Source organism: Hippocampus guttulatus, chromosome 7, assembly GCF_054856545.1.
Source record: "Hippocampus guttulatus isolate MCC_2025c chromosome 7, RoL_Hgut_1.0, whole genome shotgun sequence".
NCBI classification, from domain to species: domain Eukaryota; kingdom Metazoa; phylum Chordata; class Actinopteri; order Syngnathiformes; family Syngnathidae; genus Hippocampus; species Hippocampus guttulatus.
The window spans coordinates 2,702,760-2,805,246 of NC_141267.1; the positions used below are offsets into that span (position 1 = coordinate 2,702,760).

Genomic DNA, 102,487 nt, shown 5'->3' on the forward strand with positions numbered 1-102,487 from the left:
TACCAATCAGAAGCTTAAAAAAATGACACAATCCGTAAACGGACGAGGTGGTGAATCCCACAAACGTAGACTCAGATAAACGACGGTACGAAAAATATTTATTGACAGAAAAATGAAGGACCGACAGTGTAAACAGAAAGCGCTGGCAACACAGAACCAGGAGAAGCCAATCTGAACAAAAAAACACTTGCAAAAGGCAAGTTAATCTTGAATCCCAAAAAATACACAAAACAAAGTGGCATAAATCCAATTACACGAAACTTGAATCATCCAATAATAACAAGGAATCGGAAATACTAAATAAGAAACTATGGAAGCAATAGCGACTACATACATGGATGCTACAGCTTCTGGTTGACTTTGAAAATTAGCTTGTAGCCGACGTGTGCACATTTTGAGCATGACGTCTCTGATCCACTGGTGAAAGGACACTTTGATTCTCTCCTCTTTCATCTGAAACTGCTTTAAACAACAAAGCGTATGAGGGAAAAGTGGTTAGGATTACACGACTGTCCGTGTTTTATGTTATATGTTGTGTTTATTTTACTTTATGTTATCTGTTTTGTAAAGCGCTTTGTTACATCTGCCGCTGTTGTGAAAGCGCTATATAAATCAGGATGTATTGTTTTGTATTGTATGAACATGGAGTCTAGAAATGATCTCTTGAGGAACGGCCAAACAAGGTCAATAATCCGACAAGAGACATGGGATCTTGGCAGTCCTTAAAAAAATGGCTTAATCATGATAATCAAATTGGCAGCAGGCGTGCACACTGGAAGAGAAGCCTTCCACTGCCACCTGCTGGAGAAACACAAGAACAGGCTCATGGACAACAACAAAAATGAACGTCATCTGATTGGTCACCTCCATTATTTTATGCACACTTGGTTAAATATAAAGGTGCAACTATAAATTGATAAAAAAAATCACTGCTCAAATTAATCGACACCTAATTTAATCGTTTAGAGCAGTGGTCACCAATCATGGATCTGTTGTTTTGAGACTCTTTGAATTGATGGAAAGAATGCTGGCTGTGCTGGACTCAACTGGTCCATCATTCCTATTAAACCACATTTTTCTGCGTCAGCTTCCTGTGCCGGTGCACACTGTACCAGCCAACACCCCCCCCCCCCCCAAAAAAAAAAAAAAACGAAGGTGTCCTTGCTGTGGTGGTGGATGGTGTTTTTCTTTTCTTACTAATTGCTAACACTCCGTCCATGCACTGGTCCCCAACCAGGACAACTGTATCCCACTGCCACCCCTGGATGACACGACAAACACGGCAGGTTTGGTGATGGTAAATATGGCAATGGGTTGGGTTCCTACCATGTCAGGTTTTGTGCCGAGGCCAAGCAGTGTCGCAAACCTTGTAGTTTCAAGGGACCAGGAAAACGCTCATTAGCAGCCATGGGTGCTGGCCAGGACAGCAAGCTGTCATTTCTTCCCAACTCCAAAATGGGCCAAAGTCTGCTGGTGGACTTGGGCGCTCAGCGCAACATCCGACTGGCACAGTTGGTAGGCATCATGCCGGGCGGACATGGCCCGGGATGGACGCTGCTAATAGTAGCCCCAAATGTACATGTGGTACTGGGTTGGGTATGTGGAGGTGTGTTTTGGTGCAAGGTGTTTCAGGTGGGAGTTTGTTATGGCCTCTGTATCTACAGTATGCATACCTCTCAACTCATACGGTTTAGCCATAGTTCATACGGATTTTGTGGTGAATCTTACGTATATGGCCGTATCGCACAAATCATACGGATTCTGAAAATTTCCGGGTTTTTTTCACCAACTCCAAATTATTTGGAGTTTTCTGAACTCCAAATTATTTGGAGTTGGTGAAAAAAGTAATGCAGGAATACAACTCTGAACACAGTAATGCCACTAAGTAGAATGATGATTAGACATTAACCAGACACTGTATTATGGAGATCTACAATAAATATCATTGAAAATTTCGTGTTTTTTTCTGCCGTTATTTTGACATATAAAATGCTTTGGTATGTTGTAAGGATTTTTTGCTCTTTATAAGGATTTTTTTGGTAGTTTATACAGGTTGGCGCTCCGAAAAGTTGACAGGTATGAGTATGTCACTGCCACACACAAGACCCTGGCAGATATTGACGTTCTCATGTCGAAAGGCCAGTCCCTCCTCCGTCCACCAGAAGGCAGTGTTGCTGTCTCAGTCGATAACATAGTACAGTGGTACTTCTACTAATGTACGTCTCTTCATATGAAATTTTCAAGTTACGAAGCCTCAACAGGAAAATATTGCCTGTAGTTACGAAAGAAATTTCAAGTTTTGAAAGGTAAAAATACAGTACGTATATGCTGCTACTCGCAGCTCTGAGTTTTCTGAACACAACATACTTTTGGCTGCTATGCCATTGGCTACTACTGAGCATCATCCTGGCATCCCATTGGGTAAGAGGGATCTCTACCGTACGTGTCAATGCGTGTAGATAGACAGATGAGTGTCTATGAAGCGTCCTCATCATTCGCCCCTTGGGCCATGAGGTCCCGATAGTTTTATGTAAATGTGAATCACCCGTAAAAAGTGTTCACCAGTCGGGCAATCGCTCACGATGCTGATGTTTGCCTTGGACATTTTCGAAGGATTGTTAAAAGCAGACAAAAATGTCCTTAGATCGGTTCGTAACAAAACACCAGGCAAAAGCCCCTTCTGAGGGAGAACATAAACTAAAGACGGCAAAAAAAACAGTAAGGACACAGTTAAAAGTTAAATGACCATCATTTTTATTCATCACTCTGTTCTTTGTTTTTTACATTATCTCTCATTTATTGTGCAAAAATCTAATTGTAACATGTATTTGTTACATATTTTAATGCATTTTTAAGATTTAGAAAACATTTCTGTCTGATTTTTTTTTTGGGGGGGGGGGGGCTTGGAACGGATGCAGGGTTGCCCAAACTTTTTGGACCGATCGACCCGTTACCGCGCACGCGCACGCACATACACACGCACGCCATGATGAGGACTGACACGGAGGCATGGACGCACTTTTGCAGCCTATTAATTATCGTAGCTCACACGTAACGTTTTAAAGTGCTTCCCTCGGCCCTCCAGATTCCTATTCTTTGCCCGTTTCCTCGGTCGATTGTACACGAAACAAACTCTGAATAAGAATAATGATAACGATAAAGGATAAAGCGCAACAGCTCTTATCACAAGCTGCAATTGCAGACTGCTGAGCACTAACAAATAGTGATGAGTCGTTCGCGAACGAACCGGCTCGAATAGGGAGGCGCTCCTAATAGGAGCCGACTTTTTTTCTCCTGTTTTTGCCCCTCCTTCGGTTAAAGGCGCACATTATTGGTTAAGATCCGTGGTAGAAGAGGGAGGGGAGGGTTATATACACACACACACGCACACACACACACACACACACACACACACGCTGCAGTGACGAGAGGGGGAGAGTTAGACACAACAGCAGCACACTGAGCAACACACGAACAGGAGAGACAGAGAGACGAGAGAGCTCGATAGCGCTACAGAGAAAAAACAACACGGTGGAAAGTGGAACGGCGAGAAAATGGATAGGAAATGCAGTGAAATTTGGATTCATTTCAACTTAATTGATCGTTCAAAGGCAGCGTGTAGACTGTGCAAGGTTAAAAAATCCAATATCAAATTTTAATTCATTATTTGTTGTGTGGTAATCAAAGCTTACTTATGTCGTTTGACTGTAAATAGTTAAAAGCTTCTAAATATACAACAATCAGAGATTGGAACTTTTTGTTGACCTTGTTTTGAGATGGGTCTTTGTTCTTCTACTTTGTAATTTATTTTTTGTAGCACTCCATGTTGAGTATGTTCAGAAGAATATAAATCAAGCCATATAAATAATAAATATTTGATACACTGTATATTTTTTTACATTAGTCATTCATTTTACACATAATTTTGCATTATTTTGGTAGTAAATTAAGCAACAAAAAAACTGAGGAGCCATTTGGGAGCCGAAAGAGCCGGCTCTTTTTAGTGAGCCGAGCCAAAAAAAACAGCTCTCTAAAAAGAGCCGGAATTCCCATCACTACTAACAAGTTCCGGTGACGCAGTCACGCGCCACCGGAAGGTTTAAGATTTACCTGCTTTATTTTAGTTTTTGATACTTTTTGTGAAAATGAGACTGATAGGATGATTAGGGTGCAGTGTGCATTCACACAAAAAATATATTACTAACATGCACAAAGAAGCGCGGATTCCTCCTACTTCCGCATTCAAGGCGGAAATAGTATGGAAAAAAAACATTCGACGTCCTTTTTCTTAAGCTTTATGATCTGAATCAATGAATGTAGTTTTAACAGGATCAGAAGTGGACTTGGTCACCTTCTACTACGTGAGCTCAAAAGGATATCTTATCTTATCTTAAAAAAAATACGAAACCTGAAAGAGACCACACGATGAATTCATTGTTTTTCAAAGAGGAAAGACATTTGGTATACTGTACATAGAGCATATTTGACAGTAAAGCTGACTTGACTTGAAAATGATTAAAAATAATAAAATCTTGACTTTTTTGTTGATATTGATGACGTAATTGCCCCGAGGAAGTTGCCACTTTTTAAAACAATATTTTTTCTAATATTTACTCAAGGTATTTTTACTTTCTGTTTTTCGTGTAAGATGACATTTCTCTGTTTTATTAAAACATTTTCTGTCTGCTTTTGAAGTTTGTTTTTCAAGGAAGTTGACGATTTTTTAAATTAATTAAATTCAAAATCTGACCGATGTGTAATTTGTTATGCTGAGAAAGAAAGAACGAATTTGATCCTCATATGGTTAAAATTTATACGTTTCGAGCTTGGTATTTGTATAGCTCCTATTTATAGGTTATTTAGACACCGACGTGTACCGCCGTGATCGTATAGTGGTTAGTACTCTGCGTTGTGGCCGCAGCAACCCCGGTTCGAATCCGGGTCACGGCATTTTTATTTCCCATCAAATAAAAAATGTTGCTTTCGGGAATTTTTTATGTTGATGGCGACTTTCACGAAATCTTGCCTTCTCTGAATACGAACAATGTGGAGAAACGTGCGGTCCTTCTGTAACCTTCGAATACAACGGATCGGGAGTCACTAAGCGTGGAAAGTAGCCTATTATTTTGCAAAGACTTGGTATGTTAAACTTCACTACGGTTACTTATTTGCACACTTGTCTTGTCTCTGCTGTTTTTCTTACTGTGTAAGAAGGACACCATGATTGACCCACAGCATGAGACGTTGGTTTGGCAAAGCCTTATTGATGTAAAGTAATACTTTCTTTCTTGGTTACTGAATTGAATGCACAATTTCTCAACCTAATTGGATGTTGAATAGTGGTCCTGCAGTCCTCATCCCGATTGAGTTTTTATAAACCTGCCTGTAAAAGATGCAATAATATCCAGCTGCAGACTCGGAGGAGGTAGCTTCAGGCAATGGTCGACATACGCCGGAAGTGGCTGTGGTAAGTTTAGGCAAATGCATTTGCAAAAAAAGTCCTAAAGTATATACGACTGCATATGAAAGTGAAATGTTCATTAATTGTAATAGGAAATATACACGACTGCAAATGAAAGTGAAATGTTCATTAATTGGATTAGGGAATATACACGACTGCAAATGAAAGTGAAATGTTCATTAATTCTAATAGGGAATTTAAATTGTTTTATCTTTCTTTAAAAATTAAGTTAAGATTATTACTATTTTTTTATCAAACTAATTTGAGATAGAATTACTTTGACTTATTTGATTACCTACTTTGCAATACAACTAAAATTAGTAGCTCTTAGACTCCGTGGTTAACATAACAGGTTTGACGACTAGACTCAATAATTCATAAGGTTTTAAAATAATATAATTACAAAACACCTGGCTTTTTATGCATTATAATAAATAACACAAATTCTGAAAATATCAACATCACACAACTTCAAACCAGCATGTATGAAGCTTGATGGAACTGTTCTTTTTAACCAAAAAATAGATAAAACTAAAAACAGATTCTGTATCCCCGCCAAAATACCTATATTCCCTAAATGATCCATGTCCATTTCTAAAGCACTGTAGGATTCAAAAATAAAACACAAAAAGTATTTTTGAAAAAACACTTTATTGCTCACTCACTCACTTCCCTAGTTGTCGCAACTCCTTTTTGATCCTCTGCTCAAATTCCTCTCTTTCACTGAAATATGGTTGTAAAACATGAAATGCAAACGAAACTGAAATGTTTTGAAATGTATTATTTGGGACATGAGAAAGGGAGTAAGGATTTAATTGCATTTTAGTTGGAAGAGAATTAGACCGTTTACTCTTGTGTGTAACGTTTGTCCAACAATAAAATGGCAGTTATGGAGTTTGTGGAAGCAATAGCCACTAATATAGACAACAAAGAATTTACTGTTGGGGTTTTCCTAGATCTAAAAAAAGCTTTTGACACAATAGATCACAGTATATTATTGAAAAAACTAGAAAGATATGGCATTAGAGGTGTATCTTATAAATGGATAAAAAGTTATTTAGAAAACAGATATCAGTACGTGCAAGTCAACAATAAAAAAACGAATCAACTGAAAATCACTCACGGAGTTCCTCAGGGGTCAGTGCTTGGTCCAAAACTATTCATCTTATATATAAATGATATCTGCAAGGTCTCAAAACAATTTAAATGTGTCCTATTTGCTGATGATACAACTTTCTACTGTTCTGGAATAAATCTGAAACAGCTCCTGACAACCGTAGAAAACGAATTAAACAAATTAAAAAACTGGTTCGACAGAAATAAATTGTCACTTAACCTGAAAAAATCGAAGTTAATTGTTTTTGGCACAAGACCAATCAAACACCAAGCTAAAATTATGGTAAACTCAATTGAGATAGAAAGAGCGTATGAAACCAAGTTTCTCGGATTAGTAATAGACTCAAAACTATGTTGGAAGCCACATATCGATAACGTAAAAAGAAAAATAGCCAAAACCGTAGGGATCCTCTACAAAACCAAGGAAGTGCTAAATAAGAGATCTTTGTACACATTATACACTTCATTATTATTACCATATATGACCTACTGTGTGGAAATATGGGGAAATGCCTGCAAAACAAACACACTCCCTATTCTCAACCTACAAAAAAAAGCAATTCGAATTATTAATAGATCAAAATATACGGAACCCACAAATCCACTATTTATCAAATTAAATACGATGAAATTTTATGACCTGGTTGACTTTAAAACCGCCCAATTAATGTACAAAGCACACAATAACCTGCTCTGCCAAAACATTCAGAAGTTTTTCGAAATTCGAGAAAGCAGCTATGATTTAAGAGCTACCAATTTATTCAAAAAACTCAAAACAAGAACAAACATCAAGCAAAGAAGTGTATCTATCAAAGGTGTTAATCTGTGGAATAATCTCGAAACGGACCTGAAAATGAGTAAATCGCTTGCTGAGTTCAAAAACAAATTCAAAAAAATAGTACAAACAACCTACATCAATCAGAGTTAAAATGATAAATTCAAAACATTAAATATAATGATAAATCAGAACTAAGTTGATAAATAGAGAAAGGTATATAAATATCCATTATGAATACAAGAGAAAATTGACACAAGAGTGCCAGGGTGTGGATGTATACAATCCCGATACAAACCAAAAGTTGTAAAAATATCACGGTTAAGGGTAAAGTATGAGCCTTAATGGAGACTTCTTTCTTCTTACTTTTTTCTTTTCTGATTGATATAAAAATGATTTATTAGATACAATCACATAACGGGGTAGGACTAGATAAGTTTTTTACTTCTTCCTACTCCCTTGAACATAATAACTGTGTTGAATGAAGATTGATTTCTTTCTTTTTACTTTTTTTATCTACCTTATTTTCTGTCAAATTATTACTGTATATATGTTTTATGTTCAATAAACAAACAAACAAACAACAAACAAATAAATAAGTGTTCAGCATGTGCCACTGAGACCTTGTTGGTCACGACGAGACCATAAATAATAGCCTATTAAGAGAAAAGGATTTATACATTGTGTGAATATTTTCTAAAATATTTCAATCTACAAATACAAAAAAAATCTATATTTTTGTATCTATTTTGAAAGTGTTGAGCAGCTGGGGATAACATTACCTCCGGGAATAGAAGATCCATCAAAAAGTCCACCTCATTCACAATGTTGTTGGGAGTTCCTTCTCGATCCACAATGCCCCTCGGATGTCTAAAAAGGACATCCCGGTGTTCCTCTGTGTCCAAGTAGACAGGCACCTTCAGGCACTCATGTTAAAAATATCTTGGCTTGCCGTTGAGTACATCCTATTGACAATTTTGTGGAAATTGCATAAGTGGCCTGTGTGGTCATTTTGTGAATTCAAATAGGCATCAAATGCCAGTTCCTTTGAAACCATTTAGAAATGATAAAGCTTGATAAACAAGTCACATATTTTTCTGTTGGTAGGTAATAACATTCCTCAATATACAATGTAAATCTTCAGTTAGGGTTAAAAAAAGGACATTTGCAAAATACCACAGTGAGACTCTGAAACAGCATATATTCCATGAATGGGATCGATGCACTCATTCTCGAGGTGGTGCATTGCCGTCACATCCTTTTGCCTTTTAGTGTGCTTTCTTTCGATATGCCTTTTAATGTTTTTCTTATTGAACATAATACGGCAGATGGGACATTTTCGAGTTATCTGTCGATGACGAATTTTCTTCATCCGTCCACCTTGCGGTATGGGCACTGTAGGTGGCGAGGCACTGTGTGGGGCAGAAGCAGGCAGAACAGAGGATGCAGCAGCGCATGGCGCAGTAGCAAGAGGTGCAGTGGAGAGTGGGGCAACAGATGGGGCAATGGATGATGCAGCCACATCAGGCAGCACAGACGGTGGTGCATCAGCAGGTGGCGTAGCAGTAGAAGGTCCAGCGGTAGAAGGTCCAGCAGAGGGTGGGGAAGCAGAGGGATGGGCAGCGGTGGGTGAGGCAGCAAAAGGTGAGACAGCGGTGGGTCGTGGGGATGCAGGCGCCTTAGCAGCAGCAGCAGCCGAGACCATCAAAGCAGGGTGCTTTTCCTTACACATGCGAAGGTGATTTAGGAAGGGTACCCGGCGCATTATTATTCCACGGCAATAGATGCAATGAAAGTGCAGGTTTGGTCGGCATTGTAGCCCACATCTATGAATGGTATACCCTGTAATAGAAAATAGAGCTTAAACGTTTTAAATAATAATTTACAATTATCATAGACAACATCTTTACAAATGATCAGCTACAACAGGTCACTGAGTAATTGGTTAGGAGCCATCCAAATAAAAATGATCTATACTGTGACTCACACAAATTGTGTCTCGCAAACTTACCTTCATGTGAAACTGCTCGGTTAAAATGGCCCTCCACATGGTCCTTTACCTTGCAGTAGTATGGGGGTTTAAACCATGCGGGCTGGCAGAATGGACAGTGGTACATACTGCAACATGTGTTGCATTTTTGCAGCTCAGGGACAGATGTCCCTCGTTGTATTGTGACATGCATCTGAAAAATAAAGAGAATGAATTGTGAAATCTACTATGTCAATATATTTCTACAGAAAACTAAGGCCATAATAATAAAACTATGATTTTTTTTTAATTGCTTCTGTCAAAGGTATTAGGGATCCCAAACGACGTTGCGCGTTTTTCCCAGTGCTTTTTAAAGTCACAAAGAAACGAGGAGGACATTAATATAGAGGTACAGGGAAAACAATGTGACGTACATTCTGCATGAGCACAGATGCATTTAAATCTAATATTTTAAACTGATCAACATGACACAATGCGCAGTCAATTTTTAATTGAATGCACATATTTTGCACATTTAGCACTTCTTTGACGTAGCCCAAAGCTCTTTAAAAATGACCAGTATTTTACCCATTCACAAACATACATATATTCATCCGAAATTAAATTGTTAATGTCAACGTCGTTTTGACATTATGATCTAATTAATAAACAACTAGGCGTGCTAAAACATTTCATCCTCACTTGCGCTATATATTCTATCGTCGAGAGAATGTGAGTGTAGCCGGGATTCAAGTTCGCATAAAGTTTTCATTGACGCTCGTCGACTGAATATTACCGACGTAGTTGTTGTCGTGCATTAAAATAACACAACTCCGTTTTACTTTTGGTTGATTTTGCTCTTAAATTATCTTACAATTACAGGGCCTTTTAAACCTTTTGAGATCCACATGCGACTTACTTCGGAATCTGGCGTCATCCTTCTGACGTCATATCCGGCGCAAAGTTACTTGCCTAAACATACCTTTCCCTGAATCAGCCTCCTCCGGGTCTGCAGCTGGACCCTTCTCAAAAGATGACGACATAATTGTCAATTCCTCACATTGGTCAGCAGGTGGTGTCTTTTGTTTTAAAATGAAGGTTAAAATGAAATGGAGCACATTTTTATTATCGTTCACAAATATTAACTGAACAGACAGAAAGGTCAAGTTTAGATATATATTCACGAACATCCTTGGAAATGCGATGGAAACTGGAAAAACACTTTCCTTTTTTTCTCCAAACAGACTACATCTATCTATCTATCTATCTATCAATCATCCATTTTCCGATCCGCTTTATCCTCACAAGTGTGGCGGGGGCTGCTGGCGCTTATCCCAGCCATCTTCGGGCAGTAGGTGGAGGGGGGCGGGGGGTTTGCACCGGTTGCCAGCCAAGTGCAGGGCACACAAAGACAAACAACGATCCGCGCCCACTCGCACCTCGGGACAATTGAGAGTGTCCAGGTAGAACAAGCAACTCCACAGTGGAAGGCCAGAGCCGGGATCGAAACCATGACCTCTGCACTGTGAGGTCACATGCTAACCACTGGACCACCGGGCCACGCTCTATACATTTTTATTGATTATCTCATATTATAGATCGATAGATTTTTTTTTTGTGGCACACAGCAGCCATAATTATTTGTATTTAATATTAAACATCAAGAAGTGGCAGCACATTTACTACTTCTGTGATGTAGTTTTTAAATTGTGTTACATAATTTCATTATTCTAAGAGCATTAACTGAGCAGCCAGAAGAGATAGAAATGCTAGTTAAAATGCAGTTGTTGCGCTTATTAAGTGAAAGTGAATTGTATTCCCACTTTGTCGCTTTTCGTGCACATACTGTCAATGTGAGGGACATCTCTTCATCGCAAGAAGCACTCCAAGTCCTCCTCCACGATTCTTACCGTATCCAACTTACTGCCGTCTCTTAAACAGCTGTGCAGGAGAGGCGAGAGTAGCCAAACTGACCCAACATAAAAAAAAATGTCTTCCCTTGCAAGAAAAAAAAAGTGTGCATTCTCTTGCAACATTTGCGAGGGAACGCAAAGCTTTTTTTCTTCCATGTCAACTACATTAGAGATGTGTCAAAGTGTCAGGAATACTCAAATGGATGCCCAAGGCAGGCAAATGAGTAAAAAAAATGTTTAAATGTTCTTCCTCAATGTTGGGTTCATTGGGACACCTAAAATATGCGTCACACAAGCAACAATAATATAGCCAAGGGGATGCTTGTCTCCCTCGTTTAATGGACAAGGCAGGGGCCATGCTTGCTGCAGCTTTTGGGCCATCAAATTCAAGGACATTGGCTTTGCGTAAACTTTCTAGATCGGCGAATAGGTAGGGTTTGTCATCGAGGGTAGCCCCTTGGAATTTTTTTAGGTGTTGGTCAATGTCTCTTAGGGATTCTGACGCATTTTTGACCAACCTGGTTTTCCCTGCGTGGTCATGTCTAAATCTTTCTAGGTCACGCTCATGTGCATTGTCGGTTGTGGAGTGGGCGTAGGACCACTGCAGAAGGTGACGGCAGGAGGTGGGACAGAGTCTCGTGTGGTGGCACATGGCCTATCAAGTCAATCATCATTCTCCCAATGGGTTCCGGTTCCCACACAGGCGATGGTTTAAGTGGTGGTCCTGCCATGCTTGCGCTCAAGAGGTCTTGTGAAAGAATGCGTTCCACAGATGGCATTTTACTGCCATGTGAGCTGTAGTTCATGGTTTACCTGTGATAATTCCAGATCCTGGTCTTTTTTACATTCATGGAGATTGCTTAAATTAAATCCAAGCCACTGCTAACTTGATTCTCATATCATATGAGCAGTCCACTTTCGTGGCGTACTCCTCTCTAAATATTTATTTTTATATTTAAGGCGAGTTTCAGAGGCTTGGTCTAATAACAAGGGGGCATGCTGGTGGTGTGCCTCAACCCGTCACAAGGTCGATCGGCCACTTGATATTACTCAGATATTAATGTGATCATTTCTGTGGTGGTGGCACTTAATAATTCTTCTTGTTCGCAATTTTTGTTCTCACACAAAGTGAGGGTCTGAGTCATATTGAGATTTATCAGTGACCACGAGAGGTGGCTCTTTATCAGATTCATCATTACCTCTTGGAGGTTTTTGTTTTCACTCAAGCAACTCATGCAGTCACCCCATTTATGTTGGTTTTCGATTTGTGACTGCTTGACAAAGGAAGGTGAGTGGTATGCTGTCATTGCCACAAAACTTAATATTAACACCATTGTATTTTAACAACGAAACATCATTGACTCAGGCATAACAGAGATATGTAATGAGGACTAGAAAGGTGGTAAAACAGTTTAGAAATTAAGGTGTCAAACTCCGGTCCACGAGGGCCGTTTTTCGGCATGTTTCCCATCTCCCCCTGTTGCAACACACCTGATTTAAATCATCAGCTCATCAGCAAGCTCTGCAGAAGCCTGATATCAACCCTGCTCATTTGAATCAGGTGTGTTGCAACAGGGAGGAGATGGAAAACATGCAGGACGGTGGCCCTCGAGGACACCTGCACTTTAGAAGAAAAGCTCCTGGGACAACGCAAATATATGCTCCCAAGTGGTTGTGAGCAGCAGCACTCATCTCGCTCGTACACATACAGGCCCTCGGTGTAATCCAAGGTTATTAATGACACACAATGAACTAGTTTGCGCAGGGGAGTACGAATATGGTATCATGCAGCACAAGAAGGTGTAATCAGCAAATGCCACAACCCTAGATGTATTGTTAAAACAAGTATTTACTGTAATTGTGACTTTATGCGTACGGTACGTTTGCCATCAACCAAGGACCCCGTGTAGCTTTGGTGCAAAAATATTAACACAATGCAGTAACCAATGAAAAGATAATAAACACTGATGATTGTCTTTAAGGTCAGATGACTGGTAAGATAATTGGTTTTAAAAAAAAAACTGAATTCGCCAAGTACGGTTGAGTATTTATCTGGAAAAAAGTGTGGGGAAAAACATTGGTTGAATACAGGTACAACAATGAATCCAGTCACTGCATGTTGTGTCAACATCAACCCAAACAAAGACATACAAAAGCGATACAAAAAAGCATCACGTAGGCAGCAGTCTTGGATTAAATAAAATAAAAATTTTAAAAAAGCAAAGATTCCCCTGTGGTGTTTAACCAAAGCAAGCATTTAAAGAAGTTAAAATATAGTCAGTCCACACAAGAGGATACCACAGCAAAAGCAAGATGAGAGGGACGCTCGGGAACGAAAAGGCGAGGTCCACTTGTTTCTCAACAGGAGGTAAATGAGGAAGTATTTATAAACCTGCATCAATGCGTCTACACGAACATCTGAAAGTTTAACTTCTAGGCTAACACCTACAACTGTGGCCTTCACATCAGCAGCTTTATCTGCACATCTAACAATGAGAAAGTATACATTAGTTCAAATGGATGGACACATGAATCTTTTGCAAATCAGGGTTTCGCTAGCTTAGGTGAACAATCTGGTAAATACTAGAACATAAAATAAGGTGAGGGTGGGGGTGTGCATGTGGAATTTTAAGAAGAAATTATTTGGTGTCACAGGACAAAAACCTGACAGTGAGAGAGAGAAAAAAAAAAAGAATAGATCACCTATGTACCCTTATTTTGAGCCACACCCAAAATGCGTGTTCACCTTGTATGACATGAAAAGTCACAATCTTTAAGGAAAAAAAGGAAGGATACTTGGGCAGTACATTCGCTTGTTTTTCTAAACTCAATGTATAAGCTTCAATAGCCGTGCAAATATTAGCAGTCCAAGAAAGAAAATCCAACTTCCATCTTCAAGTTTTAGGTGAACAGTTGGTCCACTGAATCACATCTCCTTTCTTGATTGACATGTTCGAGAGACACAAACATATGAGCTGCTGCTATCAAAGTCCTGCATAAAACACACACTTTAAATCGTCACTATGTTTAAAATGGCCACTCCGTTTGGTCCGAGCCGGGAGAATGCCTGCAGGAGTCCAAGGAAGAGATCCTGTCTGTCCTAAAGAGTGGCCAGTTTCGTATCAACTGGCCATGCGAAATACAAAAAAGGAAAGGCAACGTGAAAAACAAAGGAGTCCAGCATCAGTAGGAGGCCACGTCAGTAGTTCTTTCCAAGTCGTGTGAACAAATCTGCCGCTCATTGGAAAACAGCCCAGTTGTTTGTTCAGCATATGTAACAGATGCGCTGTAAAATAAGATCCATCCAACAAGCCCGGAGACCTCTGCATGTAAAAAGCCAAGCAGTCTGTGATCTGATGAGGCCATAGTTCAGTCATTTAGGAGTTGAGGTGTCTGTCACACAGCTCCTTATAGATCCGTTTGCGAATGCGAGGCATGTCATCCTGACTGAACAACAGAGGTTTCTTCACCGAGAGACAACGGCAGTACTGGCAGACACAAAAAGACAAGGAGACGGTCAATTGACCCGAGAAACTGAATTCGGATATCAAACAGTGAAAACACTGGACACAAATTCCTATTTTACATGTCATTCTGCCGGAAAAGTTGACAGGTAAGGCGATGAAATGATACTGAAACTTGCACAGGAAAATGCACACATCTAAATGGAAAGGTAATCGTGAAAAATGTCTCACCTCCAGGACAAAAACGCCACAGTCACTGTCATTTTTCTGCTGAGGAATACCCTGAGGAGTCAACGAGTCCCAGTTAATGCAAAGCCATATGAATATGTATTCACTTGAGTGTCACTACAGTACATGCAGCTAAAATGTTTTTTCATCTGACTTAGTTACAAACACAAAATGAGCCATGAAGAAACTAGGATCTTCGCAATTCCTTATGCATTTCCGCGACACAACTGTGTAAAAGCATGTTTAGTGTGAAGCTAATCTATAAAGTGTAAAACCTGGTACATCTTTGGTCATGGGGTCTTACACTCAACATGGGCATGAATGCCGAACAAATTAGTGCTTTTAATCTTTTATTTTGAACAGCTCTATTTCTGTGGTGGAGTGAATCTGTGCAACATCAATCACAAAAATGTGGTGCATAGTTTTTAATTCAGTTGGATTGGATTGGATTTCATCCATCCATCCATTTTCTACTTGGCTTATCCTCACAAGGGTCTTGAGTATGCTTCAGCCTATCCCAGCTCTCTTCGGGCAGTAGGTTGGGTACACCCTGAACTGGTTGCCAGCCAATCGGAGGTCACACAGAGATGAACAACCATCCGCGCTCACACTCGCACCTAGGGACAATTTTGCTTGCTCAATCAGCCTGTCATGCATGTTTTTGGAATGTGGGAGGAAACCAGAGGACCCAGAGAAAACCCACGCAGGCACAGGGAGAACATGCAAACTCCACATAGGAGCCGGGGATCGAACCCACGCGCCTGGACCACCCGGAACTCATCTACAAAACTAAATATCCATCCACACAGCCATGAGCTGCTGACCACACCCTCACTCATAGTTTTGGTGCTCAGCACAAAGGGGATGGACTAATGAAGCAGAAGGACAACCTTAAAGTCACTTCAGGTAAAAGCTAAAACTCAAAAATTGGGTGTATTAAGAGGACAATAAGCACAGGCTTGAAGACATTAAGCTCCTGGGATATCCTTCAAAAAGCACCATGGTCAACGGTGAAGTTTACAAACTGATATTTGACCAAATATTAGTCGGGATGTAGGTATTTCCAGGATCTGTGACGATGAATGCACAAAATATGTTTGAACCTGTGTGTGATAATTAAATTTTTAATTTAATGTTTGTCCTCAACAAGCCGGCCTGTGTCACCTTGTTTTGCTGATTACCGAGTTGTTTGACGGGGCATTGAAAGCCAGGCTCCAAAATATTAAGCACTTCTTGGTTTCAGTGTTCCCATTTCACTTGTGCTTTTATTGTATTTGAGATTGGACATATTTTAAAATTGGCTCTCCTACCATACTCATTTTTGGTAAAATATTTCCACACACAGCATAGTACACTAACATGCTGTCTTAGTGGACTGTGCATGTGTGTCTCTCTATCCATCTATGGATGGATAGATAGATAGATATGCACACACAAACACATATAGATATACACATGTATACTGTATATAGATGTATAGATACATATACACACAAACACACACCTATATATACATACATACACATACATACATATATATATATATATTATATATTAGAGCTGTCAAACGATCAAAATATTTAATCGAATTAAAAACGCAAATGTCGTAATTAACTCTAACTCAAAATTAATCGTGATTACTCACATTTTTTATCGTTTCTGAATTTCCTTTTATATTTTTTTGTCCTATCTTTTCCCGTTTTAATGCTCTCATCAACATGGAATCATGGATCAGTTTTCTGTGTGCAAAATGCAAATATTTAATGAAACAACGATTTTCAATTTTACATGAATATTTTTGACTTGGAGCAGTTATTCACACAATCTCTCACCCAATATTACGGTCTATCAACAACAGTGAAAAAAATATTTTGCCACACAACAGCTCCTTTAACAGCTCTTTTTAGGGAATCAAACAGAGCAATATAAAATTATAAAGTGCACATCTAAGGTAAACTAGTACTCAGCTTACAGTGGATGTAAGACATGGTTGCATACTTCGTTTTTCTCAAGTTTGCTTTGAACACAGCAGGCTATGTTGATTCTGTTGGTCCTTCTTGCGTGGAAGTCTCTCTGTGGTTTTGTGAAGACATCATTTCGGATGACGACACTTGTTTCGATGCACAACAATGGAGACATTTTATTTTCAGTGTGTTCGCTATGACTGCCCCGCTGAACTCTCGATGTGCTTCAGTGCACAGTCATTGTCAGACGAACAGAGAAGCTCCACCCCCGTTATTTATATGGACACGGAACACGGTAACCTTCCACACAAAATAGTTCCAAACAAGTAACAATCACGTCAGTGGCATACATCGTACTCAAGAGGCTACCTGCTCTTTATTCACCAGAGGCTCATCAACCTCGTCTCTTATTTCTCTCCCGAAAGAGTGTCTTCTCCTGCTTGGTGTACCTTAGCCTTCTCCACTATGTACAATCTCTGTACACAGCTTGTAATGCAGGCTCTCGCTGGCAATCCGTAGTGGAGTCGTTAGATGCAATGTGAATGATTTCAGCTTGAGTCGAGCTGTGGACAATGTTGACAGGCTTGCATGCAGTAGCCAGACATTTAGCTATGGCTTCAGCAAATATGTTCTTCGTCGTGTCATCCATTTTCTTCGCTTTGAAATGATCCATAACTGTCTGTCTTAGACGAGGGGGCGGAGTACTCACATCAGCTGTGTGCTTGTCCATTAAGTGTATTTCAGACTCGACGTGCGATGATGATAGTTCAGTTTACGATTGCAAAACATCCAGGTAACTTTGGTCAGTGGAACTATCTGGCAACTTTTTAAAAGTAAACTTTCCATTCATAAACACTAAGTATCCGTTTTCGGTGACTCGCGCTGGCATAACAGACATGGGCGTGGACTTCTGCAGCGCGCTTGTTGTTTTGTTACCGGTTTATTTATAGAGCAACGTAACATCTGCTGTGATGTGTTGCCGCATTAACCTCGCGAGAAAAAATGTAATAACGTGAAAATTAATTTGAATGCCGATAATAACGCGCTAAACTGACAGCTCTAATACACACACGCATATATATATATATATATAATATAAATTCCTCGTCTCACCCCCCCTTGGGTGGTGTCCCTCCCTCATTCAGCTCGGGTCCTCTACCAGAGGCCAGGAAGCTTGAGGGTTCTGCGCAGTATCCTTGCTGTTCCCAACACTGCACATTTCTGGACTGAGATGTCCGATGTTGTTCCCGGGATCTGTTGCAACCACTCATCTAGTTTGGGGGTCACTGCCCCGAGTGCTCCGACCACCACAGGCACGACTGTCACCTTTACCTTCCAGGCTCTCTCCAGCTCCTCTCTGAGCCCTTGGTATTTCTGGAGTTTCTCGTGTTCCTTCTTTCTGACGTTCCCATCACTTGGGACCGCAACATCCACTACCCTTTATCTATGATCACGATATGTGGTTGGTTCGCCATTACCATCTTGTCAGTCTGGATCTGGAAGTCCCACAGGATCTTCGCTCTGTCATTCTCCACCACCTTCGGAGGTGTTTCCCATTTTGACCTTGGGGTTTCCAGTCCATACTCCGCACAGATGTTTCGGTAGACTATGCCAGCCACCTGGTTATGGCGTTCCATGTAGGCTTTCCCTGCCAGCATCTTACACCCTGCAGTTATGTGTTGGATCGTCTCAGGTGCCTCTTTGCACAACCTACACCTTGGGTCTTGTCTGGTGTGGTATATCTGGGCCTCAATGGCTCTGGTGCTCAGGGCCAGCTCCTGAGCAGCCAGGATGAGTGTCTCTGTGCTGTCCTTTAGGCCAGCCCTCTCTAGCCACTGATAGGACTTCTTGAGATCAGCCACTTCAGTTATGGTCCGGTGGTACATCCCGTGTAGGGGCTTGTCCTCCCATGATGGTCCCTCTTCCAGCGCCTCATCTTCTGTTCCCCATTGTCTGAGACATTCTCTGAGTACATCATCCGTTGGAGCCTTCTCCTTGATGTATTCATGGAGCTTGGATGTTTCATCCTGGACAGTGGCTCTCACACTCACTAGTCCCCGGCCTCCTTCCTTTCGGCTTGCGTATAGTCTCAGGGTGCTGGATTTGGGATGGAACCCTCTGTGCATGGTTAGGAGCTTTCGGGTCTTAACGTCCGTGGTCTGAATCTCTTCCTTTGGCCACCTTATTATTCCTGCAGGGTATCTGATCACTGGCAGGGCATAGCTGTTTATTGCCCGGGTCTTATTCTTGCCATTGAGCTGGCTTCTTAGGACTTGCCTCACTCGCTGGAGGTATTTGGCCGTAGTCGCTTTCCTTGTTGCCAGTTCGAGGTTGCCATTGGCTTGTGGTATACCGAGGTACTTGTAGCTGTCCTCAATGTCTGCTATTGTTCCTTCAGGGAGTGAGACCCCTTCAGTGCGGACTACCTTTCCTCTCTTAGTCACCATCCGACTACATTTCTCAAGCCCGAATGACATCCCGATGTCGCTGCTGTAGATCCTGGTTGTGTGGATCAGGGAGTCTCTGTCCCTTTCGCTCTTAGCATACAGCTTTATGTCATCCATGTAGAGGAGGTGACTGATTGTAGCTCCATTTCTGAGGCGGTATCCATAGCCTGTCTTGGTGATTACTTGGCTTAGGGGGTTCAGTCCTGTGCAGAACAGCAGTGGGGAGAGTGCATCACCTTGGTATATGCCACATTTGATGGACACTTGGGTAAGTGGCTTGCCATTGGCTTCAAGTGTGGTTTTCCACATCCTCATTGAGTTCGCAACGAAGGCTCTTTGGGTCCTGTTCACCTTATACAACTCCAAGCATTCAGTGATCCATGTATGTGGCATCGAGTCATAGGCTTTCTTGTAATCAATCCAAGCTGTGCACAGGTTGGTACGTCGGGACCTGCAGTCTTGTGCGACTGTTCTGTCAACCAGGAGCTGATGTTTGGCTCCTCTGGTATCTCTACCAATGCCCTTCTGTGCTTCGCTCATGTATTGATCCATGTGTCCACTTATCTTAGCCGCAATGATGCAATGATCTTAGCCTTCCATGTTGTGGAGAGACAGGTTATTGGCCGATAGTTGGATGGGACTGCACCCTTTGAGGGATCCTTCATGATCAGGATCGTTCGCCCTTCGGTTAGCCATCCTGGGTGAGTCCCATCCCTCACACACACACACACACACGCACAACACAAATAAATGTGCACAAATAATTGTGCAATCAATTATATTTTAAATGTGCACAAATAATTGTGCAATCAATTATATTTGGCCATCCATGGTTGCAACAGCCACGATGGGGCTGGCAGGATGACTTGACTTAGATTACAATTTAACTTTGGTTTACTGGTTACCTTGATGATGGCAATCTTCCAACCTTTCAGGAAATCTGTCTTTTTCTTCTCTTGCGCTTCAGACTGAAGGTACTTCATTATGTTCTAATAAAAAGCCACACAAGTAACAACATTTTCTCTTAAAGGGACACTCAATGCAAAAAAAATGAACTAAAGAACTTATTACACAAACACAGTATGAATGAGAAAACTGGGTTTCGATTACTGGTTGCACAATCATACACCGACTTAATAGTATTGAATAAGCACCAGCTCCTGAGCAGTGCTCAGTTTGCAAGTCATGCCTAGTGCCAAATAGACAGGCTAAAAATTCATCTTGACTTTGAAGTCAAGATGGCGCCCGAGTAGGCAGCCGTCGGCAAGTGCTCTCATGAGCCTTGCTTTTTTTGTTGTTTTTGTATTTGTTTTGTCACTTTGTGTTTGTTGTTACGTCGTGTGGACCTGATGTGGACTTTTTTCAGCATTTTTTTGGCCATGACATTCATCAAGGAGGAGACTCTGTGCTTGGTGGTTGCGCCTTCTCGGCAGCATAGGTATACCAGCACTGTTTTTGACTGGGAGGAATGTCGGTGCCATTTGACTGTCGTTGCTGGACAGTCCCGGGGCGCTTGTGTCTTGCGCCTGTAATGGGCAGCACTTTTCACAGCCCCGCTTTGTTCAGCGGAGAGATCGTGCTGTTGAACGGTCTGCGGCTGGATGGATGTAAGGCTTGTTGAGGAGCCGACGATGAGAAGAAAGGAGCGTTAGCGCGGAGCGCCGATGCGGATTTGGAACTGGGAGTCGCGGCTTGGAGTTTGAAGCGGATTACGTGGGACAGGAGAAGTGAACTAATCTCTTTTCGTCAATGGACGCTACGGCTTCGTGTTTGCTTTCAAAACTTAGCTTGTAGCAGACGTGTGCACATTTTCAGCATGACGTCTCTGATCCACTGGTGAAAGGACACTTTGATCCTCTCCTCTTTCATCTACAACTGTTTCAGACAACAAAGTGTATACAGAAAAGTGGTGAAGATTGCACGACTGTCTGTGTCCTATGTGTTGTGTTGTGTTATTTTTGTTATTTTGACTTCAAAATGGCGCCGCGTGAGTGGCTGCCTTTCCAGCAGCTCCTATATTTTGTTGTTCTACTTCTTCCTTTCATAACTTTGCTGCTGTGAATTGGGAATTTCTCCACTGCGAGACTAACAAAGGTTTTCTTATCTTATCTTAAAATGTTCATAATCGCAGTCTGGAGAGTTGGATTTTGAATTGGTCTTGTTTCGGAAATAACATCTGCCTGTCTAAAACAAAATATCTTGTGTCACAAGTGGTGTTTCGCATGAAAAGATAACTTGTCACTCACATCTGCAGTGTGTCGGAAGACAATGCCTTGGCTGTCAAAGTAATTGATGGTTTTCGTTGCCATGGTCACAGTGACGAGAGACCAGTGGATTTCTAAGTGGATGGGAATGAGCAGGAGCCATTTGGAGAATAAATCCACCTGAAATTGTTACACAGAAAAAAAAATCGATCTATACACATACAGATACTGTGTTGTATATCTTCAAACGAGTACATGATAAATTAACTGGCAACTAAATATTACAGTGTTAGAAGAACTAAACTAATGTCAGCAGAACAATGAGGTACAGTGCTGTTCAACATATCCATCCATTTTCCGAACCGCTTGATCCTCACTAGGGTCGCGGGGGGTGCTGGAGCCTATCCCAGCCGTCTTCGGGCCGTAGGCGGGGGACACCCTGAATCAGTTGCCAGCCAATCGCAGGGCACACAGAGACGAACAACCATCCACGCCCACACTCACACCTAGGGACAATTTAGAGCGTCTAATCAACCTGCCATGCATGTTTTTGGAATGTGGGAGGAAACCGGAGCACCCGGAGAAAACCCACACAGGCCCGGGGAGAACATGCAAACTCCACACAGCGAGGCCGGAGCTGGAATCGAACCCTCGAACCTCTGCACTGTGAAGCCGACATGCTAACCACTGGACTACCGGGCCGCCGCTGTTCAACATAATAGCAGTGAAATGTGACGAACCAGAATATCCGTGGTTTTTAGTATTTTTTTTTTATTGTTACATTCCAGACAAAATACCAGTAGGTGCAGTAGATTCTCAGAAAACAAACAAGATCCAACATTCATAATGGGCACGCTCCGAAGGCTGTGCAATTGGGCAAATAGTTCAAAGGGGCGTGTTCAAAAAAAATAGCGGTGTCTGCTGTTGACTGTACAAAACTATTTTGTATTTCCAAAAAAAAAGGTCGGATTTAACAATCCTAATATTTAGTTGCATGACCACAGTTTTTTTTATAACTGCTTCACATCTGTGTGGCATAGAGTCAACCAACTTGTGGCAGCTTTCAGTTGTTATTTCACTCCATGATTGCTTAACAACATTCCACAATTCATTTACATTTCTTGGTTTTGCTTCACAAACAGCATTTTTGATATCACCCCACAAGTTCTCGATTGGATTGAGATCTGGGGATTGGGCTGGCCACTCCATCACATTAATTTTATTGGTTTGGAACCAAGACTTTGCTCGTCTACTGGTGTGTTTGGGGTCATTGTCTTGTTGAAGCACCCATTTCAAGGGCATGTCCTCTTCAGCATAAGGCAACATAACCTCTTCAAGTATGTTGACATACACAAACTGATCCATGATTCCTGGTATGCGATAAATGGGCCCAACACCAGAGTAGGAGAAACATGCCCAGACCATGATACTTGCACCACCATGCTTCACTGTCTTCAATGTGTACTGAGGTTTGAATTCAGAGTTTGAGGGTCGTCTCACACACTTTGCGTGGGATTCTTGAAAATGCATTTGCTTCACACAGACGTCTTATAACTGTCACAGCACTTTCAGGTAACTGCAGACTGTGTTTGATCATCCTAGAGCTGATCATTGGCTGAGCCTTTGCCATTCTGGTTATTCTTCGGTCCATTTTAATAGTTGTCTTCCGTTTTCTTCCATGTGTCTCTGGTTTTTCTACCCATTTTAAGGCATTGGAGATCCTTTTAGCTGAACAGCCAACAATTTTTTGCACCTCTTTATAGGTTCTTCCCTCTCCAATCAACTTTTTAATCAAAGAACACCGTTCTTCGGAGCAGTGTCTTGAACAACCCATTTTCCTCAAATGCATGTTCAACCTGTGCTGGCACCTGATTCACCCCTGTTTTTGTTTTTTTTCTTCCCCAAAATTGATGAACTCAGAGATTGGTTGCAACACTGCTATTTTTTGAATACACCCCTTTGAACTATTGGCCCAATTGCACAGCCTTCGGAGCGTGCCGATTATGAATGCTGGGTTTTGTTTGTTTCCTGAGAATCTACTGCACCTACTGGTAACTTGTCTGGCATGTAACAATAAAAAATGTACTAAAAACCAAGGATATTCTGGTTCGTCACATTGCGCTGCTATTATTTTGAACATCACTGTATGTCCCAGGAGTGTATCTCTGAATTTTTTTCTTTCTAGTCTTATTAGTTATTTAGGTAAAGTGCTGTAAGGTAAAAGCAGCTCTCTCTCTCTCTCTCTCTCTCTCTCTCTCTCTCTCTCTCTCTCATGAGTGTCCTTACTTTTTTGGTCCATCTCTTTACACCGTCATACCCCTTGGCATCCAACTGCTTGTGGAAGAAACTATTGAAAAAATGAACCTAGAAGGACAAATAGAATACCATTAATTTGAAAGAAATAACTATTCCAATTTCTGACTTAACATTTACAAACATCACTTACACTGTGCTCGGTTGCTTCCATAATCAGGTCTCCATACGTATTAATAATCTGAACAAAATGACACATAAAAGCAGCAGTGTTAAAATTGAGATAACTGACTTTACATAGTACAATAATCCCTGTAAATTCATTGTTCGGTATTCCTAAATCTCCCTATTAACAGATTTTTTTTAAACCTACTCTCTGGTGTTGAATGCGGTATCCTGGTGTCAATTAGGTATGTTTGAGTGAGTTGAGGAGTTTAATTTCTTCATAAGTAGGCTTTGCCACCATCTTGTATCATCTCTAAAATGTGACTTGTCTGGACGGCAAACAGCCACATCCACATCAAGAGGTCATGACATGACAGTAGTTTACATTTCTATTTTAACTCCTCGTGTTTATACCATTTTCATTTATTTCTATTCATTTGCACTGGTTATAATTCATATTAAAGGCACGAGAAAAGTCCTCCTCGCCTCGCACACTACAACAAAACTGACATTTTACAACAAGCCTGTTGATATCCACTGTATCTATTTTAACACCGTCCTCCATACAAAATAAATAAAATACATGATAACTTGCAAACCCAAAATGCAAATCAACATGCCTACGACCAGCACATCGTTCACAAGTCAGATGGGTTGCACTGACAAAATCTCTCACAGGTAAGAGTGCCATGGAGTCCGGGGAAATGTGACCTAAGGACAGTGACTGCATGTGATGGACCCGTGATGGTGTGCTGACAACATTTACACTACATAAATAAGTATAGCGGGCGGCACGGCGGTCAACTGGTTAGCACATCTGCCTCAAAATGTAGAGGTGCAGGGTTCGTTCGATTCCGGCCTTCCTGTGTAGAGTTTGCATGTTCTCTTCGTGCCTGCGTGGGTTTTCTCCGGGTACTCTGGTTTCCTCCCACATTCCAAAAACATGCATGGCAAGTTAATGGAACACTCTAAATCAGAGGTCACCAATCTTTTTGCAACAGAACTACAGTAAATATTCCCATCCAAGGAATTCTATGAAAATGAATTTCCTTCACCCAGAATAAAAACCTATGCATTAACATTTTGACTACGATATTACATTTTACCGGAATTTACGTAGGCGGAAATTCCACTATCCGTAACCCGGATGGAGACGGAAGGCCGCGGGAGCTTAAATACACACAGCGCCCACCCGATGCAACGGAAGACGCGACGGAAGACACATGTTCACTTCGCCGTTTTCTATCATCGGATTCGAAACGACGACGTGTAAGTGACTTTTTGTTGGCGTGCGTTTTACTGTAATTGCGAACGATTTTAACTTTATTTACTTACGTCCTGTAGATCGCGGCACTCGCTTAAAAAGCAACGCCCACTTGACACAACTGGAGACGCGATGGAAGAAACGTGTTCACTTTGCCGTTTCCTATCATCGGATTCGAAACGACGAGGTGTAAGTGACTTTTTGTTGGCATGCGTTTTACTGTAATTGCGAACGATTTTAACTTTATTCACTGACGTCCTGTAGATCATGGCATCAAAAATGAAGAAGAACCCAACAAATCAAAACAACCCAAAATAGACTCATTTTTTCCCAAGACGGAAAAAAATCAACACTGTACGTACTGTACTGTTTTTTTTTAATACTCTACACCTGTACTGTATACTGTAATGCCGTTTTTGTTATATAAACAGTTTTTGGACAGTATATTTTTGCATTTTATTGCTTGTGTTGTTACACATACATTTTTTCAACATACTTGCAGGTTCATAAAGGACATGGACCATGCTCATTTACTAAATAAGGAATTTCTGTTATAAGGACAGATTGGGCAGCGCAAACATGAGTCCGTACTAGCGAATGTTTACTGTATTTCTTGTGTCGTGATCAATGTGATGGGCTACCAGCTTGATATAAGCTTGTTGGCACTGATTACAGTTCTTCTGCCATGTTGTTTTGATATGTTACTCTCGCGCAGTGACAAGATTTTGTGTGACACGACAAGTCACACGAATTTATGGAAAAAATATGTATTAAAAGGATCTATTTATGTTCAATGAAGCAATATCAGGCTACGAAAAGGAAAATCAATTTGATTAATTGATTTGTTTGTTTGTTTGTTTTTTTAAACAAAACCAGCCCTATCTTCCACTCTGTGGACATTTTGAGGACAGCGAGCTCTAACATGTTTTTGTGTTCATACGGTGTATCGCCCGACTAACAGCCATTCGATTTGACCCAATTCCCGTTTAGGAGGATTTGTTTAATCGGTAATGAATTGCGAGGGCAAGTATTGCAATACACTGACAAATCGATTTGTTTGACCCACCCCTACATCTCAATGTAGATTTTAACTTTCTCCTACCTGGTCATTTATCCAATTCTGGTCCTCCAGCGTACCAAGATCTTCCAGGCTCAACGTATGTTTGTTATAGATGACCATGAAGCCAGCTACAGGTGCAGAGGCTAGTGCTGCCTTATACTGCGCCATTTCCCGTTGGATGTTTAGTCCCCTAAAACATAAATGTTCATATGGTGAGCACAGTGTATGACTGCATTAAACACATCTAACATAAAAATGCTGTGTGTACATGCACTAACAGTTTACTGAAGTTGTCGCAGTTGCCGTTCATCTTCAGATATTCCAGGACATCTGTCTCACTGAGGGGAATGAAACTGCCATACTTTATGTAGAAGCTCTCCAAAAAGTCTAAAAGGTTGACAGCATTGTTTCAACATTAAAAACAACAAGAACAACACTGCATTAAAAAGGTCAATTACACTTAAGTATTTCTGGTGGTTCACAGTACATATTCATGATTTTAGGACTATCACTGTGTTTATCATTATTCACTATATAAAATAAAACACAGTTTTAAGAATAGGAGGAGAAACCATCCATGTTCTTGTTACTTTATGTGAGGCAGGGGGGTCAAACTCATTTTTGTCATGGGCCACTATGGAGTTAACGTCTTCTCTTGGAGAGCCGTGACGACAGTGAAATCGAATAAATGTCTCTTAATCACATCGTATTATTACGTGTACACAAAAAAATGCACTACTCATTTTGAAACCAGTCAACCATTTGTTCAAGTGACTGTCAACGGGGTAACAAAATAAGTGCAAAATCTCAACGTTATTTACCACACATGACCATTTGACATTTCAGGACAGACTTCAGCAAGGATCGTGGCAGTTGACGCACATTGTTTGCTTTTGCGGGCCAGATCTATCATCGGGCCTCGAGTTTGACACCCGTGATATCAGGGATTTCTATTGTTAAAAACTGTGATGATGAATGGATTCGGATATACCTGAACGTGAAGACTACAGTGTATGTTCCAAAACACAGATCTTACCATGGACCAGATGAATAAGTCTCTCCCGGATATCATCACTTTCCACAACGCCATCCATGTCTTGTCCATCTATTTCTTCTGACATATTCTTAATAGGATTTGCCACGTTCTCCCAAGTTCCGGGGTTACAGTACAAACGGTGGTCTGTCAGGGGGCAGCAGTGCTGCGTGCCGCATACCGTAACAGGATAATGTTGTGAAGAAGAAACCATTGTTTGATTTGCACTGTCCATTTCCATGGGTGCGGATCTGGGACTGTGGTCTGCGGGTGAGGTGCCGTTTTCAATGGACAGAGTCGGTGAGAGACAACGAGATGACGAGTCGGTTCTGTCAGAATCCAGTGCTACATGCATCTCTGCGTCATGGTTCTGAGGACTTCCTGGCCTTGAAGGAGAAGCTGACACTCCGGATGAGCAAAGTGTTCCATTTCCTCGTTGACTAACACTGCTTTTGTCCTCAAGTGTCTCCGCTTCAGTTTCTGCTTCGGACAAACTGAGTGAATCTCCATTTCCAATCTGTGATGCATCTGATATACAGTTCATATGCTCCTGATGACAAACCAACTCTGACAGAGTCGGAGCATTTTTTGAATCGTCAATTACGTCATTTTCAACTCCTGGTTTAATTCCAATGATCGCCTCCCCTTTTGAAGCCAACGTAGCTGGCATCATGATTTCTGGGAAACTCATCTGGCCATTATCCAAGACGTCCCCATCCAGCAGAGAGAAACAGACACGTGAAGGAGCATGTGGCTCTGACTGGGTATTTAATATGTTCATACCGTCATGCATGTCATTTTCATCCTCAGCTTCAGTGAACTCATCCCCTGTCAGGTCAAAGTCAGTAATTCTCATGAGCTTGTCATCACTTTTCTGTTGTGGGGTACCGTGGATGTTCCTTCCGGTGCCCCTTCCTCTGCCTCGCCCCCTTCTCCTCCCTCTTCCTGAGGTTCTGACATCTTGTCCCCTTCTGATGGGGCCGCAACAGTCACAGGTCTTGGGTGTCCTCTTTCTGCCTGATGTGCGGCCATTGACTGTACCTTGAATGGCGGTTGTTGACTGCGGAGAGGACCAGTCCGATGTGGGACCCGAGTTTACCTTAGGTGCTATTTTAGGGGTTATAACTGGTGACCCAGCTTCTGCAAGAGTCTGAATAGTGGGCTGGGAGACATCGGAAATGGAGGAAACATCTGAGTCAAGGAGTGACTGGTTAGAAGTATCTGTAAGAGGCAGCACTGGAGGAGGTGCTGCTTGCTCAGGAGGTGCTGCCTCTGTTATATTAAGTTTAAGAGATGTTTTCATTGGGGAAGCAGAGTTGTTGTAAACCATGACGTACTCCTTTGGTAATTTAACCCCATATCCCAGGCTCTTCAAACTGTGATCTCCTCTTCCCTATTGCTCTTATTATCCATGTGGTATGTACTTTTTGTTCTTCTTTTGTTGTTGCCTCCTCTCTTTTAAACTGGCCTCAAATCAGGAATAGTGTTTGTGCTCTGGCTTTTCCCAGCCAATATTAATGGTCGAGACAGTCAAGCACCTGGTGGTGTTGATTGTGGCTCAGTGACAGTTATGTACTATACTTTGGATCAGGATTACTTCACCCTTGACTCCTAAAGAGAAAAAAAAAGTTCCAAATGTGAGCAACCAGCTATGAGAGGAGAGTAACTTCACATACAGCGTGCAATGCATTTTTAAGGACTACTTTCTGTGTAATATCATTTATTTACTCAACTCTCTCAATTCAACTATATTTATAGAGCACTTTAAAACAGCCACCACTGTATACAAAGTGATGTACATGGAGCAAATATCATATATACAACAATAAAATAATAATGAAGACAGTAGAAAGTACATAACAATATCCTGACAATTACCAGCGAAATCTTTACCTTTCTGTGGTCCAGCAAAATGAAATGACCACTGACAATTAACTGAATCCGATCAGGTTCTTGCATTAAATTATGCAAAGTATTGCACTTTGTTAAGCGTGACACATTTGGGGAAAGTGAAAGCTGGATACTAAACTGAAATATACGATAACTCACATTTTTACCCCCACCCCAAAAAACCCCCTCAGAAACCATTGTCGGCATTCAAGGGAGGTAATTTGACAATTTGCAAACATGCAATAACCCCGTCATAGCGCCTGCTAATATAAAACCACCGGTAAAATCACGGAGGACTTTAGTCAAACTAAAAGGACTGCGTAATTTCGGTTATCCTATATATATTTATATATCTTTTAGGAATCACACCTCTGTGTGCATGCACTAGTAAGTTATTTCGTGGACTTTTAAAGTTAGTCGCCAACCTGAAGCTAAATGCTTTAGCTTTAGCTTCAGCCAAAACAGAGACGAGGCGTCGGAGGACAAAGAGGAAGTTTTGACGAGAAACCTTAAATTCTTACTGTGCATAAAGTGAAAGGTTGAGAAAAAGCATAAAACAAACAGTCGGATACGTTACATTGTCGTTGTGGTGGTTAGAGTTTTGTTTCACATTATGTGAAGATACGAGCATCAAATAGGCGGCGCAAGTTGATGACGTCAGTTTGCTTCGGCCCTTTCCGGAGACACTCACGAGCGAACCTTCGCCTACCCAAGCAAGCGTTCATACAGCCACCAGAACAACCAGCCTTCTATTTATTTTGTTTGGGAGGCGATAGTATATTTATATTCTCTTGAAGAAAAATATAATTTAACTGCCACAGTACACATTAAAACACTGACACAACACATCGTTACTTTCTATTTAATTACAAAAACAAACAATAAATACAACGGTCAGCTGAAGAAGTAGAAGTAGAAGACATTGTGCACAAATCAACGTAATTAAAATAGAATTACAAAAAAAGCATATAAAACAGGCAACATAAAGGGCATCTCAACATAAGTTCTGTTTCTTCCACAAGTACAGTAAAAACAGTGTGGAAAAGTCATGATGAATATTCTTTGCTGGAACAGACCAACAATATAAAAAGCACAAGTCTTCATACATATTTGAATACAACTGTTAATAAAATAACAATATCTGAAATACTATTTGCATTTACTCTAGCAAAATGAACCACATGAATGACAATGTTGCAGTCCAACTGCAATAAACACAATCTATAGCTTCTATTCATACAAAGTACTTCAGGTCAGTGCTAGAACATTTTCAATTGGGAGTCTTTATTTCTACGAAATACAAGACAAACTGGTGTCCAATACGACTTTGCGGAATTCATTTGGTTCCAGTGACGTAGAGTGCCTTATTAAATGGAATATTGAGCATATATCTCCAGCCCAGCAATGTGATGTCCAGTACACCATATATGTAGAGTTGTATTTATTGTTTACATTTCTTGTCAAAAGTATTGTAGCCTGATATACTGTATTTATGATTACAAAACAAACAAACACAAAGAAACCACCCCAACACTTATATCAGCTTTCTCATCTGATTTCAAGAGAACCAGAGGGGCAGGCAATCAAGATGAGAAGGAAAATGTTCACATGCTACCTCATTTTACTACTTCAATTAAAACCAGTTGCATTTCGAAAGAAAGTTTGGAATATGTCAGGAACGAACACACGAGTGGTGCAGTAGAGCCCAGTAGCACTTGGACCTAAAAGAGAAATTTGGGAGGGATAAGATTTGGTAAACAAAATTATATATATTTTGAAACAAATCCCCATCAAAAGAAAAAAAAATACTACCTCACACTGCAGGAGTGTGAAAAGTCTTTAAGACTGCAGTGCCGTTGCTTCCTCCGCTTGTTAAAACCTGAAGCTGTACCTGGTAATCACTGTCACTCTGGAGGCCATGAACTATCACTGCCCGCTGAGACTGTAATGTAAGAAACATTTTCAATAATGGAAATGATGACACATGAGTGGCTGCATAACTAGTACTTCAGACTCAGGCTGTATAAACAGCACATTATTTCTGTCTCACCGGTGCAATTGTCTGCGCCTGAGAGATAAGCGTGTCCTCATGGCTTTTTGCTTCAAAGGTTACACCTGACTGCAGAGTCCAAGTGAATTGGAACCCATAAACCTCTGCCAGGTCCAGTGCGTGTTGAGATACCCTCCAGCGAAACACAGCCATCAACGTACCATCGAGTCGTTGAAAATCTGCCGTCAGGCGCTCTGGGCGCAGTATCAGCTTTCTGCCTGCTGTGGGGCGCTCTGACTCAAAGGATATGAGACATTTCATTTCAAAACACGAGACGGTATTTGTTCTCCTGCTCTAATAATGTGCGTGATACAACGTTAACAACATCTTGCAGTATAATCTCAATCATTAAAATGGTGCTTATGAATATAAGCTATACCTTTGGTGCGACAGGGCAAGGCTTTGTCTCCTTTGACCCTGATGGAGGAGCAAGTTGGGGTCGTAACCCAGGCAACAGCTTCTGACTCAGGATCACCCTTCATTGCCACAGCTACCCAGTACTTACATGCAAACAGAAGGCCTTCAACAGTGTAATGCGTACCCTGGAGGGTGAAAATATGATGGCCTGGTTTGTGGGAGAACTCATGATTTCAGTGACATATTGCTTTTTTTCCACTTTGGAAACCGCTATGATATTTACTTTATATTGGAAAAAAGATCACTTTCAACAACCAAGTACAGTGGCACGACAAAAGAATGAAAAATATCGTATTAGAAAATTATGCACTTCACTGAACAAAACAAATCATTTTCAATGACTAAAATTTTCATACAAAAATGTAGCAAACCCGTTTCTTTTTCAGCTAGCACTGATTGCGTTTACTACAGATGATCAAATGATCATCATTGCATTTTGGACTAATGCTCTCCCCTTGTATCATTTTGTATTTTGTTTTGTGAGTAAACATTTTGTTTTATGGTGTTATTGAATGGATTCACACCTATCAGGGGTGCTATTTTCATTTTTTTTCTCCTTCTTTTTTGTCGGTGTTTGCTATCTGTGTAGATGACACAATTTAATAGAAGCTAAGAAATCGGAGCCAAAGATGATGACAGACGTGAGGCCGGAAAAAGTGATGATGGCCAAGAGCGAGGTTACACAAACACAGAAGATGGGGGCATTCCAATGGGGAAAAAATGAGTTATGTTGTTGAAACCCAACCTGCCACTGATTCACATTCACACATGTAACCCCGAAACCAGCCACTTTGACACATCATTAATTAGCCATGAGGATGTACCTGCACATTTGCTGTGCCCTCGGTGCTTGTAACATTAGCGCTGCAGGTATGTGGGCGCCATCGCACAATGTATGGACCAGGGTGACGATTTCTGGCTGCAATATAACAAAACAAAAGAGACATTGAGCGTTTGCATTGTAAGGGAGTAGGGACAAAACCAACATGTCAAAGTCCTGTTTATGTACATTCATTTTTTATGACGGTCAAAAGTGATGTGTGACTCATTTTATATCTCCTCTTACTTCCCAGCTGCCAAAATCTACAGGACAGACGCGTGTGGAGACACTCCCATGTTTTTTTTTGTTTTTGTTTTTTCCTCAAGCTACAGTTTGTTCGATGCTGATTACTGTAGATTGTATCAGAAGAGGAAATCTGCAGGAACAATTCAGGGCAAAAATTCCTGCTATGCTACCATCCTTTTAATATAATAAAGACCCAGATTTCATTCGCAGTCAATGTTTCTTTTACAAACATTGAGGAGTTTCTCATTGAGTAGTCAATCATCAGTAAAGCACAATATTTTTGTCATTAAAAAAGGATGTATTGTGAACCTTTTAGCCTTCCATATGCCTCACAACATAAAACCCACTGTAGATCAAACTGAAATTGTTCACAATAACTACAACAAAAAACATGTTTTTTTTAAAGTTTGGTAAACATCACATTCCAAGATTCATTTTCATGCTATAATTTATTTAAACTTTAAAAAACATTTTTTTGATTTTGGAAATCAAACTTGGGATCCTTCCAAGGAATTTTAGGGCCACGCAATGAAGTTGTGATATTATGACACCGAAATGCAAATTTGTAGTTTATCAAGGAAAAAAGTTGTCATCTCACACAAACAATGTATTTTTTTTTAAATTGTGTGGAAAGCAGTCATATACTACTAGAATCATAAATGTAAAGATGCATTAGGATGATGATTGCCCTCATAGTCCAGAATCTTTTCACCTTACATTTTATGATAAAATTCACAATAAAATGTGCTGGCATATCAACATCATCAATATTAGCAGTTGAATGTGATTGTGCAAAAGTTTGTGTGTTTCTCAAAAAATAACTAAATCAGCTGACAGCTCCTTCAGCCAGAGACTGTTACACCCGCGCTGCAAGAAGGAGAGATACCGACGCTCGTTCCTACCGACTGCTGTCAGGCTGCTGAATAAAAATAATAATAATAATAATTAAATGATGTGAAAAACAATTGTAAATAGCACTGCGACTTATCCATTTTGTATTTATATTGCACTTAATTGAACGGTGTTTGGTTTTTTTTCTTCTTTCTTCTTTCTACCCACAATCTTGCTGCTGTAGACTGTAAATTTCCCCAGTGTGGGACAAATAAAGGATATCTTAATCACCTCTTTTTTGTTTAAACGTTCCATCATTTAATGAACAAATATGTGTTACTCTCATTATACGCTCTGGCTGTGTAGCCGCCGTTAGCTTGCAGCTCGCTCCTAGTCAGCTATCCCCGCGCAGCCGATGTGTTTATGATAAGAAAATTAATTGGTATTGATGAGGGGGAGGCGAAGAGAGATGTGCTGCTTTTTTCGGACAAGGCCAATCACCCCCCCCCCCCCCCTTTCACTCTCTCTCTCTCTCTTTCTCCACGCTACGGCAAGTGATGAGGGACAAGCATACTTTGTATTATGAAATCCAACAAAAACACTGCCGACAAACCACAAAGCAGGCCAACCATATCACAAACATCATATCACTAACCAGTGAACCACACTGTAGAGAAGAGGACCAGGACGGTAGCAATACGCACAACGCTTTTACTGTTGTGCTTGTTTGCTATGGTAATGGACAGAAACGGCCAAAGTGAAGTTGAGAGCGGAGTGGGGGCGATGGTGAATACAGTTTAACTAAAACTGGGATACAGAACCGTCTGAATTACGCCACAATTTTTGAATGGAGTGTGTCTGTTTGCACTGCTGTTTGAGCTTTCGCAAAAGCTGGCATCATTTCTAAGGAGCTGCACGGCAAAAACATTGACTCTGACAATGACGCGAGGGAACCTGGCGTGTTTGTGAACTTTCCGAGCTGTTCATTTCAGATACAGAAGATTAGGACTTGATGGATTTGAGGATGAGGATTAATCAAAAAAGAATAGGAGTACATTGTTAAATATATCAATAGAGTACAACTAAACTCAGTTTTGCTCCCACATACCCTAGCGTGCATGCATGCTACCGTATTTTTAAGCTAGCGTACGTACCATGCCTGCGTCCAATAATACAATGCGTCTTGTGTATGTGTTAAACACAGAAATAGCACCCATAACTGACACTATGCCTTTTAATACGGTGAGCACGAAAGAGAAAAGATGCTCAAGTCTCTGTTAGAATACGTGCAGGAAAGGTGTTGAGACAGGGAACACTCACATTTTATCGTCACTCCACCCAGAGTATGTGCACTTAATGAAAATGCATAAGTGACACACTTCAGTCAACAAGAGAATCTACACACTGCAAAAAAAGTGCACAGCGGTACCTTTTTGAACTTAAGCAGATGTGAGAATATGCCGCTTTCCCACTATTTTCATACAATTAATACTTTAAGTAAGTTAAACAAGTAAGATATCAGGACAAAATTAAGATTCAGTCAATAACGCAAATATAGAGACTTGCGAATTTACCACAGATCCATGTTGGTGATTCTATTTTGTGGTTGTTTGTTGATTTCATCACTTCTATTTGCACCACAATGGAGGAAAACAATTATTATGCGATTACAATGTCCTCAGCAGTCGTGTGTGTCTAGATCAACTCACCATGGTTAGACCACTTCCAGAACACCTTGACCTGCAGCTGACCGCTACGGTAATGGGGGGCAGCAACCTCTAGGCGAAGCTCACCAGGGATGACAGGGTCAAGAGGGGATTCAGGTTGAGGAAGATATGACAAAAGGGGGAGATCAGGAGGGGATGGGGAAGAGGATGAGAGGGAATGAGCCAAGGACGCGGATGGGGATGATGAGGAAGATGCCGAGGGGAGCTCATTAGTGAAGTCTTCTCCTTTGGTTGAATCTAATTGACAAGGGATAGGGGGAAGAAAAGGGCCGCTTTTAAAATGTATTACTGACACATTTAATTTACTCAGAATAAAATTGAAATAAACATTTCAAAAATGAGTTTCATTCAAATCATCGTGAGATTTCTGCTTTTGAATGTGCTTCATCAGCCACGACACAGTTACATGCATGCCATGTTTCATGCATTGAATTCACTCTCAAGCAAGTATTGTTCTGATAAAACAACAATACAGTGGGTATTTCGGGATGTGATACACAAGGTTTATGAACATATGCTGTTACCCTTGGAAAGTAGTGGTCAAAGTGCAAAACAAGACTTCATTATTGTTCACTCAAGGACACTCATTGACTTCATCTGACCTTTCAGCCTCACATATGGTTACTTTTTGAAATATAAATGGTAACATGTTCTGTATGAAATTGTTAATACGTGGCTGATAATTGAGCTGCAGCTGGCATATATTCTTGCGCTGCGTCAACTGAGAGGTTATCTAGATATACTGTACTTTCGTTGGAGGGAACCGGAGCATGCGGACAAATTCAACTGCCGTACATGAACTCACTTATGTATGAATCAGTGTAATGTGCTTTGAACTTCAGAGATGGCACCAATTAATGGCATGAAACAGCATTAAGAGTTTTAAAAAATAAATCTCAGGCGTCTCAGTCAGGTTGGAGTCCTTGCAAAAAAATGCATAATGTACGGCAGGGGTGTCCAAACCCCATCCTAGGGGGGCACTGTCCTGCATGGTGCAGGCATGTGACGCGCTTTGCAGCGTGTTAAGTGCATCATATGTACTTGTACTGTTTTAAAATGCTTCTCCTGGCACCCCAGATTCCCATCCTTTGCCAGTGCCATCGGTGAATTGTACATGAAACAAACTTTGAATGAGAAAAAAAATAATAATAAAAAAAGATATATCTCAACAGCTCTGATAGCAAGCTGCAATTGCGGACTGCTGACCGCTAACAACTTCCGGTGATGGAGGTCACGCACCACCGTATGTTAAAGGTGACTTGATTTTTTATTTTAATTTAAATTGATAGGATGCTTAGGGTGCAGTGTGCACAAACACAAAAATAGAAACAAAAACATGCCCATAGACACACAAATCTTTTTTTTTTCCATTTCCCCCCCACACTCCTCACGATTGACTTAGGACCAGTCTGTGGGCTACTGGTCGATTGGGACTAACGTATTGCGCACCTCTGCTTTAGAGTATTACTATACTATATTCTTACAACCCAGTATGCGAAAATTATTCCTACTTGTTGTAACTTGTTTTACTCTGTCAGGATTTTGACAGCTACATATGTTCTTAAATTCTCTCACCCACTTTCTCTCTCTCGCTGCTTTTTTTTCACTTCTTTTTTCTTCAGGCTTTGATTCGAGACATTCTTCATTCTTTTGTTTAGAATGGAAGAAGCCAATAGGGCAGCTCGGATAATGGATGGTTGGATTTTTTTCCTTTCTTTCTTTCTTTCGTTCTCCCCAAAATTGTAATGGTGCAGTCCATTTCAGTTTGCCCAATGGCTTCCAACCATCAATTTTCGAATCCACTTCTCCTCACAAGGTTCACGGGTGTGTTGGAGCCTATCCCAGCCGTCTTCAGGCAGTAGGTGGGTTACACCCTGAACTGGTGGCCAGCCAGGGCACAGTGAGACGAACAACCATCACACGCAACACTCACACCTAAGGACAATTTAGAGTGTTATATTAACCTGCCATGCATGTTTTTGGAATGTGGGAGGAAATCTGAGTACCCGAAGAAAACCCACACAGGCATGCGGAGAACATGCAAACTCCACACAGGAAGGTCGGACCTGGAATCGAACCCTGCACCTCTGCACTGTGAGGTGGACGTGCTAACCCATCGCCACCGTGCCACCCCATTGGCTTCTTCCATCATAAATAAAAGAACGAAAAGTGCTGGAGTACCAGTTTAGCACAGCCCGACAATTTCATTCAACTCTATGGAGAAATGTTGCATGGGTCAAGTTAGAACCCCCGCATCATATTTTCGTCAAGACTTGCGATACTAAATGGATACGTGAATTTCTGAAAAAGGCACCATTCGTATGCTCATGACATCTTTTGTTCTACTTTACGACCCAGGAAGCAGCATGCAGACACCCTAAAATAATCATTTTTCCCAACTTGAAAATTGGCTTTGATGGGTACTATTCCAGTTTTAATTTGAAAGGCAGTAGTTTTGACCCTGCTCTTGTATGAGATTTTATTGTCCGATCCTATAATGCATCTCTCATTTCAGAAATCAACAGCCAAGTATGTCAAGTCACTAACAGGACATTTTATATCATTTACCTTTACAAGGGACTGTAGTAAAGACAATGTGGGCTCTTGGGCTCTTTAGTCTCTTCTGGCCCCAGTAGGCCACTGATTGTACAGAGAGGAAGTAGGAAGTATCAGGACGAAGACCCTGTAGCCACACATCACACTGCACCTATGACACAACATAAAAATGGAAAGATGATTTTAAAAAAATGGAATTTTCACTATTAAATCTGTTCCAATGTTTTTTCAGGTTCCTGACTGGTGTCCTAAGGAAATTATGCCAAAGGTCTGTGGCTTCAAAAACCACCACAGGCATTGTGAATGTTATATTCATCATCCACCAGGCCTTCATATTCCTCAATATCTCTCCCCCCTCACCCCCTGTTCACACAGTGACGGATGTGTGCGCCCTCCCATTTGACTGACAGGCCAGACCTGTTCTGTATTAGACCGCTGTTTGACTGACAGCTCATTACTGACTCTTAGTCAATCAAATTCATCTGCCTGTATGGACCTGAACCAGCCACAACAAAGAGATGTTTAGACGATAACACTTTTGTGCGTGTGTGTGTGTGTATGTGTGCGTGTGTTTGTGTGTGTATGCGTGTGTGTGCGTGTACGTGTGTAAGCCAAAATGTCACAGACCTGAGCGAAAAGCGGTTCTTTGGTGTTTAGCAGAGAAAACGAGGTTGAAGTATTTCTAGTGCAAGCAAGATAGACAAAACATATGGCCTGTGCGTGTGCGTGTGTGTGTGTGTGTGCGTGTGTACACATATATGCGACACTGTGAAAAAAAAGCCTGGATTTCGATTCTAGAGTTTAATGTCAGAGGATATTACATGAAAAAAAAAGTACAGTCATAACCACTAATTCTGCAAAGATGTTCATGTTTGAGGAAGCTTCCTTCAATATTCTTTTACATTGTTAATGCTGCATATCCCACAACATGCATGAAATCCTCCTCGACATAAACATTAGCTTCATTTTCTTTAACGATGGGCATTGAAATCACCAGCACATTACACATTTTGTGCCTCTGTTCTTCTTGCTGCTACCTGTTGTGATGTTGTCTCTTTCTGTTTCTAGTAAGTAGATGCAGCTGCGGGTAAAAACACTTGTTAAGAGGCCTTATTTAAATTCTTGGCCTCCCAGTCAAGCAGAACAGAGGACCTGACTGAAGATAAATGGCTCCAACAGGCTTAGTCTGGGATCGCCATCACTACTGTATTGAGGATAGCTAACTCCAGATGAGCACACTTGCACTAAAAGGTTTGAAACCTTCATGTTTATGTTCATATATTGAGGCTAAAGTTGAGGCTAAAGTTCTGATACATGATCAAAATAGATACCACAGAAACATCTGACGAAACTGAAATTCTGATTTATTCACATCTCCACATTTTTTTCTCTCAAAAATTGCACAAAAACCTCAAGTTTGAACGCCTGTTGCACATTACACAAGACCTACAGATAGACAGACGCATTTCTACCTGGAAGAGTTTTGGCTCCTGCATTCACTCAACAATGACTTATATGTCATCCATATTTTGACCTCATTGTGACTAACTATAGTCTCGTGACAGGCTGGCACATACATTACATTGTTTTCATCTGATTTCAACACTATTCAGAAAAAGCAGACTGCAGAATAGTCAAATCTCTTTGGGTACAGCTTATCTGCAGGGCCGTGAAAATGGATTTGCCCCCTTCCTAATTTCTGTGTTCTTTGCATATTTATCTCACACAAAGATTTCAGTTAATCAAAACAATTTTAATATCACACAACGACAAACCAAGGAAATACAAAATGCAGTTTCTAAATGCCAATTTATTTTATTGAGGCACGAAAAAAATCTAATCCCACCTGTCCCTATGTGAAAAGGTAAATGCCCCCCTAATCCTCTTGTCACCAATATCCGAAATAAAGCATTTGCAATAATTGGTGCTTCGTCATTGATGTTGCTATGGAGGAATTTTGGCACAGTCTTCTTCACAGAATGGCTTCAACTACGCCATAGTGGAGGGTTTTCTAGCTGAACTGCACATTTAAGGCCACATCACAGCATCTCAGTTGGATTCAAATCCGAACTTTGACTTGGCCGCTCCCAAACCTTAATCTTGTTTTTTTTGAGCCATTTAGAGGTGGACTTACTGGTGTGTTTTGGATCGTTGTCCTGCTGTATGATCCAAGAGCGCTTGAGTTTGAGGGCCTAAGCTTATTGTCGAACATTCTCCTTCAGGATTTTCTGGTAGACAGCAGAATTCATTGTCCCATCAATCACAGCAAGTTGTCCTGGTCCTGAGGCAGTAAAGCAGCCACAGACCTTCACAATGCAACCACCATTCTTCACTGCTGACATAATGTTTTTATCAAATGCGGTGCCATTTTTACCCTAGACATAACGGGCTGCACATCTTCCAAAAAGTCCAATTTTTGTCTCATCAGTCCACAGACTGTTTTTTTCCAAAAGTCTTGAGGATCATCAAGATGTCTTTTGGCAAATGTGAGATGAGCCTTTGTGTTCTTCTTGGACAGCAGTGGTTTTTGCCTGGGAACTCTCCCATGGATGTCATTTTTGGCCAGAGTCTTTCTTATGGTAGAGAACACTGATCTGAACTGAGGCCAGCGAGGTCTGGAGTTCTTTGGGTGTTGTTCTAGGTTCTTTTGCAACCTCCTGGATGAGTAATATTAGCTGGTCGACCACTCCTGGGAATGTTTATCACTGTTCCCAGTTTTATCCATTTGTGGGTAATGGCTCTGACAGTGGTTCGCTGGAGCCCCAGTGTGTTGGAAATGGCTTTGTAACCTTTTCCAGACTGATATATTTCAATAACTTTTTTCTAATTTCTTCTTGAATTTCTTCAGCTCGTGGCATGATGCGTTTGTTTCTTGAGATCTTGTAGCTGACTTCACTTTGTCTGACAGATTCTATTTATGTGATTTCTGGATTCGACAAATGTGGTGCAAGGGTGTTGCCTGTGAAAATAAACTCAGCTTTCCTAAAACTGTCAGGGGGCGGGGGAGTGGGTTACTTATTCATAGGGACAGGTGGTTTGGGATTTTTTTGTGCCTTACTAAATTAAATTGGCATTTCAAAACCGCATTTTGCATTTCTTTGGGGAGTGTCTGTGTGATATTAAAATTGGTTTGGTGTACTGAAACTTTTGGATGTGATAAATATGCAAAGAACACAAAAATAAAGAAGAGGGCAAATAATATTTCACGGGACTGTATGAGGCTCAGTTGTCATTTTATGTCAGTGCTTTATCACACGACCAAAATGGTATCTTAGCTCTTTTGACAAAGTTATGGCCTCTGACAATTGCTTGTCTAACGGAAAACTAATGTATTTCGAACATACAGTATAAACAACATTTCAAAGTAAAAACAAAAAAAGTCAGAAAATGTGTAGAAAGTCTTGAATCCTACCTATATTAAGCTTTTAATATAACATTGGAAACCCACTTCACAAACTGTATTTCATATCTCAAATAATTATTATGTAGCTGTAATACCTTTAACTATGCTGTTTATCTGCGTGCTTTAGTAGCATACACCTTAAACACAAGAGCATAAATCTGTTCAGGTTTTACAACAGAATAGATATAGAAGACTGAGACGGACATTGTGCATGAAAAATCTTCAAGACAGGCCCCCAATGATTTTTAAATGTCATACACTGTCCTAAAGCCATAGCTTTTGAAGCATTTTTTGTGAACAAACAAACTCAAATGTAATGTAAATTGATTACCACCACTTTCTCTGCCCCTCCTGTCTATCACTGCATTGTCTATCCATCCATCCATCCATCCATTTTCTGATACACTTATCCTCACACAGGTCATGGGGGTGTGCTGGAGACGATTCCAGCTGTCTTCGGGCAGTAGGCAGGGTACACCCTGGACTGTACACCACACATGTTTTTGGAACGTGGGATGAAACCGGAATACCCTTAGAAAACCCACCCAAGCACAACATGCAAACCCCACACAGAAAGGCCAGAGCCAGAATCAAATCATGCACCTCTGCACTGTGAGGCCAAGCCGCTAACCCAGGGGTGTCAAACTCAGGTCCTGGTCGCTGTCCTGCATGTTTTCCAAGTCTCCCTGTTGCAACACACCTGATTCAAATGAACAAGTTCAATGGCAGGCTTCCGCAGACCTTGCTGATGATCTGATCATTTGAATTACGTGTGTTGCAACAGGGAGACTTTGAAAACGTGCAGGTCAGCAGCCCTCCAGGACCGGAGTTCAACACTAATGCGCGGTGGCCCTTGCATTTTCTAATTAATGTGAATAAAAAGTTCCTTACCCCCTGGGTCACCCTGCTGTTGCTCCTTTTTTTACTCTCCTGGTGTGCATGTGGCTGTGTAAACTGGGTTCGCATGTTGTTATGTAATTCATGCATGTTTGCATGTGCGAGGTGTGTGTTTTTTTGTGTCCTATGTCGAGACATCCACGTGACTCTGTAGTTGTGGACTGGCAAGTCTCCATCCTGAGGGGGGTCCCAGTGTATTAAGACGGTCACAGTGATTCCACTCCCCCCTGACCTAAGGAGAGAGGTCAAAATGTCAAAACACACCATACGTAAATGTCAGCCAACTCCGAGTATGCAACAAGTGTAGTACTTGATTTGACAAGATGAGATGCCTTTCGTAATCCTGGGGAAGGAAAGATTATTTTCAGGAGTCAAACTAACATGTCTCCAGCAACCAGTTCCCAAAGCGGTCTTGAATCTATCACCCTCCCTAAGACAAGTTCTTCAAGCAAAGGCTTTTAGTAACCTCATTAGTTTAGGAAAGAAAAGGTTTCGTTTTCAACATTTCACGAAACATGTCATAAAGGGATATGGATTTGATGCCCAGTTTTGAAGACTGGGACTGATTATTTTAATTTACTTATTTTTCCCTTTCTTTTGGGGTTGAAATTTTGTCTCTGCTGCTTTTTTTTCTGTTGCGGTTCAGAATCGTGTCCTCGTCTGGGCAATTTCATTTTATGGTGTTTGTTTTGCAGGATAAAAGTGGTTTTGAATATGGAGTTGGTTTTGTTATGGCCTGTTTTTGTTGAGCAAAAATAAAGGTGGGTAAATTTGAAATAATTGATATTGCGATGAAATTGCTCTTCGTTAGTCGTCTGAATTTATTGTGGCTTTTGTCACCTTTTTTTAACCTTTCTGTCACCATATGGGCAGCGGTAACTTAAAATGTTTGCTCATTTATTTTAAAGGGAAACTACAGTATACAGTGAGTCTGTTATTTAATTGATTGATTACCAGTAGATGAATATAACTGCTGATCAAATGCGCAGAAAAGATACTTATCAACAGCACCAGCAAATACAAAGTAAAATAAACAATTTAGGTGTTTATGTTTGCTCAATACCTTTCTGTGAAGCAAGATCCTGCTTGTGAAGTCATCCCAACCAGAGTTTGGTTGCTTACACGAATATTTATTGGAGGGTCTGGAGCTGACGGGTCTTCAGCAAAAGGGAGAGAGATAGAAAGGCATTGTCATTCAAGCAAAATCTTTACATTTCGCTTTGGGCTTTAGCCACAAGGAGGGCTTTATCTGGCCGTGCATGATTCCCACTTGTCATACAAAAGGTTGAACATTAATTAACAAAATGCAAAACTCTGTAGTGTTACGATAAAATCAAATCTTCAATATCTCTAAACTCCAGCCCCTGCCATGACCCTTGACAGGATAAGCAGAGGGGAAAAGGCTCATTTCCTCTTGGTCTCAATGGAGTCTGTTCAGCCAATTCGATTAATAGCATGAAAGGTGAGCGAGACTGGACAAGCATGACAATAACTTTTTCAGAAGCTACCACAACATAGACTGAAGACATCCACTGCGAGTCTACATTTGCCTCGAGGAACAAATTGTGAGGTCGCGGCTCTTACAACAGAGAGCCTGTGTCTCATTAGTACTTCATAGCCCTGTATTTAATTACAACTACAAAAAAAGGATCTGATTAGAACGGCATCCCCAATGGCAGGCCTCCCACTGGACAATTTACCTGGTTAGCCTTTATGCACAGGCCAAAGTTTAATATTAGAATTGGTGGTCTTTCTCATTTTCTGTGTGCTTGCATAAAGAATGTTTCTCGAAAGCCTTAGTTTATTTTGTCCCCCCTGAGCCAGATAGATTTCAGTCCAGTATTTTACAAGACGAAGACATCAGGATGAGTTCCGCAATCCACATTCCCTGGCGATTACCAAAGGCAAGCGGCACTGTCAACTAGTGAGGTCACACGAGGAGACCCCAAAACATAGGACGAACCTGTTTGACATCTGCTAGCTTCCTGATTTGTAACCCATGACCCCTAGCCCCTGACTAATCAGTCCAATAAACTAGAAACATACGACTCTGACTGCTATCAGATGGTATTTGGAATGTCAGCGTGTGTCTTTTACCTTTCACCCTGAAGTCCAATTTAACACACACACATGCATGCACAGAATTAGTATGAAGCCAACAGTCAAGAGAGAGCCAAGAGAAACAGCTGAGGCACTATCCTTGTTCTGAGCAAATCTTAAAATAAAATACAGGTGACGAAAGATACATTTGTCAAGCATAAATATAAAAACGGTAGACTCTCATACTTTTTTCAAGAGCAAAACAATTGTGATTATATCATGTTAAGCACATTTTGGTGGCAGCCCTATTCTGTTTCTTGGTTTCGTAGTTCAAAAACAGCCAGATTCTTACCACTGTCTCCAGTTATTATGCTAAAACGTCTCATGTATGAAGGACAGATGTGAGAGTGGTATCAATATTGTTGTGTGAGTCCCCGCAAAGAAGCAACTCAGACCTTTTTTCCGAAAATGTTGACTATTCCTTGAATGCGGTGAAAGGGCCAAAGTGATCTGCAAGGAGAATGCCATGCAGGAATTCCAATTTAGATTTAAAGAGGTCCGGATACCCTGAAGTCAAATGCAGACATGCTTTGGCTAATTATAGCACAACATCAATAAGACCATATAAAAACAGAGTCCGATGAATATTAGCATAAAGTATATGAGTGTGTGTTGTGTCCTTAATGAGCTCCCATCTCATTTAAACTTCCTTCACTTTTATTCATGTAGTGAGAGAGAAGTGTCAAAGAGACAAACATAATTCTCAGTGCCTGACGTGCCCTCAGAGAGTTATATTATCCCTCACGCATTGGCATGAATGAAGGAGGCCTAGATGTGTTGGTCACTGACTCAAGAAACAATGTTGAGATTCACTATCAAGAGAGGAGAGCACAGCTCAACAGGCTGACCTTTATTGGAGATGTGGTGCTTGCTTGGTGTGGTGAAGCCCCTGCTGCCTTGACTGTTTACTGCTGCCACTCTGAACTGATACCAACGCTGAGGTTTCAGATCTGACAGGAGTGCCTCCTCAGAAAGTGTCTAAAAATGCAAACACATCAAACATGAAAAATGACATGTAAGGTTGCATATCGGTGCAATAACGGCTCCCCATGATGAGCTGTGATTTAGGACATGTTCCTTTTCTGTAGCAATGACTTGCAAGGTAAAACAACATGTTTACACAGAGCATACATTTATATTCACATTCTACATTGAAATCAGTGCAAGGCAGAGTTTCACAGCTTTTGATGTGTACAACATATATCAGACTCAGTTCAATGAGAATATACATTTATTGTTAGTCAGCGGCTCAAAACCATCCATGGTCCTACATTGTCAACACCTGAGTCATCAAACCCAAGTGCTGACTGCCAACACTTTAATGGCAAACGGACTGCACTTATATTGTGCATTACCGATACCATATGGTGCCCAAAGCGCTTCATAAAGCCTCACATTCAGCCAATTTATACACCAAAGGTAGGCTGGTTCCATGCTCTGCCAGGTCAATTGGGAGATAATTAGGGTTCAGTGTCTTTCTCAAGGACACTTTGACATGGTCACAAGGGGTTGAGGATGGAACCCACAATCCAATCGAGCACTTTACCACTGAGCCATGCCACCGTTGTGATCCGCCATGGATGGAGATCTGTTTGCTTTTTTCTCTTTCAGTGACCGGGACAGATGGAGGGGCGGAGTCCTCAGGGCACACCTGCTTGTAATCACAACTAGGTAGGTTTATAGGCGCTGGAGGGAAGGGAAAGAGTCGATGGACTATTTTTTTATAGTCCTGTCCTCTTGTGCAGTGGATTTTTTTCCTGGTGGCTGTCTCCTCTTTTGCTTCGCTCAATCGCCTTAGATATTCTCATCTGCATTTGGTGGATTAACTTGGTGTGTGTAGTGTTTTGTTCCTGTATCTTTTTCTTTTTCCTCACGTCTTACGTGCTCCCTTAGCGAAATGAATTGTTTGCTTGATACGATTGCCTCTGCTACTGATTTTGGGGGGGGGGGGGGGGGGGGGGGTTCCATATTTCTGCAAACACCCATGTAATAGCCACCTTCTTTCCAATCTAAAGAAAATGGGGCGGGAGTGGGATAAATTGGAAGTATTGTGGCAGCAAATGGACACGCTCATAAAAAAAAAGGTTAGAATTTTTTTTTAATTCTATGTGGTTGTGAGGCTACCTACTTTTAACAGCACAGGCAAAAGCGAACACAAAAACAAATGAAATATAAAAATCATCTAAAGTGTGATGAGATATTTCACTCATGATGAATTTCACTCGTGATGAATATTTAGATGAACGATGACGTGTTGGGAACAAATAAAGGCAATATGCCATCCATCCGTCCATATTTTGAATGACTTTTACTGATTAGGAGTGGTTGTGCTAAAGCCTATCCCAGCTGACTTTGGGTGAGAGGTTGGATCCAATCACCAATCAAAGACCATCGGTGTCTAAACTATGATCAGGGGGCCATTTGGCCTACTATCCATTTTTGATGAGTCACGTCATACAATAAAAATAACTTTTGAGACAGCCCGAAGCGCGATTTTAAAAATGGTTGGGAGTGGGCAGTGTGGAAAGTTTCAATAAAGTGGACAGGGAGTAGTGGGGACCTACACAACCCTTATGTGTGCGACGCCAACACTCATACTTAAGGGCCATTTAGAGCCTTGAAATAAATTCAACCAATGAGTGTCATGATCCTGTTCTTGTGTGTCTCCAGCAGGTGGCAGAGGAGGGTCTTCCCTTCAGCGTGCACACCTGCTGCCAATTTGGTCATCAAGTTAGCCAAGCATTTAAGGACTGCCAAGATCCAATGTGTCTGTTGGATTGCTGACCTTGTTGCTGCTCTTGCTGAAGTGTTGTTTTGTAGACCTCTCGTTCTCTTCATTGTCTTTTTTGCTTCTCTAGTCTCTCACCTTGTAAGTATTTGTTATTTTGTCTTTGATCTTGCTCATGTTTTTGTTTCGCGAAATTGGACTCTAGTCATTGTTTCAATCTCGGGTTTACTATTTCCTTGCCTTTGAATGCGCTTTTGGTGAATGTATTGTTTTTTTTCTGGTTCTTTTTGACAAGTGATTTCTGTTTATACTTTGTTGGTGCGCTTTTGTTATTGAATTTTGTTTGTCTACGTCTGTAGGATCGGATTGCCATTCAGTTTGATCCCGAACTGTGTCAACATGTTTTCGAATGCGGAAAGGAGCCATAGTGCCCCGAGAACCCCCCCCCCCCCACACACACACAACAATAACATGTCAACTCCACACAGAGAACCCTGAGTAAAGATGCAAATGCAGAACATCTCCACTGAGAGGTAGAGGTGCTAACCACCCCATTTCCATGAGGCTTTGGTAATAAAGCGCTATATATGAAATTAAAACGACTCGAAGAGAGGCAATAGTAATTTAAAAAAAAGATGTGTTCAATTCATGGGTCAATATACTGTAGTGTACAGTACAAAATATGTGGACAATAGCTGGCTTGGTGGCCCAAAAGCATTCAGACCTGACATGAGCCGTCATATATTTAAGTCCATAATGAATGTTCAGTCATTCAGAGGCAGTCGATGGAACGGCTGTGACTACCAATGGGTCCTTTTTAAGCTCTGCTTATTTACCTAACCTCACACAGGCACACACATACGCACCCATACATTCACATGAACAGTTTACCCTGGCAAAGTGTCAGACAATCAAGAGAAAAGGTTTAGACAGCAGGAGACTAAGGAGGTGCAAATGCTCCATCGTATCCACAGTGAATTATGATGTAGGGATATGTTGCACAATCTTTTAAGGTTGTTAAACTGTTAAAAGGCAAAACCGTTGCCAATATCAAATCCTCAAAGGCTGGCCTGGAATGAGGGAAGAAAAAGAGTTTGGTGGTTATTTACCAGGGCAACAGTGATCCATGGGGACGCATTATCTTCACTGGGGTGAATGCCCGTATTCCAGCGTGACTGGAGCACGTAAACGACCGGCTCTATGCTGACATTGAACTTCGACATCCACATCACTTTTACCCGACCCAGCGGATCTTCCACAAAGCTCATATCTCTGCGGGGTTTCAGGGGAACGCCTGCAGGAGAAAGAGAAAACGTTTTGCTTCGTAATCAATCCCACAACTTCAATCATACTGCTTTGTAATTCAGTTGAAATGGAATGATCCATTTCATCAGGTCGTGCAAATACTGTAGTGGGTGTGCAGTATTCACGAGAAAAGTGTCATTGCGATCTTGCACAATGGCTTAAATAAACATCGGTGATTTGTCAACATTACATTAAATCCAGAAAAAATAATTAGATATAAAATAATGCACCTGTCTGCTAAAGATATCTTTAAAATACAAATGACTGAATGTATTAAATTGTGTTTTCTATCACATTTAAATTGCTGCCAGTTGGACAATTTAGATCAAATCTGAATTAAACTTGATTTGCTTTTACAATTTTTGATCTAAAGTACTCATATTAAATCAGCATTTAAAAAAAATCTAATTAGTATTACTGTATATTGCATTAATAGTTGTACTTTATTTCATTTATTTTCATTTGTAGCCTTTTGGAAATGCACCAACATTAAAAGACAAATGACATTTAATCAACGAATACGGCTGGGCAGGCACAAGAATCAATCAGGTGTGGGGGCACCTTTGTAAAGATTGGCTGGTGTTTGACATGTGTGTCCACATCCATTGAAGCAACACTTCCTGGGAGTAGGACAATGTCGGTCATGCAAGCAGCTTTCCACACAGGCAGCTGCAAAACCCGTCGCACGTTGAGGTGGAGGGCAGTCACCCTGTCTGGATGACCTCAGAGATGTTAGAAACTCGCTGCTGGTCACACACTCTGTCTGCTTCTATTGAGAACACGAGAGACAGAGTTTTGTATCACTACAAATAAATACACAAAACATACTCACTCTTGGACAGGTACACAGGAGGCAACGACAAAACTATTACGAGAGGTTCCCTGTGCTGATATGTTCTGACACAAGCACACACAGACACGCGTACGGACACACACACACGCACCTGCATATGGACAAGCACACACACACACACACACACACACACACATGCGCGCGCACACATACACATTCATACACATACATACACGCGTACACACACACACATGCATGCACACACACATACACACCCACCCGCACGCACGCACGCACGCACGCACGCACACACACACACGCAAACACACACACACACAACGGCACTCAGATGAGGCACCCTCTATTTTACCTCACAGGACTTGAGAGGCAACTTCTTGGATTCCCAAAGCTCCTTGCATGGTTGGAGGCACTTGATGTGGGGGAAAACATACGAACAAAAATAAAAGAAATTAAGACTTTTTAATTATGACTCTTAATTAAGACTCATAACTAATAATTGAGACTATTTTTATTGCACAAATTATCAAACGCATGGCATTTTCATGAACGTAGAAAGGAGCTATCGTATCGTGGGAGAAAGGGAATTAAAAACTGCAAATGCTGCAAATATGCATTGTTGAGTAGGAGAATCTAATAAAATAAAATGGTGCTTCTGGTCCCTCTATGAACGAGAAGCAAGAAAAGATAAAGGAGATCATATTTTTCAAGGGCTTAAAAAACACACAAAAGGTTGATAGAACTGCTGAATGATGGCTCTTTGCAAATCATAACCAGACAGCATATAAAAACGGAGGTCTCTGCCCAACCTCCCCCCACCCCCTCTCCATATCAGTCTGTCCCTCCGTCCGTCTCCCTCAGCTACCCAGTGTTTCTGGTTTTAATTATTTCTTCCAGCTCAATAATTGTGGGAGGACCAATAGAACAAAAAGCTCCAAAAAGTCAAATCTAAACAACTACACAGTCACTTCTCGATATAAATGGCTTTTCCAACAACTGCAGCCGTTTTAAAAAACATTATTCGAGTGACAATAGACAATCAGCAGTGGATTGGTACTCGGGGTGTACCGATCACAATTTTCTGGCCAATCACCAATATATCAGTTCATTCTTTTTCTAATCCATTTATTCTATTCAGCCAGTTCAGTACCGGGAGTTTTTTTCTTTTTTTTTTGGGGGGGGGGGGGGGTATTTTCCTTGACTTGCACAAATGGAAGAGGGAGTCTCCGCCGTTGTGGGATGGAAGGCAGCTGATTGCTGGCCAATCGAAGTAGCTCCCCTCGCTTCCTTCTTCAAAATGTTGAAAGAGTCTCTGATTATTTGAGTGACTCAAAATCACCACAAAACCATCTCGTGGTGAACATTGTTATTACCGAATTGGCCCGAATATAAGACTGTGTTTTTTGCATTGAAATAAGACTGAAAAAGTGGGGGTCGTCTTATATTCGGGGTCTAGACATTATACCCATTCACGACACGAGAGGGCGCCAGATATCATTGAAGCGAATGCTGAACTTGACTCCCCAGGCCAAAGTGAACCCCTGTCACGAAGAATAAAAATAAAAATAGCGGTAGCATGAAGAAGAAAAATAAAAAATAGCAGTAAGAAAGAAAAGAGAAGAAAATAATAGAAGAGATAACAGAAAATGGAGAAACGTAGCGACAATCTGGAGAAAAGTGGGTCGAAGATCGGCCAGGTTAACCGGCAGCTGAGGAGAAGTTATGATGTAATTTACATTTCAAAAACCAGAAGCCATTCATTTCCGAATGTGATTGCACTTTAGTTAACATATTTAAATGTTCAGATATTAAGATTTGAATGAGGCAAAAATAACATGCTTTTTCTCTCAAATATATTGTTATAATCATTTGTTTCAGATGTACTGTAATTATTTTCTATATAAAAATTAATTTGGTGTTCAAAAAGTCTTTTTTCAAACTTGAGTCTTGAAAAAGAGGGGGTTGTCTTATAATCAGAGCCGCCTTATATTCGGGCCAATACGGTACAACTTAAAACTAATGAAGCGTGGTCGAGGAAGCCAGTTGCCACTCCCTACTTGCTCCGTCTTGCTGGAACCAGAACTTGCTCATGAGCGACGGGTAGATGGTCTGGAGCTCATTCTTGAAGGTTTTGAGGACCTCCACATACCGCTCCTTGGTGACTGTCACTGCTGCGCCAGATTCTTCGATGAAGATTGGTCCAATGATGCCTCTGGCCGAGATTTCTGGTTCCAGCAAGACGGAGCAAGTTCTCACACCTCAAACCTGTCCCGAGATTGGCTGAAAGAGAATTTCGGAGGCCGAGTGATCAGTCTCAAGACTGATTTTGAGTGGGCACCCCATAGCCCGGACCTAAGCCCCCCAGATTTTTTTCTTTGGGGCTATTTTAAGGACAGAGTCCACGCAGGGAAACCCAGAACCATCACGGAACTCAAGAAAGCCATCAGGGAGGAGGTGAGAGCCATTACCAATTCAGTCTGTAAGAACGTCATGGACAACTTCGTGCTGCGCCTCAAGAAATGCACGGAGCTAAATGGAGGCCATCTAGAACATATGCTGTAGAACGGAGAAAAAAGGCCAAAGACCCTAGTGTTTTGATGTGATGTTTTGAATATAATAAACTAGTTATGGCCAAGGTTTCATTTCATTCGGACAAAACACTAAGAAACGAGGCCTAATTAGAGTTGGGGCCCGTTTTTTTGGGGTCACCCTGTATTCAGTTTACATGCACAGTATCACTTTCTTTAAAGTACTGTATGCAATACACTATTTCGTCAATCGTATACTGTGGACAGAGGAGACACCTGATGTTAATGCATTGAACCCACTTACAGCATGTGCAAAGTATAGATCACATTCTCTAATGTCACTCGCAAGCTGTAAACCACTCATGCACACGTTGGTATTTATTTGAGACTCTGAGACTGAGACTCTTTTATACTCTTTTGGCCTGGCAACATGAGGACACTCGGGTATGAGTGAAGAGCACTGTAGAGTGTAGACATTTCTTAAATCATAAGTTAGAGATATTGCTGTTTAACCTAACAACACTCTGGAGCAGCTGAGATTAATGACTGCGTATGCAGTACTTCTAAACGCAGGCACAGTTTGCATATGATCTTGGATATAAAACAATTAATCAGTTGACACACGCAATTGCACGCGCGCGCACACACGCGCACACACACACACACACACACACACACACACACGCACGCACGCACACACACACACGCAAAACACCTAGTCTCATTGGCCTCCACTGGCTGCCCCTGCAGTTTTATAGCCTCACCTGCCACGATAGAGGAATGACAGTCATACTCAGCAAAAGGGAGTGGAGGAAAATTGTGGAAGGAGATGTGGTTTCAGCGAGGAAGAAAACAGAAAGGAGTGAGTGTCTGTTAAAAAGGAGAGAGTAGATGAAAGACAAACCATACAACAGGTCCAGAGGAAAGCTGGCAGAGCGATACAGTGAGACAAATATGACCACATGAGTTCCCTTTCCATACACTCATCTGCAATGTGGGAACCATGTGAGAAAATGGTTCAGTGATCTTGGAACCCTACTGAGACCATCTTGCAGGTGGTCTCGCACTGGGCGATTTGGTCCACAGCAGAGGTTGGTAGAGAAACCAAAATTTGTACTCCAGTCTGAGTATTGTTACTTTCCAACTGGAGTATCCAAAATCAATCTTAAAGGGCCGCTCTCCAGCCTGTTTTCCATCTCTCCTTGCTGCAACACACCTAATTCAAGTGATCAGGATTGTTACACTGCTTCTTCAGAGCTTGCTGATGATCTGATCATTTGAATCAGGTGTGTTGCAGCAGGGAGAAATGGAAAACAGGCAGGACAGCGGCCCGCGAGGAATGGAGCTGGACAAGCCTGCTTTAGAAAAATATAACTCAAGTCAAAGTAAAAAATAGTCTTCCAAATCATGACTTCAGCATGAGTAAATACGGAAGTAGTCTGTGAAAAAAAAAACCACGAACGTACTAAGTACCTGAAGAGTCCATCCATCCATTTTCTCATTCTCCTATCCTCAAAAGGGTCGCGGGGCGTGCTGGAGCCTATCCTAGGCGTCTTCATGCAGTAGGCGGGCACACCATGAATTGGTTGCCAGCCAATCGCAGGGCACACATAAACTAACAACCATTCACATTCACACTCACAATGACATCTCGGGACAATCTAGTGATCAATTAACCAACCATGTATGTCTTTGCAATGTGGCATAGAGAGAACATGCAAGCTCCACACGGGAAGGCTGGAGCCCCGAATCAAACCCTGAATTTCCGCAACATGACGCAAATGTGCTAACCTGTCGGCCACCATGCTACCTACTTGGAAAATAACATTTTTTTTTCCAATCAGAGCATGAATATCATATGGAAAAAAAATGTAAAATAGGATTGTGCAACTTCAGATATTGCCGAGCTATAACATAACTAACATAACTAAAACTATACACTCAATTTTTACATATACAGTCATACCTCGTTTTTCGACCATAATCCGTTCCAGAAGGCTGTTCGAAAACCGATTTGTTCGAAAACCGAAACCACGCTCTTTTTATAAAAAAAAATGATTGAACACGTCTATTCACAATGGAACGCTACACTAGGAAGCGTCACTTCCTCGTCTACCCAAGGAAGCGTCACTTCATCGTGTAAGGAAGGCGAGAGGAGTCAAGTCACGCATTCAAGTGCGCTCAGTTTGTTTGAGAACCGAAATTCGGTCGTCATCCGAGGCATAAAAAAACCTCGAAATTTTTGGTCGAAAACCGATTTGGTCGAGAACAGAGACGTTCGAAAACCGAGGTTTGACTGTATATAAAAAAAAAGAAGAAATTAATTAAGGCAAATTTAGCTCTGGGAAATGTTTTGAATTACTTTACAAAGGAACAAATACTATGCCAAATTTTACCAGAACATTCAAAAATATTGACAAAATATGTGCTAGCCAATGAAAAAGGAGGGAGAACATAACTCTAAATCTTTGAGTTAATTTTGAAATTATTTTATTTGTTTTCAAATCTTTAAATGGTCTCGCCCCACCTTATTTAAATTATTCAGTATTCTCTTTGCAAACTGTGGATGGAGAGAGAAAGAGAGAGAGAGAGAGAGAGAGAGAGAGAGAGAGAGAGAGAGAGCGAGAGAGAGAGAGAGAGAGAGAGAGAGAGAAAGAGCTGCTTTTACCTTACAGCACTTTACCTAAATAACTAATAAGACTTGAAAGAAAAAAATTCAATACGACATATGCTATGGCTAGCCCATGCCTCCTCGCTGTGAGATTAACTCGAAATTATAAGTATTGTATGTTTTTTGTCCTGCTACAAAAACGCTAAATTTTATGTTTAGTTAAAGGGAAAGTCAACCCCCCAAAAATTCTTTACATCAATATGCGCCTCTGCTAGTCTAAACACAGCATTCTGATATATATTGCGGGTTTGGAAGATGAATTAAGCAGCAACAAAAGTGCGGCCTATTTGCCACTTGTCAATTAAAAATTACATCACAGTTGTTCAGGACTCATCTAATATTCTAAGTTTGGTCATGTGATGTTTGCAAGATGAGCCTCTGCCGCTGTCTCCTGCAACAAACAGTGACCCGCCCTCAGCATCTGAAATCCGCTTATTGCACTTAATCAATTCCATGCCTAAACTTTAACCCGCAACAATCACAAATGGCCTTGGTTGTCTGTTGTTTGCTATTTATTGTTTATTTGTTTATGTTTATATTTATATATTTATGCCTTTATGTATTTTTATGCAGTTCAGTTTGCTGCCCTTTTTTTTTAGCTGTTTGTGTTTCAATGCACTCACTGCATGTTTGTACTGTGGTTGAGAGAGGAAAGTAATTTCATCCGTGCTGTATGTTGCACATAGAGCATGTTTGACAAGAAAGCTTGACTTGACTTTATTTGACTTGAGCCGGGTTTGGTTGTTACCCAGGGTGCGTCCTGCCCGCTCGCCAACTTGACAATGACAAGGGGAAAGGGGGAATGGCATGGTATTTTCCACACTCGCCACATAGGAAAGTGGCCAGTTTGCCTGTCAAAATTCTCATTATGCAAAAAAAAAAAAAAAAGTCAATACACAAATCCCACAATGCTCCATGCGGCCAGTGATGCTCATGATTATTTTCAGTTTAATGACAACATAGCTCCAGGCCAATGACTCATTATTTACAGCTGTGTCAGAACTTTCTCCGAGAATGGATGATATGGTGAATATTGTGTCGGTTTCCGCACCAAAAACAAACTAAGGGCACATTCAAAAATTCACTCCGACACCCATGCACTACTTTAAGGTTCTGAGCGCGCACTAGTTCACTCCAACATTCGGAAACGCAGAGCTTTGCTCACATTTGTCATTCGGTGACTCAGAGTGCAGTACAAACGGAGTGCCGCTATGCGCACTCAGCGATCTGACTGTTTTGTCACATGGTGTTGTTATGTCGTGTGGACCTGATGTGGATTGTTTTCAGCATTTTTTGGCCACGACATTCGTCAAAAAAGAAGAATCTGGGCTTGGTGCTTGCGCCTTCTCGGCAGCACGCGTGTACCAGCACTGATTTTGATTGGGAGGAATTGTGTTTTTGCGCCTGAAATGGGCAGCATTTTTCACAGCGCCATTTTGTTTAGCGGAAATGTCAGTGCTGTTGACAGTCAGCGTCTGGATGGAAGGATGGCTTGTGGAGCCGACGACGAGAAGAAAGAAGCATCAGCGCAGAGCGCCGATGCGTATGTGGAACTGGGAGTCGTGGATTGGAATTGAAGCGGATTTACATGGGGATGTAAGCCAATCTCATTTTTGTTAATGGACGCTGCAGCTTCTTGTTGTTTTCAAACCTAGCTTGTAGCAGACGTGTGCACATTTTCAGCATGGCGTCTTTGATCCACTGGTGAAAGGACACTTTGATTCGCTCCTCTTTCTTCTATAACTGCTTCAAACAACAAAGTGTATGCAGGAAAAGTGGTTAAGATTGCACGACTTTCTATGTCTGATGTGATGTGTTGTATTATTTTGTCATTTTGTATTAACTGTTCTTTTGATGGTGGCGCGGGCATTCGCAGCGGCTCCTCTCTCCTGTAGTTGAGAGAAAAGAAATTTCACCTGTGCACATTTGACAATAAAGTTGACTTGAAACTTGAAGTTTGAAAACATTGTTAAAGACAGATTAATGTAGTACTGAATTATTGAGACAAAGCGTAAAAGTCTTTTTCATCCTCTCAGTTGCCACAATTTTTGAGAGTGGGGCTTCAACCCAAAAGTGTTATATGTTTTGTGTCATTTTGGCTACGATGTCTCTGCTGTCTGCATACATGAATGACGCATGTAGCAAGATAGCAGTGAAACATCGCTGTCACCTAAACATACAATGTCGTGGCTAACTACACTTGAACTTGACTACTAATTTTTATACTGCTTAGCTAAACGATTTCATGACCCAGCGGCAACCCTGTTGCACGAGCCCTGAGCAATTGTGACAGGACATGGCAAAATGGCCGCCTGCCCCTGAGTAGTATAAAAACAGGTGGATTTTGCTCAACAGGAGAGGAGATGCGGCATATCGCCCACTCTAATGTGCCATTTCTGCAACATCGTTTTGGATTCACCGGGGTGGAAAAGTCACCTGTTGATACAAAATGTAAAAGACAAAATACTGAAAAATACACTAGGCTGTTTAGAGTAGCTAATAGGCTCATTTCGTTGTCGCCTGGGTGAAAAAAACGTTGCTTTTTTTTTTTTTATGAAAAACAGTTCCACACTTTAGCTTGAAAGTCAATGTTTACTGTTGTCTTTAAAGCTGAAGTGTGCAACAATGCAATGTGATTTCTTTTGTAAGCTTATGAAAATCACGGATGGGAGGGCGCAACATTGGGTAAGACCGGGTCTGATCCAGCTACTTTGTTAGTGCACATCACACTCCCTCACACCTGGTGCACATTATTATTTTGGTATTGTGTGTGTGTGTATGTGTGCGCGCGCGCGTGCGTGTGTGTGCGGGTGTGAGGGAGTGTGTGTGCGTGTGTGAAGGACAGAGATAAAAGCAGGGGGGACTGTAGGGGGGAAGGGCGGACAAAAGATGAATTTTCGTGAGGGCGAGAGTTTAGCCTGAGTGAACTCCCAAGTGAATTTTCCATCGATTTGCTGGTGATGTGACACAAACCATGTGTTGGTACAACATCTGTCTGGCGTGTGTCTTTGATATAGAAGGTCTGGGATTTGATGTAACCAAAGAAAAGATAAAACACAACAGCTCATAAGACGCGTCTTACCAATATCAGCTGTGTTATTATTGCTCACCCTTGTTCCCTTTTTCATTAAAATAGACTACAAGCTTTCAAATATAAAGTATTTATGTTTCCGAGTTATAAATAATATCCTGGTATTTGTGGTATATTGCAGATAACATCTGATACAAATGTTTCGTAATATAATATATAAGCCTCTTCTGGGAGTACCTTCTGCAAGACCTTCGAGTTTGTGGAAATGTTTCAAAGTTCATCTGAAAGAACAGATAGTATGTTAAGTTAACGGGCCACAGATCTCTATTCTAGTTTGTCACAAAAGTGTTTGATGAACCACACTTGTATAATCGTTAGTTTACATGAGAGACAGGCAAACAGTTATTGATTGAATCTAAGGCATGATATGCAAAAGGCCAAATTAATTTTACGCGAGTGAGGAAAGCTATGAAAATCACACTGTGTTGTACAATGTTTTCCTGCCGACTTATTTTCATCAATTGGAAAGAAAATGGCCCAAACCTGATGACAAACACAATTTTAAGTGGTCCCAATTAAATATAAAATAAATCTGTACATTTCCTGTTCTAAATTAGCATGACCAGTGTTGGGAGGAGGCGGGTGGTGCTATGTTGTGTGTGATTCTTCTGCCGTCCTCCGCGTGTTAGTTTGAATTCAGGTTGAATTGATGTGTGAAATCAGAGGCTGGAAATGGAGATGTTGTTTCATGAAGATTTTATCTGAACGTTCCGGACACAAGTGTGATACAGACAATGACTGTGATCAGAGCACAAATGCGCAAAAGCAATATCTCAGGACAAGTCTTATATCTTCTAAGCAGGGCGTAGCTTTCAACCGAGACTTCACTTTCGTTTTCCCTATGACTGTTGCAGTGCTTTCGTTTCTCCAAAAACTGTTCCAATACTTTCATTTCCGACTAACATAACTGCGGCAGTACTTTCGTCTCGAGCAGGTTTGAATAGGACTTGGCTGTGAAACTGCAAGTCAGCAAAGACGATGCATGCACAGCGTTATTTGATGTCTGCAACGTCGTCCAAAATAGTCTCGTCTCTAAGGCAGTTCAAAGTGAGGTCATACCATAGTCAAAGTATGTCTGTTCATAATATGTCGTCAAGCTGATAATGCACATAGGTAAATAATGGCTTCAATAGCCAACTAGTGGTGTCTATTGGTGTACCATCAAGTGTACGATGTGTGCAATATTTGTCCAAACCTCGTAACTAATGCTGCCATTGAGGTGTGATTGGGCCCAGCAAATAAGATCTGTCGGTTTTGGTTCATAAAGCTTCCCAAAGAATGATTTATGGCTGTATTCTCCTGAATATAAATGTGTGTGAGATTTCATCCAATGTGATGTTTTGTAAAGTATAGTATCACCTGCATGAGGAGCTTCATCCAGGCAGAGGCTCATATTGACCTTCATACTTCTTGTGAGAATTACATCACATTGCATGATGCAGTTTGTACCAAAGAATGGAAAATGTCAAAAATAAAATATGTCTTCCAGCTGAGAAAATGTGACATAAAACCATATGAAGCTGAACAGCCAGCACAGACACGACATCAGTTGGAAAACTTCAAAGGATGGTTCACCGGTTAAACTATGATAAAGGTGGCTCGAGTTTGCAAACACCAAAAGAAGCATTATTTCATCTATTAAAGTATTCTCACATCATGATGAAAGTATGCATTATTCACACATCTCTGACAAGCTGAAACAACTCAGGAGTTGCTCAGACACCAAATAACAGAGCAACCCTGGAAGTTTAGCAGACGGAAACCCAGCAACATGATGTGTGACTGGAATGACATGAATTGACATTAATTCGGCGGTGTGGTTCAACTGCATTGTGTGGACTTACCTGTGCACAGCGTCTGTGGTTCTCACACCAAACGAGAACTTGGTCACTCTAGGGGAAAAAGAAAAACATATTCAAATTTACAAGGATAAATAAAGAGTTCACTTACAATTATACAGCTCCGAAAAAGCTCACCGAGATGAAATACCAAAAGATCCATCGCAAACGAGTCACACATTTTCTTCTTTGCATATGTGATTCATGTTTGTCTCTCACCATTTACACAATTACGGGTGACACGTCTCACTTTAATTTAGGAGGAGAAGGAAAGCAAAACACTGGTGTGAAAAGAGAAAATGACACAACTTCAACCATCTTGCAGACAGACACACTAAACTGACCAAAAAATAAACGTCTGAAGACACTCAATGTGGTTTAACACTGTCACTTAATAGGAGTTATCCTTATATATGAGTGTGCGTGTGTGCGTGTACATGTGTGGGCGCAATACGGTTGTTGCTTGGTGAGTCAAGTCATCCATATATGAGGCAGCCAGACCATTATAACCACTGTGACAGAGGATGGCATTTAACATATACAAAGAGCAAAACTAGTGTACAATCTTTGGACCGTGATAATAAGAATGATACTATGAAAACATATTTATACAATCTGAGCCTTGTGGTGTATGCCGACATGAAAACATTAAAATTTCTGGAAACGTTCTCTTTTTTATGGTTTTTGGGGTAATCTACTAGTCTATTGGCCAGTGTTCTTTAACAACTATTTTTAAACGTAGCCAGCAGGGGGAGACTCCACATGATGTAACAAATACAGTATATTGTTTGTTTAAAATTATGTTTAGCATTTGTTTATTTAACTTTCAACATGATCTTTTACTCTTACGGAAAAACATTTATTTTAAAAAATTCTGACAAGTACTATTAAAAGAAAAAAAATGCAGCCAAGTACAAAGTTGAAATGTAAATCATGTTAGGTTGCACACCAAACAGAGTGATGTCATATTTTTCAAGGTGGCAATGAGTTACAAAAAAATAATTAAGATCAGTTTATTTTCGAAATGATCAACCAAGTGATCGAGCGCGTCGGCCTCACGGTGCAGAGGTGCAGGGTTCGATTCTGGCTGCGGCCTTCCTGTGTAGCGTTTGCATGTTCTGCCCGTGCCTGAGTGGGTTTTTTTCCGGATACTCCGGTTTCTTCCCACATTCCAAAAACATGCATGGCAGGCTAAGGGAACACTCAAAATCATCCCTAGGTGTGAGTGTGGGCGCAAATGGTTGTATGTCAATGTGCGCCCTGCGATTAGCTGGCAACCGGTTCAGGGTGTCCCCCGCCTACTGCCCGAAGACAGCTGGGATAGGCTCCAGTACCCCCGCGGCCCAATTGTGAGGATAAGCGGATCAGAAAATGGATTGATATTTGATGGAACCCAGAAGAGATATTCAAAGTTAACTTGTTTGTAGACACACACACACACACACACACACACACACACACACACACACACACACACACACACTTTTTTGCCTATATAATGCATTGTCACCATTACTGTGTGAAGCCACCATTGAGCATCTAAAAAGCACCGTATGCAGATACTATATTGTATACCTGTCCCCAATGAATGCAGATGATGAGATTGGGAGGCCAGCCCCAATGAATGAAATGCTGAGCGAGGCAGCAACTGACCTGAAAGCTAGGATCATGGCGAGAATGAAAGCTGGGCAACCTAGAAACTGATTACAACGGCTATGTGAAGTACCACCTGAAAGTCTCATGGACGGTTGGAGGCTAAGATCAAGGCGGCTCGGAAAGATGTGAGTCAATTGACGGAGGCCCGGAGAGGTGTGATGAAAAGGCCGATACCCGAGAGGTACATCCAGATGACCATACCTGAAGCACTCGAAACTGCCAAACAAAGGCTCCAAGCCTTGTCCAGCTGCCTAAAGCGGTACACGAAAGAGAATGAGGCCAGACGAATAAACAGGCTGTTCGCAACACAACCTGCGAAAGTGTACGCTCAGTGGCAGGGTCCTAACAACAGAGCTGACCCACCTAGACTGGGAACTGAAAGGTACTGGAAAGGCATATGGGAGAAGGAGGTTGCACATAACAGCAGTGCACAATGGCTGGTGACCCTGAGAGAGGAGCACAGCAACCTCCCTGAACAGAACCCAGTTACCATAACAGTGGCAGACATACAGGAAAGAGTCTCAGATATGAAGAACTGGACAGCACCAGGCCCGGACATGGTCCACACCTACTGGCTAAAGAAACTCACAGCACTCCATGAGCGCCTAGCAGCACAAATGAACCAGCTGCTGAGGGATGGGACTCACCCAGGATGGCTAACGGAAGGGCGAACGATCCTGATCATGAAGGATCCCTCAAAGGGTGCAGTCCCAACCAACTATCGGCCAATAACCTGTCTCTCCACAACATGGAAGCTCATGTCAGGCATCATTTGATCAATACATGAGCGAAGCACAGAAGCCAGAGGAGCCAAATATCAGCTCCTGGTTGACAGAACAGTCGCACAAGACTGCAGGTCCCGACATACCAACCTGTGCACAGCCTGGATTGATTACAAGAAAGCCTATGACTCGATGCCACATACATGGATCACTGATATACCTCCAGCGGGTGAGGCAAGTCCTAAGAAGCCAGCTCAATGGCAAGAATAAGACCCGGGCAATAAAAAGCTATGCCCTGCCAGTGATCAGATACCCTGCAGGAATTATAAGGTGGCCAAAGGAAGAGATTCAGACCACGGACGTTAAGACCCAAAAGCTCCTAACCATGCATGGAGGGTTCCATCCCAAATCCAGCACCCTGAGACTGTACGCAAGCCAAAAGGAAGGAGGCCGGGGACTAGTGAGTGTGAGAGCCACTGTCCAGGATGAAACATCCAAGCTCCATGAATACATCAAGGAGAAGGCTCCAACGGATGACGTACTCAGAGAATGCCTCAGACAATGGGGAACAGAGGACGAGATGCTGGAAGAGGGACCATCATGGGAGGACAAGCCCCTACACGGGATGTACCACCGGACCATAACTGAAGTGGCTGATCTCAGGAAGTCCTATCAGTGGCTAGAGAGGGCTGGCCTGAAGGACAGCACAGAGGCACTCATCCTGGCTGCTCAGGAGCAGGCCCTGAGCACCAGAGCCATTGAGGCCCAGATATACCACACCAGACAAGACCCAAGGTGTAGGTTGTGCAAAGAGGCACCTGAGACGATCCAACACATAACTGCAGAGTGTAAGATGCTGACAGGGAAAGCCTACATGGAACGCCATAACCAGGTGGCTGGCATAGTCTACCGAAACATCTGTGCGGAGTATGGACTGGAAACCCCAAGGTCAAAATGGGAAACACCTCCGAAGGTGGTGGAGAATGACCGAGCGAAGATCTTGTGGGACTTCAAGATCCAGACTGACAAGATGGTAATGGCGAACCAACCAGATATCGTGATCATAGATAAAGGGAAGAGGAAAGTCGCTGTAGTGGATGTAGCGGTCCCAAGTGATGGAAACATCAGAAAGAAGGAACATGAGAAACTCGAGAAATACCAAGGGCTCAGAGAGGAGCTGGAGAGAGCCTGGAAGGTAAAGGTGACAGTCGTGCCTGTGGTGGTCGGAGCACTCGGGGCAGTGACCCCCAAACTAGATGAGTGGTTGCAACAGATCCCGGGAACAACATCGGACATCTCAGTCCAGAAATGTGCAATGCTGGGAACAGCAAGGATACTGTGCAGAACCCTCAAGCTTCCTGGCCTCCGGTAGAGGACCCGAGCTGAATGAGGGTCGGACACCACCCGAGGGGTGAGACGAGGATTTGTTTTTGAAATATACTGTGTATATATATATATATATATATATATATATACATACATACGCACACACACACACACACACACACACACACACACACACACACACACACACAAAGCTCACTTCTATTATTTCTCCTTCAATTAGCAGGCACTGTGACTCTGGTGTGAAGTGCTAATGGATTGAAGTTGGGTGTCAAAAGAGTCAAGCTTTGGGTTCGGTACATTTAATGCTAACAAAGAGAATGTTAACACTCAAATGAGATGCAACTTTGAGTTTTGAGTTAAGGTGGACTTGAATGTGCACAGACGGAGACCTTTTAGTCCTCTGGTGTTCCTAGAACAGAGATGGCCACTACTTGTGGCAGGTGTGAGAAAATTCAGAAATACAGTGATTAATATTTCTTCCCAAATATGTGTTTCAAAGGAACCGCCAGAAATGGGCGTTCCATCACTACTGACAGCAGGACTGTCAGACAGTCACTGACGGATTCCCGATTTCCTGGTGATTGACGAATGACAGGAAACTTGAAAATGACTGATGAAGCACTGATGGAGGTGGGGTGTTTTCTCCGTCACTGTGAATACAAGCAGGGTTGTCTCCATTGACTATATATGGAAACATTTTACACTTCCTGTTCCGTAGGTGGTGGTATGCGCTAAAGAAGAATGACCAACTGTTAATAACAGTTTGGATCGGCTTGAAAAAATGACAGACTGATGATGACGGACGGGTGCCCTGGCCACTGACGGATAACGAACGTCAGACCGATTGAAATTTTGTAAATTGCCCATCTCTGGGGATGGCTTCATCCATTCCTTTTATGTGTGAAAACTTAAATCGCCCCTTATTGTACTTGATCTTCATGCTTGGTCAGACATTAAAACAAACTCAGGCAATTAATTTGTCTCCGTCTTCTCATATTCTCCACCATAAAAACAATTTCTCAGATGTTAACATTTCTTTTGTTACAGAATGCATACCACAAACCTGTGAGAAATGAGGTGAAATATATGATTCCTACAAGTTTAGGACCAAATAATATTGATTGTGTGAATGCAACTGCCTGACAATAATCTGCTCAAGTTTACAAGAACATAATGCGGATATATAAAGTGACTTCCTATGAGGGTACAGAGAGACGCAGCTGCGTCTTCAAAGATTCAATGCAAAAAATGGTCTGGTTGAAAGGTTAAATGCCAAATTAAAAGATGATAGCACTTGGGGAAAAGGGTTAAAATGTACTGAATACATTTTCTTCTTTTCTCTTCCACTCCTGTCAGATTGGACAATGCTGACAACCCACAATGATATGAAGTGACTAAACCAGGAGTCGGCAACCCAAAATGTTGAAAGAGCCATATAGGACAAAAAAAACCCCGCAAAAAAATAAAAGCCTTCTATAAATCTTACAATGAAGGAAACACATGCTATACAGCATGTAGGAGACTGGACTGTCTCAGAATTATTCACTCCTTTGTTGTGTGTTCACAAACGCCCCCGTATAATTTATTTTGTGATTTCCTCGCTTGATCTTCTGTTTTGGTGCCTTATATTCACTTTTCTTAGTGTCAATGAAGTGATCATTAATTTCCGTTTTTCGGAGGCTGTCTTTGAATGCCTCTCAAGTCGAATGAGAAGAGAGAAGGAACGGAGTCGGACGCAGACGTCTCTGTTTGTCGAGACTGTTAAAAGCAGAAATAAAGTGTACATTTTTAAAAACTAACACCACAGCTCTCCTTTTTCGGAGCTGCAACATGTATCTATATCTACTTGAGCTATGTTAGCCTTCTATCAAAATCTTTTTCCATTTTCAAACATTTTTTTATAAAGCTCCAGGGAGCCACTAGATGTCGCTAAAGAGCCGCATGCGGCTCTGGAGCCGCGTGTTGCCGACCCCCGGACTAAACTGACTACCCAGCCATCTCGTTACCTCTGCGTCCCGCGTCCTGGATGCATAATTTTCCCGCAGGACGCATAGTTCAAAATAATGTGCGTTTTTGGGACGCAAGGAAATTTCTCAGTCAAAACAAACAAAAACAAAAAAACTACAGTAAATCATTTTTTCCAGCAATGACCATTGTTGTTTTGATCTCGCGTTAAGTAATCACGCGTGACAAGATTTCCGTTCTCGCGAGATGAGATTGGCGAAATCGGCCTTCACCTCGCGGGAAGCAGACGATTGCCAAGTTGTGTAACGTTAAAACAAGTGTTGTGAAAGTTTATTGCGGAGATATCACAGAGGAAGCAGCTAAAGTTGGATAGTTTTTTGCGATGATAAATTGACGTTGAGAAAGCCTTGCATCATTGGAAGCAGAGTAAAGAGAGGAGAATTTATTTACTCAAAGACTGAACCATGGGATGAAATAAGAACCTATTTCTCAGCAAATCTTGTATGTTTGAACTATTTAAATTGTTGCAGGATTTTTGAATAAGAAATAAACCTATTATCAATGTATATTTGTTGTTGTTTGTGTTATTATCATATGCAATTGAATAAGTAGACCATTTCAGAATTAGAAATTTGGTTCTCTCTCAATGCATAATGGGACTCATACTTTTCTGATCAGCGAGTCCCTGGGACTCGCAGAGCTCAAACTGTAAAATTATCACTGCTACCGTGCAAAACTTGTGTGGCTTGCATAACAGAGGGGCAAGAAAATTGTCTGAGGAAGTTGCAGGACTGTGCAGGATCTTTTTGCTTTCGAAAGTGAGGCCCTCGTTTGAAATGACGTACTTTGTCAAAACGTTTGGAGCAAAAAGAAAAACCTAGTTAACCAACTATTGCATAAACCATGAAACATTTTGGTACACTTTCAGGTGCAGATACAGAAAATGTTTTTTAATTTCATTTTTCATGTTTGCTAGAGGTTTGGCCTTAGAATTGGTCTCCATTCAAAGACAAATTAATTTTAGGTAGTTACCCCCCCCCCCCCCCGCCCCGCCATCCACACCCATAAACATAGAACATTAAACTTGAAAAGCCTAGTACTCTGGTAGATCCGATTCAATTTTACATATCTTTCATCCAAAACATTAACACCCATGAACATAAATCAACACACACAAAACTAACTGGATTCATTTCATGGTTTTTGGTCACACATTCCACAAGTGAGTATGCGAAAGTGTCACCTACATTCACAAAAATATTTCTCCATAACATCACAGTCGTGGTGAAACCATCCCATTATACTCCGTCGGGATTGGCTTTATGATGGAACAAAACAACTCTGATTTTAGCGCATTTGGCTTCAGTTTCACATTCCTTTCATTTCATAGAATGCCATTGTTGTTAAGCCAGATGAATGTAGTCAACCTTGTATTCGGGAGGCTTTTAAACTCTGCTCAGATGTGACAATCAGGATGGCATGGCATGATGATTGTGGTTTAATCTGCGACTGTCTCCTTATCGTTGGAGTGATCTAAGACAAACATCATTCTGTCGTCCATTTTTTTCCTTGGCTGTTGCAGATCCAAATACAGTAAAGACTGTGTCCCAGTCATTTTCTCTGCCTCTAGAGTACTTTATAACCCATGATGTATCCTCCCAGTTTCACATTAACATCAACTCCTGTGGAAAAAATGCAATCATGCCTGAGGGCTCTATCATGATCAAATACCATAGATATTCTAATCAAAGAGGTTAAGAAAATGAACAACGAATGTTTAACTTCTCAAACATTTCCAGAGATCCTTTTGATCCGGATATCTTAACTGACTATAGACCGAAATCCAATCTTCTGTTTCTGTCCAAGATTCCTGAGAAAACCGTATGACTTTCTGATAAACATCAATTTGTTGGAAGACATTCTGGATTTAGAAGCACTACTGACTCAGTGTTTGTGAAAGTTACTAATAATCTTGCTATATCTGACAAATGCCTCATCTCAATTTTTAGACCTTTGCACCAAATTTGAAACATTTGGCCACCACATACTTTCACAGACTTCAGAGAATGTCATTGGTTTTAAAGGAACTGCCCTGAATTGGTTGAAATCATATTCGTTACATTGCTTTCAGTTTGAAAATACTGACAACAAAAACTCTTTCCATAAAACTATAATGGGGTTCCGCAGGGGTGCCTACTTCAACTAGTACTTTTTACTCCTTACATGCTTCCCTTAGAATTATTCCGAAACATTCTGTTAGCTGCCAATGTTTTGCAGATGACACACTGGAATACCTAACAATGAAATGAAGTAACGCGAATCAGTTAAACACATCTTTGTCTTGAACGGATGTTTTTGTTTTGTTTTGTTGTTTTACTGATGAACTCAGATAAAACTAGTTATAATACGGGGCTTTCATGATCTTAAAAGCAATGTCTCTTTTAAAATTCCTGCTCTAGACTGCGTAGCGCTTGACTCAAACAGCATAAGCGATTTATTTAACGTCAACATTTTGTTTTTACATTTCTTGCAACAAGCCAGTGCTGAAAAACTAGCAAATAGTTTTGTGACCTTTCGGCAGGATAATATTAATTCTGCTTTTGCAGGGAGCTCCTGAAGTCAATAACTCGCACATTTTCATTTTCCATGAACACAGTAATATTTACTACATGTTTGTGTCAAGCCATCCAAAGTTCAATGACACCGGCCAGACTGAGCCAGGACACATTTCTCCCATAAACACAATGAAATCAACATGTTCTTGATTTTAAAATCCTTATCAGTCAAGATGATCAAATCTTAAACATTCATACATACATACATTTTCCGAACCGCTTTTATCCTCACTAGGGTCGCGGGGGGTGCTGGAGCCTATCCCAGCCGTCTTCGGGCAGTAGGCGGGGGACACCCTGAACCGGTTGCCAGCCAATTGCAGGGCACACAGAAACGAACAACCATTCGCACCACACCCACACCTAGGGACAATTTGGAGTGTTCAATCAGCCTGCCATGCATGTTTTTGGAATGTGGGAGGAAACCGGAGGACCCGGAGAAAACCCACGCAAGCACGGGGAGAACATGCAAACTCCACACAGGGAGGCCGTAGCTGGAATCGAACCCGGTACCTCTGCACTGTGAAGTCTACGTGCTAACCACTCGACTACCGGGCCGCCACTCTTAAACATTCAATTATATCTTATTTATTTATAGTGGAAAAAAGAAACTACACAGAAGTAATATTTTCTTAAAGGTTTAAATAATATAGAATACAGATGTTTAATATGAAATAATCATTGACATTTATTGTATTTTTTCATGAATACACAGAGCCGGTGGCGGTTCTGAGCACAGCCACGACAATATGGCTGATGGCGGCCCAAAAATGCTTAATGTAGACTCTGTGGGAACTTGTGACTGATCGTAGCTCCATTTCTGAGGCGGTATCCATAGCCTGTCTTGGCGATTACTTGGCTTAGGGGGTTCAGTCCTATGCAGAACAGCAGTGGGGAGAGTGCATCACCTTGGTATCTGCCACATTTGATAGGCACTTGGGTAAGTGGCTTGCCATTGGCTTCAAGTGTGGTTTTCCACATCCTCATCGAGTTCGCAACGAAGGCTCTTTGGGTCCTGTTCACCTTATACAACTCCAAGCATTCAGTGATCCATGTATGTGGCATCGAGTCATAGGCTTTCTTGTAATCAATCCAGGCTGTGCACAGGTTGGTACGTCGGGACCTGCAGTGTTGTGCGACTGTTCTGTCAACCAGGAGCTGATGTTTGGCTCCTCTGGTATCTCTACCAATGCCCTTCTGTGCTTCGCTCATGTATTGATCCATGTGTCCACTTATCTTAGCCGCAATGATGCCTGACATGAGCTTCCATGTTGTGGAGAGACAGGTTATTGGCCGACAGTTGGATGGGACTGCACCCTTTGAGGGATCCTTCATGATCAGGATCGTTTGCCCTTCGGTTAGCCATGCTAGGCGCTCATGGAGTGCTGTGAGTTTCTTTAGCCAGTAGGTGTGGACCATGTCCGGGCCGGGTGCTGTCCAGTTCTTCATATCTGAGACTCTTTCCTGTATGTCTGCCACTTTTATGGTAACTGGGTTCTGTTCAGGGAGGTTGCTGTGCTCCTCTCTCAGGGTCACCAGCCATTGTGCACTGCTGTTATGTGCAACCTCCTTCTCCCATATGCCTTTCCAGTACCTTTCAGTTTCCGGTCTTGGTGGGTCAGCTCTGTTGTTAGGACCCTGCCACTGAGCGTACACTTTTGCAGGTTGTGTTGCGAAAAGCCTGTTTATCCGTCTGGCCTCATTCTCTTTCGTGTACTGCTTTAGGCGGCTGGACAAGGCTTGGAGCCTTTGTTTGGCAGTTTCGAGTGCTTCAGGTATGGTCATCTGGATGTACCTCTCGGGTATCGGCCTTTTCATCACACCTCTCCGGGCCTCCGTCAATTGACTCACATCTTTCCGAGCCGCCTTGATCTTAGCCTCCAACCGTCTTTTCCATGGTGGGTAACGTATCTCATGGCTTCCATGGTTGCTCTTATAGCCAAGCATCTCTAGGATCACTGATGCTGAAGCGTATATCAGCTCATTGGTTTCACTTTCCATGAGACTTTCAGGTGGTACTTCACAGAGTTTCTAGGTTGCCCAGCTTTCATTCTCGCCATGATCTTAGCTTTCAGGTCAGTTGCTGCCTCGCTCAGCATTTCATTCATTGGGGCTGGCCTCCCAATATCATCATCTGCATTCATTGGGGCTTGCCACCCAATCTCTGGTATGACCCTCTCCTCTGATCTGGCAGCCTGGGGCCCTTCACCATGGAACCTGCGTTGTACCTCATCAATCTCAAGTTGTGACAGCAATTGCCGTTTGTGGATGTTGGAACACTGAGCTACTCGTTGTTTCGTGGTCAACCGTGACTGTGGGTTTCGAAGTAACCATTGAGCCCACATTCTCTGCATGTAACCCCTCTGACTAGGGTTGCTTGAGTAGTAGAATTCCAACAGAGCCATGTTATCGCATCTTGCCCATCTCCGCTTTGTTCCAGTAGCCCATTTTTCATCAAGGTGCTCTGGTTCCCCAGCACCTGACGCAGACCTTGTTTGGCCGGGCAACGTCTGAGCCGGCATGTCATTCGTTTTATTGTCTCTCATCATTGTATGAGGTAGGCATGAGTGTGAAGAATCTTGCCCAAGGACTCACACACAGCGGGATTCGAACCACCGTCTCCCGTACGCCAAACCGATGCCTTACCAACTGAGCTATCCAGCTATCCATATATATATATACACTTGAGCTGTCAAATGATTAAAATATTTAATCTAATTAAAAATGCAACTGTCATAATTCACTCAAATTCACTAAAAATTAATCGTGATTACTCACGCATTTTTTTATCGTTTCTGAATTTCCGTTTATTAATATTCCGTTTTATTTGTCCTATTTTTCCCCCATTTTAATGCTCTCATCAACATGGAATCATGAATCTGTTTTCTATGTGCAAAATGCAAATATTTACTGAAATAACAATTTCGATTTTCAATTTCACATGAACATTTTTCACTTGGAGCAATTATTCACACATAATCTCTCACACAATATTAGTGTCCATCAACAACAGTGAAAAAAATATTTTGTCACACAACAGCTGCTTTAACAGCTCTTTTTATCGAATCAAAACAGAGCAATATAACATTATAAAGTGCACATCTAAGGTAAACTAGTACTCAGCCTATAGTGGATTTAAGCCATGGTTGCATACTTCGTTTTTCTCAAGTTTGCTTTGAACACAGCAGTCAGGCTATGTTGATTCTGTTGGTCCTGCTTGTGCGGAAGTCTCTCTACGGTTTTGTGCAGACATCATTTCAGATGACTACACTTGGTTCGATGACAACACTGGAGACGTTTTATTTTCAGTGTTCGCTAGGTCGCTACCACTGCACCGCTGAACTCGCGCACTCAGCACACCGTCACTGTCAGACGAACACAGAGAAGCTCCACTCGCTTTATTTATATGGACACGGAACACTGTAGCCTTCCACACAAAATAGTTCCAAACAAGTAACAATCGCGTCAGTGGCATACATCGTATTCGACAGGCTACCACCAGAGGCTCATCAACCTAGTCTCTTATTTCTCTCCCGAAACAGTGTCTTCTCCCACTTGGTGTACCTTAGCCTTCTCCGCTACGTACAATCTTCGTACACAGCTTGTAATGGAGGCTCTCGCTGGCAATCCGTTGTGGAGTCGTTAGATGCAATGCGAATGATTTCATCTTGAGTCGAGCTGTGGACAATGTTGTCCATTTTCTTCGCTTTGAAATGATCCATAGCTGTCTCTCTGAGACGAGGGGGCGGAGTACTCACGTCAGCTGTGTGCTTGGCCATTAAGTGGTATTTCAGACTCGACGTGCTCTGATAATAGCTCAGTTTACGACTGCAAAACATACAGGTAACTTTGGTCTTGTCAGTGGAACAATCTGGCAACTTTTTAAAAGTAAACTTTCCATTCATAAACGCTTTAAGTATCCGTTTTCGGTGTCTCGCGCGTGTGTGGACCTGTGCAGCGTGCTTGTTGTTTTGTTTCTGGTTTATTTATAGAGGAACGTAACATCCGCTGTGACGTGGGCCGTGTTAATCTCGCGAGAAAAAAATTAATCCCATTAAAATTCATTTAAATTAATGCCAATAAAAACGCGCTAAACTGACAGCTCTAATATATACACATATATGGCTCTCACTGAAATACATTTCCAAATATTTTGCTTTTATGGCTCTCTTAGTCAAAAAGGCTCCTGACCCCTGTTATAGCACATGCACGCAAGAGTTACATTTTTAAATATTTTACTTTTTTGGGTGTGTTTCGAGACACTGAAGGAAAAATAACCTAATTAGAGACTGAACCTATGACATTTTGGGGCATGTTTATGGCTATGTCAAATCAGGTCAAATTTGACCTGAACGGTCTGTACTGTAAGGGTTTTGTACTCTCCATTGGTCCAAAATGGTCCAGCCTGAGTACTGACTGCAACAAAAAGAAGCGCTCATATTTCCCTCGTGCAAGCTTCACTGAAGTGCTTCCTGTAAAATTTAGAACTGAACAGAGAATCATTCTCACCTATCCATCCATCCATCCATCCATTTTCTGAACCGCTTTAATCTCACAAGTGTCGCGCGGCGTGCTGGAGCCTATCCCAGCCATCATCGGCAGTAGGCTGCGGACACCCTGAACCGGTTGACAGCCAATCGCAGGGCACACAGAGACGAACAACCATCCGTACTCACATTCACACCTTGGGACAATTTGGAGTGTTCAATCAGCCTGCCATTCATGTTTTTGGAATGTGGGAGGAAACCGGAGTGTCCGAAAAAAAAAACACGCAGGCACGGGGAGAGCATGCAAACTCGACACAGGAAGGCTGGAGGTGGAATCAAACCCGGTACCTCTGCACTGTGAGGTCGATGTGCTCACCACTCGACCACCTACTTCTCACCTATAAACTACTAATTAGTCAGGCACCATTATAATATAAACAGTCTGTGGTGCCTTATCAACCTCCCAGAACTGTTTATGTTTTATGTTCATTAAACAAGCCAAACAATCTCTCTTCTATTTCTGTGTCACTTTCATCCTGCCTACCATCCATCTCATCTCTAATTCAACCAAACCGGCAGATGCAGATGGCCACCCCAAACTGTGTCCTGGCTATGTTTCTTCCTTCAAGGGAGTTTCATGTACAGTACATCAAGTATATTCATCTAAAATATATACTGTACATCCACATCCACAAAGAGAGGTATGCACAGAAGTGATGTATTACTTTAATCATAAAGTGAAAGACTGATTTATATGACTACGACTACGCAGAACGATAGTCTACAGCGGAGTTAATCATAGATGTGCCATAACTTAACTACATGGCCACCCAGAACTACTGGAAAAACTGAGAATTGCTCACGTCATAGCATCACACTTCCATGTCCAAAAGGAAAAACAACTCAACAAAGATATCCCAGAATGACACTACAACACCAACACTTGGACAAACAAATGCACATCAGGGGTTTGGGTGTATGGAAATGTCTGCTTTAGTAATACTGTGCTATGGTAATGACAGCCCTCTTCCTTAAAGTGTCACACAGCTGCCAACCTATAAAAATTTACTTCGAGAACAATTTTTCTAAATGTCCATATTTTTTTAAAATTTTAAACAAGAACATGACCGCAGGACAGTTATCACAATATATTTTGTCTTAGGATAACAAGAATTTTGAATACTGTTCATTGCACGATGTGGTGCTCCTGGTGGCCCAGGTGTGTTGTCAAACACATATCAAAATTATCCAGCAATTATCTTTGCCCATTTTGAAATCGTTGAGTACAAAAGTGATTGAAATGGTAAAGTATGTATATTAAATGTTGATTAATGTTTTGGTCAAATACAGGAAAAATGTTGAGATGAATTGTGAGAGAATAATCCTCAAGAATGATTTCAAAGACTTTACCTAGCTTGGGAAATAGGATGGTTTTCTCACGTTTGAACTTTTTAGTGGATGATGAACATTTACCCTTTTATGCACACTGTAACCTGATGAGCTGTCCACTGTAGTAACCACCGTCCCTGAAAGGGTTAATATTCAAAATCTCTATTGGTAAATGTTTGGAGATGAACTTAAACTGTCAGATAATACAATCCCCAATTCCAATGAAGTTGGGATGTTTTATAAAATGTGAATAACAACGGAATACAATGATTTGCAAATCATTTTAAACCTTAACTATTTAACAATAAGCGAGCAAGGCCACATGTTTCAGCAAAGCTAATCTCCATAGTGAAAGAACATTGCAATGCTGTCATCATTTGGTGAAGTTTGTTACAATATGTATGTCAAAGAGGCAATAGGAGATGATGAAAGAGGCTAAAGCTATCCAACAAGCCAGGAGTCAAGCGAGGTACAGTGCTGGTTGTTTTGTCCAAATTTTTGGGAAGTTGTTGATAAATATTGTGAGAAATCATATAGTGATCAGTGGCTTTGCAAAGATGAATGTTGGAAAATGTAAATAATTATGGCATGAAAGGTAATTTGTGCAAAAGTGTTCTTTCAGAAACGTATAAACTGGTAACCCTTACCATTATTCAGTGCCCAAGGAGTAGCTATCAGTTTTCATAAGGTTGGTGACCCCTCTCCATGAGAGGCATTTCAGCATGAGCCAGTGACACGAGACCACATGGATTGACCCCATGAACAGAAACACTTTCAATGAAGGACTTCCTTACCTATCTGATGATCAGGTGTGTCCATAATCAAGTTGTTTAAGTGTAACAACCTGGTACAAACAGCAGGACGTGCTGCAGTGTTTGAAACAAGTCTGAGATATAAATCACACTTGGGCCAGATGCATCAATAAAATGAGTGTTTGCCAGACACAAGTCAAGTAAGGTTGCATGTGGGCGTTGCGGTTACTGTTTGTGGTGAAATGCAGTAGAAAGTCGATTCAACATGAGGAATTAACTCCGCTAATCAGTCCCAGATGACCCGAGACAAACACCACCACGCCTTGTGGAAGTGTGTGAGCAACAATGGTTGAAAATGCATCATGACTAACTTCCACTCACCAGAACTCACAAGTTCTTCCCAAAAAGCTCAATTTGATGTCTAACATTTCCCGACAAAAGTCCCTAATGACTTTATATGCTTGTGTACTTTGGTGCTTGGGTTCTTGCAGGGACACAAAGCATCACAACAAGTGTTTGTGTGACTTGTTTGAATACTCGATATGGGGATCACAAAGTTGTCAGTTTCAGATTATATGGATGAACAAAGCAGGGAGCCACTAAAAACGAAGAACAAAAACTGTGTAAAAGATGCCAGCTTGCCTTCAGAATATTGTTACCAAAGAACAGAAGAAAAGGGTGACAGTTAAACATCCGCCGGACATTTCAAACATCTCCATTCTTTGTGTGCAATACTCGCATTGCAACATGAAGCATGTGGAAGTGTTAATTGTGCATCATTAACTACAGTACATACATATTTCTATCAAATATGAATGTCACACATAATGAAAAACGAAAACTACCTGTAGGAGATTATTTTTGCAGCCCTGATATACAATACAATGGAACGTCTAACGTCAAAGGGTCGTATTTTCGTGCCGAGCTAAAGTATAGCACAAAGTGTAGTCTTACTGTGCGCGTTGTGTGCATGTGTGGGTTTTCTTTCTTTTGGTATTTTATGAAATCTTTACACAGGTAGCATTGGGCCTCTTTGTGCACCATTGTAGGATGGAATCAGCCAATTCTAGCGGCATACCTCATTTACATCAAAGTCCGGGAGGTCCAGGCTCAGTACATCTGAGTACGCCGTGCTTGACATTGTAGAAACAGAAATAGACTCGTGCATGCAACATAGGCAGTTGGCGACCGCCTTGCATCCCCGATCTTGCAATAGTGACAAGGGTGCTCTAAAAAATACTTAAAAGATGATGATCCATCCATCCATTTTCTAATCCACTTATCGTCACAAATGTCGCGGGCGTGCTGGAGTCTATCACAGCAGTCTTTGGGCAGTAGGCGAGGTACACCCTGAACTGGTTGCCAGCCAATCGCAGGGCACATATAGACAAACAACCATTCATGCTCACAATCACACCTAGGGACAATTTATAGGGTTCCATTTACCTGCAATGAATGTTTTTGGAATGTGGGAGGAAACCGGAGTATCCGGAGAAAAGCCATGCAGGCACGGGGAGACCATAAAAACTCCAATCTTTGTCAAATATCCCTCCCACTTCAAGTGATGTCTTCGCAGAGCAGATGAGTGAGCAATTGAGCTAAAACATGAAAATTAAGTTAACCCATATATAGTAAACAATGTGGGACTTCACTATCACTGTATGAGGTCAGAATCAACAGCTTTTTTTTTAAATCACATTTACACAACACTTTATGAATACAAGTAATTAACAAATCTTGAATATGGCAGGGAATGTGTTTCCTTTTTTAGTTTTGATTTTGAGCAGCAAATTTGAAGTTACGTGTTGGTGCTCACCAGGAATGCATAAGCAAAATTGCACAAATTTTCACTTGAAAGAATAGTGAACAACCTTGGGATATTTTTTTCTGTTAAAGTTTCAAATAGTGTGTAAAGCTTTGAAGTCAAGATGGCGCCCGAGTAGGCAGCCGTCAGCAAGTGCTCTCATGAGCCTTGCTTTTTTTTGTCGTTTTTGTGTTTTTTTTTTGTCACTTTGTGTTTGTTGTTACGTCGTGTGGACCTGATGTGGACTTTTTTCAGCATTTTTTGGCCACGACATTCATCAAGGAGGAGACTGTGCTTGGTGGTTGCACCTTCTCGGCAGCATGGGTATACCAGCACTGTTTTTGACTGGGAGGAATGTCGGCGCCATTTGACTGTCGTTGCTGGACAGTCCCGGGGCGCTTGTGTCTTGCGCCTGTAATGGGCAGCATTTTTCACAGCCCCGCTTTGTTCAGCGGAGCGATCGGTGCTGTTGAACGGTCTGCGGCTGGATGGATGAAAGTCTTGAGGAGCCGACGATGAGAAGAAAGCAGCGTTAGTGCGGAGCGCCAATGCGGATTTGGAACTGGGAGTCGCGGCTTGGAGTTTGAAGCGGATTACGTGGGAGAGGAGAAGTGAACTCATCTCTTTTCGTCAATGGACGCTACAGCTTTGTGTTTGCTTTCAAAACTTAGCTTGTAGCAGACGTGTGCACATTTTCAGCATGACGTCTCTGATCCACTGGTGAAAGGACACTTTGATCCTCTCCTCTTTCATCTATAACTGCTTCAGAGAACAAAGTGTATGCAGAAAAGTGGTGAAGATTGCACGGCTGTCTGTGTCCTATGTGTCTTGTTGTGTTATTTTTGTTTTGACTTCAAAATGGCGCCGCGAGAGTGGCTGCCTTTCCAGCAGCTCCTATATTTTGTTGTTCTACTTCTTCCTTTCATAACTTTGCTGCTGTGAATTGGGAATTTCTCCATTGCGAGACTAATAAAGGTTTTCTTATCTTATCTTAAATTGAATACACTTCATCTTCAGCATGTTTAGAGCCACTTTTGTAAGTGGCCTCGTCCCCCGTCCCGGCCATGCCCCTTTCCGCTTTTTTCATCATTCGCCACTTTCATCCCTGTGTAAGTGTAAATCTCCCATTTTATTTGACAGTGCCAAGGTATGACTTTGAATGCGCGTGTTATAACTTACAATGAAGATATGTAGCTCTCTCTTCTGTGGGGGTGTATAATAATAATAATACATTTTATTTATAAGCGCCTTTCAAGACACCCAAGGACACTTTACAATAACAAAAAACACAAAACAATACGGGTTGAGCAGCGGCAGCCAAAACGCGCCAGGGTTCACTCAACCCGGAAGTCAGAAAGAAACCACAAGGGAGGGAGAGGGGGAGAAAAAAAAACACGCTCGAACTACCCTCATTTTGAGGATAGTTTGACTGAGGCAAAAAACTCCTGCACAAGCATATGACAGTTACAACAGGTCACAAGACATAAACAATGAAGACGGTGAAACAAGGGAATGTATGAAGGAGGGGGTGATGGTGGGGGACTAGCTTCCGTGCATACTTTCATCAGGGGAAGGTCGAGATAGCAGATGTTGTTTTGGTAGCAGGCTGCCCAAGAATTTAAGACAGCCTTGAGTCCGTGGCTTATGTCTCTTTAGTGGCGTCGATCAGCCAAATCCGTGATTTCAGTCAATATTTGAGCACGGATTCCAGTTTCTCCAAGTTCTTGACCATGTTGCAGAGACGCTCCAAACCGCAACAGTTTGTGGTTGAGAACAGTCTGAGTCTGAGTGTTGGACATCCGCGCTATGCCATCCTTAGACCGGCAGGCTCTTCACTTCCAATAGAGCCGCTCCCATCGGTTGAATTTTGTGATAGATCAGGAAACTGCTAACACCAAACAGCAGCATACCTGTTATCGGAAGGCCGAAAATGTAGATGTCATCCACATCCTCAACGGACAGTGTTGACAGGCACACCATTCTCCGCTTTCTCCAAGGATATAGGGTGTACCCAGCAGCAAAAGGAGGGGCAAGTAGGCTCCCCACTGCCTGCTCTTCTCATCGAGAAAATTTTGCCGATGGCATCGAGAGACCAGCCAACCAATTCCATGTTTGTTTTTAGGATGAAAATACGACAGGAGGCTAGGAAAAGTCAGACAAAGACAACACATGGACTGAGTGGCGAGCAGGGAAGGGTGGGGGTGGGGGTGGGGGGACAGGAGCAGAAAGCAAAAGCGTCCGCCTTCGTCGAGAGCCAAGCAAGAAGGTATGTCCATACAGGTGAGTTCTCCATAGCTCTGCATTAAATCCACCGCTAATCTCCTATCAAATCAGGCAAGGAGGAGCGCTTCTACAACTTGCATGTAAAGTCTAGGATGTTGCGATGAAAAAAAAAGGAAAATAAATTGCTTCTCATGACTATTTGATGAATGTATTTTATTATATAAAGTGGATGTCTATTTACAGTATATACAACAATATACAATTTCATGGGGTAGAATACTTTATTTTCTCTTCATTTTAAGCTTTTTAGCAAGCGCTAAACGCTTATTGGTCATCTCCGTCTTTTTCCACTCTTTTTAGCCTACACCTCTTGTTTTTACACATGCTCCAGGCTGTCTAATAGCGCCTAGTTACTTTTCAGTAGAAATATCTGTTTTCGGTGTTTCACCGAGGTTGCGTTACTCTGAAAAGTTTTCCATACTCTCGATCCGTATAGAGCAACATCGTCACACACTGCACACAGAGCTTGACCGGCGACATCGAGCTTTTTCACGAAATCCGACCCAAGCACAATGATTCCTCTTTACTGTTTCCTACTGGGGACACCGTCAGCTTTCTATCCAACCAGTCCCATCGAAACGTGTTTTTCAGATCCGCATCTATCTGACGCACTTTAGCTTCGTCGCGAGTCTCGATAACATTCGGCATTCGCGAGAAAGGGGTTTAGGAAGGTGAACACGGATTGGTTGTGATTTGCATTTGCCTATGTAGTGACCAATCACAACAAGTAAGACATTGGTTTTAGCCCATATAGGAAGTAATGACAAACTAACGCTTTGCGATAAAAAACAGGATTCAAAATGGATGCTTGCAAACATTACTTGTAAACATTATGAGCCCCGAATCTGCCGAAGACCCCCCCACTCCAGAATTTTTTACGGATTTGGAACAATATAAAATCGGTCCATTTTGACTGGAAAAAAAGCGGAATTCCGCCAAAAAGTGGAAAAATCTCATCCCTGCTTACAGGTCTGTTCAGTGAAGATCCATCCATCCATTTTCGACTACTTATCAGGGGTTGGGTCGCGGGGGCAAAAGCTTTAGCAGGGAAGCCCAGATTTCCCTCTCCCCAGCTACTTCTTACTGCTCTTATAGTCTCTCTCACATGTCCTGGGTCGTCCCTGTCGGTGGGACATGCTTGGACCACCTCACCAGGGAGGTGTCCAGGAGGCATCAATCAGATGCCCAAGCCAACTCATCTGGCTCCTCTCAATGTGGAGAAGCGGCTCGATTCTGAGCCTCTCCCGGATGACTGAGCTTCTCATCTTATCTGTAAGGGAGACCCCGGACACCTTGCAGAGGAAACTCATTTCGGCCGCTTGTATCCAGGATCTCGTTCTTTCGGTCACAACCCAGAGCTAGTGACCATAGGTGAGGGTAGAAACATACATCGGCAGGCAAATTGCGAGCTTTGCCTTTTGGCTCAGCTTCTTCTTCACCATGACAGACAGATGCAAAGTCTGCATCACAGCAGACGCTGCACCAATCCGTCTGTCGATCACCTGCCCTCACTCATGAACAAGATCCTAAGATATTTAAACTCCTCCACTTTGGGCAAGATCTTCTCCCCAACCCAAAGAGGCCACTCCACCCTTTTCCGACTGAAGACCATTGTTTCAGATTTGAAGGTGCTGATTTTCATCCCCATCGTTTCACACTTGGCTGCAAAATGCTCCAGTGCAAGTTGGAGTTTCTGGCTTGAAGAAGCCAACAGCACCACATCTTCTGCAAAAAGCAGAGATGCAATACTGAGGCCACCAAACTGGACCTCCTCAACGCCTCGGCGACACCTAGAAAATTTGTCCATAAAGGTTATGAACAGAATCGGTGACAAAGGACAGCCTTGGCCGAGTCCAACCCTCATTGAAAATGATTTCGATTTACTGTCTGCAATGTGAACCAAACTCTGACATTGGTGGTATAGGGAACGAACAGGGGGTTCAGTACCCCAAACTCATGAAGCACCCTCCACAGAACTCCCCGAGGGATGCGGTCGAATGCCTTCTCCAAGTCCACAAAACACATGTATGCTGGTTGGGCGAGCTCCCATGTACCCTCGAGGATCCTGATAAGGGTGTAGAGCTGGTCCGCTGTTCCACGGCCGGGACAAAAACTACACTGCTCCTCCTGAGACTCGACTTCCCGATGGACGCTCCTTTTCGCTGAGGAGTGTGATCTGTCTGTCTGTCTCTCTCTCTCTCTCTCTCTCTCTCTTTCTCTCGCATGGAAATCTTTTTTTGATAACTACCTGCTTGCGATAGGAGGATCTGACTTTTCAGCAGACAGGAAAACGAGCTCTGCTAATTCATTGTTTTGGAAGAGAAGAATAACTTACAGATTTATAACTGTTATTGAAGATAGCATGAATAAAAGATGCTGCTCCCAAACAAAATGAATCCTGAAAAGGTGCAATGTTTGTTTCATGTTACTCTAATGTTTGCTAACCTTCCAGAGGTTCTTATTGTGTAGTCACACACTTCCGAAAGTAATTGGCTAATGAGCAATGGACTGTCGGACTGTCAGGAGCTGGAAATACAGCCTGGTGAAGTATCTCATGTATTTACACTCGATAAGCTATTGTACAGATTGTCTGCAGGATATTACATCAGCTGCTCCCATCATTTACGAAATGGACCAGAATGTGGATCAAGGAAACGGCACCAATTGAAACGTTTTTGACAATGTCCAGCGCTGTTCACTCCAGCATTGCCAATTTTTAACTGGGCTCATTTGTCACATGAAAAACATTGGGAAATAATTAAGTCTTCCCTTGCATGTTTCACGCTTTGGTTTCAACAGGGTTACAAATACTTTGCACCTGTTTCTGTACTGTTTCTTGCCCATTGTTTCACGCTACAAACCAAGTCCAGATGACTGACAGAATTGTCTCTTAAATAAACTAGCTCTTCTCTGTTCGCTGCCATGTCATCAGTGCAAATAGTGCGTATTTAGGTAAATGATGCAACTCTTTATATAACTATTCAATTGCTTTGCCTTTGTGTGATACTATTCAGTTCATCACAACTTGGAATGGTGAACCTGACGTTGTTGTGTTTTGACCGCAACATAAACATTGAACGGTGTTTGTTTGTTGAACGGTGTTTGTTTTTTCTTCTTTCTTCTTTCTACCCACATTCTTGCTGCTGTAGGCTGTAAATTTCCCCAGTGTGGGACAAATAAAGGATATCTTAATCTTAATCTTAATACTGTGATGGTGATTGGGGTGTGGGCAGTGTGTCATCATAGCAGTGTGTCATGAGGTAGTGCATCAATGAAAAAGAAAAACGTGAGACCAACAATGGAGGCCTTTCAGCATTGTCTGTCCTTGCAAGTTGCAATGCAAGAAGACATCTTTCAACTTACAAGAAGGAGGACACCTTGAAGCAGCACAACTACTACGCCCGCCCCTATCACCTACTGGCTCATGGTCACAGTGCACAGCACTCGACTGCTTCAACACTTCTACATAGTACACCATCACTCAATGATTGGGTATTACTGTCGTTCCGCAGATTTCTATTGTGCAAAGTTAGCATTCATGTTCACATCATTACATAATACACTGTGTACATATGCACATGTTGGATTTGACTTTTGTGGATTATAGTCTGAGTTCTTCATATTTTATTCAAGTTTGCAATTATCATTAAGTGGCGAGAATAAACATCACACAATATTAAAAGTGCCGTTTACAACGTTAAAAGGAACTGTTAGAAAGATTTCAGTCCAGCATCACTTCAAAGCCACATATTTACACGCAGAAGCATGATTCTCAAACATGGCCATTCTTAATGGCATGTGAATATGAACATCTCATATCTTGTCATGGAGAACGCATTAGCATTGGCACTGTAAACAACCTGATGCTAGCTATGGCTGCCACGGGGTATGGTGATAATTTAAAAACTATAATAATTGTGACAATCATAACAGTAACTAATAATTAATAAATGTATGAGTGAAATATTTGTCTGACATCCACACATATGACCGCAGAGCTCAGAATCTGCCTGCTTGCGCCCTAATGAAATTCACCAAAGTGTCATGAGACTGACTACCTGTGCCAGACATTTAGACATAGTCAAAGCAGGCGTGACTTTAGACCCGTCTTCCTCAACTGGCGGACCGGACCCTCGGCAAATTGTATAAAATAATAAATTATAAAGTGATTTTTACGTTATACATTTTATATTTTTGGACTATAATCGGCGCATTACTGCGATCGCTTGTTAAAATTATCCGTTGTATTCTTTGCGTGCACTAACAGATGTAATGCAGAGGACCGCGGCAGCGCGACTTTGTGTGTATAATGTTTGACTCACTGTATACCCTGGCTGAGCAGGGCATGTCGGCGATAACGATGCGCTGATTGGCTCCTCTGAACTTTAGGTGTGCCCATACATAAGCGTCAGCATATACGATGCGCTGATTGGCTCCTCTGAACTTAAGGTGTGCCCATACATAAGCGTCACGCATCCAAAATGGATGATTGTGTCAGGAAACAGACACATGCGCGACGCCACAGTGTGCTCACAGCTTCAGCACAGGAGAGCCGCACACAGACAATTAGACAAGACGAATCGCGGGAGGTTTCGATTGTGTGCAGTTTTGCTCCCGTCTACCCGGGGATCTTTGCAGCTGTTTAACAGCAGAACACCGCAACATGGTAAATGAACATCACAATGGCGTCCTCAAATAATATTTGCATGCCTCAGACATTGCATTCACCTTTAGTGGAAGAACAGCACTGCACATTCCTGTGCTCTCTTGTGTCAGTATTTAAAATGGTTCTTAACTCCTCTTCTGATATATTTTTCAGTGATTTCAGAGGGGATGTGAAAAGGGGAATTGTACAAATGAAAAGGATATTTTTGTTTTCATGTTTAGTATTTATTTTGGTAAAATGAGTATTTTGTTTTGCTTTTGTTAAATTAAGGGAAAAAAGACAACTACTGTTTAACAAAGTTAAAGTAAAAATGTCTTATTTCCCTAAAAGGGCTATTTCTATTATTAAGCAGGCACAACTTAACAAAATAAAAGAGTTACTCTGCCTCAACACAATACCTCTCATTATTTGCTGTGTACTGGCAAAGTGAATAATTGTTATTTTCATGCACCCCATTATTGGTTGGTTGTGAGGAGTGTTGATTTGTATAAGCTTGGCTTGACCATACTAAATTGGCATATAGCCCTGCTCCCCAGGACCGCCGTGCATGGGACCGGACCTTGGTCTTATAAAAAAAAAAAAAAAAGTGGACCTACAACCTTTCTAGTTGAGGACCACTGCTTTAGACCATGGGTCGGCAACCCAAAATGTTGAAAGAGCCATATTGGACCAAAGAAAACAAAACAAAAAATATGTCAAAAAATTAAAAGCCTGATAATGAAGGCATCACATGCTGTATGTATCTTTATGAGCTACATTAGCCTCCTATCGTCTAAGTTGGCTACAAATACACAACGGGCATTTATGATTAAAGGTTTTTTCCCCCTTGCAGTTCATCCTGTAGAGCAGGGGTGCCCAAACCTTTTCAACGGAAGATCTACTTTTCGATCAACCAATCTCCCGCAATCGACCCGTTACCGCACATGCGTGCATATGCACACATACACACGCATGCCGTAATGAGCAACAGCCATACCGGCCGATTAAAAATGCTTCTCTCGGCCATCCGGATTCCCATTCTTTGCAAGTACCCTCGGTGAATTGTACATGAAAGGCTGTTTTTTTTTCTTTTTTACAACAGCCCCGACTGACATCCCGCCCTGTTAATAGAAATTGTGTCGCAGGCTATGACGCAAATCCTCGTTGACGAAATGTTGAAATTTAATATTCATTCGACATATTTTTACAGCATTGGAAAACGTTAATAATGTTTGTGTCATGTTTGTCCTCTTATAGAAACCATATTAAAACAAAACGAAAAAATCCCTCCCCCATCTTTTTTCCATTTTCAAACATTTTTGAAAAAGCTCCAAGGAGCCACTAGGCGGGGGCGATAAAGAGCCACATGCGTCTCTTGAGCCGTGGGTTGCCGACCGCCGCTTTAGACCGACGTTCTGCAAACTAATTGTCATTCCGCCGGGCTTATCCTCAAGGACACAACCTCAGTGCCCAACTTAGTGCAGACCAGCCTGCCAAATGGCAAATGTGCAGGGAGGCTTGCGTCTGCATACACATCAGCAACAACACCAACATTTGTGCATGCGCATAAAAAAAAAAGATCCCTATATGCTATCAGTTGAATTTCATTTTTAAGAATGCACAATCAATTGAAGATCCGTAAGAGATTATAAACTTGACAGTGAAGCTGTAATATTGTTTCTATATCGCTTCTGAATCCTCTTAGCACCCTGAGCTCTCTCAACTGTTTTGTTCACCTTTTTTTGTCTTGGGGGTCTGTCCATCTCATTCTTTTGTTGTTGTCATTTTTTTTCGGTGGTGGTGATTTCACAGCAGTTTCAGCAAAGCTCCTGAAGCCCAAGGTAAGAAGTCAGGGTGAGACTGCGAGAGTGTACCCGCTTAGTGCACGGCAAATGATTGATGCCTTGTCGGTCTTGCCTTCTGTCTCCAATTACCGGTAGTTAGTTTTCTGGGGGGTGATGTGGTTTTCAAAATCAAATTAGAGGTACAAGATGGGGGCAGAGATGATTTTTTTTTTCACATTGACCATGTACCTTGTCCTACTTTCAGGTCATAATGACCATTTAAAAAATATGAAAAAAGGGTGAGGCTTTTTTTTTTCTTCAAACTACAAACTCCCCCTTTAAGCACTTGTGCATCTGCTTATGCGTGAAATATCCGGCCAGGCTATCTCCACCTCTTCCAAAAGCTACAGGACCAGCCAGGGAAGTGCACTAAGCCCGAGCAAAGCACGTAGCCTTCACACTTATCAAACAACTCAGACAGCAGTCAAACATGTACAAGTGTTCTATGAATTGCCATGTGTTAGTGTTGTTTCCATTCCCTGTCTGTTCTATTGTTCGATCAATGGACACAGTACAGCATGTCCTTGTGGAGAGAGGATGCTGATCAATTCGTCTGTTAAACAAAAGGAGTATAGACTTTTTTTCTTGACATTTCAATGGTTGGCAAAACAGCTCGCTCGATAGACTGGCACACAGACAAAAGCGCCTATCTGTAGATGTCTACCTGCCTGTGGCTCCATTTTTTATCTCTCTCTCTCCAGCCTGTCTTCTCGCTTGACTGAGCCTAAACCAATGCAACCTGACCTTACTGTTGTCGCTGGTCTTTTTCTGAGCATGGTTGGTGGAATGACCTCTGGTCTGATTATCTACCACAGACAAAATGGCACTGACAGACGCACATATAGGTATACAAGAATGTTCTCCGTTCAGACAGGAGGTTCATTAACTCGTACTGGCTCTTGGCCTTGGCTCGCCCCATCCAGCCAATCAGCAGCAAAGGCCTGAGTGTTTCACAGTCTAATCTACTGCATATGAAAAAAGATCCGACTATGCAGAAGGAGAGCATTTTTTTGTTTGTTTGTTTTGTTTTTTGCAGAAGTTATAGTTGAAGATGTTTACATTAAGGTAGAATTCGGAATTAAGACAGCAAGTATACGAAGACATATGTGCGCAGAGAAAAGAGCTAAAATTAAGCTATGACAACATACTCGAAAAAGTATTGGAAAACCCACAGCGACGGCCGAAAGAGAGGTGCCGCGATTCACATTCTATTGGCTAGACTCTAGCCACACACACTTGAGCGAGCCACAAACACAGGGTTCACTGACATGAAGCCAGCGGAAGAATGTGTGTTTGAGTCAGTGTGTGGTGACAGGGGAGGATGAAAAAAACTCCATTTTCTCATTCTATTGTTAGAGTTTCTGCTGATGTGATCAAATATACAATTCCTTTTTACTTCAAATGTTATGGTCATTCAAGAAATGAATTCTTTCAGGGTCTGAATTTCGTGATATCTGCTGCTCACCAGGATGGACTGTCTCCTCCTTTTGATCAAAGTTTGAGATTCCTTCTACTTTGGTAAAGAATAAACATCTCGAAAATTGCAGAAGCAAGCACTTCATTGCTCTTTATTGCTTGGCTGTCTGCCAATCACCATACAAACATAGTAGCGCAATGGAAGCTGAGAGGTTGCTGAGGCAGAAACAAAAATGGGATTTTTGCAATGGGCTGTACCTGAAACCAAACTAATTCTCTCAATCACTGCTTTCTGTATAACACACACTAAGTGGTTTACTCAGTAATGAGGATTATGTCGAGACTGCACACATTGACAGATCATAATTTACACATTATCTAGTCTTCACCCTCAGATGTGGAGCACTGAATCAAATATATACTTAACATGTCACACAAAGGTCATATATCTTCGTAATTATAGTTAATAAAGCATCACTTTATCACCCTTGGTAACGTGTAAAATATGGCTCAGCATTGGGGGATTTTGGGGATGACATGAACATCACGTTATTTCCATGGCAGAATATTTGAGGGCAGTGGATGGATAAATGCAGGCACTCAGAACTCAAACACCCAAGTAAAATGACAGAGGATAAATACAGACTATATAGAAAACGTGGCATGATTTCACAAAGGAGTGGACAATTTGCTGCACCGTGCGCCACAGAGTTCAGTCGACAAACCGTAAACAAAGTTCTGGAAGCCTTTGTGGCATATTGTTAGCGGCAGAATGTTGCAGACAAAGTGAGGAAATCCTGGTGGTGAAAGCGCATTATGGGGATCAGCTAAAAACAGCAAACAAACTCATGCAGGCAGCGTTACTAAGCTCATTCATGTTGGACATCTGACGACCGCAGTCCACTTCATCAAGTGTTCCCTTTCACACACCTCCATTCCAGAGACCCCAGCGTGACACACACACACACACACACACACACACACACACACACACAAAACCTTACTGGAAGAGAGTCATCTCGCGGCCACTCTCATTACCCATGGTACAGGTGGTGAGATTTGAAGGGAGGAGGACCAGACCAAACCGTGGTTTTATACGTCAACACATGCCCCCACCCCACCATTAAAGCCATTGGGGCTGAACTTTGTGGTTAATGACTTTCCCACCCACTACACACCATGCACATGTTGAAGCTGTTAACGATAAATGTTTTTTTAACTTGGTAATGCCCTAATGTCTATGGTAATCTAGCATTTCGCACAACAAAGGATGCAGTACATGGGTCAAAATTTTGAGAAAGGTGACTCATTTTGTCATAAAAAAGTATATATTTTTTTAAATACACTTCGAAGAACGGCATGGTCAACAATTAATTCTCCGAGATGAAAATGAAAACATCCCAGTGGAAACCACATTTGAAGCAAAACAAAAAGGGATCAAGGTCTCTGACTTATTCTGATGAATCTGATGTGAAGATAATACATTTATCACATAAAAAATACATCAAACTTAAATCATCAATATTCTACCTTGCTTGCAACTGTTAATTTTACAATCCACCATGTGCAACTGTCATTATGATCATGGCTTCCATCAGTGTCCCATCATGAAAAGTTGGTTTGTAACGTGCTGAATACTTCTCAGGATTTGGCGACATCAACTACAATTCTACAATCATATCAGACATGTTGTCTTTTCCAGAAGTAGAAATGTTTTGATAACGCAAGCCAGATGTATGCATTTAACAATATGAATGTTTTTGTTTGGAAATTGCTTGGATGTCGAACTGCATTGCGTCACACCGATAACTTTTCATTACCTTCAATGGCAACATGGCATGGGCAAACAAAACAAAACAGCTCACAGTCACCATATTTAAGTTAAATCAACAATATCAACAAACAATCACTCAACATAGACAGGCAGACAGACATTAATCATGTACTGACCTGCAAGTGTCTGAATGCAGCAGTAATCTGGGTCATGTGCAAGGTGAGACACCTGGAGGTGCATCTGGCGCTGTTCATCTTCTCCTCAACATCCTCCTGCTCCGCCGAACTCCGGCGAGCGCGCGTCACGGCGAGGACCACGCACAGGACCACCAGGACGGCTCCACGAACAGACATGATCGACACCGGGGTGGAGAATACGAACTAGAATGATTAATTTGTAAGTGGGAAGTTCAGCTTTTCTTGCTCCCGTAATGTGTTTGTGTTCTCGGTGGTTAATGGCTGCCAATGCCAGCTAGCGAGTAAATCGGCTGCTCGTGGACACGCCCACCACAGAGGCAAGTGCAGCCCCCGGGGTTTTAAGGTTGCTACGCTTAGGCACACCTGTTCGACCAAGGTCTACCAACTGTGACCGTAAAATATAGTACATGCTATAGGAGAAGGCGGGGAAGGGCAGTGTTGTGAGCAAGTTGAGCCCTTTTTGGGAGTGGATCTCGAGTAAACTCATGGAACTGTGGAATCTACCCACAGAAACAAGCCGACTATAATCACCCAAATGTGGAGACTCAAAATCGTATAAAACAAAGTCTAGGCACTGTTTTGACTTAATCGCTTTTTGCGGGGGGTTTTAAAAGTGTAATTGTATGTTTTAATTGCAGCCTAGTATTTCTCTTTTAGTTCACTAATTGGCAATGAGGATAACTTCAGACTGTATTAACAGATTAACATTTTATATGCTGAGTTTTTTTTTTGTACATTTTGAAAATAGTCGACTGCATTGCATTGCACTGCATAGTGACAAGAACACGTTTCAAAATTTCTTGGCGACAAGAAAAATGGTTTGCAAACCTTAAAAATATTTGTGAATGTCTGGCGAACGTTTGCGACCTTGAACAAACCCTGACGAGAAATCAACATTTGTTACCTTCACACTCACTGTCACGGACAATGCAAGGGGTGTCCAAACTATGTTTCGGGCGTAATTTTCAGCCATTTTTTTAGAGGTCCGCAGCATGCTAAATATCAGAGGTGGGCATTCCGTCAGACTGATAGCAGGTCCATCAGTCCGTCACTGTTTCCGTCAGTCTTTCAGGCTGCGTGGGCCCAGTCCATCCTTCATCAGCGACAGCCAATCAGCATTAAGAACCAAATTTGCATGTCTCACACACAGGTGCCACGCAAGCCAAAATGCAGCGAAAAACAGAAAAAGATGAAAATAAAAACAACAGACATGCACAAGTGCAGCGTGGAGATTGATGAAATAAAAACAGTATGTCCACATCACACACAGGTGCCGCACAAGCCGAAAAACAGCCAAATACAGAAAAAAAATCTATAAAAACAACACACACACACACACGTGCGCGCACACACACACACAAACACACGCACACGACCAAAGCGTAGTGAATGGTAAAATAAAAACAATATGGGACACATGTTATTTAGGTCTGTAGCAGTGAAGAGTATACAAAACAATTTCCTTTTTTATTTTTTTATGCATTTGGTTGCATATCAGATGTGCGACACCTGCATGGTACATTTACTCTAGTATCAGTAAGTCCATTCTGGACCCCAGTTGGCTATCGCAGACGACTCAGACAGACTGGGCTGGCCGAAAATACGAACGGCAGCTCACTGTGACGATGCTCACCTCTGCTAAAACTTGGCAGATATGTTCACCATTAGAGTACAATGGTGCCACATTATGGAAATTGCAATGCTAAAAAAAAGTAGGACTTTCAACGACGGGCTTCTCTCTTCTATATCTCATCTGAATGAATCCTCATGAGCACTAATAAGTGATATAAGGTATAATGTAGATTCACATCACCTCACACTCCTGGTGTTACTGGATCTCAGTGCTGTCTTCGGTACAGTAGATCACCAAATTTTATTAAATGACTGTTGCCTGGTTGGCCTGGGTGGTATTGTTTTAAACTGGTTTAGATCCTACCTCACAGACCAAAGTTTCTTCATAGGTATGGATACATGTTCCTCCAGAACACATGAAATTGAGTGTGGGGTGCCCAAAAGGTCAATTTTAGGTTTAAATCTTTTCGATCTACATCCGCTTCCTCTTGGGGATGTCATCAGGAGGCATGGCATAATGGTATCAGCATTCACAGGTATGCAGACGACACACAGCTATAAATTGCAGTGTCTCCTGATAGAGAGCCAATTCTTACCATTCTTAGCCATATTTTAGATATTAAATCATCAATGGCAGTGAACTTCCCCCAGCTCGACCAGGACAAAATAGAGGTTTTAGTGATGATCCTGAAGGCAAGAGAATTTTTTTTTGCCAAAACTAAAAGACTTTAGGGCAGTATGGTGGTTGACTGGTTAGCATGTCCGCCTCACAGTACAAATGTCATGGGTTCGATCCCGAGTCCTGGCTTTCCTGTGTGGAGTTTGCATGTCCTCCCAGTGCCTGCGTGGGTTTTCTTCGGGTACTCCAGTTTCCTCCCAAATTCCAAAAACATGCATGGTCCGTTAATTGGCCGCTCTTAATTGTCCTTGAGTGTGATTGTGAGTGTTTGTTGTTTAGATTATGGATGGATGGATACAAAACTGTAATCCTCCCTCAGTTGCATCAAAATCAGGGCAGACCGGGTGCAATGCACTCGAGTATGCCATACTTGACATTGGGAAAAAAATAATCTTGTTGGGGTCCATGCATAATATTGACAGAAAACCTGCAAGCTCTCCTTTTGCAAATGATGTAGTCAGCCATGCATGTGAAGTGGGCAATTGGAGACCACCTTGTACCACCAAGTGTGCGTTGGTGTGTGCAAGGCTCAAAATAATTGCTGCTTTTCGCTGTTCAGATATTATCAAGGAAAGCTCGCTGCTATTTGCACCGTACCAGCTAGCTAGCAATGAGCTTTGACTGACGATTTAGTGGGGCTAAATACATTACGGAGTTGCTCATAAGTCAGTCATTACCACCTCAATTACAGAGAATGTGATGCACTTTTGCCAAGTATTGTTTTTCACAAAGGAATGACGAGATGTAAAGTGAACAGAATCATGCTAATTGCGAAGCGAAAATTGACATGCCAATGTGAAACACTGGAATTAAGTGCTTGGGTGATTGAGTACACTTTTCACAGAAGCTTTAAAGCGGAGTGTATCTAACTTTGAACAGCAAAATAACTGACAATTTAATTAGTGTGTGGAGAGATATTTCAGCATAATAACAGCGGTGACAGGACAGGAACCATAAATTAATTATATTATGCTATGGCATACAGTATGTCAACCAGGAGATGTGGCCTATAAAGGAAAAGGTATTTGTAAAATTAGTTAGCCTTAGACATTTTTTTTTCATTTTTTTTTCAAGAAACAAGAAAAATGGAACCAAATACTGATAAGGCTATATTACATTTATAAATTATTTGATTTCAGAGGTGGAATTGAATAATCTGTTTAACTAAGAATGTAGCCTATATTAGCATAGGTGACCAGCATTATGAGATGTTTAAGCCAAAAACATTTTTTGTCAGAGTATGACTTCGCCCATTATTTTAACAACTGAGTATCAGTAATTTGTTTGTTTTCACAAAACGGTCCTGAGTTTTTATTTTCACTTTTGAGATCTGCACAATATTTTTTCTCAAAAATTTATGATAGTAGATTTGATTTCTAAACCCATTCAAAAATACTTTAAACTGAAACTTATATTTGTGCTTCAAATTGCCCCACTGAAATCATTTCTAGACAGAAAAATTGATTACGTAAGAAAGGAAACCAAATGTTCTTTCATTCTATTGTTGTATTATTATTCTTTAATAAAATCCTTGCTTCAGGCCCCAAGAATTAACCTGCAAAAATTACTTCTCAAAATATCGAAGTTACACCTCAAATTAAGTAATTGAGGAATAAATAAATAAATAAATTATTTTGAGCCTTGATTAAGATGAAATAATGTATAAGATGCAACTAATAATCGATGACAATGTAGACATGCAACACAAGAGGATAACGATATTCCTTGTAATGCATTTTCTTTACTTTTAAACAATTTACAACCACAGATTTGAACTTGAAAGAAAATGATCATATGCTCATTTTTGTATTCATTTGTATTGCCATGTAATGTGGCTTCTTGTGCAATAGTAAACTACAGAATTCAAGTTGTGGTCAATCTCATTTTTTATTGACAGCGACTTGTTTTTCACCCATCTTTCCATCCATTACCAAACCGCTTCATCTTCATGATGGACGCGGGTGTGCTGTAGCCTATCCCAGTTGACTTTGGGCAATAGACAGGGTATACCCTCAACCGGTTGCCAGTCAATCGCACGGCACACTTAGACAAACAACCATTCACTCTCACAATCACGCCTCAGGACTATTTTGAGTGATCAATTAACCTACTGTGCATGTTTGTGGAATGTCGGAGGAATCCAGAGTACCCGGTAAAAATCCATGCAAGTACTGGGAGAACATGCAAACTGGAATTGAACCCAGACCTCTGCACTGTGAAGCGGGCATGCTCATCAGTTTGTTCAGCACCACTCTTTTTCATGACTTTTTAATTTCACTTTGTACAATAAAGAGCCAATTCAATCCCAGACTGGAAAAAAATGCCGTGTGTATATATATATATATATATATATATATATATATATATATATATATACATACATATAGATATAGATATATAAAGGGTGCAGTCCTATCCAACTATCGGCCAATAACCTGTCTCTCCACAACATGGAAGGCTAAGATCATTGCATCATTGCGGCTAAGATAAGTGGACACATGGATCAATACATGGGCAAAGCACAGAAGGGCATTGGTAGAGATACCAGAGGAGCCAAACATCAGCTCCTGATTGACAGAACAGTCGCACAAGACTGCAGGTTCCGACGTACCAACCTGTGCACAGCCTGGATTGATTACAAGAAAGCCTATGACTCGATGCCACATACATGGATCACTGAATGCTTGGAGTTGTATAAGGTGAACAGGACCCAAAGAGCCTTCGTTGCGAACTCAATGAGGATGTGGAAAACCACACTTGAAGCCAATGGCAAGCCACTTACCCAAGTGTCCATCAAATGTGGCATATACCAAGGTGACGCACTCTCCCCACTGCTGTTCTGCATCGGACTGAACCCCCTAAGCCAAGTAATCACCAAGACAAGCTATGGATACCGCCTCAGAAATGGAGCTATGATCAGTCACCTCCTCTACATGGATGACATAAAGCTGTATGCGAAGAGCGAAAGGGACATAGACTCCCTGATCCACACAACCAGGATCTACAGCAGCGACATCGGGATGTCATTCGGGCTTGAGAAATGTAGTCGGATGGTGACTAAGAGAGGAAAGGTAGTCCGCACTGAAGGGGTCTCACTCCCTGAAGGAACAATAGCAGACATTGAGGACAGCTACAAGTACCTCGGTATACCACAAGCCAATGGCAACCTCGAACTGGCAACAAGGAAAGCGGCTACGGCCAAATACCTCCAGCGAGTGAGGAAAGTCCTAAGAAGCCAGCGCAATGGCAAGAATAAGACCCGGGCAATAAACAGCTATGCCCTGCCAGTGATCAGATACCCTGCAGGAATAACAAGGTGGCCAAAGGATGAGATTCAGACCACGGACGTTAACCCGAAAGCTCCTAACCATGCATGGAGGGTTCCATCCCAAATCCAGCACCCTGAGACTGTACGCAAGCCGGGGGGGGGGGGGGGGGGGGGGACTCGTGAGTGTGAGAGCCACTGTCCAGGATGAAAACATCCAAGCTCCATAAATACATCAAGGAGAAGGCTCCAACGGATGACGTACTCAGAGAATGTCTCAGACAATGGGGAACAGAGGATGAGGCGCTGGAAGAGGGACCATCATGGGAGGACAAGCCCCTACACGGGATGTACCACCGGCGCATAACTGAAGTGGCTGATCTCAAGAAGTCCTATCAGTGGCTAGAGAGGGCTGGCCTAAAGGACAGCACAGAGACACTCATCCTGGCTGCTCAGGAGCAGGCCCTGAGCACCAGAGCCATTGAGGCCCAGATATACCACACCAGACAAGACCCAAGGTGTAGGTTTTGCAAAGAGTCACCTGAGACGATCCAACACATAACTGCAGGGTGTAAGATGCTGGCAGGGAAAGCCTACATGGAACGCCATAACCAGGTGGCTGGCATAGTCTACCGAAACATCTGTGCGGAGTATGGACTGGAAACCCCAAGGTCAAGTGGTGGAGAATGACAGAGCGAAGATCCTGTGGGACTTCCAGATCCAGACTGACAAGATGGTAATGGCGAACCAACCAGATATCGTGATCATAGATAAAGGGCAGAGGAAAGCCGTTGCAGTGGATGTAGCGGTCCCAAGTGATGGAAACATCAGAAAGAAGGAACACGAGAAACTCAAGAAATACCAAGGGCACAGAGAGGAGCTGGAGAGAGCCTGGAAGGTAAAGGTAACAGTCGTGCCTGTGGTGGCCGGAGCACTCGGGGCAGTGACCCCCAAACTAGATGAGTGGTTGCAACAGATCCCGGGAACAACATCGGACATCTCAGTCCAGAAATGTGCAGTGCTGGGAACAGCAAGGATACTGCGCAGAACTCTCAAGCTTCCTGGCCTCTGGTAGAGGACCCGAGCCGAATGAGGGACGGACACCACCCGAGGGGTGAGACGAGGATTTTTTATATCTATATATATTACAGCTGTCAAATGATCAAAATATTTAATCAAATTAAAAATGCAACTGTCATAATTAACTCTAATTAACACAAAATTATTCGTGATTACTCACACATTTTTTATCGTTTCTGAATTTCTTTTATATTTTTTGTCCTGTACACAGCTTGTAACGGAGGCTCTCGCTGGCAATGCGTAGTGGAGTCGTAAGATGCAATGCGAATGATTCCAGCTTGAGTCGAGCTGTGGACAATGTTGACAGGCTTGCATGCAGTAGCCATACATTTAGCTATGGCCTCAGCAAATTTGTTCTTCGTCGTGTCATCCATTTTCTTCGCTTTGAAATGATCCATAGCGGTCTGTCTTAGACGAGGGGGCGGAGTACTCACATCAGCTGTGTGCTTGGCCATTAAGTGGTATTTCAGACTCGACGTGCGATAATGATAGCTCATTTTATGACTGCAAAACATCCAGGTAACTTTGGTCTTGTCAGTGGAACAATCTGGCAACTCTCGACGTGACAAAATATTTTCTTCACTGTTGTTGATGGACAGTAATATTGTGTGAGAGATTATGTGTGAATAACTGCTCCAAGTGAAAAATGTATATGTAAAATTGGAAATCGAAATTGTTATTTCAGTAAATATTTGCATTTTGCACATAGAAAACAGATTCATGATTCCATGTTGATGAGAGCATTAAAATGGGGAAAAATAGGACAAAAAAATATCAAAGGAAATTCAGAAACGATAAAAAATGCGTCAGTAGTCACGATTAATTTTTAGTTAATTTGAGTTAATTATGACAGTTGCATTTTTAATTAGATGAAATATTTTAATCGTTTGACAGCTCTTATATATATATATATATATATATATATACGCACGCGTGTGTGTGTGTGTGTGTGTGTGTGTGTGTGTGTGTGTGTGTGTGTGTGTGTGTGTGTGCGCGCGTGTGTCCAAGTGGCGTGTGTCGAAAACAAATGAACAGTGGTTGACCCTCAGGGCCAGCAAGGCCTTCTCTGCTGGCCTAAACATTCATACAATAACATAAATTTAATTCATGTTATTTTATTTTCATAAATATGTAAATAAAATTATTCTCAGTATTCTTGACGTCATATTAATTCCACTTAGTCGAGTGGCTTGCAATGTTATTTTAAATAACATTGCAAGCCACTCGATAAATAACTTATTTATTATGGTAGAGTTTTTAACCAATCATATTTCAGCTAGCTTGTGTTGCCAGGTAAATTAAACTTGCTCGGGGCCTTCAGATTAAACAGAGCAGGCCCCTGTGCGCTGTAAATGATCGGGCACAGTCAAGTTGCAATAGCCAATCAGATCACAAGTCTGCGCACCGGGGCCAGCTCGACGGGTTTACGTCGAGACTGGATGTGCGCGTTCGGTGATTGGATTAGCGCCTGCTTGAGAGAGCTATCACTGCATTTTATTTAACCCAAAATGGCTGAAGAAGAAGACGTTGATCTGGTTGCAGAACTACTTTCCACACAATTTTCAAGACGGACCTTCCACGAAAAGCTGGATATTGTGCGAAGAGGTCGCCCAACTCCTGCACTAGCTAGCCTGTCCCAGCAAGGAAAAGGGTTTGTCCGTCATTTTCAGACGAGCAATTATGAACGGTACCGTGGCTCACAGCCTCTGAGAAACGCTGCAAATGGTATTGCTGGGAATGCCTATTGCTTGCAACGGACCGATTTGGTGTTAGGAGCAACACTGGATTTACCCATGAAAGTTGTTTTACCAAGGCAGCAAGGAAACATCAGAGCACGGCTGGGCACTTACAAACTACGGTGCGTTTAAAAACGTTTGGGGACACTCGCGTAGATGTGCAGCTCAGTGAACAGGCACTACATTGGTGAGTAAATGAATTTTATTTTACATTTCTTCTTGTCATTTTATTTCGTTAGTATTAAATTAATCGTAACGAAATAAAATGACAAAGATACAAAAATGTTTCAAATAAATCTGCTCACCTGCAATTTGTAATGGCGCATTGTAATCACCTTTGTGCACTAAAGTTCGTTCAATCTCAGCTGCTCAACATCGTCAGTTATTTGCTGTTGTATAGCCGATTCTCAAAATGCAAATGATCTGTTTACTTTATTTTCAAAGAATAGTTTGTTTTGTTATTGTTTGGTTGGTGTCTTATATGAAACTGCGACATTGCGCAATTTATTGGACAGATTTGTTTAAGATCACACAGCGTAATTTGGGTGGCATTTTATTTAGTATTTTAAATCATCTTTTTATTTTTGACAATGTCTGTAAATTTAGTTTCCTGCTCTTAATTGTGAATGTATACTTGATGGTTTTAAATGCTCCTGAAATTAAGTGCTGCTTGACGAGCCGATACTGTTTTGTGTTCATGTATGTGACGTCACTAAAGGCCTAAGGTTGAAATGCACGGCCCGCCACTGCAAATGAACAATATCAATGTCGCTGACATTGGATAAAATATCACGAGAGACCATTGAAGACAATTGTTGGAGACCCATTAACACTTTTCCCGTGGTGGAAGAAGTATTCAGATTATTGACTTTAACAGCACTCATAATAGTCGCTTGGACTGTTAGGTTAATGTTATATGAGGGACTCTTAGTCTGAAGCATCAGTGTGTTTCTGCTGGGTAAGCTGCTCTGAAGTACTTTTTATTTTCCTTTTTATTTCCAGTGCCACTCGATAAAACCAAAGCTTTCAAGATGATTCATGAAAAAAGAAATTGTTTTCATTTATTCCTCTTACCATTTGATATTTATTGAAACAAAACAGTGTAAATCGTTTTCATGGATGGAGCATGATTTGGTGGACACAATGGGATGGAGAATATCCTTTCATCCATCCATTTTCCAATCCGCTTTATACTCACAAGGGTCACGGGGGTGTTGGAGCCTCTCCCAGCTGTCTTCAGGCAGTAGGCGGGGGACACCCTGAACTGGTTGCCAGCAGATTGCAGGTGGGTGGAGAATATAAACTGCTTTTTGTATCACACAGAAAAATCAATAAATTCTGCATACCACCACCATCATTCTTTATGAATTTGTATTTTATCCTTTCTGTGTCAAATATTGGTAATAATATTAAAAACGATGTGTGTAAGAATATCGAGCCATTCATTCTCTGTACCGCTTATTCCTTACTAAGGTCACAAGTGTACTGGAGCCCATCACAGCTGACTTTGGGAGAGAGGCGAGGTACACCCTGAACTGAATCGTTTATAAATGTACTAAAGTTCATTTAAATATACCGTACCTCAAAACCGGGTCATTGCAATTAAGTAAGCATCAACAGTGAATGATTTTGTGTCTTTTGTCTCCATATGTTTTTGACAAAAGTTGAGTTCGAGATCACAAGGAAAGTAAGTCTATTTAAATCAATTGCTCATGAAATGTACAGTAATCCCTCGCTATTTCGCGGTTCGTTTATCGCGGCTTCAGTGCATCGCCGATTTTTTCAAACATATTCATTAATTTTTTTAAAAAATATATATACATGGAGTACAGTACTGTATATGTTGCTCTATGTGACTCGCTGTTGTTTTGCAGCTTCTCGCGGACTGTTTGCGGACTTAATTTTTTTTTTTTTTTTTTACCTGTATATGTTTATTGGTCGCTACTTCGCGGATTTTCGTTTATCGCGGGTGGTTTTGGTCCCCATTAACCGCAATAAAAGAGGGATTACTGTATGTCAAACTGCAACCAAAATAATAAATGTTACATCATATGGATATCTTTCTGACGACAAGGGGGCATTGTAATTTTTGTAAATAGATTGACAATTTGTAAATAATAAACACCCTCATCAAGTTTGCAATAGATAGTCATAGTCGCAGTGATCAACAATAATAATGAGGCAGGGAGCGGGTCCAAGCACTGATGGCCGGGTGCAGTGGTAACCACTGCAACCTCTACACCGAGAAGACAAAAGAAGCCATCATTGAAGTTTATTGTTGTATGAATTATTTTTGCTCCATGTACAGCACTTTGTGTCGAGCGTTGGTTGTTCTATAAATACAGCTGAGTTGAGTTAAAATGTAACTACACTTTATTTACAGTATCTATTTATTTAACCGGCATTTTAATACTTAGCTGCTACATGAGAGATATTACCAAACTAAATTTTGTTGAATTCTATACAATGATAACATTTCTTCTTCTTCTGTAAAGTTAGTATTTTGATAAACATTTAGATTATACTGTACTTGTACATGGATTATGCAGGTAGACCTAACATTCTGCCCCATAGTAAGATAGTAGAAAGTAGAAAGATGAAATGTGCTAATTGGAATGTCATGCATGTCATAATTTATGTCTTCCTGATAGCTCTCCTGTGACCCAGGCAGTCCAAATTTTGAAACGATCTGCAGATACACATACAGTAGTTGCCCATTATCGAAATGGCCAAAGGAGTATTGTCATATTTTGTTTAGACACAGTACTTAGCTTTCGGTAAGCCATTAGTGGCACAAAGACCCTTCCCCACAGATACAACATTACATACACACACATGGGCTTGTGATCATTCACAGACACGCAACTAAAGCATTTGCTGTCTGTCCAAGTTTGCTTGTTGAGTGAAGCCAAATGTTGAATTAACTTCAAAGAGGGCAACGTTTCAACAAGTGTCAAACAAGAAGGACGTCCAGACAGAAGGACAAGATCATGGAGATGGTTGGCTGATTAGTAGATTTGAAGCACACAATTCTATTACATATTTGTCAATTTAAAACAAGAAGGAGGTGAACAAAGACTGCGTGTTTCATTGGTTTTTCAACTCGCTCTGAAAATAAAATAATGCAGAAGATATTAATACAAAATGACAGCCTTCTGAACTGAGATGTGTTACACAAGCCGCCTTTTCCACAAGTAGCATGTTCAGAGGCCAGAACTTCCTCAACTAAATCTTCTCACTATGAAGGAGCAGTGGCTTTAAATAACGATATTTTTTACAAAACAAGAGGTCATGGAAGGATCAATGCATTGCCCTTTATCTGCATACACGACATTGAAGCTTTGGCACCACATGAGTCTCCAACCACAACAAAATTGATTACCAACCCCCCCCCCCCCAAATTAAAAACAACAACAACCAAAAAACAAGAAACAGTGATATCGTTCCCAAGTACTAGACCAATCAGAAGCATTAAGGAAAAGGTAACTTTTAATCCACCGACAAATTTATTTTGTATTTCCGGGCCGGTCCTGGGCATCACAGCCGGCTGACCACAGTCCACCACTATCACCCCTCTCCCACCTACATACACACACACACACATTTTTCAGTCAGTGACAGCTGCTGTTGACAACCATCCTTGGGCAGAATTTTTTTCCCAGCACAGACCTGAATGATATACACTATGATGTCTTATCAAAAAGATAAAACTAAAAACTGCTTGAAGACAGGTTTAGGATGAAAATAGAAGGGCTAAATACTGGCAGTTATCTATTAATGTCATTTGAAATTACACACGCGCATAACATCTTAAACTCAAAGGTGATTTCAGAACTTCCAGTTCATCCCACTTCTTTTTGATAAAATATCTGTACAATCAATCCACTTGTCTGGAGAACTTGTAAGACTCAGACCCAGGTTTCGGACCCAAATGGCAGAAAGCCTCTTTTACTGATGGAATGGGAAATATGAAATAGCATCAGCAGATGAGGCAGGCTGGCAGAGATCAGTTACAGATGAGCTAGAGGTAAGTCTTTGGTGTGCAGCAGGTGATGTAGTGATCTCCAACTGTCTTTGTGTTCCCATTGCTGGAGGAAACAATGCAGATTTCAACACAATTCAGTGAATTTCACAGCTTGGGCCTGAAGGTGTTCCTGTGACTGGCAAACTGTAGTGGGCAGATCAGACTCAGAATATGGATGCCAGCTCAGAGCACTAGTGATGACAATAAATGTGTGATTAGACTCGGGCAGTAGAAATTACAATTACAGCTTATTGCGACATAGCATCTGGCTACACAAATCTCAAAACCTGCCACTGCAGAGATAGAAAAGAGCATGACTATGCGTCCATGGCCAGGAGGCTGCTTTTTTCCGACCAGGGTCAACAATGGACCAGGTCTCCTTTCAAGCAAATACCTGGCGTAATTGTTCACCAGGTATGGATGAATGTCATCCCCTAGTTGGAGCTGACTGTATAACAATAAATGTACTTTTTGTTTTGTACTTGTATGAGAGTGTTCTTGTACAATATATTTTGATATCTGAGCTTGGTGGTAAAAATGACCAGTCCAAAGGTTTCCAAAGGCTAAGTTTAAACTGGATACCAATCATACAGGGCACACGTTTCAGTGAGCCTCTTCTAGGTATTTACATCAGTAAGGACATTAGAGTCCCCTAGCAGGATTGTGCAGTGAACAATGACATTTCAAACCAAAAGGTATCAAAGACCATGCACAGATTAAATTAAAAAAAGAAATTGATTGTGATTTCATCCAAACAATTCCATCTCACATCTCTCTGTATACAATTCATTTTACCTCTGTCAAGAAATAAGATGCAGTTGTGCAAAGACTATTTTGATTGATCTCCACAGAAAAATTTGAGTTTCATCACGTGAGATGTGGCTTCTTTGGGCCCAGCAAACCACATTGTCACTCTTCACGAACCACCGGAGTTGGATTGTTTCCTTTTTAAAAATATGATAATTATCTAATGAAGTGTGTTGTCAATTTAACATGAAATTGTGTGTCACAAGCGCTTTTAAATATTGCATTTAGTCCAAGGCATATTTTCCCCAATAGCTGTATCAAGACAGCTAATATGCTAAAAATCAAAGATCATCAGTAGAATACTTTCAAAGTCGTTAAGCTGCTTTTCATTTTGTTTTCCTCTACAATATTGAACCTGGATTTTGTTTTTAACATCCTCTTTACCGTTTCACTTTAAATGTGTAAATACGAACTCCAACAATTCGGCCTTCGCTTTTCAGGTTTTGTTTCAGCATACGAGTGTTTTTGTTTGTTTGTTTGTTTGTTTGTTTTACATTTTGTTCAACATAAAAAAGTGGTCTGTTCGGTTATGGTATCGTGACATAAATTGCAAGGTTGGAAGCATATCTCAATGGAGTTACAGTGTCACTATGTGGTATGTAAGAGTCATTGCAGCAGAGCCATTGTTCACATTCATCAATTTATTATTTCATCAAAGTGGAAACTCGAACGTTAAAAATATAAATACTTTACATGTAACTGTAGTCCAAAACATATATCTTAGGTCAATTGAAGGGTGTAACTTGCCCAGAGATACGAATATGAATGTTAATCAAAGTGTGAACCAAAGATGATCATTTCTGACTATTGCATTCACTTCTCATCCTAAAGATGGGATTGACTCCAGCTCCCTGTGATCATCAACAGGAAACTGGATTTATCGATATTACTAATGATTAGTAAGGGTCACTAAAAACGATGTGACAATGTTTTCAATACTGGCCCAAACAATAAAGTAGGGTGGCAAAAATGTTCCTGTGCTGCAATAAAATTAATTGAGAACTTGCAGACATTTTAATATTTAGAAAAAAGGATGAGAATGATGAAATAAAACAATGTAAAACATGTTGTAATTATCATTATAATCTGGTCAGCTGTTTCACATGACAGTCGAAGGCCAAAGAATTTAACTATGAACCCAAGCTGGATATAAAATATTAGGTTATTATTTGTAACTGGACTGTGCATGATGACTTGACACATAAT

At 41.5% G+C, this 102,487-nt stretch overlaps 2 protein-coding genes and 1 non-coding gene across 7 annotated transcripts; 1 reads left to right on the forward strand and 2 right to left on the reverse strand.

The window, feature by feature from the left end:
- The first annotated feature begins 4,878 nt into the window (after window positions 1-4,878).
- On the forward strand, window positions 4,879-4,950 carry trnah-gug (transfer RNA histidin (anticodon GUG)). The gene has a single exon. It is a non-coding gene; the product is annotated as a tRNA-His (tRNA).
- Window positions 4,951-13,065: 8,115 nt separating this feature from the next.
- Window positions 13,066-29,885, reverse strand: LOC147201980 (uncharacterized). 4 transcript variants are annotated; one of them, XM_086115805.1, is made up of 10 exons: window positions 29,784-29,885; window positions 27,320-28,927; window positions 26,562-26,670; window positions 26,326-26,473; window positions 23,988-24,035; window positions 23,828-23,905; window positions 21,584-21,721; window positions 20,243-20,326; window positions 14,930-14,980; window positions 13,066-14,722 (listed from the first exon to the last, which is right to left on the reverse strand). In XM_086115805.1, exons 2-10 carry the CDS (start codon window positions 28,644-28,646, stop codon window positions 14,612-14,614), a joined length of 2,094 nt encoding a protein of 697 aa, XP_085971931.1. In that variant the 5' UTR covers window positions 28,647-28,927; window positions 29,784-29,885; the 3' UTR covers window positions 13,066-14,611. The 4 variants fall into 4 exon arrangements, 3 of the variants coding, with proteins under 3 accessions (XP_085971931.1, XP_085971933.1, XP_085971934.1); XM_086115807.1 differs by having other exon boundaries at window positions 29,728-29,847; XM_086115808.1 differs by lacking the exon at window positions 29,784-29,885 and adding an exon at window positions 29,632-29,733.
- Window positions 29,886-30,052: 167 nt separating this feature from the next.
- Window positions 30,053-89,053, reverse strand: anos1b (anosmin 1b). 2 transcript variants are annotated; one of them, XM_086116637.1, is made up of 15 exons: window positions 88,098-89,052; window positions 59,232-59,279; window positions 49,450-49,509; window positions 48,848-49,055; window positions 48,091-48,275; window positions 45,102-45,231; window positions 43,217-43,310; window positions 42,148-42,385; window positions 37,866-38,004; window positions 35,280-35,534; window positions 32,498-32,592; window positions 31,636-31,798; window positions 31,257-31,489; window positions 31,019-31,148; window positions 30,053-30,927 (listed from the first exon to the last, which is right to left on the reverse strand). In XM_086116637.1, exons 1-14 carry the CDS (start codon window positions 88,272-88,274, stop codon window positions 31,020-31,022), a joined length of 2,154 nt encoding a protein of 717 aa, XP_085972763.1. In that variant the 5' UTR covers window positions 88,275-89,052; the 3' UTR covers window positions 30,053-30,927; window position 31,019. The 2 variants fall into 2 exon arrangements, 1 of the variants encoding a protein (XP_085972763.1); XR_015101477.1 differs by lacking the exon at window positions 30,053-30,927 and having other exon boundaries at window positions 31,027-31,148; window positions 31,257-31,493; window positions 88,098-89,053.
- Between the last annotated feature and the right edge of the window lie 13,434 nt (window positions 89,054-102,487).

What these genes read in the sequence shown, in the direction of transcription:
- LOC147201980 (XM_086115805.1), bottom strand. Translation starts at nt 28,646, where the DNA reads ATGGTTTACAACAACTCTGCTTCCCCAATGAAAACATCTCTTAAACTT. An exon ending in AGAATTGGATAAATGACCAG is followed by an intron (nt 24,036 to 26,325) that starts GTAGGAGAAAGT and finishes CATTTTGTTCAG; the next exon opens with ATTATTAATACGTATGGAGA. An exon ending in GGAAGATTGCCATCATCAAG is followed by an intron (nt 14,981 to 20,242) that starts GTAACCAGTAAA and finishes TTGACTCCTCAG; the next exon opens with GGTATTCCTCAGCAGAAAAA.
- anos1b (XM_086116637.1), bottom strand. Translation starts at nt 88,274, where the DNA reads ATGTCTGTTCGTGGAGCCGTCCTGGTGGTCCTGTGCGTGGTCCTCGCC. An exon ending in CTGCATTCAGACACTTGCAG is followed by an intron (nt 59,280 to 88,097) that starts GTCAGTACATGA and finishes TTTTTCCCCTAG; the next exon opens with AGTGACCAAGTTCTCGTTTG. An exon ending in CTGGAAGTGGTCTAACCATG is followed by an intron (nt 32,593 to 35,279) that starts GTGAGTTGATCT and finishes GTTATATTGCAG; the next exon opens with CCAGAAATCGTCACCCTGGT.